Source organism: Bos grunniens, chromosome 6 (genome assembly GCF_055505025.1).
Source record: "Bos grunniens cultivar Pamir isolate PY7600 chromosome 6, Bosgru_T2T1.0, whole genome shotgun sequence".
NCBI lineage: Eukaryota > Metazoa > Chordata > Mammalia > Artiodactyla > Bovidae > Bos > Bos grunniens.
Window position 1 is genome coordinate 54,402,837 of NC_141170.1, and position 144,179 is coordinate 54,547,015.

General features: G+C 36.7%; 2 pseudogenes across 1 annotated transcript; both read left to right on the forward strand.

The window, feature by feature from the left end:
- The first annotated feature begins 16,154 nt into the window (after positions 1-16,154).
- On the forward strand, positions 16,155-17,560 carry LOC147370736 (kinesin-like protein KIF3C pseudogene; annotated as a pseudogene).
- Positions 17,561-17,586: 26 nt separating this feature from the next.
- On the forward strand, positions 17,587-89,255 carry LOC147370737 (kinesin-like protein KIF3C pseudogene; annotated as a pseudogene). The gene is made up of 5 exons (XR_015166161.1): positions 17,587-19,324; positions 21,565-21,703; positions 63,082-63,181; positions 83,305-83,426; positions 89,075-89,255. The product of XR_015166161.1 is annotated as a kinesin-like protein KIF3C pseudogene (transcript).
- Positions 89,256-144,179: the final 54,924 nt, after the last annotated feature.

The following is a 144,179-nucleotide window of genomic DNA, read 5'->3' on the forward strand; positions in this document are numbered from 1 at the left end:
TGAAAATATATGTACATGGACTCTGCAATTGATCACTGGAACTGATGTGAAAAAGTCATGCTTTAGAAGGAAAAATGGCATCTTTTTTTTAAGGCCACATGTACATGTACCATTAGCATGATTAAACCCAAAGGCAAGTTAAATCCTGAGGAAAAATACATTTGCACAGATTGATCCTAATCATTAAACATACTTTTCAACTTTGTGCTTCTCCTACCCCCAAAAGAAAACCTGAAATAGTCATGCTATGCTATGCTATGCTAAGTCACTTCAGTCATGTCCGACTCTGTGCAACCCAATAGACATCAGCCACCAGGCTCCCCCATCCCTGGGATTCTCCAGGCAAGAACACTGGAGTGGGTTGCCATTTCCTTCTCCAATGCATGAAAGTGAAAAGTGAAAGTGAAGTCGCTCAGTCATGTCCGACTCTTAGCGACCCCATGGACTGCAGCCTACCAGGCTCCTCCATCCATGGGATTTTCCAGGCAAGAGTACTGGAGTGGGATGCCATAGTCATAGTCATAGTCAATTTCTACCATTGACTGGGTGGCTCATAAAGTATAGGAAATTATTTCTCACAGTTCTAGATGCTAGAAAGTCCAAGACCAAAGCAAAATCACATTCTGTGTATGATCAGATTCTGTGTATGATCAAAACCTTTTTGCTGTGTCCTCACAGGGTGGAGGACAGAAATGGTATGGACCTAACAGAAGTGGAAGATATTAAGAAAAGGTGGTAAGAATACACAGAAGAACTGCACAAAAAAGATCTTCACGACTAAGATAATCATGATGGTGTGATCACTCATCTAGAGCCAGACATTCTGGAATGTGAAGTCAAGTGGGCCTTAGAAAGCATCACTATGAACAAAGCTAGTGGAGGTGATGGAATTCCAGTTGAGCTATTTCAAATCCTCAAAGATGATGCTGTTAAAGTGCGGCACTCGATATGCCAACAAATTTGTCAAACTCAGCAGTGGTCACAGGACTGGAAAAGGTCAGTTTTCATTCCAATCCCAAAGAAAGGCAATGCCAAAGAATGCTGAAACTAGCGCATAATTGCACCCATCTCACACGCTAGTAAAGTAATGCTAAAAATTATCCAAGCCAGGCTTCAGCAATACGTGAACCATGAAATTCCAGATGTTCAAGGTGGTTTTAGAAAAGGCAGAGGATTCAGAGATCAAATTGCCAACATCCACTGGATCATGGAAAAAGCAAGAGAGTTCCAGAAAAACATCTATTTCTGCTTTATTGACTATGCCAAAGCCATTGACTGTGTGGATCACAATACACTGTGGACAATTCTGAAAGAGATGGGAATACCAGACCACCTGACCTGCCTCTTGAGAAACCTATATTCAGGTCAGGAAGCAACAGTTAGAACTGGACATGGTATAACAGACTGGTTCCAAAGAGGAAAAGGAGTTCATCAAGGCTGTATATTGCCACACTGCTTATTTAACTTATATGCAGAGTACATCATGAGAAATTCTGGGATGGAAGAAACACAAGCTGGAATCAAGATTGCTGGGAGAAATATCAATAACCTCAGATATACAGATGACACCACCCTTATGGCAGAAAGTGAAGAGGAACTAAAAAACCACTTGATGAAAGTGAAAGTGGAGAGTGAAAAAGTTGGCTTAAAGCTCAACATTCAGAAAACAAAGATCATGGCATCTGGTCCCATCACTTCACGGGAAATAGATGGGGGAACAGTGGAAACAGTGTCAGACTTTATTTTTGGGGGCTCCAAAATCACTGCAGATGGTGACTGCAGCCATGAAATTAAAAGATGTTTACTCCTTGGAAGAAAAGTTATGGCCAACCTAGACAGCATATTGAAAAGCAGAGACATTACTTTGCCAACAAAGGTCCGTCTAGTCAAGGCTATGGTTTTTCCAGTGGTCATGTATGGATGTGAGAGTTGGACTGTGAAGAAAGCTGAGTGCCGAAGAATTGATGCTTTTGAACTGTGGTGTTGGAGAAGACTCTTGAGAGTCCCTTGGACTGCAAGGAGATCCAACCAGTCCATTCTGAAGGAGATCAGTCCTGGTATTTCTTTGGAAGGAATGATGCTAAAGTTGAAACTCCAGTACTTTGGCCACCTCATGTGAAGAGTTGACTCATTGGAAAAGACTCTGATGCTGGGAGGGATTGGGGGCAGGAGGAGAAGGGGACGACAGAGGATGAGATGGCTGGATGGCATCACCATCTCAATGGACGTGAGTCTGAGTGAACTCTGGGAGTTGGTGATGGACAGGGAGGCCTGGCATGCTGCAATTCTTGGGGTCTCAAAGAGTCGGACATGACTGAGGACTGGACTGACTGAGTGACACAGGGTGGAAGGGGCCAGAGGGCTCCTGAGCCTCTTTTATAAGACCACTAATCACATCCTGAGGGCCCTACCCTCACAACCTAATCATCTCCCACGTCCCAATGCCACCAATCTGGGGATTACATTTCGGTGTACAAGTTTTGAGGGGACAGAAACATTCAGACCATAACCTCTTACAAATGATCAGTAGTATCATGTAGATTAAGCCAAATGAAAGAGAAAAAGGATTACAAGGAAAGCAAATAAGCTCTGAAAGCAGGGCTTCCTCAGTGGCACAGTAGTAAGGAATCCACCTGCAATGCAGGAGACACAAGCTTGATGCTTGGGTCAGGCAGAACCCCTGGAGGAGGAAATGGCAACCCACTCCAGTATTCCTGCCTGAGAAAGCCCATAGACAGAGGAGCCCAGTAGGCTGAAGTCCATGGGTCATAAAAGAATCAGACACGACTTAGGGGCTAAACAACAACAATCTCTTAAAGGATAGGGGAAAGAAAGGAGAATTGGGTATGAAAAACCTCAAAACATCTGAAACTCCCTAGTTGATCAGGAATAGTGAGTCCTTGTCCTACCATGGTGCTGTTTCATTGATGAGGACTTTCTAGGATGCCCAGGCTGAGATGGACCCTTCACACAATCACAGCTATAGACTGTGGCTACATTCCCACATTGGTTCTCTCTTTGCCAGTTATCTGCAAAGCACACTTTTATGGCTGTCATATTATATAAACTTTAGTTGAGAGGATACATCTTTGGATGGAAGACGGAATAATTTTTTTTCAAGGGCAAGATGACACAATAAGCCTTACATGGCCACAGTACCATCCTTACAGACATATACAAAATAACCTTACTTGAAGACAGTGATGAGATACAAATGCCAAATTTGAGAAAACCTATCATATATGGAAATCATATATTCCAAACCAAGGTTGGGTTTTAGCTAACACACTCACTCTCAAAGTTAAAAGATTAAAAGAACTAAGACTGGAAAGTCTATTAATGGGGCCATCCAGACTGCAGGTACATTTTTAAAAAGATTTTTTTCCCTAATAATGTATGCATTTCTTTATTTTTGTTTACTTCTTTCTTGTTGCTAGCCTTCAGTTCATCCTGAAAAAAAATATAGATTTTCCAGAATGTGATCAAGATGATTAGGCAGGAAAGTGTGGTGATGCAGTCACCTATCTCGGTCCAGTATAGGAGTTGCCCTGGTGGAACTAACAGAGAGGTAGAAACAGTAGTTACTAAGGATGGTCTTCCATTTGGGCCATATTCTCACAGGTAATTATCAAATGAAATATCCTTACACAGTGCTGAGGAACTAACATAAAAATTAGGTAAAAAACAAAGAGAAAAAAAGACTAACTTACATCTCTGTCCAACTGTCAGGTTAAAACATGTATATTAGTGTTCTATTGTTGCGGTAACACATTACCACAAATCTAGTGGACTAAAATAACACACATTTACTATCTCACAGATTTTGTAGGTCACAAGTTAGGATGGGTCAGGGTTTCATAAAGCTGAAATCAAAGTGTTGGCAGGGCTGCCTTTCTTAATGGAAGATCTGGAGAATAATCTGCGTCTAAAGTCATTCAAGTTGTTGGAAGATTCTACTTCCTCGTGACTGCAGGACTGAGGTCCCCATCTGTCTCCTTTGCTGTCAAAGATTTGTCATCGCTCCTAAATACTATCTGTGGTCTTTCTCATGCTTTCCACATGCCCTCCAATAAGAGTGAGTCAAGCTGCTCTCTTGCTTTCAATATCTCTGATATTCATCCTGTTACATCTGACTCCAGTTTAGAAAGTTATCTGCCTTTAGAGACTCATGTGATTAGACTGGACTTAGTGAGATAATCCAAGATAATATCTCTATTTTAAGGTCTGTAACTTTTAATGACAACTGTAAAATCTCTTCTGCTGTATAATGTAACATATCCATAGATTCTAGGGATTTTGATGTACACATTTTTGTGAATCTATTCTGATATACACACAGCAAATTTCCTAAGTACACTTTTAAAATCAAAATGAAATTATCTAAATTACTCAAATTTAAGTACATGTAAAATGTTTACACATGTATATAAACTTATATTCATATAAATGCATGTATGCATTTATATGTCTAAATCACTAATGTCTAAATCACTGATGTCAAGATACATGTTTCCAACTACTCCCTAATTGCTTCAACTCTACATTTCATTCAAATGTGTGGAAAAATCAAAATATATTTTAAAAATTCAAACACCTTTGAGCAATTTTGATATAAAAAGGCATCAAACAAATCTCATTAACAAAATATCAAGGGACTCTCACAATATTTATAATTAATTATGTACCTGTTCATCAACACAGATAATAATTCTTCGCTTTTCTATTGAAGGATATACTAGCTGGTTCCAAATTATGGTTAGATTTTATGGCTTATATTCAGGTAAACAATATTGTTTTAAAATAGACTGCATCAGCTTGCATTTCTCTGCAGGAAATTCTGGAAGAAATGAAAATGATTTTAACTACTGTACCACTGCCTACATCAAAATAGAATTATAATTATGCTGTAGGTAGCAAACTACGCAAGGTACCTGCAGTGTGCAGATAAAGTGCTTCATTGGCCATCCATTTCCCAGGTGGTTTAGCTTAATCTGCAGAGTACGTATAATGCATATTAATCCAAACAGACCTGAACTCCAGCCATTTAGAGAAAGTACACCTGTTTTGTAATATGACTTTTTTCCTGGTTCTAATCATTAGTACTGGGTATTTTTAAATGTATCTGGAAGCCCATATTGTTACTCTGAAAACACTTATCCAGAATTTTCACCCTTTCAAGATTACCCTACAACAAAGGGAGCTATGATGCCCTGCATGCATGCCTGTATGTTGTGTCAGAAGATGTTCAAAGTATCACATCATAGCTAAAAATATGCAAACTCCCAGTCAGCATAAATATGTCAGGTAGATAATTCCAGTTAAGTAGAAAATTCCTACAGTATGAGTTATTATATCCTTGTTTAAAGCAATAGTGTCAGAAAAAGAACAAAAAATCCCATTTCTACAAAAATATTTATGGTCTATATACCAAACTTTCACATATATTTTAAGATACTATGACATTATGCCAGATGGGCTTGTTCATTTGCTCTGTTGATTACACATCATGTATAATAGGCTGACAAGTAGCTTGTGCCTTGGAACACAAATAACAATCTAACAACAAGCAAATATGATGACAACTACCATTTATAAATCTATGTTAGCTCCAATTTATTGAGATTTACAGATTGGCATAATATTTTTCAGTTTTCAGCTGACTGTTTCAATGTATTTCAGGTAAAATATCTATAAAGATTCCTTAATTCCCAATATCATTTTTAATACTTTAACACTTCTTGAATTAAGCTACAGAACAAAATAAAATATTATTAAATTAAATATATTTTATCTGGAAGAGAATTCTAAATAAAAATAACTTTTAACAGATTTATCTGTAAAGTCTCTCTACTTTATGATTTCTAGTCAAATTAAGACCGAATGATTAGACTTAGACATGGGGAAATTTAATTTTCTTATATCAGCCTTGAAAATTATCTTAAAAATATTCAAAATTTTTATATAGTTCACAGGCTAGCAAGGTAATGCTCAAAATCATTCAAGCTAGGCTTCAACAGTATGTGAACTGAGAACTTCGAGATTACACAACTGGATTTGGAAAAGGCGGAGGAACCAGAGATTAAATTGCCAACATCTGGTGGATCACAGAAAAACTAGATGATTCCAGAAAAACAACTATTTCCGCTTCATTGACTATGCTAAAACCTTTCACTGTGTGGATCACAACAAACTGGAAAATTCTTAAAGAAATGGGAATATCAGACCGCTTACTTGCTTCCTGTATGCAGGTCAAGAAGCAACAGTTAGAACCAGACATGGAACAACAGACGGGTTCCAAATTGGGAAAGGAGTATGTCAAGGCTGTATATTGTCACCTTGCTTATTTAACCTATATGCAAAGTACATCATGTGAAATACTGGGCTGGATGAACCACAAGCTGGAATCAAGATTGCAGGGAGAAATAGCAATAACCTCAGATATGCAGATGACACAGCTCTTATGGCAGAAAGTGAAGAGGAACTAAAGAGCCTCTTGATAAAAGTGAAAGACAGTGGAAAAAGTTGGGTTAAAACTCAACATTCAGAAAACTAAGATCATGGCATCCAGTCTCATTACTTCATGGCAAATAGATGGGGAAACAATGGAAACAGTGGCTGGCTTTATTTTTGGGGGCTCCAAAATCACTGCAGATGGTGACTGCAGCCATGAAATTAAAAGACGCTTGCCCCTTGGAAGAAAAGCTATGACAAACCTAGACAGCATACTAAAATTGCCAACAAAGGTCTGTATAGTCAAAGCTATAACTTTTCTCAGTAGTCACATATGGCTGTGAGAGTTGGACCATAAAGAAGGCTGAGCACCAAAGAATTCATGCTTTCCAACTGTGGTGTTGGAGAAGACTCTTGAGAGCCCCTTTGACTGCAAGGAGATCAAACCAGTCAGTCGTATGGAAATCAATACTGAATATTCACTGGAAGAACTGATGTTGAAGCTGAAGCTCCAGTAATTTGGCAACATGATATGAACAATGTTGGCTCAATCATCGGACAAGATCCTGATGCAGGGAAAGATTGAAGGCAGGAGGAGGAGACGTCAGAGGATGAAATGGTTGGATTTCAACACTGACTCAATGGACATGAGTTTTGAGAAAGCTTCAGGAGATGGTGAGAGACAGGAAAACCTGGCATACTGCAGTCCATGGGGTCGCAAAGAGCTGGACATGCCTGAGAGACTGGACAACTATAATAAGTATCCAAGAATCACACCATTATACACAAATGGCACTTTTGGCTAAGATTAGTTACTCCCATTTTCTCCTCAAGAATCTTATTTAGCAGGGAAACAAAACATTAATTAAGGCTTTTAATAAATATGTCATTAATAAATGGAACTTTTCAAATAGGTAAATATTAAAAGGAAAGTAAGGAAAAATTTTTTTAATTTGACTTTAGAGAATACTCTCATTAAACTCATCATTTTTCTTTTATTCTTGCACTTACAGGCTTATATTCTTGACTGGGATAAATCCTTACCCAGAAAATTAATGAAACATAAAGATATAATGTTTTATCTATTTTTTTCTCACAAGTTAAAAAATAAATTTTAATTAATTTTAAAAGGATTTAAATCTATAAAATAATTTAAATATATTCTATAATATACAGAAATGGTTTTCAATTTTTTAACATAATTTTAATTTTGTTCTGATATAATTTCACAATTGAAACCAAATAAAATTAATTTTATGAATAATCCAAAGAAAACAATGTTACATATGAATTAACTAAGCATCAGCCCTGATATACAATTTTTATTTTCATACTTCTTGTATAATGTGAAAGAAATCTCTCCAACTCAGTCAGCAACAATTTTTATAGCTGGCATCTTCACTGCATAATTTGAGGATTTGGGGAATGCTTGAGTGACAGTGAATGGGCTTGCTATATCTCCATCTAAAAATTAACATTCTAATTGAAAATTAAATGTTATTACTTCCAATCATTAAATGATCATCATTTAAAACTTAATTGGCTCACATTTCTAAAACAAGTATTTTCAATGGATTTTGTTGGGATACAAAATTCCAAATGATAGAATTTTTGTGAATACAATGATGGACTTCAATCTCAAAAACACTAAACAAGTCAGTAATAACTGTGTTGAAATCATTATTTTCTGGTATATTTCATGGCTTCTATAAACAGTGACAATGCTGTCTTTGTTCATTTGGCCATCCTTCAAACCTGTCACTGAAGTTTCTATTTGAGTCCTTATCCCTTTCTATTAGATTCCAGGGAGGAAGTTTTTAAATTCATTTTAAAGTCTTGTCTCTTAATCTTAGTAAGGCATGTCCAGTCTAGACAAATCCTTGGCAGACATCTCCATAGTATTATACACAGTTAGTTGAGGGAAAATATATTTTGAATACTTATTAATATTTGGCATCTGTGAAAGATTTCAGTGCATTATTATCTAGGACACAGTGCCTGATACTGTTGTACAAGAAACACCAATGACTAGCAAACATTGAGGACCCCATTCTGAATGGGGAATGGCAGCTTTTCATACTATTCTTTTTTATGCTTTCTACAGGTATGATTCCTATCTTTAAATATTATCTTAGGATGCATAGTAAAGGACATTATCTTTCTGATACCTTTTATTATCTTAAAAGTTATGTCTAAAGTGTTTATGGGTATTAGTCTATGGTTACTTTTTTCTAAATATTTACCTAATTGGAAATGTTTACCATGATTTTCTAATTTTAAATGTCTACAACCTTTGTATATCACTGTATCTTTGTATATCACTGTATCTTTCCACAGACATTTAAACTATTGGAACTGTACTAACATTAGAGAATGTTTGTTTTTAAGATTAGTGTATAACTCATAACTTTTCTCACTTTTTTTTTCAGATTGCACAATTAACTTATCATTACATAATCTTATATATATAATATGTACATATATAGTATATGTCAACACAGTATTATAATTGTCCTTTAATTAAAAATTAAAATATTACAGAATTCTTCAAAAGAACAAAATCAGTGGACTAGCACAAATATAACCAAGCACAATTAAAATAGTAAATAAGTGTTAAACACCACAAAAATAGGCAGGCAAAACAGTAGAACAAAATTAAAAATAGAGATTAATTAAAATAGATACAAAAATTAAAGATATAATTAAGGCAACATCTCAAATCACTAGTTTTTTATGAAAGAAAACAGCTAAAACAATAATTCATATGACTTCTCTGAACATACCACATGAGACTTTCAAATACAATATAATTTTGAATAAGTCACCATCTCTTTAGTATTGCACCCATTTCTGTTTTCCTCTCTTTCCTTCCTCACTCCCTTCTGTCCACTTCTACTTTACTGAAACTATACCCCTTCCCTTAATAAAGTGTTAGCACATTATATTATTCTCTTGGGTTATATTTTCCAGGTAATCTAGGAAATAAAAATATTTCTTTCATTAATTTTATATATAGGAAATATTTTGCCTTTTAAAAATAATTTTAGCATAGAGATATTTAAATTTTATACTATCAATTTATCACATAAAAGATTTTCTCTAAGAAATATTATTTGGAATCCATTTTTTAATGTATCAAATGTCATCTTTAACAATTATGAATAAATATTGTGGTTTCTGCCTTTGGATTAAACTAATATGTTTTCTAATACTGAAGCCTATTTTCAGTGCCTTTAATGAGATCACCTTGGTTTTGATATTTTATTCTCTTAATATACCAGTGGATTGTACTTGCTAAAATTTTATTCTAGGAGTTGTTACTAGTATTTATATTAGAAATTAACTTTTGTATATATGTCAGTTTTTATTATTAATGATATCCTGAATTTACATAAAAATAAAGCATCCCTTCTGCATTCTGATGAAGGATCTGAATAGAAATGGAATTATGTTTTTCTTGAGGTTTTGATAGAATAATTATGTAAACACATGAGTCTGGTACAAAGCCTTGGGCAGAATATCCTTGATTCCATTCTTAAATACTTTGTACAAATGTCTTAGGTGTTTATTATAATTGGTAAATTTTTATTTCTTTGTATTCAGTGTTGCTTTACTTATAATCTGTTTTAGTTCCCCCTCATTTACTACTTGTCTGGAGAAGCCAAATATATCACTGGCTTTTGGAAAATCCCTGAATAATAAACATATGGCCAATCCTAAGGGGAGCAGATAATAACCAAAAACTCACTCTTTGGGACAAGAAATTGTACAAGCACCCCTCATCAGCCACTACCCCACTTTCCTTTTTCAAAAATGCATAGGATGTGAGTGTATCCACTTGGTTGCAGAACTAATGCCATCTGCTTGACTTATGCGTATGGTTCTTTACTGATTCCACACTTGGATACTTGCTTTTTTTTTTTTTTTTTTTTTGTCCATCTCTCAAACTTATAATTTGAGACTTTAGTTTGCACTTAGATAAAGGAGAATTTCAGTATTTGTAAGTATACGCTGTTTGAGCTTACAGCATTGAGGTAAAGACACTCTGCATTGAAGTTTGCCACCAAAGTCATGGCCAGTTAATTGTTACTCTGTTCAGCTGGCTTTGACTTCTATACTTCTGCATGTTTTCACATATGCTGCATATGTGAGCATATTTAGCTCACAAGGAAGAATGAATGGTTGAGAGCAGGATTAGGGTATATGGCAGTCTCTTGATACATACCCACTCCAGTGTTCTTGGGTTTCCCTTGTGGCTCAGCTGGTAAAGAATCTGTCTGCAATGCGGGAGACCTGAGTTTGATCCCTGGGTTGGGAAGATGTCCTGGAGAAGGAAAAGGTTACCCACTCCAGTATTTTGGCCTGGAGAATTCCATGGACTGTATAGTCCATGGGGTTGCAAAGAGTTGGAAGTGACTGAGCAACTTTCACTTTTACTTTGACACATAATAATGCCAACTCATTCTTATCAGTATTTCTAATTTTGTAGTACCTGTTATTAAGTCACCTTATATACTGAATCATTCTACTTTCTCCATAATGTGAAATTTGCTATTGCATATGAAGATACCCCATTTTCCCTTCTTTGCTAGTATTCTGTATCTTTAGACCAGCTACATAAGACGGATCAATTCTTTAAACCCTTTCAGGTACTCAAGACAAGCATATGGTTTACTTTTTCGCTGTTTATTTATTTTGCTTTTTATTTTGTTCTGAAATACATAATGGAAAAGAAGAAGGCAAAACTACACAGACATGCTACTGGCATACTGCAATGAACCACAGGTTAAAATGAAACTCTTACACATTTTTTAGACACAGCTTGACTTGTATATTTTAAGACTCCTTCAGTTGGAGAAAGAAATTCTATCATTGGAGTTGACAGAGACATTTGTAGAACAGCAGTGAGAAACAGTTGTTTCTAGGCAATTATTTTATGAAGGGAAAAAAGAAATAATTAAGTCCAAGTTGGAACCTACTTATTTGGTTTAGCATTTCATAGCCATATCTAACGGAGAAGGCACTGGCACCCCACTCCAGTACTCTTGCCTGGAGAATCCTATGGACGGGGGAGCCTGGTGGGCTGTCATCTCTGGGGTCACACAGAGTCGGACACAACTGAAGTGTTGTGTCCGACTCTGTGCAACCCCATAGAGGGCAGCCCACCAGGCTCTGTCGTCCCTGGGATTCTCCAGGCAAGAACACTGGAGTGGGTTGCCATTTCCTTCTCCAATGCGTGAAAGTGAAAAGTGAAAGTGAAGTAACTCAGTCATGTCCTACCCTCAGAGACCCCATGGACTGCAGCCTCCCAGGCTCCTCCGTCCATGGGATTTTCCAGGCAAGAGTACTGGAGTGGGGTGCCAGTGCCTTCTCCGTTAGCAGCAGCAGCAGCAGCTATATCTAAAACTAGCAGTTTTCAAAATATCTTACTGAGGTAATTAATATTTTTTGTTCATAATTATATATTCTAAAAGAAGGTATAATTCTTATATGATTTTAAAATATCATCTATATTTCAAGTGAGTTTCCTTTGACAATGGCAAACATTGATTTTGCTCTATTTCTTTTTTTTTTTTAATATTCCATTGCATACTCTATAGTTTATTTGATAAAGCTTCTATCATTCATCTTTTGCAAATTTTTGCTATTGAAAATGTCGTAATTAATATTCATGTATATAAATTTTTTCACATATTTCTGACTATTTCAGAAGGGGATAAATTTACAGGATTTGAATTTCTCAGTCAGATGATGTACATATTCATTGGGCCTTTGAATGCAGTTGCCAGTTTATCCTCAGAAACACTGAACCATCGAGCAGTGTGAGAATAGTTGTTTCAAAAACATTTTATACACAAGTTTTTTTAAACTTCTGTCAACCTGATAGGCCAAACAAAAACTTTTTTTTTAACACTATTATATGTTTACATATTTCCAAATGTTTGTACGCATTTGTATTTCATCTTTTTGAATTTTTTAAGTTCTTTGCCCATTTTTCTTTTTTTTAATTTTATTTCTAAAATTTAGAACATAATTTTCCCTCTGGGTCGTCCCAGTGCACCAGCCCCAAGCATCCAGCATCGTGCATTGAACCTGGACTGGCATCTCGTTTCATACATGACATTTCACATGTTTCAATGCCATTCTCCCAAATCTTCCCACCCTCTCCCTCTCCCACAGAGTCCATAAGCCTGTTCTATACATCAGTGTCTCTTTTGCTGTCTCGTATACAGGGTTATCGTTACCATCTTTCTAAATTCCATTAAAAAACTTAATGACATCAGAAAATATTTTTTATGATGAAAGATGGTATAGGGAGGGAGGTGGGAGGGGTGTTCAGGATTGGGAACGTGTGTACACCCGTGGCAGATTCATGTTGATGTATGGCAAAACCAATACAATATTGTAAAGTAATTAGCCTCTAATTAAAATAAATAAATTAAAAAAATTAAAATAAAAAAAGATATGGCTCATAACCCTACCATCTGGTAATCAGTTAATATTTAAAAGGCCAGAAAATTTATTTATATATAATGCATAGCCAAAAAAGTATTTAACGTTTGGTTGTCACATGCATGGAATAGTTTTTTCCATTCCTTGACTCTGAGCCTATGTTTCCTTAAAGCAGAAGTGAGTCTCTTGCAGGTTGTATATAGCTGGCTCTTGTTTTATTTTTTTTAATCCATTCAGCAGCCCTATCCTCTGGATTGGAGACCTCAATCTATTTACATTTAGAACAAGTATTGTCAGGAAAGAACTTACTAATAACATCTTATTAATTAGTTTTTAGCTATTTTCTAATTTTCTTATTCATTTCTTCCTCTCTTACTTTTCTTTAATGATAATCTTTGATTCCTTTCTCTTTATCTTTTGTGTATTGACTCTAGGCTTATCCTTTGTGATTGACATGAGGCTTACACAAAACATCATACAGATATAACTATTTTATGCTAACAACTTTGATCACAGACAAAAATTCTAATTTTTTCCCTTTTTATGTTTTCGATTCTCACAATTTACTTCTTTTTATGTTGTATATTCATTAAGAAATTATAGTAAATGTAGTTATTTTTAACATTTTTTTCCTTTAATCTTTGTACAGGTTTCCCCTACTATTAAAAAGTAGAATGTTACTATGAAGACTTTTTAAAGCTGAAATGGCATAAAGTGAAGAAGCAATTACTTTTTTTCATTAAAGAGAAATTATCTCTTTGGATTTCTTTTGTTTAGGAAAAAAATAGATACTGGTGTAGATCTTTCATAAAAATGAAGTGTTGTAAAGGGAGCTTTTGGAAAGTAGGAGATACCTCCATTAGATTCAAGTGGTTAACATACTATTATATGGACTTCCCTGGTGGCTCAGCGGTGAAGCATCCAACTGCAGTGCAGGAGACACAAGTTCAATCCTTGAGTCAGGAAGATACCCTGGAGAAGGAAAAGGCAACCCACTCCAGTACTCTTGCTCAAGAACTCTCATGGACAAGGAGCCTGGTGGGCTACAGTCCATGGGGTCACTAGAGTCAGACACGACTTAGCAACTAAACCACCATACTACTATATTATAGTATTAGAGTATGCTGAATTTCACTATGGATTTACCTTTACTAGTGTGTTGTGTGTTTCCATATGATTTCATGCTGCTAATTGGCATCCTTTCATTTCAGTCTGAAGAATTCCTTTCAACACTTTTTGTAAGGTAAGTCTTCATGTTTGCTAAGTTGCTTCTGTCATGTCTGACTCTTGCACGACTCTATGGACTGTAGCTCGCCAGGCTCTGTTGTCCATGGGATTCTCCAGGCAAGAATACTAGAGTGGGTTGCCATGCCTTCCTCCAGGGGATCTTCCCAACCCAGGAATCAGACCCACTTCTCTTATGTCTCCTGCATTAGCAGACAGGGTTTTTTGTTTTTTTTTTTTTGTTTTTTTCCACTAGCACCACCTGAGAAGCCCAATCAAGGCAAGTCTAGCCTTGGCTGCATGATGAAATTTCCCAGCTTTTGTTTGTTTGGGCAAGTCTTCATCTCTTCTTTATTTCTAAAGGTCCACTTTACCTGATAAGCATCCGTGGTTGGCAGTTTTTTTTTTTTTCCTTTCAGCATATTGAATATATCATCCTGTTCTCTCCCAGCCTCTGATGTTTCTGCCACTGAAAAGTTGCTGATAGTGTTATATGAGTTCTCTTGTAAGTTATATGCTTCCTTCTTCTTGATAATTTTAAGAATCTTGCTTTGGCTTTGACTTTGACAGCTCTATTAAAAATGTCCTGGAAAAATTCTCACTGGATTTTCATGGATACCTATGAGCTTCATGAAATTGTACGTCCAAAACTCTCCCCAGATTTGGAAAGCCATTAGCCATTATTTCTTTAAATAAGCTTTCCCTTCCTTCTCTCTCTCTTTCCTTTCTGGGACTGCAGTAGTTCACTGACTGTTTCTCTTGATGATATTCCGTATATCACACTGTCTATTCTGACTCCCCTTTATTTTCCTCTGACTAGTTATTTCAAAGGTCCTATCCTCTACATTATATATGCTATTTTCTGCTTGATCCATTCTATTGTAATGGGTGCATTTCTGCTGCTTTCTGTTGATGCTTTCTCTTCCATCTTTCAGTTCATTCACTGTACTCTTCCACTCTAGGATTCTCTTTGATTTGTTTTAGTATATCTCTATGGTAAAGTTCTCTTTTATTTGTGTATTTTTTTTCTAATTTCATTAAATTGTCTTTTTCTGTTTTCTTATGGTTTATAGCTCTAAACTTCCTTAAAAGATTTTAGGGAACTTTTTAGTCTTGCCCCTGTTCCCTGCCCCATCCCCTTCTCTCACTTCTTCTCCAAGTGGTGATAAAGGAGAGGCAGAGTTAGAGCAGCCATGCTCACTGTAATGAAAGATTCTCCCACCTTGAGGGTAGGACTCCATGTGAGCCTCTGCCCATGTGAGAGGTGGGACCCCCCCGCCAAGTGTCCAGAACCAGCAGCCCCCACCAGGTCCTTAGAGGAGGAGGAGGGAGAGGAGGAGAGGACTGGTCTGTCACCCATTCCATTTTTCTCTTTTATCTTACTGTTGCCACAGCAACACTAGAATTGGCAACATGGCAGAATTCTCTCTGCCCCAGTATGAGGTGGGTTCTTGGGACTGCCATTCAGCCAACACAACTCCTGTGGCTTCCATGGACTCTCCTTAATTCTGTAAGGACTGGAGAGCTGTGGAGGCCCAGCTTGCTGAACTGGTAGGGCCATCTCCCAGAATCCCCACCCCAGGAGTCTGTACACAGATTGAAGAGTGGCACTATGGGGGCCCACTGGGTCAGTCCCAATGATCCAGACCTAGAGAGAACAGTAGGTCTACCCAGGCTGTGGAGTGGGATGGGGGTGATAAAAGGACAGAGCAGTAAGATGGCCAGTAAAACCAAGGCCAACCCTGAAGGTGATGGCCCAGGGCCACCTTCTGGCTAAAGGGGTGACTGGTGTTCACTATTAGATCCTGTGCTGTGTGCTAAGTCATTTCGGACGTTGTCCGACTCTTTGCAACCCCATGGACTGTAGCCTGCCAGGCTCCTCTGTCCATGGGATTCTCCAGGCAAGAATACTGGAGTAGCCCTTCTCCAGGGTATCATTCTGACCCAGGGATCGAACCCACATCTGTTATGTCTCCTGCAATGGCAGGCGGGTGCTTTACCACTACTGCCAGCTGTGAAGCCCTGACATGGATGTAAAACTTGGCCAGGTGACTCTGTGAAACCCCTGCATTGCCCCAGGATAGCTTTCCAAGAGCTTCAACTTTAATACCATGCATGATGGCAGCTCAAAACAGAGACTTACGTGATGAAAATGTGAGAGCCTCAGTAGACTCACTATTTCAGGGTTTCAATAGCATGGTATTTGTTTATGGCCAGATAAGCACTGGCAGGACATACCACACAGGGGGCCTAGATAGAATCCAGGTGACAAGGTCATCCCCAGTACCTCTGAGCACTTCCTCTATTTTTTGCATCCCTACTCTCAGCGGTGCCTGGTCCAGTCCTCCCACCTGGAGATATACCTAGAAGAGATTTGAGACCTGCTCTCCAAGGAGTCCAGCAGGAACCTAGAGCTAATGGAGAATGCTGAGGCATCTACATCAAGGATCTCTCCTCCTTTGTAACTAAGAATGTCAAGGAGATTCAGCATATGATGAACCTATGAGAGCAGACTCAGGTCATGGGCAACACACACATGGATGAAATCAGCTCTTGCTCCCACTCTACTTCCTCACAACCATGGGGTACAGTGGCTGTGATGTCCAGGACCACAGCTGTTTGGAAAAACTCAACCTTGTTGAACCTGGCCAGGAGCAAGAGATAGAACAAAGCACATCTCTACTTAACTGAAGGGACAGCCACACAGTCCATGGGTAGTGATGACACTGGAGGTGGTGGAAGAGAACGGCACAAGGAAGCTTCCAAAATAAACCTCTCTCTGTCTTCCCTGGGCAATGTAATCACTGTCCTGGTGGGCAACAGGAGCACCCACACCCCCTATTAGGACACCATGCTGATTTGGCTGCTCTAGAACTCTCCTGGGGGCAAAGATAAGATCATCATAGTGGCCACACAGGTGCCAGTTTCTTACTGGCTACAAAAAGAGCCTCTCCAACCACCACTTTGCCAACAAAGACAAGGAAATCAAGAACAACCCCTGAGTGCATGAGGACCCCAAGGACACATTGCTGTATGAATTCCAGGAGATCACCTACCTGAAGTCTCATCTGGAGAAGAAAGAGATGCTGGAAAACTGGCTATGGAGGAAGAGCAGCAGCATAAAGAACACTAACATAAAAAGTAGCAGTATAGAAAGCACTATGTCAGCCCTCGGAGAAAGCAATGGCACCCCACTCCAGTACTCTTGCCTGGAAAATCCATGGACAGAGGAGCCTGGTAGGCTGCAGTCCATGGGGTCGCTAAGAGTCAGACACGACTGAGCGACTTCACCTTCACTTTTCTTTTTCATGATTGGAGAAGGAAATGGCAACCCACTCCAGTGTTCTTGCCTGGAGAATCCCAGGGACGCCGGAACCTGGTGGGCTGCCATCTATGGGGTTGCACAGAGTCGGACATGACTGAAGCGACTTAGCATAGCATAGTATAGCATAGCATAGCATGTCAGCCCTGGTAGGTTACCAGGAAGGGCCAGTAATCAAAGTCTGGGAGGCCAAAGAGGCAGAGAACAACATCAACCACCACCACCCCACCTGCCCCAGCCTCCTGGAGCTAGCCTTGGATGAAAACATGTTTAATTACCTTCAGGTGTAGAAGCAGTGGCTCATGGAAGAGAAGGTGACCAGCCAGGATGACTGCAGTCTTATGAGTGAGAACAGGCAGAAGCTGCTAGGGATGAAGGAGAGGACGCTGCAAGACCTATGGCAGGAGCAGAAGGCCATGGAACCGCTTGCAGTCAAGTACAAGACCATGGAGAGTGAGCTTCTCCATTGAGGCAAGAACATCAAGAATCACACCAAAGAGAAGTAGAAGACATTGAAACTGAAGAGTGATGAGACTGCAGAGCAGAAATACCATGAACAGGAAATACAGCAGGAGGTGATGATCTGAGATGAGGAGGCAATGTAGTTTCAGGCTATATACACATCCATGCAGCAGGACATAGAAGTCAAACCCAGGAAACTCATGAAGTTCCAAGTCAAACAGCAGGTTGTGAAGGCAGAGACCTGGGGCCAGCATGATGAGTATATCCACATGTAGCAGAACCTGAAGAAGGCAAAGAATGAGGAGACCTAGGAACTCAGGTTAAAGTATGTAATCACTGAGAGCTTCATCCCACTTGAGGAGAACAAGATTATAAACCTGCTTTTCCTGGACTATGAAGAAAAGCAATAGAAGGGCCAGCCAGGTGGATTTAATAACAGCCAAAAGAAGCATCCCATGTTTGCAGTGGGCTACACGAGGTCTATCAGCCAGTACTCTTGGAGTGCCTTGCCACCCCAGCTACATGGCTGAAAGTATGGGTTGACCTTTTTGGAGCTGGATATATCCCCTCCAGCTGTGTTTATGTTGGAATTCTCTCACGGTCAAGAACAAGACCCCCCATGCACTACATATGGAAAGGCTCATGCAGTTAAGACAGATTTCTGGAAAGAACATCTACCTGTAAAGTCTGAAAGTCCAGATCCTGGTCCCAGAGTCCTCAGTGGCCTCCAGGTGCCAGCATACATACCCCAGTGGCCTTTGCTATGCTGCACACCATGACAATTGTGGACCAAAATGACATTCTTCAGTCAGGCTACCCATCTGACAGACTCCTGGGATGATGCAGCTAAGCCTAGGGAATCTGTCCTGAAACCACAACTGGCAGTGACCACGTCTCCTCCGAGCTGACCGATCCATTGACCAGCAGGCCAGATACTATGTTCTACCTGCAGGGGTCTGCCGGCTTTGCCCTCAGTGTGCTCTTGAAACAAAAGGAAACTCCAGAATCTTAAGTTCAGAGTGTTAGGTAGTTAGAATAGGGAAAAGGAGTCCAAAATGGTGGTGGCTAACAGACAAAGAAGGGAAAAGCCTCTGAAAATAGAACAAAGGAAGGTCCGAAGACTGGAATGAGGACCTCTGGTAAAACAAACAGCACTCCTGGCTAGTCCAATTTACAAAGGGTAGGCCCAGTGGGAGGAGAAAAAGCATATATAAAGAGGAGCCAAAATTGTGCCGGAGCCTCTCTTCTCTTTGTGTCTTTTGGGTTGGCATGCCCTCACACCTCAAGGATGTATTTTCCTTTACCTTCTAAATAAAACTGAGCTGTAACACAGAGCTGTAACACTGCTCTGTCACTTTAAATTTTTGTTGCCAAGACACAGAACAGAACCAAGGAAATTACACACTCTCCTGAGTAAGATGGGGGCAAGGGTGGAGTGGAGGTGAGGGTGGTCTCCTTATTGACCTCTGATTTCTGGTACATGTCCATCCCTGAGATAACAGGGTTCAACACGGCTGACTCTCACCTTCGTGGATATGCCTCCTGTGCTATTTGTGTATGGAGTTTTTGTGGTTGTTGCTGTTTTGCAAGTTTACTTTGACACCTAGGGTGTAGATAATGGTTTCCTTGTTGTTGACTTCATAAAGTTCTCTTTCCTCTAGACAAGAATTCCCTAGAGAAAGGGAGCACACCTGTTCAAGGCTGCAACAAGCGGGGAGGGGCCTCCAACCTCGGGCCCACGGGATAAGGGGCAGGGACCACGCAGTTTGAAGAGGCTGGCCGGGCTGGGTTACCACAAGAAAACAGGCCAGCGGCCTGGCAGCCAGAGAGGAATGATGCTCTCAGCAAGCTGGAAGTGCTGACGGTGGGGCTGCTGGCGTGGGAGCGGCTGCAGCAACAGAGAGAGTGGATGCGGGTTCCCCCCCACCCCAGGGTGCAGCGGCTGGCTGGCTGGCTTGCTCAGGTGGTACTTGCCCACCGCTCTGAGGAGCTACCCGCAGGTGGGCCTCGCAATTTCCTGCGCATGCCCAGTGAGGCGGGGCCGCGCCAACTCTCTTGACGCACAAACTTCTGGAACCCCTGCCGCCCGCAAAGGTTCCTATACATGGTGAGGTCTCAGCCCCCAAATTTTCTCACAGCCTGCATAATAGCACTTGGGCTTCTTTGAGGAACCGAGGTCAGCACTACTTCGGCCCTGTCAGTAGCCTTCTTTGAGGTCAGGCTTGCTCTAGCCTGGTTTCTTGCTCAGGCTCCAGTTCCACAGGGGCTGGAGATCAGGCTTGTTTCTCGCGGGGCTCGCTGGAGGGGGCGGTTGGGGTGGCTGCATTGCCTCCCAGGGGCGGGTGGTGGAGGGTGGTGGAGTGCAGAGGCAGGGGTTCCTTCTACAGGCCTCCAATTTGCAGTCTGCAAGGGCATGCGGCTGCGCTTGCTGATTGAAGTCCTCTGGGACCCCTGCTACTGGAAAGTGGAAAGCCCTGCCCTTGCCTTCTTGCCGCAGGGCAGTGTGATGGGTCAGCAGCTGCCTGGGCCCTTCTGACCATGTGCAATCAAGTACCTGAGCAAGGAACAAGAAAGAAACAGAACCAACTTCTAGTTATAAAATAAGTAAATAATAGGGATGTGACACTACAACACGGAGACTAGTTAATACTTTTTGTATGCTTAAAGCTGCTACGAGTGTGGATCTTCTCACCACAAGAGAAAAACCCAGCTATTTTTAATTCTTTATCAGGATGTTTTGGGAATTGATTACTAGAAGATTGCTGCGATCCCTTGTTGGGGTCATGTTTCCATGATTTTTACATTTTTTTCCTTAAAGTTCTTGCAGCTGCTGTCCTTCCATTAGAAGTAGCAGGCACTTTCTCCAGTCTTTACTGGCTGACTTTAGGAAAAAAAATACCTTCCCACTGCTGTACTGGGGATTCTGAGGCTTCCTCAGTCTCTCTGTGGTTACACCTGGGTCATACTTCTTGCTTCTTCTTTTGGCAAAAATTTTAAGCTTCTTTCCATCTTGCAGCTCACCAGGTGGGTTGCTGACAGCTTCCCTTTGACTTTTCCAGTGGTGACTCTAAAGCTCAAATTTGTGGTTGCTTCCTGGTCTGCAGATTGTGGCTGATTGTATGCAATGCTTACTAGCCATCTGCCAAAGCTTATTCTTCCTGCCATTAAGAGTATGTACAGGGAACTGGCCACACCGTTAGAGGGTGTGTGGGTGAGTTGCACAGAGCACTGGGGGTGCCCATGGGCAAGTTGGGAAGAATCACAGTTAAGCCTTCTCCAGTGGCTCTTGGATGGGCTTCCTGATGGTGCACAAGAAGCATTTAACAATTTCTGGATCCACATCCCTTCAGTGCCCTCTGCCACTCTCCCAGCATCTTCCCTGCCCCAAGTAGTACAGCTCATGACTCAGTTCTCTGGATGAGGTGAAAAAGAAATGATCATCTTGGACTGCATCTCACTTGCCTGGGGAATCTTGAGTACTCATTCTCATGCTTTCACTTTCCCCAAGTGAGAAATCATGGTCCAGGGTGGTCTCCTTTAGCACTAATGTGTGCTGCCTTGGGGGAGGGGTTGTGCAGGTAAAGTCAAACTGTCCTTCTTTCCCTTTCCAATGCATCCAAATTCATATGTATGTATTTTTTAACCTCCAACAGTTTGATGGAACTACTCAACTGGATTCCTGGACTTCTGCGAAGGCTCTCTCATCCATGGGTCTAACTGTTCTCTGGGGGGGCATGCTGAAGAGCAGGAGCCAGTTAACCAGGCATTGCAGGTTCTACCACCAGGACCAAGGTGTGTATGCATAGTACCTGAAGCACTTTACGATGGTTGATATGGACTGGGTCCCAGTGACACTGACGTTCTGAACAAAGAGAAAACCCAACACATTCTGGATGTCCTGATTTGATTTGTGATTGGTTGAACTTTGAATCATAGGAGTATGATATTCTCATAACTGCTGAAATTAATATTCCATGGATCCTTAAAATCAAAAGAAAACCAAGTTCAGTGTTATTTTTCTGTATAGCAGTCCTATTAGTAATTACTTATAAATAGACTAGATTATCTAAAGTTAAAAGAAGGATACCTGATATTGCTTTTGTGTTTCTTGCCTTTATTACCCTTTGTGGTGCCATACGGACTTGAGTAAAATTGGTAAATATTTTCTATAGACTCCCACTGTCATTGATTCAATGATCTATTAATATTTACTCAGTGTTTATTACTTTTAGTGAGTTTTCAATAGAATATCATGTTTAATGTAATTCAAAATACTGAATATATTCTTTTTGACTTTTCAAAAAGAAATAGGTTTATTATCATTTTTTAAAGTTTTATTGGAGTATATTTAATTTACAATGTTGTGTTAGTTTCAGGTGTCCAGCAAAGTGATTCAGTTATATGTATACTCATTCTTTTTCAGATTCTTTTCTCATGCAGGTTATTGCAAAATATTGAGTTGAGTTGAGTTCCTTGAGCTATACAGTAGATCCTTGTCGGTAATCTATCTTATGTATGTGCTAAGTCGCTTCAATCTTGTCTGACTCTGTGATACTATGGATTGTAGCCCTCCAGGCTCTTCTGTGCATGGGATTTTCCAGGCAAGAATACAGGAGTTGGTTGCTATTTCCTTCTTCAATCTTATATATAGTGGTGTGTATATGTTAATCCCAGTCTCCTGATTTATCCCTCCTCGCCACATTTCCCCTTTGGTAACCATAAGTTTGTTTTCAATATCTGTAAGTCTGTTGAAGTTTTGTAAATAAGTTCATTTGTACCATTTTTTTATTTTTTTATTTATTTTGTTTTGTTTTGTTTTTTACGTTTTTTTTTTTTCTAATTTTATTTTATTTTTAAACTTTACATAATTGTATTAGTTTTGCCAAATATCAAAATGAATCCGTCACAGGTATACATGTGTTCCCCATCCCGAACCCTCCTCCCTCCTCCCTCCCCATACCCTCCCTCTGGGCCGTCCCAGTGCACCAGCCCCAAGCATCCAGCATCGTGCATCGAACCTGGACTGGCAACTCGTACCATTTTTTTAAAAAATGAGATTCCACAAATGAGTGAATTCATATGATGTTTGTTTTTCTCTGTTTGACTTACTTAGTATGATAATTTCCATGTCCATGCATATTGCTGCAAATGGCATTATATCATTCTTTTTATGACTAATATTCCATTGTATATATGTACCACATCTTTATCCATTTCTCTGTTGATGGGGATTTAGTCTGCTTCCTTTTCTTGGCTATTGTAAATAGTGCTGCTATGAACGTTGAGGTGCATGTAAAATTTAAAATTATGCTTTTCTTCTGATATATACCCAGGAGTGGTATTGCTGGATTATATGATAGTCCTATTTTTAGTTTTTTAAGGAACCTCAATACTGTTCTCCGTAGTGGTTGTACCAATTTACATTTCCCCCAAGAGGGTAGACCGGTTCCCTTTCCATCGCACCCTCTCCAATAAGCCCCTTTATTGTTTGTAGACTTTTTGATGACAGCCATTCTGACTGGTGTGAGGTGATAACTCATTGTAGTTTTGATTTTCATTTCTCTGTTAAATTAGTGATGTCAAGCAGTTTTTGTGTTCCTATTGGCCATCTGTATGTCTTCTTTGGAGAAATGTCTACTTAGGTCTTCAGCCCATTTTTTTTTTTAATGTTTTATTTTTTTTGATACAGAACTGCATGAACTGTTTGTATATTTTAGAGATTAATCCCTTGTCAGACATTTCATTTGAAGATATATTTTCCTATTCTATGGATTGTCTTTTTTTTTTATGGTTTCCTTTGCTGTGCCGAAGCTTGTAAGTTTAATTAGGTCCCATATGTTAACTTCTGGTATTATTTCCATTACTCTAAGAGGTAGATAAAAAAAAAAAAGATATTGCTGTGATTTATGTCAAAGAGTGCTCTGTGTTTTCCTCCGTGATTTTTATAGTGTCCAGCCATACTTTTAGGTCTTTGATTCATTTTGAGTTCATTTTTGTGTATAGTGTTAGAGAATGTTCTAATTTCATTCTTCTATATGTTGCTGTCCAGTTGTTCCAGCACCAGTTATTGAAGAGACTGTCTTTTCTCCACTGTGTATTCTTTCTTCTTTTGTCACAGATTGGGTGACCATAGGTGTGTGGGTTTATCTCTGGACTTTGTATCTTATTCCATTGATCTATATTTTTGTTGTTGTTTTTGCACCAGTATCATACTGTTTTATTAAGGTAACTTTTTAGTATAGTCTGAAGTCAGGGAGCCCAGCTCCTCCAGTTTCATTTTTATTTCTCAAGATTGCTTTGGCTATTCGGGATCTTTTGTCTTTCCATACAAATTAAAAAAAAAAAAAATGTTCTAGTCCTGTGAAAAATCCCATTGGTAATTTGATAGGGCTTGCATTGAGTCTGTATTGCTTTGGGTAGTCTAGCCATTTTCACAGTACGGAGTTACTGCTTTGTGCTGGATCCTAGTGTCTGTGATTTTATGTGTGCCCTCCAGGAGTGGAGCCTCTGTTTCCCCCAGTCCTTGAACCTTCTGCACTCAAGCCCCACTGGCTTTCAAAATCTGGGTGTTCTTCCTCCTGATTCCAGACCCTCAGGTGAGCCTGATAGGGTTCAGAATTCTCACTCTTGTGGGAGAACTTCTACAATTTAATTGTTTTCCAGTTTGAGAGTCACCCACCTGGAGGGTGTGGGATTTGATTATGTTGTGACAGCACCTCTCCTACCGTCTCATTGTGACTCCTTCATTGTCTTTTGAATGTGAAGTATTCTTTTTTATAAATTCCAGTGATTGTGTGTGTGCGTGATGGTTGTTCAGCAGTTAGTTGTGATTTTGGTGTTTTCTTGAGGGAAGATGAGTTTGAGCTCAAGTCATTTTACTTCATCATCTTTTCTCGAATAGAGGGCCTGCTTTTAGTTTGGGTGCTTGCTGTCTCTTTTCGGTGTGTGCTGGCCATTATCCCCTTGATATGGGGTGTGCAGTTACAGCAGCCCTTGTGCACTCTTGGGATGGTAGGGCAGCACTTGGCACCTGCTTATAGGTCTCCTAGGCTGCGGCTGCTGTCCATGCATTCCCAGTTTAGTGGGGGCAGTGCTTTTTGCCTGCTCGTGAATCTCATAGTTGCAGCCTATGTTCACCTCTGGAGCCCATAATGTGGTGGCAACTTTGGAGAAGATATTTAACTCTCTTGGGAAATAGAAAAAAAATATTATGTTGATACCATAAACAGTGGTCCCCAACCTTTTTGGTGCCAGGGCTGACTTCATGGAAGAAAATTTTTCCATGGTTCAGTGGGAGGGATGGTTTCAGGATGATTTAACTGCATTATATTTGTTGTACACTTTATTTCTATTGTTTTTACATCAACTCCACTTCAGATCATCCGGCATTAGTTCCCAGAGGTTGGGGAGCCCTGCCATAACATACATTTCCCAAGTGCTTCTTCTAACCAAACAGTGAACTGTTCAAGTATATTCACTGCATGCCTCATTGCAAAGTTGACATATAATATTTAATTCATGAATGAGAGTGAGATATGTCACTTGGAATTCAGTGGTTTTCAAAGCAATCTTCACAGAAGACTCAAAATCCTAAGGCCTCTGCATTAATCTTAATATGAAATGCAAATAACACATTTGAACAGTTGTTCTGCCTTAGGACAAAATATTTCTGACCTAATGCTAAAATAGGACTTCAGTATAAAGGCAAGAATGAAGGTTCTTAAATAAACACACAATAATAAATTTCATTGATTTTGCCTATGCTTTAAATATTTATATATACAATTAGGTTGTGATTCAAATGATTAAAATGTATTAGTTCATCTTGTTTCTGCATTTCAGTACATTATGGATACTCTTTGTGTCAACTAATGATTACTTTGCCTCTAGTTAATATGCTGTATTATTTTTGTTGTAAAGTATGTTAAACTGATTAATCATATATACATATATTTATATGAAAGTATAGGTATTTTTATAATTCGTTAAAATGTTATTAAATTCTGATGTCAAGTAAGTTTGTTTTTCCATTAGTATATACGTCAGTTAGGATACTTATAGTAGTGACAACACTGAATCTCAAAGTAACTTAAAATCAGTTAATTTCTGTTCAAATTATTGCAGAAATTGCTCTTTTAGCTGACAAAGAGTAATAAAAGCTAACATCCTTCCTCAGCATCCATCTTAATTGCTTCAAATAACTGCTTAATTTATATGTCTCACTATGAGGTTATTATGAATACTCTGGCCAGTCGGTTTCAGGTTCATTTCTGTAGGTTGAGGTAAATTACCTATCAAATGAGTGAGTAGCTTATCTGAAACAAAAAAATGGTTTTCATTATAAGGAAAAAGGATAATGAATTTTCAGAGGTAATAACACTCAGTTTCCATAGCCTGATTCTATAGCCTTATCAACTTCAGCCTACCCTTCAGGGATTTGGCTTCAAACTATACGCATAACCTCTGACAGTCTTGGGAGCTTTGATCTTTTTCAGTCTACTGCTGCTTTCTATACGCAATAATATTTGAGGAAGTCTACCGTAGGTCCCAAGATTGAAAGTCCTTCAATTTCTCCCGTACAGAAAGATCTGAGTGTTTTATTGCCTTGATGAAAACCACCGAACCCTTCATTGCTCTTAGTATAAGTCTTATCATAACTTTCTTTTGGTTTATTTTCTTATTCTTATATCTTTCCAGATATATCTTTCAAAAACTCCACATCTAGAGCTCTGTTCTTCAGTAATATTGAATTTTTTAGTTAAAAGTACTATAGTCATATAACTCTATTTCATTTGACTTCTGAAAATGCTCATCCCTCTGTTAGGACCCATCTATGTGCTTCAGTGTCTTCACTAAGCTAACATATATAGTCACTTGTATGATTTTATCATATATCATTTAATCTGAGAAATGCATTCCTCTGAAATAAAGCTGGCAGCCAATTGGTCAGCTTTTCCAGTTACATTATAAATTTGATCCTGTGCCTTTTTTCCCAACATTATATACATACTTTATAAAATAAAAATAAAACACATATTAGGGCCAAGATATTAAGATGCCCATGAATATGAACACACGCCCAAGTCTGAACTCTGTATACTAAAGTTTAGGGCAAAGGCCTTCATGTTATCATTAGCAAAAGTTATACTATGAAGGCAGTTTTCAAATTCTGGAAACTATGGAACTTTCCTATTTCTCATAGTTCTAGTCAGTGAAATGGTTGCTTTAACTTATAAAATTATGTATATGGATATATATTTTTCTAGGTATGCCAAAATGTAGTGTGACTTTAAACATTAAAGTGACAGAATCAAGATAAGTTCTCCTCTTTATTCTTACAATGCTTCACAATTTTATCTATGTCTGTGTGCTGTTTTTATATCTGCCAGAATCCAATATAAGAGTTTGTTCCCACATGTTAATGTCAGTAACTGGATGGCCTCCTGATTTAGAGATAAGCAAATATGCTGACATTTCATGCACTCAGAAGTTAACAAATGTTCCTCAAATTATTGATAGAATCAGTTGTTCACTCTCCCTTGCAAAAATTTTAGAATAGTAAACTGATTCCTCAGCTATGCTCAGTGAAAATGTGTTAGTCACTCAGTTGTGTCTGACTCTTTGTGGCCCCACTGACTGTAGCCAGCCATGCTCCTCTGTCCATTGAATTTTCTAGGCCAGAATACTAGAGTGGGTAGCTGGTCCCTTCTCCAGGGGATCTTCCCAACCCAGGGATCGAACCCAGGTCTCCCACATTGCAGGCGGATTCTTCACTGCTGAGCCACAAGGGAAGCCCTTACCCACAGTCAAAACATAAAACATTTTTCATCTCCCCAGAAAGTTCCTGTGTGTCACTTTTCAGGCAGCCCTTCCCTAATCCCTGATTCAGACAACATCTGCTGTGACTATAGATTAGTTTTGCCTCCTCTAGAATTTTATATACATGATATATTAATTTCTGGAGGCATCTATAAAAAAAAAAAAGCCACAAACTTGGTGGCTTAAAACAGCAGAGCATATTTAATTTATAGTTGCTCTGAGTAAATGGTTTTCTTAAATAGAAAATACAGAAGATAAATGTAGCAAAATATATATAAACACTGTATACTGAAAATACTAAACATTGGTAAAAATAAATAAAAAAAAATCGTATTTCCCTTTTATTTGGGGAATTCATCAGAAGGGTACACCTGAAAGGAGTATAACATAAAGCATGAGATTTCACCTACAATTTTTGGAGGAAGTGGGAATATATGGAAACATGAGAAAGAAGGTGGGTGGCCTTTAGGAGCAAAGACCAATCTTTTGAGCTAGCAGGGAAATGGGTCCTTACCACAAGTAAGGAAGGTAAGAAAATTAATCCTGCCAATTGAATCAATTTGGATCAGATTCCTCCCTAGAGACTCCTGAAATGAGCACAGACCTAGTAGATATCATAAGCAAAAGCAGAGAGCTTTATGGTATATTAGACATCTGAAGATGTTTAATGGAGAAGACAGTGGCACCCCACTCCAGTACTCTTGCGACTCCAGTACTCTTCCCCTCCTCATGGGCAGAGGAGCCTGGTAGGCTGCAGTCCATGGGGTCACTAAGAGTCCAACACGACTGAGTGACTTCACTTTCACTTTTCACTTTCATGCATTGGAGAAGGAAATGGCAACCCAATCCAGTGTTCTTGCCTGGAGAATCCCAGGGATGGGGGAACCTGGTGGGCTGCCGTCTATGGGGTTGCACAGAGTCCGACACGACTGAAGTGACTTAGCAGTAGCAGCAGTATAACAAGAGTCATAAGTTACAGTGTATTTACTTTCCCCTTTTATTCCATGGAAAAGCCAGGGCTTATATTCCTGATGCTAGAGGGAAAAAAAATAGGCATAGCAAATGTTGGCTGTTAAGTGCCTTTCCTTCTGTTACACTTTTTCTCATGCAAGTGAGTTGTTCCAAATTTATGTCAATAATGGACACTCTTTAGATACAAAAGAAACAGAAACAGTACTTGCCTGTGTAAACAAAAGGTTAAAATGAAATAACAAAAGAAAAGGTAGCTGAACAAAATTAGCTTCTGGCTGATTTATTTGCATTCTAAAAGTGTTTTTTTTTTTTTTTCAAACGGCTTATAATTTAAATTATAGGACTTTTATTAAAAAGTTTTATATGCCTCATTTTATTGCTGTAGAATTTAGAAAAGAGTAATAAATGATGGCTTACCCAAAATTGCAGCTAGAGAGAATACTATAATCTGTAATAGAACCTAGGACCCCTATTCCTCTAAAAGTAAATATCTGTTTCCAATTTTAACAAAAATATAAATTACATTTCTATACATTATATTTTGTTAGATAGTTATATTTATATTCAATGGTTAATCTGAAAATGTTACTTTAAATTGTATGGCAAAAATGCTGAACATTAATACAAAATATATTAAAACAATCTATTAATTGCAAAATAACAGCCATTAATTTCTCAACACTGTGTGATTCTTTTGCTTGCTTATTGAGCCTAGTATTTGACTATAGTGATAAAATGCATTATAAAAGTTATTACAGTAGTTAGTCATGATGCAGCCAGTTTGGAAACCAAACCAGGCATAAATGCAGCAATAATCAGAGTTCAGAGGACTAGTTTAATCTAAAATGAAAACTTTCTAATCATTCACATCTATTCCAAATTGAACTTACATGGTTAAAGAGTGTATCTAGAGAGTTTCTTTCATTAAAATTATCATTAACTTTAATTTTTAAAGATTATTCCTTTATATGACAAGAAGTATCTACTTAGAGACTTCTGTAAACCAATATTCAAATCGCTGTCAGGATTTATAATTGAAGTGTTTTAAATTTAATTATTGTAATTGCACTGCACTTGATGGTGTGAGTAGACCTGACATGGGCTAATGTGCATTTTGTGTCTGCTGATAGAGATCCCTATATGTCTCCAATGCTGCATAATGTCTTGCTTAAGCATAGTTCTTTGGGAAAGTGGACAGAAATATGAAAAGCAAATGGGATAAAGAGAATAGCTAAAAAAGAAAAGAAATGAGAATGAAAACTCTTTACAGAGGAAAAATGAAGCCAATGATTTCTAGACTTCAAAGTCTAATTGCTACCATAAGATTGCATAAGTTATAGTAGTCTAATGTGAATTATAAACAAATGGAAAGTATTGGTTTGAGCAGACTTACATAGTGTCAGTATTTATGATAAACATGAGTTTAAAGAAGAACCTTCTAAACAGTGCTGTTGTTGTTTAGTCACTAAGTGGTGTCTGATTCTTTTGTGACCTTTTGGACCATAGTCCACCAGCTCCTCTGTCTGTGGGATTTCCCAGGCAAGAATACTGGAGTGGGTTGCCATTTCCTTCTTCTTGCTGCTGCTGCTGCTAAGTCACTTCAGTCGTGTCTGACTCTGTGTGACCCCATAGACGGCAGCCCACTAGTCTCCCCCGTCCCTGGGATTCTCCAGGCAATAACACTGGAGTGGGTTGCGATTTCCTTCTTCTTAGAGATGGCTTAAATGATGCCCTCAAGCATAGCACTAAATTCTAGGTGAGCATTAGTATTAAACTTAATATAAAGATGTGCTTTATCAAGGCACTCCAAGTTTTGTATCAAACATCATAAATATTTTATAATTTGATAAACTTTGTATTATGTTATTTTGAATATGCCTATCTGATAGATGAAGAATGAGCATGTGAAGAATCTAATATATTTATAATAAAAGCTAACAGGTTTTTTTTTTCTTATTTCTAAATGTTCTAAGAATATCCTTTTTTTAGAAAATCCTTTACAAATTATTTCACTCATTCCCACTAGGGAAACCCAAGTCATCTCAAAATTTTCCTGAAATACTACTAACCCTGCATTTTCCTAAAATATTAAAATTCTTATTTAGTCTTCTAAGAAATTGAGAACACAATATGATGATAAAATAATTGTTTAGTACATGGAATCCAAAAGTGAAGATATAGTTTAAAAATAAAATAGCTACAGATTTTAATGTTGGTTTCTAAAAACATTCCAGATATTTATGCGTGAAGTCCCTTCAGTCGTGTCCAACTCTTGCGACCCCATGGACTGTGGCCTGCCAGGCTCCTCTATCCATGGGATTCAACCAGGCAAAGGCATGGGTGCCATGCCCTCCTCCAGGGGATCTTCCTAACCCAGAGATCAAACCTGCGTCTCCTGTGGCTCCTGCACTGCAGGCAGATTTTTTTTTTTTTTTTACCGCTGAGCCACTAGGGAAACCCAAGATATTTATAGCATGAGTTTTACCAAGACACTAATCAAATAATGAATACAATTTAGCATTATATAAGAGGTTTCCATTCTTTCACTATTATCACCATATTTGGTGGAGAAGGCAGCATAATGTAATAGTTCGTGGGACTTGGCATCAGTGAGATCTCTATTGGTATCTCATTTCTGTGGTTTATTGACTTTTTGAACTTGATGTTACTTATACTCTTGGGAAACCTGTCTCCTCAAATGCAAACCTTGGTTAATAAAGACTGGGTTATATAGAGGATTAAATATGTGAAGGAAATGGTATGTGAAATGGTGTCTATTTTCTTTCCTTTTACTTTTTTCATCGGGATAAGGAGCCCTTGTATATCTGAGAAAGGATGTACCCTGTTAATTTATGTGGCCCTTAAAACAATTTTTATAATTATATGCCTTGAGAGAACAAAGGGAATATTAGGAATAATAAGTCAGAGCATTCACTTAATGGCTAAATGAAAATTACCCTTTCCCCACCCAACATTGGAATACTTGAATAAAAAGGATTCAACTGAGGACTATGAGTATTCTGGACCTCACTGAATCCTCTTAACTGAGTGTGGGAGGACCAAGTGACCAGAAACTGCTTATTAATCAAACTGCTGAACTCTCAAACTCTGAAGTAGGTGGCCCATGGGAAAAAAGCTAAAAGGTGATCTAAGATAGATGCAAGAAAACAAAATTTGAAATGACTAGCTATGTTGATTCTGTTTCTTCTGACTCCTGATATCAAGCTCAGATAGTTAACATTTGTTTGGAACAAACATCCTCAAATATTTATTTTCAAATTAATCATTTGTGAGAACTTGTCAAATATTGTGAAACAACTGCTGAAGTGCTGAATAAAAACCATAATTAATCAGGCAAGTATGTAAATATTTATAAAGGTTCTGACATAAGTAGAAGTTTATGTTTGGGGACCATTATCTAGAATAGAGAATGACTTTGCCAAGAAACAAATTTGTAACTTGTAACCGACTGAATAATATATTGCAAGTAATTGACCCCTCACGTCTTAGGACAAGTCTTCACATGAATAATGAAACTTCTCAGGAATCCATTAGTTGATATACTCATACTCATTAATTTATATACTTTTACAAATGTTATTATAGTATATGGGGAATGGGATTGTTAGCATAATAAATTTTGAAAAGACATTGAAGATGATAGGTTGTTCAGCTCATTGATCCTGCACAAGAGGAAAAAATTTAGAAGCCTCACCAGGAAGGTATGATTTGCTTCAGTGGAATGTATTTACAGAAGGCTGAAGAATGTATTTGTATAAGACAGAAAAAAATATAGCCTAATTAAACCTGTTTGAAAACATTTGACTGCAAAAGAATAGTTTCAAATCTATTCTATATTAAATTTGCAAAATAAAAGAGAGCTTAGAATAAAGTATATGTTTAAAAACCTTAATGTATTTAATTTCCATTTAAGAAACAAAGATATTGCTACTCCTAATTTGGGTCATAAAACAATCTTGAAAAATATTGGAAAAAATTATTCTTCAACTAATTGTGAGTTCTATGACTCTCTTATTGCTGATCAAATTTTAGGGTAGGAAGGTCTACTTTTTAAATTAATATTTAATAATATGGAGCCAAAATGAATTAAAAACTAATAGTATCATTGCTGTGTCAAATGGGTTCCATGGTTAATTAATTATTGGTTTTCCCCTTCTTTATGTAAAACAAATATGTAAAATAGGTAAGAGTCCAGCTTTTGTTGGTGTTAAAGTGAAAGTCACCCAGTTGTGTCTGACTCTGCGACCCCATGGACTATATACTCCTTGGAAATTTCCAGGCCAGAATATTGGAGTGGGTAGCCTTTCCCTTCTCCAGGGGATCTTCCCAACCCAGGGGTCGAACCCAGGTCTCCCACATTGCAGGCAGATTCTTTACCAGCTGAGTCACAAGGGAAGCCTTGGTTGGTGTAACTCAAGAGTTATTGTTGTTCAGTAGCTAAGTTGTGTCTGACTCTGCAACCACATGGACTGCAGGACTCCAGGCTTCCTTGTCCTTCACTATCTCCTGGAGTTTTCTGGAATTGGTTTAAACTCATGTCCATTGAGTCAGTGATGCCATCGATCCATTTCATGCTCTGTCCCCCACTTCTGTTCCTGCCTACAATCTTTCCCAGAATCAGAGTCTTTTCCAGTGAGTTGGCTCTTTGCATCAGGGGACCAAAGTATTGGAACTTCAGCATCAGTCCTTCCGATAGAAGGATTCAGGAGTTAGGGAACATAAACAAGTGCCTACTCGCTTACCCCTCTCTGTTAGAGGGATGAGAATAGTTTGAAATCTACCCAGCTTGTATTAAAAGAGTACATTAAATACAAATACACATTCTTGGTATTTGAGAACAATAGAAACAACTGTTTTAATATTGAGCAGAGACTTAGGAATTCTAGGATGTATGTGTGTTTAAGTGCTCATATGTGTTTGTAATGTGATACTTATATATTTGTAAATTTTGGTAGAACACCTGCAGCTTTATTATAGGATTATTTCACTTAACTAATAAGTAAATCTTCATACCATCTATGTTTCATCACAGGTTGCTTATTCGGTTATTCATTTCTTATTTGGTTCCCTGGGTTGTAAGTAAAAAATTATGAATAATAATATGTATTTCTTAGAATTACCTAGAAAAGCAAGATACTCTCCTTGCAAGATACAAAAATGAAACGGCAAAGCAAAGCTTCTTAACTAGAATCTAGAAGGTTTTGATAAGTCTGCTTGTGACTCAGAAAGCTCATGCTCTATATAGAAATAGAGAAAATTTTCATAAAATATTCTAGCCTGCATGTATAGTTGTTTACAGCTTAAAAGAATTTATGAGAGTTTAAAAGATAATGTGTATTATGAAGATGTGCACAGGAAATATGTGACTCTGATGCAAATATAATTTAGGAAGAAGCCAGAAGCCTGTTTTTAAAAAAAAAAAGAAGAATCTATGTAGCCACAAGTGCTGCAGGTACCAGCACAGTATTTAAAGCAACCAAATCTGTGAGCAAAGATTGGTTCAAGAATTTTAAGAACCATTTTAATTTGCATAATGTGAAGTTAATAGAAAAGGAGGTATCAGTTGAATATGTAACTGAGAAAGTATTCCCTACTAAGGTAGAAATCTAACACAGAGATGAGCTATAGGCAGAATAAATTTCAGTTAGAATTAAATCATTCAAAAATGGAAGAAAATCTGTTTCTAAATATATATTCATGATGTTTGTAGTGAGCACATAGTACATAGGATACAGCAGCAAGTTTTAGGTTTGACAGTTCAGCTCATAATTAATATAACTATGATAATCATTAAATTACAGAATATTATTTATTTTATAAGAAAATATTAATTCAATATAAAATCAACTAAATCAAATTAATATTTCCTGCCTTGCTTTTCAAAACAGTTTGTGTTTCTTATAATATTTTATGAGAGGCTTTGAATATATTAGTGATTTTCACAAATGTGAGTACCTGCAAAGGTCTTGTAAAATATTACTAATATTACTAATATTGCTGGTTATTCATATCTTTAAGATAATAAATAGAATACTTTTATTTTAAATAATAGATATTATTTTATGTAAATTTTCTGTATAACAAATATGACTTTCAAAAGGATAAAAGAAGTTTTCACTTTCCTAATTGTGTTATGTATATGGACTTTGCTTTACCTTTTTCCACTAAAGAACTTCACCAGTCTAATGATTATTTGAGTTATCTGGTTAAGTTTTTTTTTTTTTTTTTCTCCCTGTGAAACATGGACACCTCTATACCTATTCTTGGTCTAAGGAGATTATTTCAACTTCTATATGCATCATCATAATTTAGGCCTATGCTGTAGTACCTATTATTCTGCCAAATCTCAGTGGTTAGACAAAGCAAAAGTGTATTTCTTGCTCATTCTAATTGCAATATAGTTTCAGATATTTCTTAGCAAAATATGTCTTCCATGTGGAAGCTCAATGGAAGTTTAAATAATTTCCATTTTATGACTCCACTCTTTAGAGGTAAAGCCTTTGCAGGGGAGGAGTAAGAGAATAGAACTCTGTGATGACTTGTATTCTGTCTTACCCTAGGAAAAACACGTTTCTCCCACTCATTTTAATGATGAGAATTAATCACATGACCCTGTCTAATTAAAATAAATATCATACTGCAGTCTCTTTTGTACAAGAAAAAGAAAAATAGATATAACAATGAAGACTAGCAATCTCTACCTCAAAAATTTAGCTGAAATTTAGTGTTTTTTGGCTTAAGAAAGTAAAATAAGTCAAATACTAGGGAAATGACATGAAGAACTAGATAAAATTACTGTTTATAGTATCATTTACTTTACTTACCATAGTTAATTTGACTTGAAAACAAATGAGAGGAAATATCCAATTTTAAAGAAAATATTGGATAGCATAGCCATTGCCTCCTAAATATAAAGTTTTTCCACATGACTTCCACTTCTAACCCATGCCTAGAACATCATTAGGAGACACAGTTTCTAAAAAGTCCAATTTACATATAGAAGAAAACATCCAAAACCAATGTAGCCCACTCTGTAACCTTTTTTCTAAGTGGAGTAACAGGAATATTATCTGTGAGAGCAACAGAATTCTTGCAGTAGGAGACACAGATAGCACATGGTTCAAGGAGTAAGTTTGACACTGAGTGACAGAAAAATTGGAACATGGTAAATGCCTGTGGATCAGAACAATGATAATTAGTGAACCCAAAGGAAAGACTGGACCATATGTGCAGTCAAATGTAAAAATGTGAAAAAGATTTGAGAGGATGATAGAGGCCACTTTAAGAGGAGGCGTTATTAGAAACTTGGTAATGAAGAGATAAACAGGGGGAAAGCATTGACAAATATGGAACTTTCAGAAACACTAATATCATAGCATCAAAGAGATACTATATTTCCTTGCCTCCAATGCAAATACAGGAAAAAGTCAACAATTAGTAAAGAAACTTCACTGTGCTATACAAATATGTAAACTTGAATGAAGAATCTTGGCAAGCCATTCAAACCACTCAGCCTCATCTGTATATGATTTGCTATAATTAATGTTTAAGAACAATAAAAGGTACTTTTAAAATACACAGGAAAAGTCACATTGCATTCACTTCAAATCTACTACAAGGAGAAAGTGACTGTCAAAACCTTTCAGTAGATGAAAACACACCAGCCACAGTTACAAAGCAGAAGAAAATTATAATACAACTCTATAAAATAAATAACACTAAATAAGCAGTGGCAAAAATGAAGGAACACTATGAATCAGAGTCAACAACTTAGAGTATAATTGATTCATAAATAAGCTTAAAAACAGGGAACATGAATTAATCTTAAACAATGTACTGAGCTAAAGAAGCCAGTTGCAAAAGACAACATGTTGTATGTTTCCATATATTGACATGTCCAGAATAGGCAAATTTTTAGAGATAAGAAGTAGACTAATGGTTATCTGGGGCCAAAGATGGATGGCAGGTAACTGTTAATGCACATTTTTTTGTGTGTGGAAGAGTAAAATGGTCTGAATGATGATTGAAGAATTCTATAAATATCCTAAAAACCATTGAATTATACACTTTACATTTTTGAATGTTTTTGGTATATGGATTATTTCTTTTTAAAATTCTATAGTGGTTAATATTACAGTATAATAATTTATTTACATGTCTGCCTTCCAAACTATATGTGAGTTCTTCAGCGTCAAGGACTATTTATAATTATTTCTGCATGTCCCAGAGTGTATTGCTCAGTGCTTGGCATATAGTCATTGTTGGCTAATGGGTGTGTTATCTCTTCAGGCTGTAAAGTACACACACACACAGATTTGAAATAAAATTGTCTAAGGAAAAAATCCAAAGAAAAGATAAAAACAAAGACTGATTTTAAAAATTATCAAGGGAGAATAATTTGAAAGTATATTAAGGGAACTTGAGGAAAGGAATAAAAGCAAAGAAGATAATTACATACAATAGGAGAGGAAAAACTTGAGAGATAGGCATAGTTTGAAACGTAGGGAGCAAAGACTCATCATAAGTATCATGAGAATATCTGTAAAGAAAATGCAAGAATAAAACTGAACTAATGTTTAGAATTATAATCAAGGAAATGTCTCTAGAATTCAAAGATAACTAAAATCAACATTTTAAAGGGATTCACTTTAGTTCTTGTTAAATTTTACTCGAAATGATGAATGTTGACATAAATGTATGTAACTAATAGATTAAAAGAAAAAGTAACCGAAATCTGTTAATCTTCCAGGTAAAATGACTAATCACTTACAAAGGAAAGAAAAGAAGGATGATATATGTAGTAACAAGCAAGCCAAGTGATAATGACACAGTAATGTCCATTAATGTCTTACTATTACTGTATTATTGTCAATTTCTCCTTTTATGTCTGTTAGTATTTGCTTTATATACAACATCCCTGTGTAGACTGTGTGTGTCCAGTGGTTTTGGCATGAGGGCTTCGTTTGGTAGGACACAAGCTAGGTCTTTCCTAAGGGTGTGCTGTCCATTATCCTCTTGATAGGAGATGTGGTTTTTGTTGAAGTATCTGATTTATGTACCAGGTGTAATACAAGACTTCCTTTTTGCTCCATGACTGACCCTGCCCTGTCATGGGTGCAATCTCCTTCCCAGTTGTTGGAAGCAAACCCCTGAGGGTCAGGTTCAGTCATGCTCCCTTGCCCTTGAGTGCATGTCCTGCCTCCAAGAAGGTAATTGTGGAAGCAAGTGAGGTCTCTGCCATCAGAGACGACTTTTGTGCTGCCTGTATAGGCACCTACAGTTTCATCCATAAGAAGCCCAAGGTCACATCCCTTTCTCTAGTTTGTTAATCCCAGATCCAGTGCAGGACTGCAGTGTGGAAGAGGCTGAACCTGAGGATCAGGGAATTGTGGCTTTAGGAATTGAGGTGGCTGCACTGCCACCAGAAATTTGGGCTGACTCTCTGGCAGTCTTTTCCCAGGATCACTTCAGTTCAGTTGTTCAGTCATGTCCGACTCTTTGCGACCCCATGAACTGCAGCACACCAGGCCTCCCTGTCCATCACCAACTCCCAGAGTCCACCCAAACCCGTGTCCATAGAGTCGGTGATGCTATCCAACCATCTAATCCTCTGTTGTCCCCGTCTCCGCCTTCCCTCAATCTTTCCCAGTATCAAGGTCTTTTCCAATGAGTCAACTCTTTGCATCAGGTGGCCAAAGTATTGGAGTTTCAGCTTTAGCATCATTCCTTCCAATGAACACCCAGGACTGATCTCCTTTAGGATGGACTGTTTGGATCTCCTTGCAGTAAGGAACTCTCAAGAGTCTTCTCCAACACCACAGTTCAAAAGCATCAATTCTTAGGTGCTCAGCTTTCTTCACAGTCCAATTCTCACATCCATACATGACCACTGGAAAAACCATAGCCTTGACTAGACAGACCTTTGTTGGCAAAGTAATGTCTCTGCTTTTGAATATGCTATCTAGGTTGGTCATAACTTTCCTTCCAAGGAGTAAGTGTCTTTTAAATTCATGGCTACAGTCACTATCTGCAGTGATTTTGGAGCCCAGAAAAATAATGTCAGCCACTGTTTCCACTGTTTCCCCATCTATTTCCCATAAAGTGATGGGACCAGATGCCGTGATCTTAGTTTTCTGAATGTTGAGCTTTAAGCCTACTTTTTCACTGTCCCAGGATCTGTCTGCCCCAAATGTAGTGCTTATCTGCAAAGTGTAATGGCAAATCTGGAGTACTCTCACTGGGAGAGAAGTTGTTGCATATGCCCAAGTGTGCAGACAATGTCTACTATTGCCCTTCCTAGATCACACTATAGGTTGTCCTGGACTATCTCTGTGTAGCTAGGTTGAGTCCTCTCCCAGGATCTGTCTGCCCAATATTCAATACTTAACAGCCTTGCACTGCTGTGGTACCCCACTGTGTGCACTCTGACAGTGTGCATCATGACTACACCAGGATCACACTCAAGGCCTCTGTGGTCCTTCTCTGCATAGCTAGGCTAAATTATTTCTCAGGGCTTGGTGAGCCCAGATTTTGCACCAGGCTGTGTTGTATAGTGAGCAGGGCCAGTGTGTTTACTCCATTTGGATTGAGAGTTGCAGTGAGGTGGCAGTCACCATCACACAAGTCTTTCTCTGCCTTGATTGTTGGCAAGCTAGTATATACACACACCTCAAAAATAGGATCTAGGATCTAGGGTTCTCCTGTCCTTCTGTCTGTTCTTGCAGTTATCTTAATAGGTTAGGGGGCTTGTCACTTCCATGCAGGACCCTAGGACCAGGATGACAGATCATAATTTGACTAATTTGCTCCCCAGGATGGGAGTTCAGTCATGCGGATCTTCTCTTCCTTTCATATTTCTCCCAAAGATTTAGTTCCCAATAAAATGCCTCTTTCCCCCCATCTTACCTAGTTACATGGAGATCTTTTCTGCAGCTTTCTTTGTACATAAATTCTTCTGCCAGTTTCCAATTAATTTTCCATGAGATTTTTTCCACTTGTACATGGATTTTGTTTGTTTGTGGGAGGATGTGAGCTCCATGTCCTCTTGCATCTTGATCAAAATCAAGAGACTCACTTTATATTTAAGCCACGCATAGGTTGAAGGTAAGAGAATGGGGAAAGATATTACATGCAAATAGTAACCAAATGAGATTAGGTGTAGCTATAATCAGGAAAAAAAAAAAAAACAAAACAACTTTTAAGTAAAAAACTGTTTCCAGAGAGAAAAAAGGATACTGTATATAAATGATCAATTATATACAAGGATCAGTCCATCAAGGAGATACAAAAATTATATATATATATATATATATATATATATATATATATATGTAGCAAATATCAGAAGTCCTAAATATATGAAGAAAACATTGACAGAATTGAAGAGAGAAGTGTACAGTTCTACAGTAATAGTAGTAATCTTCAGTATTCTAGTTTTAATCATAAAAAAACTGGACAAAAGATCAGTAAGGAAACAGAAGACTTGAATAACACTATGGAAAATTGGACATAATAGACATTTATAGAGCACTCCATGCAACCACAGAATGATACACAGTGTGCAAGATGGACCAAATATTAGGTCACTAAATGAATCTTAATGTATAAATGATTGAAATCAAAGTATCTTTTCTGATATCAGTGGAATAAAACTAGACATGAACTGAAATGTGTGGGAAACTAGAAAAGTTACAAGTATGTATTAATAGAAATTAAAAATGCATAGTCTTAACCAGTGGATGAAAGAATAAATCACAAGAGAAATTTTTAAAAATCATGAGATAAATGAAAATAAAACATAGAAACTTCCAGGATGCAATGAAAACAGGTAAGGATATTGATAGCTGTAAATGCTTACATTAACAAAATCTCAACAACATAAATTTATACCTAGAATAACTGCAAAAGGGATAAACTAAACTAAATCCTTGAAAAGATAAGGAAATAATAAAAAACAGATTAATAAAAAATGAGAATAGAAAAATAAAATTAATGAAACTAAGATTTGATTCTACAAAATAATTAATGTAAATTTAAGAAAAAAGATGCAAATAAGTGAATTCATAAGTGAAAGGGGAAATTACTACTGATTTTGTAGAAATGAAAAGGACTAAAAAAGTGCTATAAATAATTGTATGCAAATAAAATATATTACCTAAAATGAAGCAGATTTTTAGAAAGAAGCAAGCTACCAAGGCTGGACCATAAAGAAATTGAAAATTTGAATAGGATTGCAACAAGTAAGAACATTAAATCAGTCATCAAAAATTTCCCAACAAAGAAAAGCCCAGTACCTGTTGCCTTCCCTGGTGAATTCTGCTATACACTTAAAGACTTAATACCAATTCTTTTCAGTCTTTCAGAGAATTGAAGAGGACATAACACTTCCAAAGTCATTAGTCTGATACCAAAGCCAGACAAAGATAATACAAGAAAGCAAAATTGTAGACCAGTACCTAATCTGCCTGCCAGTGTCGGAGACACAAGAGACATGGGCTTGATCACAAAGATCCCCTGGAGGAGGAAATGGCAAACCACTCCAGTATTCTTGCCAGATGGGCTACAGTCCATGGGGTTGCAGAATCAGACATGACTGAGGATGCACCTCTGATGAATGTTGAAATAAAAATTATCAAGAAAATACCAGCAAAGAGAATTTAACAGCATGTTAAAATGATTATACAACATAGCCAAGTAGAATTTATTCCTGAAAAGGAATAATGTTTCAACATATGAAAAGTCAATCATGCAATGCATCACATTAATGGAAGGAAGGGGAAAACAATTCAGCTCAACTTATGTGGAAAAAGCATTTGCCAAGATTCAACACCTTTTAAGGATAATAACATTCAGCACACTAGAGAAAAATAAGATAATTAAAATCATGTATGAAAAACTCAGTGTCATACTTGATGGTGAAATATTGAAAGCTTTTCCTCAACAATAAGGAGAAAGACTCGGATACTGGCTATGACCATTTATAGTCAAAATGTGATTGAAAGTCCTAACCAGAGCAATGAAGTGAAAATAAAATGACATCCAAATTGAAAAGGAAGAAGTAAAATTATCTCTGTTCACAGATGTATTATATGTAGAAAAACCTAAAGATTCCATTCCCTCCACACAATGCCTGCTAGGTCTAATAAATGAATTCAGCGAAGTTGCAAGAATAATTTGTAATTTTATACACTGTCAAAGAACAGTCACAAAAGGAAAATAAGTTTTATTTATAAGAGAATAAAAAATGAAATATTTAGGAATAAAATTAATGAAAGAGATGAAAGCCTTGTATACTGTAACAAAATTTGGGTGAAAGATTTAAAAAGGAATGAATAAATGGAAAGATATCACAGATTCATGACTTGGAAGACTTCATATATTTATGTCAGTACTAAAAGCAATTTAGAGATTTAATAATATATCTGTCAAAATCCCAATGATGTTTTTTACAGATGTAGAAAAATTCATTTTAACATTTACATGAAATCTCAGTGGACTCCAACTGACATAGAAATCTTGAAAAAATAATGAGAAAATCTCAGGCTTCCTGAATTCGAAATTTATCACAAAACTACAAAAATTAACAGTGTAGTATGACATAAATGCAGACATATGAACCAATGGAGTGGAATGCAGAATACAGAAATAAACCTTTGCACATGTGACCAAATGATTTTTGGCAAGGGTGCCAATTCTTTTCAACAGGGAAAGGACACTTTTAAACTGTGTTGGAAAAGCTGAATATTTACCTGCAAAATAATGAAGGTGGGTTCTTACCTTAAACCATCTAAGGGAAAAAAAAAAAAAAACCTCAGATCAAAACCAAAAGGTAGAAGCTAAACTATAAAACTCTTAGGAGAAAACATAAGGGGAAACCTTCATGACATTAGGTTTGGCAATAATTTATTGGATCTGACACTAAAGCATAGGCAACAATATTTTTTTTAAAAAAGATAAACTTCAAAATTGAGAACTTGTGCATCAAAGAGTGCTATCAAAAGACTGAATATCAACCAGGAAAACGAAAGTGTTTGCAAACCAAGTATCTGAAAAAGAATTAATATCCAGAGACTCCTACAACAATCAACATCAAAAAAAAAAAAAAAAAAAATCTCAGACAACCCCTTTACAAAATTGGCAAAGGTCTTCAATAGACATATCTCCAAGAAAGTTATGTAAATGATTACTAAACACATGAAAGATGTTCAACATGTCTAGTAAAATGCAAACTGAAACCACAATGACACAACGCCTCACAACCAGTAAGACGGCTATTAATGAAAACAAAGAAATAAACAGAAAATAACAAGTGTTGATGGTGCTGCAGAGAAACCAGAACCCTCCTATATTGCTACTGGGAATGTGAAGTGGTACAGCTACTCTCTTTTGGCATTGTGAAAAATATGCCAGTCATAAAAGAATACTGTATGATATCATTTACATGAGGTACCTAGAGAACTTAGCTTCATAGAGACAGAAAGCAAATGATAGATTCCAGGGCTGGGGGTCTTATTGTTCAGTGGTTATAGAATTTTAAGTTTAGGAAGATGACAGAAGCTTAGAGTTGGATTGTAGTGATTTTTAAATCACAAAACAATGTGAATATATTTCAGTTCAGTTAGTCGCTCAGTCATGTCCGACTCTATGCGACCCCATGGATTGCAGCACGCCAAGCCTCCCTGTCCATCACCAACTCCTGGAGTTCACTCAGACTCATGTCCATCGAGTCAGTGATGCCATTCAGCCATCTCATCCTCTGTTTTCCCCTTCTCCTCCTGCCCCCAATGCCTCCCAGCATCAGACTCTTTTCCAATGAGTCAACTCTTCACATCAGGTAGACAAAGTATTGGAGTTTCAGCTTTAGCATCAGTCCTTCCAAAGAATACCCAAAACTGATCACCTTTGGAATGGACTGGTTGGATCTCCTTGCAGTCCAAGGGACTCTCAAGGGTCTTCTCCAACACCACAGTTCAAAAGCATCAGTTCTTCGGCGCTCAGCTTTCTTCACAGTCCAATTCTCACATCCGTACATGACTACTAGAAAAACCATAGCCTTGACTAGACGGACCTTTGTTGGCAAAGTAATGTCTCTGCTTTTGAATATGCTATCTAGGTTGGTCATAACTTTCCTTCCAAAGAGTAAGTGTGACATTGTACAGGAGACAGGGATCAAGGCCTCCCCATGGAAAAGAAATGCAAAAAAGCGAAATGGCTGTCTGGGGAGGCCTTACAAATCACTGTGAAAAGAAGAGAAGTGAAAAGCAAAGGAGAAAAGGAAAGATATAAGCATCTGAATGCAGAGTTCCAAAGAACAGCAAGGAGAGATAAGAAAGCCTTCCTCGGTGATCGATGCAAAGAAATAGAGGAAAACAGCAGAATGGAAAAGACTAGAGATCACTTCAAGAAAATTAGAGATACCAAGGGAACATTTCATGCAAAGATGGGCTCAATAAAGGACAGAAATGGTAGGGACCTAACAGAAGCAGAAAATATTAAGAAGAGGTGGCAAGAGTACACAGAAGAATTGTACAAAAAAGATCTTCACAACCAAGATAATCATGATGGTGTGATAACCTAGAGCCAGATATCCTGGAATGTGAAGTCAAGTGGGCCTTAGAAAGCATCACTATGAACAAAGCTAGTGGAGGTGATGGAATTCCAGTTGAGCTATTTCAGTTCCTGAAAGATGATGCTGGGAAAGTGCTGCACTCAATATGCCAGCAAATTTGGAAAACTCAGCAGTGGCCACAGGACTGGAAAAGGTCAGTTTTCATTCCAATCCTAAAGAAAGGCAATGCCAACAAATGCTCAAACTACTGCACAATTGCACTCATCTCACACGCTAGTAGAGTAATGCAAAATTCTCCAAGCCAGGCTTCAGCAATACGTGAACCGTGAACTTCCTGATGTTCAAGCTAGTTTTAGAAAAGGCAGAGGAACCAGAGATCAAATTGCCAACATCCGCTGGATCATGGAAAAAGCAAGAGAGTTCAGCAAAAACATCTATTTCTGCTTTATTGACTATACCAAAGCCTTTGACTGTGTGTATCACAATAAACTGTGGAAAATTCTGAAAGAGATGGGAATACCAGACCACCTGACTTGCCTCTTGAGAAACCTGTATGCAGGTCAGGAAGCAACAGTTAGAACTGGACATGGAACAACAGACTGGTTCCAAAGAGGAAAAGGAGTACGTCAAGGCTGTATATTGTCACCCTGCTTATTTAACTTATATGCAGAGTACATCATGAGAAACACTAGGCTTGAAGAAGCACAAGCTGGAATTAAGACTGCTGGGAGAAATCTCAATAACCTCAGATATGCAGATGACACCACCCTTATGGCAGAAAGTGAAGAGGAACTAAAAAGCCTCTTGATGAAAGTGAAAATGGAGAGTGAAAAAGTTGTCTTAAAATTTCAGAAAACTAAGATCATGGCATCTGGTCCATCACATCATGGGAAATAGATGGGTAAACAGTGGAAACACTGTCAGACTTTATTTTTTTGGGCTCCAAAATCACTGTAGATGGTGATTGCAGTCATGAAATTAAAAGTCGCTTACTCCTTGGAAGGAAGGTGAATATATTTAAGACCATTGAAATATTTACTTGAAATAATTAAAGTAGCTAATTTTATGCTTTATTTATTTTACCAAAATTTAAAACAGAAAAGAATCTATTTTATAGATAGTTGAGCTGTAGTAAACAAATTTAGTAAAACTCACAGACTACTATTTCTAAAAAGCTTTTCTAAAAATTGAGTTATGCCAAGATTCATTGTATTAAAAAACTACCACTACATAAAAGGAAATACTTGGAAATGCACAGCAGTCACTGAATAATAGCAGTAATAAATCATTGCTGGACCCAGTGTGGAAAATCTCTCAGCCTTGGCATAACAGGATCCTAAATCTGTCTTGTGAGAGTAACTCAGTATACTCCAAAGCCTTCTACCATCCTATGGGACTGTTCCTTTTACATTATTATCCATATGTGTGTGTGTATGTATATATATATAAATATATATATATATATATATATATGAAGTAACTTCTAGGGTATGTCTTTCTTTGGGGGTTTCCAAGCTTTTAGGGTTTATTTCTTACAGGTTCAAATTTGGAGGTTGAGTATTGATTTAGGATTAAAATAAGCAATTCATTTTTTAATTGGCTGTGATGTATTGACAAAAAAATTCCTCAAAGACACTGAGCTTCAGATCCATGTAATGTGCCAGGAACCACCTAACCATATTCAAAATTCTTTCCTAATGCTAATCTTAAATTCTTTATTCTCTCTCTCTCTCTAATGCCAAATACATTTGAAAATATCAAGGTTATCTCAAATAATAGGGCTATCCAACCAGTTTATCCTAAAGGAGATCAGTCCTGGGTGTTCATTGGAAGGACTGATGTTGAAGCTGAAACTCCAATATTTTGGCCACCTGATGCAAAGAGTTGACTTATTGGAAAAGACCCTGATGCTGAGAAAGATTGAGGGCAGGAGGAAACGGGGACGACAGAGGATAAGATTGTTGGATGGCATCACCGACTTGATGGACATGGGTTTGGGTGGACTCCGGGAGTTGGTGATGGACAGGGAGGCCTGGCGTGCTGCAGTTCATGGGGTCACAAAGAGTCGGACACGTCTGAGCGACTAAATCAACTGAACTGAAGTTAGAAAAACTCTTAATCTTAGCTTTGCACAAGGCTGTGTGATTTTGTTTCCCTGAGAGTCTGTTGCTCAAATCTGTTGCTTGAATATGACTGTTAGAAAGCCAGAAACAGAATTTTCCAAACTTTTGAGAGTCTCTTAATAGTAGAACTCTTTGTTTTCTTTGATCTTATCTATTTCATAAAATATCTTCTGGAGGTAGAAAATAAAAGTAAATTCATACTATCATTTTAATTTTCACATTTCCTTGAACTGGAACTTAGTGTCATGTGGTCAGTCTACTAAGTTAGGACACAAGGGCAACAGCTTTAAATGAGGTATTGCCACTGTCCAAGGAGTTGACATGTTTCTGAGCCAAGATATAAATTTCTTAGACATATATCTGATTGCTAAGTCTTTTCCACATAGTTTATGATTATACTGTAAAAACATTTCACTTCAATTTACCATTTTTGTATTAATTAAGAAGGCACTATTGCTTTTTAACAGACAAAAGTGTGTGATGGCACAGTCATAACAAGTTTATTTTAAGCTCATATGAAGTTCATTTATGTCTTCAATCTATTGATTCTTCTCATCCAAGACATGATAAAACACCAAACGTATTCTGTTGTGATGGAAGATACCTATACTATCCTTACCATGTGTCTTTCAGAGTTACAGTACATATTTAATCTTAAAACAGTACAAAGAGAAGGAGAATAGAAAACAATTCAGGACCAGTTTTTATGGTTACAAGTGGCCACATATCTTGTGATCACATTCTGTTGATCCAAATTCTTCAAGCAACATGTTATTGTTACCTTGTGCTTAGCATTAGACCTGAAGTGGCTTGAAAGTTTTCTGTGTTCCTGTTCCACTTTCTGCTTTCAGCTGCTTCTGCACAGCTGTGCTTGTGCACAGAAATAGGTTCTCTTTCCGTGCTCTGTCCAACAGCAGTACACATTTCTCCTGGTGTGCCCTCATCTTGGTAAGGGTCTATATACCTAGGATATGGGAATAGATAGCACTGCATGTAAATATTGGATTAATGTTTTTTTCTCTCACTAGACTACATTGTTCACAAGGATATATTTTTAACATTATTTTCCTAATACTAATAGCACTATCAAAAACAAGCCCTCAAATAATTATTGAATCAATCAGTAAATGCCAAAGAGACAAAATAGGCAACATCAGTAAGATAACAGAAAAAGCATAAAATAACACAGCATTTTCATTTCAAACATACAAAGAAGTTTAGGCAATTATATTTGAAGGAGATGTTTGAAAAATTCAGTTCATACTCTTTGTTGTATACATGAAGAAATTAAGGACAGGAGAAATTAAATGACTCTTCTAAAGTCACAGAATTCATCAGTGGCTGAGCTTGGAGTAGAAACTAGGTCTGCTGACTCTAAATCCAATGCTCTCTTGACTTGGCTGCTCTGAGCAAAACACTTTGGTATATGGACCTAAGTGTCCATGTTGACAAATCAGGGAAAAGGTAGATAGCCTTCTAAAATATGTCTAAGCTGTGGTACCCAAACAGATGGCTGTGTTGCAGCAGCTCTCTCAGGAAAGTTATATTCAGAAAAGGCAACACATCAGCAGGTCTCTTAATCCCAATGGGCAGTAAATGATTTCACACTGTATCAGGCAGCACAGCAACTGGCATTTCAATATTTCCTCCTGAAGGGAAGGTGAATACAAAATAACTTTACCTTCATGCTCTAACTGGTGATTTCTCTGCTGTGCCCTTCATAACATTGGTAGAAAAAAATAAAAAGAAGGACATGAATAGACTTTGCCAACCATTCCAGGTATTCATAAGCTCAGGAAAAAAGCTAAAGTTTCTATGAATACAAATCATTATTTAATACTAATAGTAATGATTCTTAATATTAACTGTAACACAATTTGATTATTACCTAAATTCTTAAAACTTTCCACCAGCAATCATAAAATACCAACAGCCTTTTCTATATAATTAACTGACAAATTCATAGGCTTAGACAGTTTAAGAATCTCAGAAAAGTTAGAAGTGGTAGGACTAAAATTCAAATCTAATTGATTCAGTTGCTCAAAGTTACTATAGTATGCATAAATAATACAGGCATAGAATGTAAACATGTAATTAATGTATGGATCTCTAAAGTATTATCCAGATGCCTTTGTTAGTTTCTTGATTGTCACAGTTAAGGTCTAAATTTGGTGTCCTGAGACAAAATCATCTCCCAAGAAACTGTATGATGGTTTTCAAACCACCATCTCTATCAGCTCTGACCAATATAGACCTATTTAATTTCACTTTTTTTTGTTAACCACACTTTTAAAAGTAAAAGAAAACAGATAATAATAAATTTTATAATATATTTTATTTAACCTAATATATCAAAGATATTTTTCAATTCAACTTATAATAAAAAAACTATGTGAAATGATTTACATTTTTAATACTAAGTCTTTGAAATCCACTGTATTATTTTTCAATTATATTTTACTTTGAAGTAAGCTTTGTTCTAGTATATAATTTCTATTAATGTATGTTACATTTACAGAGGGCTGTAGTGTCTTTAAAATATAGACATTTGGAAGAAAATGTCAAATATATAGTTGTATTTAGATTCTCCAATAAGCCATGCTTGAATTGTCTTTTGATCTGAATATTAGATTTTTCACTATAATAGAATAAATTCCATTTTTCCTTTTTTTCTCATATATTTTGCAAGTTAGAAAACAGTTTTGAATAGTGCATCTCTTCTCTGTTCAAGTCGCAGCTAACTCCTACGCTGCTGTCTGCTATTAAGTGTAATTGTTCTTTCCATTACCTGGTGTCTGAGTCATTTTCTGTGTCTGTGAATACTGTCTTCATTACCATCTGTCTGACTTCCTTTAACACAGCTTCTCAACCTGACTAACTTTAGACGGTTATCATATTTATTTCCATACTGTGAAAATTTTTCTGTAGTCTCTACTCTGATAATCTTTTTTTTTCCAAAGGTGATAATTTTCCCAGGAATCTCATTGTTAAGTATCTTCTTAAATCTACTTTTCAATTGTTCCTTATATCTTGTTGCCTTCAAATTAATCAATACTTTCAATTAATCATGTTACTATGTCATAATATAGCTTGTATATATTTTGTCATATCCCCATACTGGTGCTGAATTTCACTAGAAAAAAGAAAGTTGAACTTCTGTAATCAGAAAAGGACCATATCTTTCAGCAGTTTGGAATGCAAAATAATAGAAAGTAAATTAAGAAGAAACTCAATAAATAAGTATGCCCCATGATATAGTATTACTTATGCAAAATAAGAACCATTCTTATAGCAAATGGTATTTTATAATGGTCAAAATTATTTCATAGCAATGAAAAAAGTAAGTGAAATAGGGACTGTAATATTGCTTGGTACTGACTATGGCAGGGTGCTGAAACTCAAATCAAGGCTCACTCATAAGGAAGTGAAAATCAGTTTAATTATTTCTAAAAAATCTGTTTCATACTATTCTATGAATATAAAAGTAGCCTATCTTGTAGAGTAGATGTTGGATATTTCAGAACTAGTAATTATGAACCTGTAATGCTGCAACTCCATGAAATTATCCATTCAACTCCATGTCTGTCTTTTTTCATCTGATCATACACGTTCACTTTTCTCTTTTGTCTCATTCTTTTCTTCGTCACTCAATCTCTGATTATTAAATCATGCATCCTAAATTTATCTAAATTTATAAATGTAAATTTATTTCACATGCTAGTAAAGTAATGCTCAAAATTCTCCAAGCCAGGCTTCAACAGTATGTGAACCATGAACTTCCAGATGTTCAAGCTGGATTTAGAAGACACAGAGGAACCAGAGATCAAATTGCCAACATCTGTTGGATCATCAAAAAGCAAGAGAGTTCAGCAAAAACATCTACTTCACCTTTATTTACTATGCCAAAGCCTTTGACTGTGTGGATCACAGCAAACTGTGGAAAATTCTTAAAGAGATGGGAATACCAGGCCACCTGACTTGCCTCCTGAGGAATCTGTATGCAGGTCAAGAAGCAACAGTTAGAACTGGACATGGAACAACAGACTGGTTCCAATTAGGGAAAGGAGTATGTCAAGGCTGTATATTGTCACTGTGCTTATTTAACTTAATATGTAGAGTACATCATGAGAAATGCTGGGCTCGATGAAGCACAAGCTAGAATCAAGATTGACAGGAGAAATCTCAATAACCTCAGATATGCAGATGATACCACCCTTATGGCAGAAAGAAAAGAAGTAAAGAGACTCTTGATGAAAGTGAAAGAAGAGAGTGAAAACAGCTGGCTTAAAACTCAACATTAAGAAAACTAAGATCTTGGCATCTGGTCATATCACCTCATGGCAAATAGATGGGGAAACAATGGGAACAGTGACTGAGTTTATTTTTTTCTGCTCCAAAATCATTGCAGATGGTGACTGCAGCCATGAAATTAAAAGACACTTGTTCCTTGGAAGAAAAGTTATGACCAACCTAGACAGCATATTAAAAAGCAGAGATATTACTTTGCCAACAATGTCTGTCTAGTCAAAGCTATGGTTTTTCCAGTAGTCATGTATGGATGTGAGACTTGGACTATAAAGAAAGCTGAATGCTGAAGAATTGATGCATTTGAACTGTGGTGTTGAAGAAGACTCTTAAGAATCCCTTGGACTGCAAGGAGATCCAACCAGTCCATCCTAAAGGAAATCAGTCTTGAATATTCATTGGAAGGACTGATGCTGAAGCTGAAACTGCAGTATTTTGGCCAACTGATGCAAAGAACTGACTCATTGGAAAAGACCCCTGATGCTGGGAAAGATTGAAGGTGGGAGGAGAAGGGGATGACAGAGGATGAGGTGGTTGGATGGCATCACTGACCAAAGGACATGAGTTTGAGTAAACTCCAGGAGTCGGTGATAGACAGGGAGGCCTGGCTGCAGTCCATGGGGTCACAAAGAGTTGGACACGACTGAGCGACTGAACTGAACTCAACTGAAATTTATCTATGCCCGTACTCTGTGTCGGAGAAGGCAATGGCACCCCACTGCAGTATTCTTGCCTGGAAAATCCCATGGATAGAGGAGCCTGGAAAGCTGCAGTCCATGGGGTCGCTGAGGGTCGGACACGACTGAGCGACTTCACTTTCTCTTTTCACTTTCATGCACTGGAGAAGGAAATGGCAACCCACTCCAGTGTTCTTGCCTGGAGAATTCCAGAAATGGGGGAGCCTGGTGGGCTGCCGTCTATGGGGTCACACAGAGTCGGACACAACTGAAGTGACTTATCAGCAGCAGCATACTCTGTGTCTCACAATAGACAAGGGGACAGGAATGACCAGGAAAAAATAATATTGAGGAAAAGATACAAAGAAATGATTTTACAAAAAGATAAATGGGCAAAGATCTACTTTGCAAAGGAAGACTCCACCTTCTGGTGTCTTCCTTGCTTGCTTGTGGATGATAACTCCAGCCAGCTAACATGCATTGTGTGATAGCTCTGTGCCAGAAACTTCATCTTTTATAAATATTAGCTAATTTAATTCTCAAAAGTCTGGAGGGTATCAAATTATTATTTCTATGTTGTAGATACTTTTAAAGCCTAGAAGAACTAAGAAATTTTTCCAGAGTCACATGGCTAGTGAGTACTATTGCCAGGATTTGACTGCAAAGTGTGGTCCCAGAGCCTGAACATGATTAATAATTCATGATCTTCTGCTCCTGATTTGGGAAATTTTATATATAACAAAGTATAGTGACAAAATTTTACAAAAAGCTTCTTTTTACTAGCTAAGTGATTGAGAGCTAACTGTAGATATGTTCATAGTACCAAATATTATTTCCTTTACTACATTAATGTATATTGTGAATCTCCAAGAATGCGATACAAAGTATTTCATTTTACAAATTCATTTGACCTCATTATTATTGAAGAAATTATTGAAGAAATATCATTCTTTGATATAAATAAAATATAGAAAAATTGAAATACTGAATTTAGAGATAACACACTTTGATTTTGGATTTATAATACATTATTACAGTGACCTTTGATTGTCAATTAATTTTAGTAAAGTTCCTTCACCAAGCTGTGAAGGGTGAAATTTGCTTATTTAGCATATTTATAATGCAGTCATTGCTGACATTGACACTTCTCATATGAAACACTGCATTTTTTTAATAGATAAGGACTACCATAAAATAGATTTGCCACTTGATAGAAGGTACATAACCTCTCTAGGCCTCAGTTTCTTTATTCCCACATAGGGAATTCATTGCAAAGAATTGTTGCCCATATAAGATGTTATCCCACTTAAAGTCAAGTCCTAGACTATCCCAGAAAATGCCCCTGCAGCTACACTGACACCACAGAAAAATCTCGTGTCCAAATTTACATAATAGTTGTGTTTTTTTTTTTTTTTTCAAAATAGGATTTTAAAAATCAGTATTAGGTTCACAGTGGAAGGAACAGAGATTTTGTAATATAGACTCTGCCTCCAAAAATGAATAGCCTACCTCATTGTCAACATCCCCCTCTAGAGTGGTACACATTTCAATATACAGCCTTATATTGACACACCATTGCCATCCAAAGCTCATAATATGCATTATGGTTCACTCTTCGTTTTGCACATTGTATGGGTTTGTTGCTAAGTCACTTCAGTCGTGTCCAACTCTGTGCAACCCCATGGACTGCCACCTACCAGGCTCCTCCGTCCGTGGGATTTTCCAGGCAAGAGTACTGGAGTGGGGTGCCATTGCCTTCTCCGTGTATGGGTTTAGACAAATGTATAATGACATGTAATCACCTTTGTGGTATCATACAGAGTAAATAAGCAAAGCCCTAAAAGTCCTCTGTGCTTTGTTTATCTTTCCCTCACTTGTAATGCCTAGCAACATATGATCTTTTTGCAAACTCCAAAGTTTTGTTCTTCGAGAGTGTTATAGAGTTGGAATCATTAAGTAGGCAACCTCTTTAGTTGATCTTTCATTTACTAATATGCATTTGTTTCCTTTGTATATTTTTATGACTTGATAGCTCATTTCTTTTTAGCATTGAACGAGTATCCAGACTTGTTTGGATACTTTATTTATCCAATTTATTTGGATACTTTATTTATCCACAATTTATTTATCCATTCACTGGCTGAAATACATGTTGATTTCTTTCAAGTTTTGGTAGTTTTGAATAAGAAAGCTATAAACATCCATGTGCATTTTTGTGTAGATATAGGTTTTCAACTCCTTTGGGTAAACACCAAGGAGCATGATTACTTAATAATGTGGTAAGATTATGTTTAGTTTCGTAAGAAAAACCATACTTCCAAAGCAGTGTACCATTTTGCGTTCCCATAAGCAATGAGTAACAGCTCCTGTTGTTCTATGTCTGTATTAGAATTTGTCATTGTCAGTTTTCTGTATTTTGGCCATTCTCCCAGGACTATAGTGGTACCTCATAGTTACTTAAGTTTTGTGTCTGGTTTCCATCAGATAAGCTAGCATTTGCATTCTACCTTTAAATCCAGAGCATTTGATTTGATGTTATGGCTTTACTCTCTGCCTAGCTAACTTTCTGTTTTGCCCTCCAGTATAATCATTCCCATTTTCCTTGGCTCTACATGGAACTGTTTTAATATCATTATTGAACCACTTTGCTACCCAATTCAGTTTCCTATAAGCCTTATCTTTTAACTCAAATCTGAAGTTATACACACCTAGAAGGGTAAAATAAGTAATCACCCCTTACCTGAAAATAATCCAAGCAATAGAATATCAGATATCATGCCAGTTTTTGAGGAAAATAGCAAGGCTCCACAGCCAGGTATAGAAGATTTTATTTATCTGTTGTTTGGTACACTGACCCTAAAATCAGTGTTGTTTGTTGTGCTGGTTTATCTGTTGTTTGGTATCCTGAGGGCTTCTCTGATAGCTCAGTTGGTAAAGAATCTTCCTGCAATGCAAGAGTGAAAGTGAAAGTGAAGTTGCTCAATCATTTCCAACTCTTTGCGACCCAATGGACTGTAGCCTACCAGGCTCCTCTGTCCATGGGATTTTCCAGGCAATAGTACTGGAGTGGATTGCAAGAGACCCTGGTTCAATTCTTGGGTTGGTAAGATCTGCTGGAGAAGGGATTGGCTACTCACCCCAGTATTCTTGGTCTTCCCTTGTGGCTCAGCTGGTAAAGAATCCGCCTGCAATGCAGGAGACCTGGGTTCAATCCCTCGGTTGGGAAGATCCCCTGAAGAAGGGAAAGGCTGCCCATTCCAGTATTCTGGCCTAGAAAATTCCATGGGCTTGCAAAGAGTCAGACAGGAATGAGCGACTTTTACTTTCTGGGACACTGAATGGCAAAATGCAGACATTTTGTCTTAACAATAGTGTTCGAAAGTGAAATTATTAACTGAAAAGAGTAAGGGCTTAGAGTGACTAGTGTAGATTATAGAATTTACCACTTACTAGCTCTTTGATCTTGGACAACATAATATGCTCCTCTCTACCTCAGCTACCTCTTTATGTTGTTCAGTTGCTAAGTCCTGTCCAACTCTTTGCAACCCCATGGACTGAAACATGTCAGGCTCCTCTGATATTAACAGACAATTTACAAAAAATACATATAAAATTTGTCCTCAGATACACAAAAAGTATTCAAGTTCACTCAAAGGTATGTCATACATACCTGGGATGATAGTGCTGAATCAAATTGGGGGAAAAGCTTGTATTTGAAAGCAGGATGGTCCCACCTGCCAGTTTAAAGCCTCCATCATTTATAATGAAATGTATAAAATATAAGGTGTTGTAAATTGGTAGTTTTAACTGGGAGCGGATTTTAAAAATATGCTGAAGAGAGATGCTAGCATATATATGCACTCACACACACATGTATTTATTTTTCTTTAGAAAAACTACTCCTGGCAGTTGGTCTAATTTGCCGATACCTGTTTGTACACAATAATATCCACAGGTTATTAAAAGTAAAAAGCATGATGACACATTCTCTTTGTGAGGCTTAGGAAAACAGGTCTCTTTTATGTCGTAAACATTAAAGCTGATGCCTGTTGTGTTAGATTGGGATCCAGGAAACAGATACTGTGATGGAACATGGCATGAAGGAATTAAGACCTGAGAGAAAGCAGGGGGAAAGCAAATCTGGATGCAGGAAAGAATGTGACTGTGATGTAAGACCAACAAAATCTAACCAGTCTACAGGAAGACATGGAGCATATATAACCCCTAAGAATGGTCATTTGGAAGCATTTTTGCATTTCTCCAATGAAATACATGTGGTTATTGGATTTTGTGCATTTGCTATGTCTTGTGTTTAAGTTGGACGCCACCCTCTCACTTCCCCTTCCACACTGCTTGTCTCAGGATACTTCCTTTTTATCACCGCATCACCCAAAACTCTGCTTTGCAAACATGTAGACACATCGAAACATGGAACACAATCTGATGTTAAAGCTGCCGATTACCTGAAGCTTATTACTCCACAGTGCCTGACAGATGGCACTGTGTTTCCCTTCTTTAGATTTCTTGATGCTTTAAGGTGTTCCCAAACTGAGAATTTTTATTTGCTCTATTTTCTGCCTGGATTTCTTCCTGCTCTTCTTCACATGTGGGTGTGTTCTCTTAGCCCGTGTTTTCTGCTTAAATTTACAAAGCATTTTTAATAACTATGGGATTCACTTAACATTTTATCTAAAATGCTTGAATATATGTCCATAAGTGAAAAAACCTTTGATTTTCTATTCTTGTACTTTTATTATGGCTCTCAAATGCTACACAAGCTTCTTAAAAAGTATAGTGTGCAATAAAATGGGTTTATGTAATCCTTGACTATTAGGTGAAATTTACCAGGAAAAAAAAAAAGAAACACACAGGACTAAGGTGGGGCAGTGACATTTTAATTATTTTATTTTATTGTTTTTTACTTACTAAAAAGTAGCTTACTCATGATTTCTGTTTTCCTGTGAATTTTTCTATTTTATATTTTTACATAAGTACTTTCCTTTCAAATATACTTGCAAATTTGTAAAGATTAAATTTATTATAGTATTATTTTATCATTTTATACATCTCTGATATGTCAGAAGCTATTTTAGCAAGAATACACAGAAGAACTGTACAAAAAAGATCTTCATGACCCAGATAATCATGATGGTGTGATCACTCACCTAGAGCCAGACATCCTGGAATGTGAAGTCAAGTGGGCCTTAGAAAGCATCACTACGAACAAAGCTAGTGGAGGTGATGGAATTCCAGTTGAGCTATTCCAAATCCTGAAAGATGATGCTGTGAAAGTGCTGTACTCAATATGCCAGCAAATTTGGAAAACTCAGCAGTGGCCACAGGACTGGAAAAGGTCAGTTTTCCTTCCAATCCCAAAGAAAGGCAATGCCAAAGAATGCTAAAACTACTGCACAATTGCACTCATCTTACACGCTAGTAAAGTAATGCTCAAAATTCTCCAAGCCAGGCTTCAGCAATATGTGAACCGTGAACTTCCTGATGTTCAAGCTGGTTTTAGAAAAGGCAGAGGAACCAGAGATCAAATTGCCAACATCCGCTGTATCATAAAAAAAGCAAGAGAGTTCCAGAAAAACACCTATTTCTGCTTTATTGACTATGCCAAAGCCTTTGACTGTGTGGATCACAATAAACTGTGGAAAATTTTGAAAGAGATGGGAATACCAGATCACCTGATCTGCCTCTTGAGAAATTTGTATGCAGGTCAGGAAGCAACAGTTAGAACTGGACATGGAACAACAGACTGGTTCCAAATAGGGAAAGGAGTCCATCAAGGCTGTATATTGTCACCCTGTTTATTTAACTTATATGCAGAGTACATCATGAGAAACGCTGGACTGGAAGAAACACAGGCTGGAATCAAGATTGCCAGGAGAAATATCAATAACCTCAGATATGCAGATGACACCACCCTTATGGCAGAAAGTGAAGAGGAACTCAAAAGCCTCGATGAAAGTGAAAGTGGAGAGTGAAAAAGTTGGCTTAAAACTCAACATTCAGAAAACGAAGATCATGGCATCCGGTCCCACCACTTCATGGGAAATAGATGGGGAAACAGTGGAAACAGTGTCAGACTTTATTTTTCTGGGCTCAAAAATCACTGGAGATGGTGACCATGGCCATGAAATTAAAAGACGCTTACTCCTTGGAAGGAAAGTTATGACCAACCTAGATAGCATATTGAAAAGCAGAGACATTACTTTGCCAACAAAGGTCCGTCTAATCAAGGCTATGGTTTTTCCTGTGGTCATGTATGGATGTGAGAGTTGGACTGTGAAGAAGGCTGAGCGCCGAAGAATTGATGCTTTTGAACTGTGGTGTTGGAGAAGACTCTTGAGAGTCCCTTGGACTGCAAGAAGATCCAACCAGTCCATTCTGAATGAGATCAGCCCTGAGATTTCTTTGGAAGGAATGATTCTAAAGCTGAAACTCCAGTACTTTGGCCACGTCATGCGAAGAGTTGACTCATTGGAAAAGACTCTGATGCTGGGAGGGATTGGGGGCAGGAGGAGAAGGGGACAACAATGGATGAGATGGCTGGATGGCATCACTGACTCGATGAACGTGAGTCTGAGTGAACTTCGGGAGTTGGTGATGGACAGGGAGGCCTGGCGTGCAGCGATTCATGGGGTCACAAAGAGTTGGACACGACTGAGCCACTGATCTGATCTGATCTGATTTTACATTATTTTGATGTTTGTTCAGCTATATTTTCTTTCTTCTTATGAATTTTAATAATGCCTACCAAGATTTATAAATCATACTATTTTAAAGAACCAGCCTTTTAAAAATTAAAAAAAAATTTTTTTAAATAGTTCTTGAATGTACTCACCCATTATACCTTGAGAGTTTCCTAAGCTTGCTATCTTTCTTCCACTCTCATTATTTCAAAGTAATCTGTCATATTTATATGTTAATCAATACCACAGAACTAAAAAAAAAAAATCTCTCACTGTAATAAATGTCCATCATCTTATTTACTATAAAGAGACGTTTTCTTTAAATCCTCTTAACCAAATATCTCACTATAACTACCATTCTTTTCTTTTTTTCTGATACCTTTATACTAAAAGTCCTACATACATTTATCTATACTATTGTCCCTATTTTGTCTTCTCTTATTTTGCCTTGATCCCATTCCAATAAGAATTTTGACCCCATTAGAACAATGAAATATACTTTGTCAGTGTCAACAATGACATATTATATTCAAGGTCAAGTTTCAGTTTTCATGTTATTTATCTGGATGTAACAAATTATTGGAGAAGGAAATGGCAACCCACTCCAGTGTTTTTGCCTGGAGAATCCCAGGGATGGGAGAGCCTGGTGGGCTGCCGTCTATGGGGTCACACAGAGTCGGACACAACTAAAGTGACTTAGCAGCAGCAGCAAATTATCCAGGTAAATAACATGAAAACTGAAATTTGACCATAGCAAATTATTGGAGAAGGAGATGGCACCCCACTCCAGTACTCTTGCCTGGAAAATCCCATGGATGGAGGAGCCTGGTGGGCTGAAGTCTGTGGGGTCGCGAAGAGTCGACATGACTGAGTGACTTCACTTTTACATTTCAGTTTCATGCATTGGAGAAGGAAACTGCAACCCACTCCAGTGTTCTTGCCTGGAGAATCCCAGGGACGGGGGAGCCTTGTGGGCTGCTGTCTATGGGGTTGCACAGAGTCAGACACGACTGAAGTGACTTAGCAGTTAGCAGCAAATTATATGATTGCTCATTCTTTTTTTGTTTTTTTGTTTTTGTTTTTTTTAATCTATGTGTTTATGATTACACTGGGTCTTGGTTGTTGTGGGTGAACTTTCTCTTGTTGCAGCAAGCAGGGGCTGCTCTCTAGTTGGAGTGCACAGGCTTCTGATTGCAGAGCATGAGCTCTGGGGTGCACAGGCTTCAGTAGTTGCAGCACACAGGCTCAGTAGTTGTAACTTGTGGCCTCTGGAGCATAGGCTCAGTATCGTGGTGCAGGGGCTTAGTTGACCTGAGGCATGTGAAATCTTGCTGTATCAGGGATTGAACCTGTGTTCCCTGTATTGTCAGGCAGATTCTTAACCTCTGGACCCCCAGGCAAGTCCCACAATTGCTCATTCTTGAAGCACATCCTTAGCTTGTCTTCTCCGATGCTACTCTCAGTCCTCTAACAATGTTAATCTTATCTCTTAGTTGTGTTGTTTGTTTCTCCATCTTTAATGTGAAACCATTCCCATAGGATTAAAAAACCCATGTTGAAACCATGTTTCATAGTGTTAACAGAAAGTAGTGACTTACAGAAATTCTTGAGCTTGTCTTACAGAACAGCAAATAAGGAAACAGCTGGTTAAAAACCCCTCCAACTTGCTAAAACTGGTAATGGAACCAATGTGTGAAAATCAAGTCTTTGCAGAATATACTTGCTTGTCCATAGGTGACCTTCTGTTGTCACAGCCCCATTCCCCCACATGTTTAATACCAACACCCTAAATTTGCACATATGATTCTTGAAGAAGCATGAAACCTATCTGTATCTATGTATAAGGACTTCACAGCACTTCCTTGAATTTTGTAACCAACTACTGTCTCCTTTCTTCACCACTTCAAAACTCTAACCCTTAAATATCCACTTATAACGCATCACCATGGAGATGGACTTGAGCCTTGCCTTCTGTCTTCTTGTCAGTCAGTTTTTCAATAAGCCTTTTCTTTTCTTAAAAGCCAGTGCCATACTACTGGCTTCTATGTGCATCAGGCAGTGAACCCTTTGCTGACTTGTATACATGTTCAGTCCAGTTCAGTCACTCAGTTGTGTCCGACTCTTTGCGACCCCATGAATTGCAGCACTCCAGGCCTCCCTGTCCATCACCAACACCTGGAGTTCACTCAAACTCATGTCCATTGAGTCGGTGATGCCATCCAGCTGTCTCATCCTCTGTTGTCCCCTTCTCCTCCTGCTCCCAATCCCTCCCAGTGAAAGGTTGTTGTTGAATCACGCGAATACACCGGGATTCTTGGCCCCCAGAGGAGAAGAATTCGATTTGGGGCCAGAGACGAGGCTTGATCGCTCAGAGCTTTTGTGTAATAAAGTTTTATTGAAGTATAAAGGAGATAGAGAAAGCTTCTGACATAGGCATCAGAAGGGGGTAGAAAGAGTACCCGCATGCTAGTGTTAACAATGAGGTTATATAATCCAAAGAATGTCTGGAGGTTGTAAAGACCTCATCAGACCTACTCCCATAATTTACATTTTAAGATAACACTGTCCTCAGGCAAGATACATCCTTGTAAAGACCAGGTCTACTCCCATAATTAACATTTTAAGATAACAGAAGGTTGAATCCAAAGACTGTCCTTAGGCAGGATACATTATTGGTATATAATCCTAAGGAATGTGGAGAAAGAATAAAAGTTTGTCCTTCCTTCCTCCTTGAGAATTCCAGACCCCTCTCTCCTTGGGGACCCCTAGACTCCCTATCAACCTGCCTAGGAACTGACTCTCTCACCAGCATCAGAGTCATTTCCAATGAGTCAACTCTTCGCATCAGGTAGCCAAAGTACTGGAGTTTCAGCTTTAGCATCAGTCCTTCCAATGAACATCCAGGAAGGATTTCCTTTAGAATGGGGATCTCCATGCAGTCCAAGGGACTCTCAAGAGTCTTCTCCAACACCACGGTTCAAAAGCATCAATTCTTCGGTGCTCAGCTTTCTTCACAGTCCAACTCTCACATCCATACATGACCACTGGAAAAACCATAGCCTTGACTAGACGGACCTTTGTTGGAAAAGTAATGTCTCTGCTTTTTAATATGTTATCTAGTTTGGTCATAGGAGAAGGCAATGGCACCCCACTCCAGTACTTTTGCCCGGAAAATCCCATGGGCGGAGGAGCCTGGTAGGCTGCAGTCCATGGGGTCGGTAAGAGTCAGTTACGACTGAGCGACTTTACTTTCACTTTCACTTTCATGCATTGGAGAAGGAAATGGCAACCCACTCCAGTGTTCTTGCCTGGAAAATCCCAGGGACAGGGAAGCCTGGTGGGCTGCCGTCTATGGGGTCGCACAGAGTAGGACACGACTGAAGCGACTTAGCAGCAGCAGCAGCAGCAGGTTGGTCATAAATTTCCTTCCAAAGAGTAAGCGTCTTTTAATTTCATGGCTGCAATCACCATCTGCAGTGATTTTGGAGCCCCCCCAAAATAGTCTGACACTGTTTCCACTATTTCCCCATCTATTTCCCATGAAGTGATGGGACCAGATGCCATGATCTTAGTTTTCTGTATACATGTAGTAATACTAAAAATTCTTCTCTCAGGTCTAATCGCTTTATTTATTTGCATGGTGATAATTGCCTATATTTATTTTCCTTAAATTCATGTTCATATTCAATATCCTATCCAGTATCTCCACTTTACTGTCCAATAAACTTGTCATATTCAATACATTAAGTCATTCTCTGATCCTTTCCAGCCCTTGTTCCTGGCCTGTTCTGTGTATGAACTTTGTAATCTCAGCAAATTTTTGTACTCTTCATTCATGTGCTAAGGACAAAAAAAAAAAAAAAGTATGTTATCCAAATCCAAAGACTTGAATGTATAAAAATAGTTTAACAAATTAAGGCTGTTAAGTTTTAGAAAACTTCACAAAAGTAGAAACTTCTAAAAATGCATATTTTTTTATAGTTTGGGGAAGAATTCAATAACTTTTAATAGCACTAACAAGGTAAAACTTTTCACCTAAAATACAAACAATATTATGTATTAGAAATATTCATGTATTATATATGTTAAAGTTCTAGGACCACATATAGGTTCATAAAAAGAGTAATAATGTGAACCAGGATGACATGAGGGGCTTTGACAGGGCCATAGGAGTTATGTTTTTCCCAAATGCTGCAAGATTTGGAGTTTGTTCATATAGCTATAAATACAATTTTGTTTTCTATGTCTAAACAGATATTAGATATCCTACTATCAGTAAAAAGAACTCTAAAATACTGTCTGAGTTCAGGAAAACAACTTGAAAATTTAGTAGAACCTACTTACTATAGCATAAATTTTTACTTTAAAATTCAAATAATAAGCAAAGTCAACAAATTAACAATACTAAAGAGACCAAACAGATGGGAATCTACAAAGTAGCTATAAAATATTAATTTCAGTTTTACTCATCATCTGTAGTTCTGGCTCTATTTCTATTAGATTTTACTACTTTTATGTAATTATAAAGCAATTACATGAAACATGTAGTTGTGGGAAATCACTGGAGCCCAAATAATTATGTTTCTAATCAAGAGGAAAAGCATTAAGAAGGCCCTGTTTCCTATATTTGAAATTGTGGTAAAATATAAAACTGGCTGTAATCCTAATTTTCCAAATGTTTCCCGTTAATATAAAAGTTGACAAAAATTTACAACCTCTTAATCTAAAAGTGTTCATAAAATGAAACTCAGAGTTTCACCCAGTGCTAGTCTTGTCTCTGTTGCAATTCTGTGATAGACAACATTTAAGATGGTCCTGTTTTCAAATGCTTGTAAATCCTCTCTGCCTTGTGTGTGGGCTGAGTCTAGTGATTCACTTCATTCACTTCCAGTGAACACAGCAAGTGATGGGATGTTATTTCAGGGATTAGGTTTCAAAGTACTGACTTCTGCCTTGTTCTCCCTTCTCTCACTTTCTCTGATGGAAGAGTTCACATGTGAGATGCTCCATGGAAAGTGCACATGTCAAGGAATGGATGTTGCTGGCTGGCACCCAGGAGGATCTAAGTTCTACCAACAATTCTGCTTGTAGGTGAACTTTAAATAAGACTTCACTCCTCATATTGCCTTCATATGAAAGACCTTAAGACAGAACTAACCTGTACACAGATGACTAACCCAGGAAAACTATGAGATAATAATTGTTTGTAGTTTTAAGCCACTGTTTTTTTGGAATAATAAATCTATTATGTGGATTAATAGATTTGGGGTAATCTATCTAATAGATAACTAATATAAATCCCAACAGAAATAGTATTTCCATATTTGCTTTTAATCTATGAATTTGGAATAAATGATATTTCAGGTACTGTAACCTTCAACTGATTCACTTGTATTTGTTGTGTGGCACATGGTTCATGATCAGTAACTCTCAGTAAATATTAACATTTACTAAAGGAAAAAGCATATGTTATTTAGACATAAAACAAGGAGGGACAGATTTTTACCTTCTGTTTGGCAATAATTCTTCTGAAATGTTTATGTATAACATTTTAAGGGCTGACTCAGTATATGTTTAATAACTGACTGAACTACTATTGTAGACTAGTAGAAGGTATGAAACACTTAACTGATAATGTTAAATAAAGGCTGGCTGGGGTTAAATAATATTGCATTCAGGATGAACATAGTAAATGTTTTTGTAATTAGAAATGCTTCAGGGTCTCTTGTAGTACTTTTTGATTGTGTGGTTTGTTTATTATACAAACACTGAGAGTAGAGAGAAATTTAGAGAGAAGAAAAAAAGGGATGAGAGCTATCTTTCAAAATAAATTAATCATTACAGGATAACATTAACAAAGTGTGTAGTACCATATTTTCTTATTCATATAGTTGATTTATAATGTTGTTAGAATTTCTGCTGTATAACAAAGTGATTCAGATAAACGTATATACATATACACACACACATACACACACACACTCTTTTTTAATTTCTTTTCCATTATAGTTTATCCCAGGAGTTTGGATATATAGTTCTCTGTACTATAGAGTTCAGTTCAGTCGCTCAGTCATGTCCAACTCTTTGCAACTCCATGGACTGCACCATGCCAGGCTTCCCTGTCCATCACAAAATCCTGAGCTTACTCAAACCCATACCCACTGAGTCAGTCATGCCATCCAACCATTCTCTGTCATCCCCTTCTCCTCCCACCTTCAGTCTTTCTCAGCACCAGGGTCTTTTCCAATGAGTTACTTCTTCACATCAGGTGCACAAAGTACTGGCGTTTCAGCTCCAGCATCAGTCCTTCCAATGAATATTCAGGACTGATTTCCTTTAGGATGGACTGGTTGGATCTGCGTGCTGTCCAAGGGACTCTCAAGAGTCTTCTCCAACACCACAGTTCAAAAGCATCAATCTTCGGTGCTCAGCTTTCTTCACAGTCCAACTCTCACATCCATACCTGACCACTGGAAAAACCATAGCCTTGACTACATGGACCTTTATGGCAAAGTAATCTAGGCTTTTCCATATGCTATCTAGGTTGGTCATAACTTTTATTCCAAGGAGTAAACATCTTTTAATTTCATGGCTGCTATGACCATCTGTAGTGATTTCAGTTCAGTTTAGTCGTGTCTGACTCTTTGCGACCCCATGAATCGCAGCATGCCAGGCCTCCCTGTCCTTCACCAACTCCCAGAGTTCACTCAGACTCACGTCCATTGAGTCAGTGATGCCATCCAGCCATCTCATCCTCTGTCGTCCCCTTCTCCTCCTGCCCCCAATCCCTCCCAGCATCAGAGTCTTTTCCAATGAGTCAACTCTTCGCATGAGGTGGCCAAAGTACTGGAGTTTCAGCGTCAGCATCATTCCTTCCAAAGAAATCCCAGGGCTGATCTCCTTCAGAATGGACTGGTTGGATCTCCTTGCAGTCCAAGGGACTCTCAAGAGTCTTCTCCAACACCACAGTTCACAAGCATCAATTCTTCGATGCTCAGCCTTCTTCACAGTCCAACTCTCACATCCATACATGACCACAGGAAAAACCATAGCCTTGATTGGATGGACCTTTGTTGGCAAAGTAATCTCTGCTTTTCAATATGCTATCTAGGTTTGTCATAACTTTCCTTCCAAGGAGTAAGTGTCTTTTAATTTCATGGCTGCAGTCACCATCTGTAGTGATTTTGGAGCCCAGAAAAATAAAGTCTGACACTGTTTCCACTGTTTCCCCATCTATTTCCCATGAAGTGATGGGACCAGATGCCATGATCTTCATTTTCTGAATGTTGAGCTTTAAGCCAACTTTTTCACTCTCTACTTTCACTTTGATCAAGAGGCTTTTGAGTTCCTCTTCACTTTCTGCCATAAGGGTGGTGTCATCTGCATATCTGAGGTTATTGATAATTCTCCCAGCAATCTTGATTCCAGCCTGTGTTTCTTCCAGTCCAGCGTTTCTCATAATGTACTCTGCATATAAGTTAAATAAACAGGGTGACAGTATACAGCCTTAAGGGACTCCTTTTCCTATTTGGAACCAGTCTGTTGTTCCATGTCCAGTTCTAACTGTTGCTTCCTGACCTGCATACAGGTTTCTCAAGAGGCAGATCAGGTGATCTGGTATTCCCATCTCTTTCAGAATTTTCCACAGTTTACTGTGATCCACACAGTCAAAGGCTTTGGCATAGTCAATAAAGCCGAAAGAGATGTTTTTCTGGAACTCTCTTGCTGCTACCATGATCCAGCAGATGTTGGCAATTTGATCTCTGGTTCCTCTGCCTTTTCTAAAACTAGCTTGAACATCAGGAATTTCACAGTTCATATATTGCTGAAGCCTGGCTTAGAGAATTTTGAGCATTGCTTTACTAGCGTGTGAGATGAGTGCAATTGTGCAGTAGTTTTAGCATTCTTTGGCATTGCCTTTCTTTGGGATTGGAATGAAAACTGACCTTTTCCAGTCCTGTGGCCACTGTTGAGTTTTCCAAATTTGCTGGCATATTGAGTGCAGCAGTTTCACAGCATCATCTTTCAGGATTTGGAACAGCTCAACTGGAATTCCATCACCTCCACTAGCTTTGTTCGTAGTGATGCTTTCTAAGGCCCACTTGACTTCACATTCCAGGATATCTGGCTCTAGGTGAGTGATTACACCATCGTGATTATCTGGGTCATGAAGCTCTTTTTTGTACAGTACTTCTGTGTATTCTTGCCACCTCTTCTTAATATCTTCTGCTTCTGTTAGGTCCATACCATTTCTGTCCTTTATCGAGCCCATCTTTACATGAAATGTTCCTTTGGTATCTCTGATTTCCTTGAAGAGATCTCTAGTCTTTCCAATTCTGTTGTTTTCCTCTATTTCTTTGCATTGATCGCTGAAGAAGGCTTTCTTATCTCTTCTTGCTATTCTTTGGAACTCTGCATTCAGATGTTTATATCTTTCCTTTTCTCCTTTGCTTTTCGCTTCTCTTCTTTTCACAGCTATTTGTAAGGCCACCCTAGACAGCCATTTTACTTTTTTGCATTTCTTTTCCATTGGGGATGGTCTTGATCCCTGTCTCCTGTACAATGTCATGAACCTCATTCCATAGTTCATCAGGCACTCTATCTATCAGATCTAAGCCCTTAAATCTATTTCTCACTTCCACTGTATAATCATAAGGGATTTGATTTAGGTCATACCTGAATGGTCTAGTGGTTTTCCCTACTTTCTTCAATTTAATCTGAATTTGGCAATAAGGAGTTCATGGTCTGAGCCACAGTCAGCTCCTGGTCTTGTTTTTGCTGACTGTATAGAGCTTCTCCATCTTTGGCTGCAAAGAATATAATCAATCTCATTTCAGTGTTGACCATATAATATTATGCATCTACAAATCACAGACTCCCAGTGCATTCCTCATCCTCCCTCTTCCTTGGCAATGAGAAGTCTTTTTTCTATGTCTTGAATGTGTTTCTGTGTCACAGATATGTTTATTTGTGCCATATTTTACATTCCACATATAAGTGATATCATATGGAATTTATCTTTCTCTTGCTTACTTAGTATGGTAATCTCTAGGTCCTTCCACATTGCTGCAAATGGTGTGATTTCATTCTTTTTTATGGCTAGGTAGTATTCCATTGTGGAGAAGGCAATGGCACCCCATTCCAGTACTCTTGCCTGGAAAATCCCATGGACAGAGGAGCCTGGAAGGCTGCAGTGCATGGGGTCGCTGAGGGTTGGACATGACTGAGTGACTTCACTTTCCCTTTTCACTTTCATGCATTGGAGAAGGAAATGGCAACCCACTCCAGTGTTCTTGCCTGGAAAATCCCAGGGACGGGAGAGCTTGGTGGGCTGCTGTCTATGGGGTCGCACAGAGTCTGACACGACTGAAGTGACTTAGCAGTAGCAGCAGTATTCTATTGTACATAAGTACCATATCTTTATCCATTCATCTGTCAGTGAGCATTTAGATTTTTTCCATGTCTTGGCTATTATGAATAGTGTTTTCATGAATACAGGGGTGCATGTATCTTTTTGAATTACAGTTACGTCTGGTTGTATGCCCATGACCTGGATTATATGGTAATTCTGTTTTTAGTTTTTTGAGGATCTTCCATACTGTTTTACAACTTATTATACATTCCCACCAACAGTGTAGGGGGGTTCCCTTTTCTCTGTACTCTCTCTAGCATTTATTTGTAGACATTTTAGTGGTGGCTTTCTGACAGGTGTAAGGTGGTAATTCATTGTAGTTTTGATTTGCATTTCTCTAGCAATTTATAATGTTGAGCATCTTTTCTAGTGCCTATTGGCCATATGCATGTCTTCTTTGCAGAAATGTCTATTTATATCTTCTTCCCATTTGTCAATTAGGCTGTTTATTTTGTTGTTGCTTTTAGTTGTATGAGCTGTTTGTTTATTTTGAAGATTAAGTCCTTATTGGTCACATTGATTGCAAATATTTTATCCCATTTTTTTTTGTTTGTTTGTTTTCTTCAGGATTTCCTTTAAGGTACAAAAGCTTATAAGTTTGATTAGGTCCCATTTGTTTATTTTTATTTCTATTTCCTTGGGCGAGTGAACAAAGACATTGGTATAATTATGTCACAGGATATTGTGCCTATGTAGGTGTTCTATGGTCATGTCTTATATTAAGTCTTTAAGCCATTTTGAGTTTATTTTTGTGCATGGTATAAGAGTATGTTCTAACTTCATTGATTTACCTGCAACTGTCCAACTTTCCCACCACTACTTGTGGAGGTTCTTTTCCCATTTTATATCCTTGCTTCTTTCGTTGAAGACTAATTGAGAATAGGTGTGTGGGTTTATTTCCAGGCTTCCTGTTCTATGCCATTGATCCCAATGTCTGTGTCTGGTTTTGTTTTTTTTTTTTTTTTAACCAATACTGCTATTTTGATTAGTGTAGCTTTGTTAGTGCAGCTTTGTATTGTTGGCTTCAGTATGGGAGTGTTATGCCTCCTGCTTTGTTTTTTCTTTGTATTGCTTTGGCAACATATATGAATTTTTTGGATTATTTGTTCTAGTTCTGTGAAAAATGTCCTGGGTAATTTGAGAGGGACAACATTAAATCTGTAAATTATAGTATTGCCATTTTCACATTATTATTATTTTTTAATCCAAGAGCATGGGATATCTTTCCATTTCTTTGAATCATCTTTAGTTTTCTTTCTTCATGTTTTATATCTCTCAGCATGTAATTCATTCACCTCCTTGATCAGATTTCTCTGAGTATTTTATTTTTGGTGTGATTTTAAAAAGTACTTGTTTTTAATATTCATTTTCTGGTATTTCTCTCTTAAGGTAAAGAAATACAACTGGTTTCCTAACATTAATATTGTAGCCTGCTACTTTATTGAATTGGTTTAATCTGTTCTTATACGTTTTGTGTAGATTCCTTAGGATTTTTTATATGTAGTATCACATATTTTAATCCTATATATATGTATATTTTATATATACTATTATCTGCATATAGTAATAATTATACCCCTTCCTTTCATTTTGGATACATTTTATTTCTTTTACATGCCTAATTGCTGTGGCTAAGACTTCCAATACTATGTTGAAAATAGAAGTTGTGGGAATAGTCATCTTTGTCTTGTTCCAGATTTTAGTGAGAAGGCTTTCAGCTTTTCAACATTGAGTATTATACTAGCTGTGGATTTGTTATATATGGCTTTTATCATACTAAGATATGTTTACTCTATACCAACTTGAAAAGAGTTATTATCATGAATGGATGTTGACTTTTGTGGAATGCCTTTTTCCTATTGAGATGATCATGTGGTTTTTGACTTGTGTTGATGTATATTACATTGATTTCTGTTGAACTATCCTTATTAACTTTGAATGAATCCCACTTGGACATGGTGTGTAATCTTTTTTATGTGTTGTTAGATTTAGTTTGCAAACATTTTACTGAGAATTTTTACATCTATATTCAAAAATATTGGCCTTTAATTTTCTTTTTTGGTGGTATATGTGAACTGTGAACTTCCTGATGTTCAAGCTGGTTTTAGAAAAGGCAGAGGAACCAGAGGTCAAATTGCCAACATCTGCTAGATCATGGTAGCAGCAAGAGAGTTCCAGAAAAACATCTATTTCGGCTTTATTGACTATGCCAAAGCCTTTGACTGTGTGGATCACAATAAACTGTGGAAAATTCTGAAAGAGATGGGAATACCAGAACACCTGATCTGCCTCTTGAGAAATTTGTATGCAGGTCAGGAAGCAACAGTTAGAACTGGACATGGAACAACAGACTGGTTCCAAAGAGGAAAAGGATTCCGTCAAGGCTGTATATTGTCACCTTGTTTATTTAACTTATATACGGAGTACATCATGAGAAATGCTGGACTGGAAGAAACACAGGCTGGAATCAAGATTGCCGGGAGAATTATCAATAACCTCAAATATGCAGATGACACCATCCTTATGGCAGAAAGTGAAGAGGAACTCAAAAGCCTCTTGATGAAAGTGAAAGTGGAGAGTGAAAAAGTTGGCTTAAAGCTCAACATTCAGAAAATGAAGATCATGGCATCCAGTCCCACCACTTCATGGGAAATAGATGGGGAAACAGTGGAAACAGTGTCAGACTTTATTTTTCTGGGCTCCAAAATCACTACAGATGGTGACTGCAGCCATGAAATTAAAAGACGCTTACTCCTTGGAAGGAAAGTTATGACAAACCTAGATAGCATATTCAAAAGCAGAGACATTACTTTGCCAACAAAGGTTCGTCTAGTCAAGGCTATGGTTTTTCCTGTGGTCATGTATGGATGTGAGAGTTGGACTGTGAAGAAGGCTGAGCATCGAAGAATTGATGCTTGTGAACTGTGGTGTTGGAGAAGACTCTTGAGAGTCCCTTGGACTGCAAGGAGATCCAACCAGTCCGTTCTGAAGGACATCAGCCCTGGGATTTCTTTGGAAGGGATGATGCTAAAGCTGAAACTCCAGTACTTTGGCCACCTCATGCGAAGAGTTGACTCATTGGAAAAGACTCTGATGCTGGTAGGGATTGGGGGCAGGAGCAGAAGGGGACGGCAGAGGATGAGATGGCTGGATGGCATCACTGACTCGATGGACGTGAGTCTGAGTGAACTCCGGGATTGGTAAAGGACAGGGAGACCTGGCGTGCTGTGATTCATGGAGTCGCAAAGAGTCGGACAGGACTGAGCGACTGATCTGATCTGATGTCTGGTTTATGTCTTTGGGAGTCTTCCCTCCTCTTCAGTATTTTGGAAGACTTTGAGAAGGATCCATACAATTTCTTCTTTGTATATTTAGTAGAACTCATCTGTGAAGCTAGGCTCCCCAGAAGGCTCAGTGATAAAGAATTATCCTGTATGCAGGAAATGTGTGTTCAATCCATGGGTCAGGAAGATCCCCTTGAGGAGAAAATGGCAACTCACTGCAGTGTTTTTGCCTGGAGAATCCCATGGACAGCAGTGACTGGTGGGCTATGGTCCATAGGGTCAAAAAGAGTTGAACACAACTGAAGTGACTTAGCATGCATGCATGCAGTGGATCTTCCATCTTTCTTGGAAGGCTGTGGATTTCTAAGAACTGATTTTTGCTGTTTCTCATAGATTTGGTATGGTTGCATGTTCATTGTCATTTGTCTTAAGTTATTTTTTTTTAATTTCCTTTATGATTTTCTTGTTCTTATTGGGTTTTTAGTACATGTTGTTTAGTCTCCATATAATAATTTTTTTCTCATTTATTTTTCTGTGGTAGATTTCTAGCTTAAGTCAGAGAAGATACTTGAAGTAATTTCTGTACTCTTTAATTAGTTGAGGTTAGTTTTGTGTCCTAGTATGTGGTCAGTCCTAGATAATCTTCCATGTGCACTTGAAAATAATATGTATTCTGTTTTTTGTATGTCCTGAAAAGATCTTAAGTCTCACTTAAGATTGTATCATTTAAGATCTCTACTGCTGTATGCAGCACAAGCTGGGATCAAGATTGTCAGGAGAAATATCAACAACCTCAGATATGCAGATGACACAATTCTTATGGCAGAAAGCAAAAAAGAACTAAAGAGCCTCTTGAAGGAAGTGAAAGATGAGAGTTTAAAAGTTGACTGAAAATTCAACATTCAGAAAACTAAGATCATGGCATCCAGTCCCATCACTTCATGGGAAACAATGGAAACAGTGACTGACTTTATTTTGGGAGGCTCCAAAATCACCATGAAATTAAAAGATGCTTGTTCTTGGAATAAAACCTATGACATGGGAAACAATGGAAACAGTGACTGACTTTATTTTGGGGGGCTCCAAAATCACCATGAAATTAAAAGATGCTTGTTCTTGGAATAATACCTATGACCAACCTATACAGCATGTTAAAAAGCAGAGACATTACTTTGCCAACAAAGATCCGTCTAGTCAAAGCTATGATTTTTCCAGTAGTCATGTATGGATGTGAGACTTGGACTATAAAGAAAGCTGAGTGCTAAAGAATTGATGTTTTTGAACTGTGGTGTTGAAGAAGACTATTGAGAGTCCCTTGGACTGCAAGGAGATCCAACCAGTCCATCCTAAAGGAAATCAGTCCTGAATATTCATTGGAAGGACTGATGCTGAAGCTGAAACGCCAATAGTTTGGCCATGTGATGTGAAGAAGTGACTCATTGGAAAAGACCCTGATATTGGGAAAGATTGAAGGCAGGAGGATAAGGGGGATGGCAGAGGATGAGATGGTTGGATGGCATCACCCATTTGATGGACATGAGTTTGAGCAAGCTTTGGGAGTTTGTGATGGATGGGGAAGCCTAGCGTGCTGCAGTCCATGGGGTTGCAAAGAGTTGAACACGACTGAATGACTGAACTGAACTGATTGCCTTATTTCTCTGTGTTGAATATCTGTCCATTGATGTGAGTAGGTTATTAAAGTCTTCTACTCTTACTGTGTTCCCATCAATTTCTCCCTTTTTGTTTGTTAGTATTTATTTTATGTATTTGTGTGCTCTTACATTAGGCTTCCCTGGTGTCACAGATGGTAAGGAATCTGCTGGCAATGTAGAAGACCCAGTTCCAATCCCTAGGTAGGGAAGAGCCCTTGGAGAAGGAAATTACAACCCACTCCAGTATTCTTGCCTAGAGAATTCCATGGACAGAGGAGTCTAGTGGGCTATAGTCAGTGGGGTCACAAAGAGTCAGACACAACTGAGTGATTAAAACAGTCACACACACATTAGATGCATATATATTGATGACTGTAAAGCCTCCTCTTTTACTGATCCTTTTTATTATTAGTATCCTTCATTATATTTTTCATGGCCTTTGTTTTAAAGTGTATTTTTTTCTGGTAAGTATTGCAACTCCCACTTTCCTGTCCTTTCTGTTCACATGAAATATATTTTTCTATCCCATCACTTTTAATCTGTGTGTGTGGGTCCATTGGAGCCAGCATATTATAGACTTTTAAAAAAAATTCTACCTACCACTCTATGTCTTTTGATTGTAGTATTCAGTCATTTAAAGTAATTATTGATACATATGTATGTATTACCGTTTTAAACCTTGTTTTCCAGTTGTTTCTCTGCCTTTTTTTTTTTCCTTTTGTATGTGTGTGTGTGGTTTGGAGGTTTCCTTTTATTTTAAGCTTGTGTTCTATTCTTTTTGGTTTTTGTGAATCTTTCTCATCCCCATTTCATTATTTTAATATCCTTTTTTACATCTTTATGATAATATTTATGCTCTTTCTTTGTGTTTCATTGCTTTCTTATATAGTCTTTTTTTCCTTTTGATCTGAATACTGGCTTGTTTAAGTGATTTACTTTACAACTGTGATTTCCTGTTTCCCATATCTTCTTGCTTCTTTTCTATTTAGAGAAGACCTTTCAATATTCCCTGGTGGCTCAGACAGTAAAGCATCTGTCTACAGTGCAGGAGACCTGGGTTCAGTCCCTGGGTTGGGAAGATCCCCTGGAGAAGGAAATGGCAATCCACTCCAGTACTGTTGCCTGGAAAATCCCATGGACAGAGGAGCCTGGTAGGCTACAGTCGTGGGGTCGCAAAGAGTCAGACACGACTGAGCGACTTCACTTTCACTTTCACTTTCAATATTCCTATTAGTGTAGGTTTACTATTGTTATATTCTTTTGACTTTTGCTTGTCTGAGAAAGTGTTTATTTCTTTTCCTATTCTAAATGATAGTCTTGCTGTGTAGAATATTCTAGACCACAGAACGTTTCAAGACCTTGAATAAATTGTTCCACTCCCTTCTGGCCGTCACTGTTTCTGTAGAGAATTCAGCTGATAGCCTTAGGGAGATTTCCTTGCAATTGACTCTGTTTTTCTCTTGCTGCCTTTAGAATTTTTGACTTTTTTTTTTTTTTAATCTGTCTTGTAAGTCTGTTTGATTTCATCTTCCTTGGGATCCTTTGTGTTTTCTGTGTCTGGATATCCTTTTCCTTCTTTAGGTTTGGGGAATTTTCAGCCGTGATTTCTTTAAATACATTTTCGATCCCCTTTTTATTCTCCTTCTGGATTTCTTTGTAGATTGGCATACATTATATTATCCCATAGGTCTGTTATAGTGCTTTCACTTTTCATTTGGCTTTCTGTCTGCTATACTGATTGTGTAATTTCCATTATTCTACCTTCTGGATAACCTTCTTTCTTTTGCATGATTCATTCTGCTTCATTGCCCATATACCAGCTTTTAACTTGGCAAAATAATTTTCTAATTTTTCTTGGCTCCTCCTTATAGTTTATAGTTTTTTATAGTAATCTGCATTTCTATTGATAGCTTTTCTTCATTCCCTCAGTATTTACATTCTTTTTTTGAACTCAGTGTCTGTTAGTATGAAGATGTCTTTTTAATTGTTTGTTCCTTCAGGGAAATTCTCTTGATCCTTTAGCTGGGAGTGGTTCATCTCCTTCCTTATTTTACCTTTATTTCTCATACTTTGTGAGTTTAGTGCTTCCCTGATAGCTCAGTTGGTAAAGAATCAGCCTGCAATGCAGGAGACCCTGATTCAATTCCTGGGTTGAGAAGATCCCCTGCAAAAGGGAAAAGCTATCCATTCCATTATTCTGGCCTGGATAATTCCATGGATTGTATAGTCCATGCGGTCACAAAGAGTCAGACATGGCTGAGTGGCTTTCACTCGTGAGTTTAGGGAAAATAGTTCTTTACTATAGTCTTGGAGGGCTTTTCCAGTCAGGAATATCCCTGAGTAGCTTATGTGGGTTTAATTTTTTTTTTTTTTAATGTGAGGGCTACTTTTATTTTGGATGTTAGCCATCTCTTTCCTTGGCATATGCTGGTCATTATCCCTTTGATAGGGAGTGTTCAGGATGTTTGATGGTTCATGTAGTCTCCTGGGCAAGAGGAGGCATGACCAGCACCCACTTACAGGACCCTTGGCAATAGTAGGGATCTGTGCCCACCTCTGGAATCTGAGATAGCAGCAGCAACTCACGCCTGTCCTTGGAGCTTGTTCAGCTGGTCCCCTGCTGCTTGAGAATGCATGCACAGTCCTTGATAAATATATCTTCTTTCTCAGTGTTTCTGACATAATTTTACAATGTTAAGAAATGTCTTATGTCTAGTGACTGTAGGCTTTCTACAAAACCACTTTGAGCCTTCTCACCAGACATGCAGCAAAGCCAGTCTACTGACACCAGGTTGTGGTGAGGGAAAGTACAGTGTTGGTTGCAGAGTACCAAGCAAGGAGAATGGAAAGCTTGTGCTCAAAAGACCCAAATTTTCTGATGGCTTTGGGGGAAGTGTTTTTTAAAACCAATGTGATGGAGGGGTTGTAGGGTGCATGGTCAGCTCATGCACAGTTCTCTGATTGGGGGTGAGGTAACAGGATGATTCAGGAATCTCAGACATCAGCCTTCTGGTTGCACCTGGTCTGGGGTCTTTGTGTTGGTGTTCAGCATGCAGTTAACCTCCTCTACCAGATGGGGGTTTTAGTATCAGCAAAATAACTTGAAGACATGGCTCAATATATTATCTATGGCCTTTGAGGAGGAACTAAGGGTCCTGAACTTTGTTTTATGGCTAAACTATTATTATTTTGTCTTGCTTGAGTGCTTTCCTTTATTTTTGCCTTTTCTCACTTTTCTGATTAAATTTGCTCTTTGTAACTCAGGGAAGGCAGAAGAAGATAAAGCTTTTCTAAAAACAAGAGCTAGGGGACCTGGGGTTGTATGTGTGTTGGGAGAAGGCAGTCTGTTCCCAAGAAGGCCTTACAGGATCCTGTTGGTTTCCGTTTGAATAATTTTCTTTTATGTTTGTAAAACTGAGGCCTCTGTGCTGGTGTTCAGTCACTTAGTGGTGTGCAACTCTTTGTGACCCCATGGACTGTAGCCCACCAGGCTCTTCTGTCCATGGAATTTCCCAGGCAAGAATACTGGAGTGAGTTGCCATTTCCTTCTCCAGGGCATCTTCCTGACCCAGGGATCAAACTCGCATCTCCTGCATTGGCAGGCAGGAAACCTTTGTATGTTAAAGTATTAGAGCTAAATTTAAAAAGGGGAATGTTTTCAGCAAGACTGGGGTCAAATTCTTCTTAGACTAGAATATTTCACATAGACTGGAACTGCCAGTGAAAGTCTAATGTGAACACATGCCATTTAATGTCCATTGAAGTTGCAATATTCTGAGTAAAACATGCCTATGAGTAAAATAATAAAATATAATCAGAATAGCATTACAGTAGTACCCTACTGGGATTTAGCCACCAGCAGTGGAAGGGGCTGTTCCAAGAGCATCTGTCTTTTTGGCAAAATTCAAATGCAGATGCTCTCCTTACTTTCATAATGCTACTGAGATTTCCATTTGATTACAGAAATGGTTCCTACCCTCTGTTGCTAGACCTGAGTCATTTGTTTGCCCTACCTGTTATGTTGAGTTGTCAACTTGCTTTTAATGAGAAAAAAAAAAAAAAAATACTTCCTGAGAAAAGCCCAATGAAAAGCATTAGCAACTGCTTATAATTTAAACCCAGATTTGCCAGCATATATCCGTTTCCCAAATATCAGCTCTATTTGTATTTCCTATATGATGGATGGCAACAGTTGCAAGCTCAGATTATTGTTCTTATCATGCCATGGTCTCCTATAAATGCTGTCCTATAAATGCTGACCTGTTATATGTTTCTGCTGTCCAGTTATTTCCTTGTAAAGGACTGATAAGTTAAAAATATTTAGAAACTCAGGACTTTCTTATAATGCAAAAATAAAAGACTAATATTTTATCCTCTAAAAGTGAGATTATAAGAGTCTGTGTACACAAGCCTTAAAATGCAGTGATGTGTGTGTAAACTATTGAGATGGTAAATCTGGTTGGAATTGGTATTTCATCATTATTTTTTTGCTGATTGTCAGCATACATATGATTTATGTTTCAGTTTACTCATTTGAAAAATATTGAGATAACGCATATGTTGAGAAGATATACATTAACATTTCTTTAAATAGAATATATGTGTATTAATCTGATTAACTATATCTCTTAAGACACTATAGGAGTACAACTGACTACTAGATGATGGATATCTCATTTAAATTGTTTGTCTTCTGGAGAACATTTTTTATCAACATACCTCATTCTAGTTATCTAAAAAAGTGACTTGTGGAAAAATTATCTCTTGAAATATTTGTTTTCTTCTGGATTCATAATTTTATGTGACAAAAGGGGACAATACAGAACAGGTTAAAATTTATAAATAAAAGTAAAACCAGTCAGGATTTTAGACAGAACATTACTCAAAAGAGAAATTATGGTTAGTTGATTATGGAAATTGAAAGAGCAACACGGGTGCAGAGGTTAAGTGGAAATTATGCAGCCAAAATTTAAAAGAAGCATACAAGAAGTGTTTGAAAATGAAGGATTGTTATGGCAAGTCAGAATACCAATAAGAGTATGAACTAATTATATTATGTAAATTAAAGCATAATGAATGAAAGAATCTTCTAAAAGCTATCTTATTTTCAAATAATATAAGAGATAATCTTTGTGGACTATGTGAAATGACATCATTAGTGCATAAAATATTCAGAGTATCACATCCCTGCAATTAGCAGTTATGTTGAATATTTTTTGTTTACCCTTTCTGAGATATATTTTCCACATTTCTCTAATCTATTCTGTGCCTTGGTAATGTCAGTCTCCTGTCAGAACTCCTTTACCCACATCTAGTTGGGTGACAGAGTTTTTTAGGCATATTACTAAGGACAGGAAGATAGCCCAGTCAGAACATGCTATCTGCTTATTTCCTTATCTGCCATGCTATGGATTCCTTCCCTAGACCTCAGCCCTTAGCATCTGTTGGGCTACATGTTTTGTTCTTTTACATGCAAAATGGGAGAAATTATTTGTATTAACATAATTACTGTATTTGGAGAAGGAAATGGCAACCCACTCCAGTGTTCTTACCTGGAGAATCCCATGGACGGAGAAGCCTGGTCGGCTGCAGTCCATGGGGTCGCACAGAGTCGGACACGACTGAAGCGACTTGGCAGCAATTACTGTATTATCCCACTGTGGTAGATTAGTCAATTATATGTAAACCTAGAAACAAATAATGATGTAACAACTTTAAAAAGTTAATAATATAAGAACAAAGTATCAGAAATAGAAGTTAAAGAAAGAATTCCATTTATTTTGGGGTCAAAAAGAAAACAAAAAATACTTAGGAATAAACCTACCTAAAGAGGCAAAAGATATCTACTCCAAAAGTTATAAGATACTGCTGAAGAAATTGAAGACAACCACTTTTCTATTTAGAATGGAAAAGTAACACACCAAAGTGAAATTTTTTGCTGCATTATTTACTTCCTATGTAATTTTCATTTCTGTTAACCTTAGTTTTCTAACCTGTAAGATAGTTTTAACAATACTAAATTTTCATAACAGTTGTAAAGAGATCATATTAAGAATGTAAGACAGATGGCTGGAAAGCACTGTTCTGGTACACAGTAGGAATCTGCTATGCCTGAGACACCTAGAGTCCAATTTACTAAAATAATTTGTAAAGAAATTAAACTTTGAGTTTTTATTTTTTTATTTCTTCCCTTTGAAAAATTATTTCTATAATCCTGTGTTTAATGTGTTGTGCTTTCTTATTATTTATGCCTTAAAACTATGTGACCAACCATCATGATTTAGAATTGCTCTGGTATAGTTCAAATTTTGATTTACTCCAGATTTTCTTCCAATAGAACTTGTTTTTTTGGAAAGCAAATGTTTTTGAGTTTTTTTTTTTTATCTTTTAAATTATCTTTATAGATTAAACACAGTTATTTGATTCTAATCTGTTAAAGTAGTTACCTTATTGGATTTTGACTTACAATTTACAAACAAAAGCCAGTATTTAATAGAATTTCCAATCACATTCACCAGTCAAAAAGGAGCTAAATCATTTCTGAACCTAGAATATCTAGAAGTGGAGACATAGCCTTAGATTTTCAGTAATCTAAGTTCATTATCCAATTATTTAGTATTTGTCTTGGATGTTCATAAAGGTAAATAATACTGCTATGTATCTGGACTTTTGATGCTTAGTAGTGGAACAAAAGTTTTAAAAGGATATTCACCTGAGTAAGAATAGCTCTGGAGAAACATATTTTGTGACTACCATTTTATTCTTATGAGTAGGCTCCTCATCTCATGCTCTCTACTCAACAAACATCTTCTATAAATCCCCTTCTATTATTTTCCTCTCCTTTGCTCTACCTTTATTTTCCTTACAGTTTCACTCTCTACATTCAACTTGATATCATCAATTTTCATTGCTTCAATTGTCAGCTATATACATATATGTGTCTGTGTATATACATATATACAGATATATATGTATCTGTATATCTGCATTCTTCTGGCTCTTACTTGATATATGGACCTAAAACTCTATGAATTCAGCATCTCCACTTAAAATTTCTCAGGGACCTCAGAAACTCCACATGTGTCAAACTCAAATCACTCAGCCTAAATTTATTATCTTGTGGATTAGTATCACTCACTCCACTGTTGAGCCAAAAATCCATTCTTCCTTGACTTATTCCTCCTTCTTATCTTTCCCATAGCCAGTAAGAAATCAAACCATCTAATCCTCTGAGTCCTATCATCCAAATATTTTTTTGAACCTATTCATTCTTCTGTCCCATTTGTCCAAGATTTCTATCATGATTTAGAACACAGCCACTTCTTTCCTGGATTAATGTTTAGCCTTCTAATAAATCTCTCTGTTCTGAGTTATTTCTGTGTCCACACAGTCTCCACATGGTAGCATGTTCTTGCTTTCTTTTTGATTATCATTCATTTGCTAAAATGAAGTTAAAAGGAAGCTATTGTTGGATATTAATATCTTCAGTTATTAAAAACTAGTCTGACATTCATATATAGAGAGTTTGTCCAAACTCCAGTCTAAGTTGTTTTCCAGTGATTCTTATCAAAAGGAATATCACAAAGCCAGTTGTGAGTTGGTGGGAGAAGAAGCAATGGTTGCAAAATGATCTGAGCATTTGAGGTACCCATTCCTCCATTCCTGATTCAACCGGGATAGTTCTGCATTTATCTTTTGGTATATTTTAGTTCTGCATTATTTTTTCTTGAAGGAAAGATGTGACAATGTTTGGAAACCATTATTATGTCATTTTCCATACAAAATTATTCTTTATTGAAAACTCAATACAAATATGCTTACTAGAAAATATCCTGATAAGCAAATCCATATATCATATTCTATCCCCTCAGAGTCCTAAATTTCCTTGGACATTAGTTTTGTTTTCAATAGAGTGTAGTTTATTTCATTTTTCTTATGTTAGGTCTATTTCTTCTCTCTCCCAGACGCAAATCAACTTCTCAGTCAAAACTAATTTAACTTATTAAATGTATTCTTCTTTTAATTATTTTTTAATTGAAGGATAATTGCTTTACAGAATTTTGTTGTTTTCTGTCAAACTTCAACATGAATCAATTATAGGTCTACATATATCCCCAATGCAAAGATAAAATTTTCAAAAATATTTCCATAGGTGTGTGAACTTATCTCTGGGCTTTCTATTTTGTTCCATTGATCTATATTTCTGTCTTTGTGTCAGTACCATACTGTCTTGATGACTGTGTCTTTGTAGTAGAGCCTGAAGTCAGGCAGGTTGATTCCTCCAGTTCCATTCTTCTTTCTCAAGATTACTTTGGCTATTCGAGGTTTTTTTAATTTCCATACAAATTGTGAAATTATTTGTTTTAGTTCTGTGAAAAATACCGTTAGTAGCTTGATAGGGATTGCATTGAATCTATAGATTGCTTTGGGTAGTATACTCATTTTCACTATACTGATTCTTCCGATCCATGAACATGGTATATTTCTCCATCTATTAGTGTCCTCTTTGATTTCTTTCACCAGTGTTTTATAGCTTTCTATATATAGGTCTTTAAAGGAGGCAAAAATATACAATGGAGAAAAGACAATCTCTTTAACAAGTGGTGCTGGGAAAACTGGTCAATCACTTATAAAAGAATGAAACTAGACCACTTTCTAACACTATACACAAAAATAAACTCAAAATGGATTAAAGATCTAAATGTAAGACCAGAAACTATAAAATTCTAAGAGGAGAACATAGGCAAAAAACTCTCCAACATAAATCACAGCTGCTACTGCTGCTGCTAAGTCCTTCAGTCGTGTCCGACTCTGTGCGACCCCATAGACGGCAACCCACCAGGCTCCCCCGTCCATGGGATTCTCCAGGCAAGAACACTGGAGTGGGTTGCCATTTCCTTCTCCAATGCATGAAAGTGAAAAGTGAAAGTGAAGTCGCTCAGTCGTGTCCGACTCTTTGAGACCCCATGGACTGCAGCCTACCAGGCTCCTCCGTCCATGGGATTTTCCAGGCAAGAGTACTGGAGTGGGGTGCCATTGCCTTCTCCGAAATCACAGCAGGATCCTCTATGACCCACCTCCCAGAATATTAGAAATAAAAGCAGAAATAAACAAGTGGGACCTAATTAAAATTAAAAGCTTCTGCACAACAAAGGAAACTATAAGTAAGGTGATAAGACAGCCTTCAGAATGGGAGAAAATAATAGCAAATGAAGCAACTAACAAACAACTAATCTCAAAAATATACAAGCAACTCCTGTAGCTCAATTCCAGAAAAATAAACGACCCAATAAAACTGGGCCAAAGAACTAAATAGACATTTCTCCAAAGAAGACATACAAATGGCTAACAAACACATGAAAAGATGCTCAACATCACTCATTATCAGAGAAATGCATATCAAAACCACAATGAGGTACCATTTCACACCAGTCAGAATGGCTGCAATCCAAAAGTCTACAAGCAATAAATGCTGGAGAGGGTGTGGAGAAAAGGGAACCCTTTTACACTGTTGGTGGGAATGCAAACTTAGTACAGCCACTATGGAGAACAGTGTGGAGATTCCTTAAAAAAATGGAAATAGAACTGCCTTATGACCCAGCAATCCCACTGCTGGGCATACACACCAAGGAAACCAGAATTGAAAGAGACACGTGTACCCCAGTGTTCATCGCAGCACTGTTTATAATAGCCAGGACATGGAAGCAACCTAGATGTCCATCAGCAGATGAATGGATAAGAAAGCAGTGGTACATATACACAATGGAGTATTACTCAGCCATTAAAAAGAATACATTTGAATCAGTTCTAATGAGGTGGATGAAACTGGAGTCCATTATACAGAGTGAAGTAAGCCAGAAAGGAAAACACCAATTCAGTATACTAACGCATATATATGGAATTTAGAAAGATGGTAATGATAACCCTGTATGCAAGACAGCAAAAGAGACACAGATGTATAGAACAGTCTTTTGGACTCTATGACAGAGGGTGAAGGTGGGATGATTTGGGAGAATGGCATTGAAACATGAATAATATCGTATAAGTAACTAGTCACCAGTCCAGTTTCGATGCAGGGTATAGGATGCTTGGGGCTGGTGCACTAGGATGACCCAGAGGGATGGTATGGGGAGGGAGGGGGGAGGGGGTTCAGGATGGGGAACATGTGTACATCCTTGGTGGATTCATGTTGATGTATGGCAAAACCAATACAATATTGTAAAGTAATTAGTCTCCAATTAAAATAATAAATTTAAAATAATAAAATATTTCCACAAGTATATACTCAAGAGAAATTGATTTTATAGTGAAAATACAAGAAGTAGTCCAAATAAACTATTTTTTAAAGTACTTTCTCACTTTTTATAAAGTCTGATATTTCTTTCTTTTTTGTTTATGATTTTATATGCTGGTATTTTGGCTATGAATAGCTCTAGGCTTGAGGCACGGGTTATAGACATTACTAATTTGGTTAGGATTATAGATTCTTCTATGCACCAATAGTTTTGTTTTGTTGGTTCTTTTACTGAAAAGCACTTTGATCCCTGTGTGCTATTCCCTGGCTCACATTCCAAAAGCTAACAGGAATACTTGCACCTTTGTTTCCAGGAACCAGTGGCTTGTCTATTTTAAACTGCATTCTGGCATCTATGACCAAATCAGTTAAGAATAATACTCAAGGTAGAATCTATTGGCCACACCAGCTCAACTTTTATTAAATTTTTATTAAATATTTGCCCCATCATTTGGACCACATAATTTTGGAGTTAATTCTGCTAATAATTGCTGGGTTAAAGAAGAATTTTCTCATTTGTAATATCTTCATGCTCTCTCTGACCTTAAATCTCTCCATCTTTTACTAGGACAGAAAAGTTGGGGAAAAAAAAGGTTCCCAAAGACATCCATCCTCTGTGGCCTCTGCTAGTTCCCTTCAATCAACACAAGAGTGAATGTATCTCATCACTATGGCAACCATCTGCTTTCAGTAAGTTATTTCTACTATCTCTGCTTTTCATTTCAGACTCTGTTTTAGTAACTCTTTACTAAAATAAGATTGCCGTGCTTAGCATATTCCTAACCTGAATTCTCTTATTTCTTAAATCTGTAACTTTCTACTTTTAAACAATTCTGAATAAATTTTACTTCAGTAAACATTTTAAACAAATAGTATAGTTTTGTCAAAAGGACAAATATACTATGCAGTGGCACAAAAATAGTTGCTAATTGGATTTAAAGATAAAGATAGAATCAATGGTTTATGGAAATGGGTATCTTCAAAATATTCCTTATTTGACCTTGTTAAGAAGTTCCACCAACTCCTAAACCAATTTTAGAGTTAACATTTGCTGCTACTGTAGGTGATTTGACTACATTTCTTGGTTACTTACTGACTGGTGCATGGCAGAAATTTCCAGAGGGTTCTCTCAGTGAAAGTTTAATTATTCAATTCAGTTTAGTCGCTCAGTCATGTCCGACTCTTTGCGACCCCATGAATCGCAGCACACCAGTCCTCCCTGTCCATCACCAATTCCCGAAGTTCACCCAAACTCATGTCCATCGAGTCGGTGATGCCATCCAGCCATCTCATCCTCTGTCGTCCCCTTCTCCTCCTGCCCCCAATCCCTCCCAGCATCAGAGTCTTTTCCAATGAGTCAACTCTTCGCATGAGGTGGCCAAAGTACTGGAGCTTCAGCTTTAGCATCATTCCTTCCAAAGAAATCCCAGGGCTGATCTCCTTCAGAATGGACTGGTTGGATCTCCTTGCAGTCTAAGGGACTCTCAAGAGTCTTCTCTAACACCACAGTTCAAACACATCAATTCTTTGGTGCTCAGCTTTCTTCACAGTCCAACTCTAACATCCATACATGGCCACTGGAAAAACCATAGCCTTGACTAGACAGACCTTTGTTGGCAAAGTAATGTCTCTGCTTTTCAATATGCTATCTAGATTGGTCATAACTTCCCTTCCAAGGAGTAAGCGTCTTTTAATTTCATAGCTGCAGTCACCATCTGCAGTGATTTTGGAGCTCAAAAAAGCAAAGTCTGACACTGTTTCCACTGTTTCCCCATCTATTTCCCATGAAGTCATGGGACCAGATGCCATGATCTTAGTTTTCTGAATGTTGAGCTTTAAGCCAACTTTTTCACTCTCCTCTTTCACTTTCATCCAGAGGCTTTTGAGTTCCTCTTCACTTTTCTGCCATAAGGGTGGTGTCATCTGCATATCTGAGGTTATTGATATTTCTCCCGGCAATCTTGATTCCATCTTGTGCTTCTTTGAGCTCAGCATTTCTCACGATGTACTCTGCATATACGTTAAATAAGCAGGGTGACAATATACAGCCTTGACGTACTCGTTTTCTTCAAGGGAAGCACAAAACAGAAGTTAACCACATAAATATTAGTGAATAATAAATTATATCCAATATAAAATTTATGATATAAATAAATGATATATTTAAAATATAAATAAATTATGCCTGTGAACTGTAAGTTTGTATTGGAAGAATCAATGAAGAGAAAGCAAAAGATAGTAATCAATGAATTTTATTGCAATTACTCTTTTTGAGAATAATTTCTCTTTGGAGAACCATTTTTGTCTAATCTCAGTATTGATAGATACAAAATCATCATCTATCCTTCTTTATTTTTCTTTTTGTTACCACAAAATATCATGATTTTTAAAAACATGGCTTTGTAGTGTAATGTTAGGAAATCAAATTTTCCAATTTTAGTTGTGCCAGCATTGAGTGTATTTTATTAATAGTACAGGAAATTGAGTGTAGTTGAGTTATGCAAATGCAGAGTCAGACCTTTTCTTTATTTACAAATTTTGTATTTTGCTCCTCATTAATCTTTTGCATTAAGTTGGATTTTTAAAATATTGCATTTTAGACATTCATCTTGAAAGCTGAGTTATTTGCCCCATCCTAAATCCTGCACCTGAAGTGAATGCCTATCTTCTCCTGCCCCAGCCACAGTTCTGTTATTACTAAGATCCCTTTAGAAATTTGAAATATTAATTTATAATATTTAAAGTTTTGTTACTAAAACTGCTAAATGATCATTTATGATTCCATGAAAATGTTATTTTTAAAAAACATTTTTTCCATAGTCAACAATAACAACATGTGCATACTAGCAAATCATTTTGGCTTTTCTTCAGATGACTTATTTGGAAGGTAGGAAATCATAGTAAGCAGATAAGAAAGTAATTGTCTTATGGAGCATCTGATTATAATAACTGAAATTGTTTTTATTTGATGCCTTTTTCAAAAGAGAAAATCCATTTACTTATATAAAAGTTGTATTTTTATCTAGGATGGACTTTTCAAAATGAATGAGTCTAGATCGAGTCAGTCTTATGCTAGTTACAATGCCACCAATATTTACAGAAGAAATACAGCTTAAAAATTTTTTTATTCTAATTTGACCTATAACATTTTCTAGTGGTCTCTTCCTCATTTTAAAAAGGAGATTTCCATATTTAGTTGCATATTTAACTAGCTTTGCCATTAGCAAGGCAATGACAATTAAGGTAAGGAGAGTTTAACATATGGTGAATTGTGTGTTAAATTTATCTATTCCATTGAAGTGATACTGGGAGAGAGAAAAAAAATCTGATAATAAATATTTATTTCTCTAAGACTTGAGTCTTTATTATTTGCAGTTAGAAATAAGTAATTACTGAAGTACCATAATGTCCCTGCTGGATTTTATGAATCTAAGGATTGTGTGATTTAATTTTGATATTTCATATATTGCTTGATATTTCGTAATTACTGTGAACACTGGTACATCTGTAGCATTTTTAATTCTTTGATAAATGAATTAAAATATTTTACATTCGTAGCAAGAAATATGCCAGGGGCAAAAAGTTCATGAGAGGGAAATAATTATATCAAATAAAAGATTGAATTCTGTTTCTCTGATGCAGTGGATTGAATATTTGACTTGCTAGTAGAAAAATTACTTAAGAGAGCTATGTAAGTGAAAGCAGGTTTTTTTTTTAGCACTTGGCTCTTACTGTTCTTTTAAGAAATTATGTGTTCCTATTCTTTTCATTAATGTGAATGGGAAGAATTAGCTCAGTGTGAATGTATTTCACAGCATGATGTGCTATAGGAAATAATGCCAAATACACAACAAGTAGAATTAGTAATTAAAATTAAGCATATATCCATTATCACAGTATGAATATATATATATATATATATATATACACACTCTTACAAGCATCAATGAAGATGGCACTGAGAATATGTGAAAAGTTCATTTTATAATTCAAGACAAATTGTAATTTTCACTGAGGACCTCAGTAACAACTGAGCAGATTTTGCTGTGTGTGCTTGCCTGTATCCTGATTTTCTTAGAGGACAGTAGTGCAAGTAGTTACCTGATTATGGTAGTTTCTACAGTCACCAAGGACAAAACCTTTATACAAAATAAGTCATTAATTCAGAAAACTTTGTTACTGTCTGTTCACTTACTAAATAAATAAATAACTATAATACCTAAGTAAGTCTTATAAATCAATTTCAAATAGAAACAGTCACCTCACAAAAGAAGAAAACTAAATTTTCAGTAAGAATAAATCCCAATATGAATCAAATTAATGTGCAGTTAAAACAACAATAGAACATGTGTCCCACTAGTGAAAATTTAAATGTAATGAAAATAAGCAGGCTGGTGAGGTGGGGAAATTGAATTCATTATAATTACTGGTGGAAATGTGAGTTGTAGAACCCTTATAAACTGTCAACTAAGATACACATACACTTTAATCATTACTGTTCTAGAAATATGTCCTATTAGAAATACAGTTCAAATATAGAGATAAAATAAGCTCAACTCAATTTTATTTTAATATTAATATATAAGAATAATATAAAAGATCAATAATCAAATCTAATGTATACTTATGTAAAGGAATAATAATATGAAATTTTGAAAAAAAAAACCAAACTGCTGTTATAGGAGAACAGGGGAGAGTATATGGTGAGCAGATGTGAATAGTAGATATTCTTTGTAATAAAGAAGATAATAATGTAAACCAGTACAGGGATAGATTTTTATTTTATATGGTATCTCTGCTTAATCCACATCATGTATGCATGTGTGTGTGGAGGCCAATGGCCTCCAGAGCATGAAGCTATACAGTGCTTGCAGAAGTGTCCACCATGAGGAAGCAGTGACTGTGGACAGTAGTTATTGTTATAGTGAAACTGTAGGAACATAAAAAGAAGTAATCTTTACAACTTAAGACTTGAAAGACTAGATATTTCACAGAAGTCTAATTTATTCTTTACTGAAAATGTTTATGAGTAAGGTTATACTAAATTTTGGTTGCTACATTCACTAGTATTTTTTTCAGACTTTAATTTCCCACATCCATTGATACAGCTGAGCACATCTTACATCAGAATATGCTTCCCACCATTCCAACATTCAGTGGCCTTTGACAGTTTTCTACTAAATAGTCTCTCATCTGTTTTATCACATCTTAGTCCTCTTTGTCCCTGTTTTTTCATCCAAAATTTTAAAAATTGATATTCTACAAGGTTTCAATATAAACTCTCCTGTTTGTACCTAAAACACTCAAACTTCGCCCCTGTTCTTCACTGAGGACCTCAGTAACAACTGAGCAGATAAGTTTCTAACCACCTTTGCATGGATAACTATTGGTTTTACTTCTTTGCTCTAGACTTTCCATCAGAGTCAGCTACATATTTTCAACTACTAGTTTTCAACACCCGGTTCAAAATTCTTTACTCTGATCATCCTGGTCCCTAAATTTTATATCCTGTGCTCTTAACCTTTCTTTCATATTTTAATATAGTCTCATATAATTTGAAATTGATTTATTTATACTTTCATCTCCACATTATAGAGAATTAGGGTTTTGGTTTTTTTTTTTGTAAGAAATGCCTAATTTTTTCTCCTTTGCACAAGAACTAGATCACATTAAGTCATTAAATAATCATTTAAAAGAAAAGAGTTTCCTAGTGAAATACTACCACTGAGTGACCATCGTTCAGACAGCATAACTTCCTATGTCTGTTCCCCTAGAAGAAAACCTAAAAAGATGTTTTATCTAGAAATATGATTCTTTGACATATTAAAGGTAAAAGTGTGCCTTCCTAATAAATCATCTTGCAAGAATTTCATGTCACTACTAAAGGTTATAATGCATAAAATGTCTTGAAGCAAAATCACTGAAGAATAAAATAATAAAAGAACCATGCAATAAGAACAAAGTATATTTTCTTGCTTTAAGAAAAAAAAACAAAAACTAGTTTTAGGGCAGGATCTAGCATAATTAAGTTGCTTTCTAAACACTTAACTCTGATGAAAAATGAATTTTGATGATTTAAGATGATTGATAATTTAAGAGAAAGTATCATTCCAGTCATTACTTTCAAGGTTTTAAATATTTCAACAGCAGGGATCACAAAAAACTGAGAATGCAGCAAACAGAGAAATAGTATCGCACATTTGAGTTTTAAAATGAATGCACCGTGAAGAATCCAGCCCTTGCAAAACATTGGTTGTGTGTAGTCTGCTCAATGACCAACAATGAAAAAGTCATAACAGGTGCTGTTAATCTGCCAAATCACAGTCTTTTTTTTCTAGCTCATATTGGATGAAATAAGAGAAAATGGAGGGTCAGACAGTCTCCCTGGACCAAGGGCTCAGAAATGCTAAGAAACAGACTGAAAACAAAGAATACCGGTGCCTAATATCCTGCTTTGCTTGTAACATATACCAGATGTAGTAGTCCATTAGTTGCCAAATAAAATTATTCCCAAATGAAGATATGTGTCATTTCTAATGAGGAATTATATAATAATTGCTCAAGGAATTAGATTAATCAGCTGGAGAATTAGTACAGTTCAGTCGCTCATGTCTAACTCTTTGCAACTCCATGGATTGCAGCACACCAGAATTCCCTGTCCATCACCAACTCCTAGAGCTTGCTCAAACTCATGTCTACTGTGTTGGTGATGCCATCCAACCATCTCATCCTCTGTTGTCCACTTCTCCTCTTGCCTTCAATCTTGAAGAGCATCAGGGTCTTTCCCAAGGAGTTGGTTCTTTGCATCAGGTGGCCAAAGAACTGGAATTTCAGCTTCAGCATCAGTCCTTCCAGTGAACATTCAGGACTGATCTCCTTCAGCATTGACTGGTTTGATCTCCTTGCAGTCCAGGGACTTTCAAGAGTCTTCTCCAACATCATAGTTCAATAGCACCAATTCCTCAGCACTCAATTTTCTTTATAATCCAACACTCACATCCATACATGATTACTGGAAAAATCATAGCTTTGACTAGATGAACTTTTGTTGGCAGAGTAATGTCTCTGTTTTTTAATATGCTGTCTAAATTAGTAATAGCTTGTATTCCAAAGAGGAAGCTTTTTTTTTTAATTTCATGGTTGCAGTCACAATCTGCAGTGATTTTGAGCCCCCCAAAATAAAGTCTCTCACTGTTTCCATTATTTCCCATCTATTTGCCATGAAGTAATGGGGCCAGATACCATGATCTTCGTTTTTTTAATGTTGAATTTTAAGCCATCTTTTTTACTCTCCTCTTTCATCAGGAGGCTCTTTAGTTCTTCTTTCTGCCATAGGGTGGTGTCATTTGCATATCTGAGGTTATTGCTATTTCTCCTGGAAATCTTATATCCAACTTGTGCTTCATCCAGCCCTGCATTTTGCATGATGTACTCTGCAAATAAGTTAAATAAGCAGGGTGACAATAAACAGCCTTGACATACTCCTTTCCCGATTTGGAACCAGTCTGTTGTTCCATGTCCAGTTCTAACTGTGGCTTGTTGACCTGCACACAGATTTCTCAGAGGCAGATGAGGTGGTCTGGTATTCCCATCTCTTTAAGAATTTTCTACATTGTGTTGTAATCCACCTAGTCAAAGGCTTTGGCATAGTCAATAAAGCAGAAGTAGATGTTTTTCTGGAACTATTTTTGCTTTTTCAATGATTTAGTGTATGTTGGCAATTTGATCTCTGGTTCATCTGCCTTTTCTAAATCTAGCTTGAACATCTGGAAGTTCATGGTTCATGTATTGTTGAAGCCTGGTGTGGAGAATTTTGAGCATTACTTTACTAGTGTGTGACATGAGTACAGATGTGTGGTAGTTTGAACATTCTTTGGCATTGACTTTCTTTGGGACTGAAATTAAAATTTTCCAGTCCCGTGGCCACTGCTGAGTCTTCCAAATTTGCTGATATGTTGAGTGCCGCATTTTCACAGCATCACCTTTTAGGATTTGAAACAGCTCAACTGGAATTCCATCACCTCCAATAGCTTTGTTCATAGTGATGCTTCCTAAGGCCTGCTTGACTTCACATTCCAGGATGTCTGGCTCTAGGTGAGTGATTACACCATCATGATTATCTGGGTCATGAAGATCTTTTTTGTATTGAACTTCTGTGTATTCTTGCTACCTCTTCTTAACATCTGCTTCTGTTAGGTCCATACCATGTCTGTCCTTTATTGTGGCCATCTTTGCATGAAATGTTCCCTTGGTATCTCCAATTTTCTTGAAGCAATCTCTAGTCTTTTCCATTGTATTGTTTTCCTCTATTTGTTTGCATTGATCACTGAGGAAGGCTTTCTTATCTCTCCTTGCTATTCTTTGAAACTCTGCATTCAAATGGGTATATCTTTCTTTTTCTACTTTGCCATTCACTTCAGTTCAGTCAGTCAGTCGTGTCCGACTCTTTGCGACCCCATGAATTGCAGCACACCAGACCTCCCTTCCATCACCAACTCCCAGAGTTCACCCAAACTCATGTGCATCGAGTCAGTGATGCCATCCAGCCATCTCATCCTCTGTCATCCCCTTCTCCTCCTGCCCCAAATCCCTCCCAGCATCAGGGTCTTTTCCAATGAGTCAACTCTTCACATGAGGTGGCCAAAGTATTGGAGTTTACATCATGAGAAATGCTGGGCTGGAGGAAGCACAAGCTGGAATCAAGATTGCCGGGAGAAATAGCAATATCCTCAGATATGCAGATGACACCACCCTATGGCAGGAAGTGAAGACGAACTAAAAAGCCTCTTGATGAAAGTGAAAGAGGAGAGTGGAAAATGTTGGCTTAAAGCTCAACATTCAGAAAACGAAGCTCATGGCATCTGGTCCCATCTCTTCATGGAAAATAGATAGGGAAACAGTGTCAGACTTTATTTTGGGGGGCTCCAAAATCACTGCAGATGGTGATTGCAGCCATGAAATTAAAAGATGCTTACTCCTTGGAAGGAAAGTTATGACCAACCTAGATAGCATATTAAAAAGCAGCCATATTACCTTGCCAACAAAGGTCTGTCTAGTCAAGGCTATGGTTTTTCCACTGGTCATGGATGGATGTGAGAGTTGGACTGTGAAGAAGGCTGAGCGCCAAAGAATTGATGCCTTTGAACTGTGGTGTTGGAGAAGACTCTTGAGAGTCCCTTGGACTGCAAGGAGGTCCAACCAGTCCATCCTAAAAAGATCAGTCCTTTTCCATTAGTTTCTCTTCTTTTCTCAGCTATTTGCAAGGTCTCCTCAGACAACCATTTTGCCTATTTGTATTTCTTTTTATTGGGGATGATTTTGATCACCACCTCGTGTAGAATGTCACAAACCTCTGACCATCGTTCTTCAGGCATTCTGTCTATAATATCTAATCCCATGAATCTATTTCTCACTTCCACTGTATAAGCGTAAGGAATTTGATTTAGGTCATACCTAAATGGTCTAGTGGTTTTCCCTACTTTATTCAATTTAGTCTGAATTTGGCAATAAGGAGTTCATGATCTTAGCCACAGTCAGCCTCTCTTCTTGTTTTTGGTGACTGTATAGAGCTTCTCCATCTTTGTCTGCAAAGAATATATTCAATCTGATTTCTGTATTGACCATCTGGTGATTTAGACTATCTGGAGTAAATCTGGGGAATTACTTATAGGACTTATGGAAAGGCAGATGAAATATGAAATAACTTAAAATAGAAGGGGAAAGAGATAAGCACAAAATGTTTTGTCACTTATTTTGGGATATTCTGATCAATTTTATTTATATATTCTTCAGGTAAATCTTATACAGATAAAGTGAACCATAAATATTGTGTTCCTTTACATTATGGGTTATTTTTAATATTTTATGAATCACTACAATAAGACAATTTATGAACACTGAAGTAAAAATGAACCAGAAGTAAAAATCAGGGTCAGCATTCTGAAGAGTTGTTATTTTCCCAGATATGATATCTGCTGAAATTGTCAAATGAGAATAATGTTTTTATGGATTTGCAAGAACAATTCTTCAGCATATGAAATGTTTAGGGATTCAAAAGCAAAGTGATGTAGTTGACTAGATTCATTGTTAAAGCATTTTGAAGTTCTTTTTTACTTGCAAATTGTTACTAGGGATCATTAATATTTAGGATGCAAGATAAGGTTTCCATGAACCACAGTCTACTAGAATTTCATCAGACAATTGGACCACCAAATAAATGTGCCAAATATTTCAGGTAATTAATGAAAACTATTATCAGGCTCTCTGTATAGGTTTTATTAATAAACCAAAAACTGCTTTTGTAGAAAATCAAAATGTTCCAGACTCACTGTGATATTCATACTGATTTCATAAGTGTACATAATCATTTTTAGCTTCATAAGGGAAAAGTTTCATCTGGAACACATTAAAGAAGAGTCTAGGAACTAAGCAGCAGCAGCAGCAGCAGTAGTAGTGGTGAGATAAATGTAAAGATCCAAAGATTTTCACTAGAAATGAATCTATAAAAATAATATACTTGCATCCATTTATAAAGTAAAAGAAATTGAGACACAGTATATTTAACTCTTCTCTCAAAGAACTGCTGTAAAATGTGACCAAGATTATTGAAGCAATAGTTTTGTGCTAAGTGGGTACATATATTTCACATTTATCTGACAAGATTATAGCTTTTCACACTGTGCAAAGAACTCAAAGATGAATAAACTATGATTCTTGTTTGCATAGAAGAAAAGTAAAGTGCATACATTTTCACACAACTGTATCTATTCCAATAACTTGGAAATATATGCATGTGTATACACGTTATAAACATGAAAACCATCCCTTCCCTATTTCATGAATAGAAGGACCTATACGTATCACTGTTAGGCCTGAGCAGTTCTGAAAAAGCTCAATACATTGGAGAGAAAGTACACTTCAGCACTGCTTTTCATCTTCTTGCAGTCTTTTGTCATGTAGTAAAATGAGCAAAATCTTTAACAGCAGAGGAGTATCAGTAGGTGACCAAGAGGAGACTGGCACGATTAGAATAAATACTAAGTAGTGGGACAGGGAAATTACTGTTGAGAGAGACCAGGAAAAAATGGGGGGAACATTGAAGTTTGTTAGCTCAAAACTGCTTTGTTTTATAGGGATTCAACGGTTTATCAGTAAATTAGTGAGGCTGCTAGAAGACGTGTGTTACTTTGGTTTTGGTTTACTTTAGTTCCAAATGTAGATCCTCATTAACAATATATTTACTGTTGATTTATTTGTATTTTTATTTTTTAACTATAGTCAATTCTTTTAATATTCATACTCTTGGAGGGAAGGTTGGATATAGACACAGGAAATTCATATATATAAAATTCAAATAAATATATGTATATGCTTCACAACAAACTGTGGAAAATTCTTCAAGAGATGTGAATACCAGACCACCTTATCTGCCTGCTGAGAAATCTGTATTCAGGTCAAGAAGCAACAGTTAGAACCAGACATGGAACAGCATACTGGTTCCAATCTTGTATTAAATGCCCAAGGGCAAATGATGAAGGAATCTAACATAATCCTAAGGAGAACCAGCAAATCACAGGGAGGAATGAAGAGAAGAAAGGAACAGTGAGGAATACCAATAAAAAACAGGAAGCAAATTAGCAAACTGGCAGTAATTTTATACCTATCAGTATTTACTTTAAGTGTAAATGGACTGCATTTGTCAGTCAAAAAGTGGCTGAATGGCGAAAAAGACCCATCTGTATGCTGCCTATAATAGATTTATTTCAAAAGAAAGGACACAGAAAATGAAAGTTTGGGAAAAAATAATTCATGCAAATAGAAATAAAAAGAAGGCTGGATTAGCTCTACTCATATCCAACAAAATAGATATTAAAACAAAGACTAAAAAAAGACAGAGTACTATATAATGATAAAATAATTAATCCAGAAGGAAGAAATAACATTGTAAATGTATATGCACCCAAAAAAGGAACACTAAGATATGTAAAGCAAATATTAAAGGACCAAAACAGAAATTTTCAGTAATATGATAGGGGGCTTTAACATGTACTTACACCAATGGGTAGATCATCTCTACAGATTCTCTACAGAGAATCAATAAGGAAATAAACTTAGGTGAATAATTAGATCTGATGAATTCAATAGACATAAAGGTAACATTCCACCCAAAAGCAACAGAATACACACTGTTCAGTTCACACGGAAAGTACTTTAGACTAGATTACTCATTAGGTCACAAAACAAGTTTCAGTAAATTATGAAGATTGAAATTTTATCAGGGATCTTCTGAGATCACATTGTATGAAACTGGGAGTGGCTGCCCACTCCAATATTCTTGCCTGGAGAACTCCACACACAGAGGAGTCTGGTGGGCTGCAGTCCATATGGTCATAAAGTTGGACACAACTGAGCGACACACTTCAGTTCAAAAATCAATCATAAGAGTAAATAGGAAAAACTACAAAACATAGAGATTAAAAAACCTGCTACTGAACAACCAATGGATCATCAAAGAAATCAGAGGAGAATAAAAAATACCTAGAGAAAAATGAAAGAAATATGACATAACAAAATTATGGGTTGCAGCAGAAATGGTTCAAAGAGAGAAGTTCATAGCAACACAGGCCTACTTAAAGGAACTAGAAAAAGAGCAATTGTAGCTCAAAATTTTAGGAGGAAGGAAATAAGAGACAAAATAAGTGAAACAGAGACTGGAAAGAGGTATACAGATATAATCAATCAGTGTTATATATTCTGAAATGAGTAGTTCTTTTCATGCTCAGAAAAATGATTTATATTGTTAATATCAAATAAGAAACATTAATCCAGTCCGATAATCAAGTTATTAGTGGACTGTCCTTATATATACACAGACTTTTATTTTGTACAACTTTAAAACTATATAAGCCTGTGTATATACATAGAATAAGCATACTTGAATAATAGTATAATATAAATTTGATCAAAGTAAACAAAATGTAACTGTTCAAAACTAATTTAATGACTATTCCTATATTTGATACTGTATTTGGTAAAAGAGATTCATTGGTGATACACAGACCTTTGGACCTTTCTAAGATGACTCAGAAGGTAGTGTGATATTTTTTAGTTATAATGCATAACTAAGGATTCATTCATTTAATTCCTCTGTTCATTTATCCATTTGTGATGTAATCCTTTATCTACCCAACAGATATAGTTGAATACAAAGTTAGTGCATGAGAGTTATATCCAAGTTTAAGAAGAATTTCACATAAACAGAATTATTGGTGCATTTTTGTTTAAATAACAAGTGAGATACAAAAAAGTCCACATAACTACATTGTTTTCTAAATATTAATAACATTATATTTGAAATTCATCAGAGCAAATCTTTATTTAAAGGTATCCTGAGGAAAAGCACATTTTGAAATGGAAATAAAAAGTTCTTAATTTATCCAGAGTATAGAATATTCAAATGAGGTATCTTTAAAATACAAGATTTTATTTTAGTGCCAGGAAAAAAAGGCAATGTTTATTCTTAGAAATGCTTTTCCTTTAGGATATGTTATCAGAAACTTAGGAATTATCAGTTTACTACTTATAGTTCTGTAGATCAGAAGTCTGAGAGGGGTCTCACTAGGCTAAAATGTAAGAGTTAGAGAGCTATATTCCTTTCTGAAGAAATTAGGTAAACTCCATTTCCTTGCCCTTTCTAGATTTTCACATTCCTTGGCTCATGGACTCTTCCTCCATCTTGAAAGTCAACAGTGTTGCATTTTTCTGATCTTCCTTTCATCTCACATCTTTCTGAACATAGTCTGGAAAATGTCCTCTATTTTTAGCAATAAATAAATAATAACTCCTGTGATTAAATTTTGTCCACAGTCATCTCCCCATCTTAAGGTCAGTAAATCGAATTACATCTTCAAAGTCCCTTTTACCATGTAAGGTAACATAGGTTGCAAACATTCGGATGTGAACATTTTTGAGGGAAGGGCATTATTCTGTTTCCTATGGGGGGAACAGTAGAAAAGAATTGAGATGATGGGTCAATCTTTGGAGAACTAGATATGTTCATCTTGATCTGAAGATGTGCCTGACTACCAGACAAGGGGCTGAAATAGGAATAGAAGACTTGAGTTGGTGATGGACAGGGAGGCCTAGCGTGCTGCAATTCATGGGGTCACAAAGAGTTGGACATGACTGAGTGACTGAACTGAACTTGCTTAGATAATGGAGAATGGATAATGAAGATATAAGCCTTCAGATATAGTACCATCATTTCTTGTGGTTCACTTTCAAAATCATCTTCTATCTAAATAGTATGGTTATGAATGTAAATGTATTTTATCTGTATCTGTCAGATATATGTCTGTCTGAGGGAAAAAAATATTTCCCTTCAAGTCTGGTGAAAGAGAAGGTATTTCTCTACACCAGAAGCTCATATTAAATATATTTTTTTTAATCTCTTAAAATTATTCATGAAAACAGAAAAGCTTCCAGAGATTCTGCCATCATGAAGGCAGATGGTAGGGAGTTGTGCAGGGAGAGAGTGGAGGTTAAACTCGGAGATAGACAGTAAAGAAAAAAAAAAAAAAAATAAGAAAGGGACCCTTACTCCTACCATTAGTTTTTATCCTAGCAATAAAAAAATTGAGTATAAATATAGATATTAACTTTTGACTATATTAGATAGAACTTAATATGATGCCAAGTGTTGATTCAATCAGTATCTTTTAGTATCATAATACAGGCTTTCTTTAATCTCCTAAAGCAGAATAGGAAAATTAAAAAAAAAAAAAAAACAATTTGGTGTTTAGGAATATTTTACTGACTACCTTAATAAATCTTTATTCATGCCTAGAGCTGCTATGGGGAGAAGGCAATGGCACCCCACTCCAGTACTCTTGCCTGGAAAATGCCATGAGCAGAGGAGCCTGGTAGGCTGCAGTCCATGGGGTCGCTAGGAGTTGGACACTACTGAGTGACTTCACTTTCACTTTTTACTTTCATGCATTGGAGAAGGAAATGGCAACCCACTCCAGTGTTCTTGCCTGGAGAATCCCAGGGACGGCGGAGCCTGGTGGGCTGCCGTCTATGGGGTTGCACAGAGTCGGACACGACTGAAGTGACTTAGCAGCAGCAGAGCTGCTATGAAATTAGGAATTCTGTCATGAATTGCCAGACATTAATATACAGCTCACTAGGGACTGGTGTATATACAGTGATTATTGTTGGGTGTTTATTTGGGGCTCATCACTATTCTGTTCAGACACAGCTACTGGACAGAAGATCTTGTTTTAAGTATGTGCTTCACTTCTATCCCAAGATTTTTTTTTTCATACTTAGAGATGCACAGCTATTTATGATATGAATCAGATAAACACAGTAACAGCAGCCTTTTAAAAAATATTTGAGATACTTTTAGAATTTTTTTGCACAATTCCATAAAGGATAATTTAATTTTTTAATGTGGAATGGAGTAGTTTATATTGGGAAAGAAAAGTAAAATTTTAAATTTTAAACTGACTATTCCATATGTATTAGGAAAGACACTGTTATTTTCCTCTGCAACTCCTTTTGGAAGTTCAGAATGGATATCATGTATACCAGTATTCCCACTTCTCTATGGCATAGAAAATACATGTCAGAAACCTGAAGTGCCATGTTTGCATGTGCAAATTGTATACTACCCCTTCTAGAAGACTCCATTTGTATGAGTCTTACAAATATGTATGTGTGGTTGTCATAATAATATCATCAAATGACCATAACGTACTTGGGATAACACTACTTATACTATAATTATTTTTAACAGCATATTCAGACTGTCTATATTCAAAGCCCAATATGAACTAAAATTCCTGTACTAAACCACCATCATTGTATTTTAAAATGCTTTTCTTTTATTAATAGTTCAACTGGAAATTGTTATACTAGGCACTAGAACTATAAAAAAATTTAAAGAAGTCATTGGCTACTCTTTAAAGTTATTGAAATCTTTCAGTGAATTCAAATATGCATATTAATAATTAACAGGAAACTAAATAGAAAATATGTATCAAGATTCAAATTATGAAAAAATCACCATCATGTTGTATTAATTTAGAACCCTCCATCCTAAAGGAGATCAGTCCTGGATGTGCATTGGAAGGACTGATTGTTGAACCTGAAACTCCAGTACTTTGGCCACCTGATGCAAAGAGCTGACTCTTTTGAAAAGATCTTGATGTTGGGAAAGATTGAGGGTAGGAGGAGAAGGGGACAACAGAGGATGAGATGGTTGGATGGCATCACCGACTCAATGGATATGAGTTTGGGTAGGTTCTGAGAGTTGGTGATGGACAAGGAGGCCTGGCATGATGCAGTTCATGGGGTTGCAAAGAGTTAGACATGACTGAGCAACTGAACTGAACTGAGGGCATTTGAAATTATTTAGACTGCAGTCACACAGTAGCAGTAGGACTCAAGTCCCTAAAATTGAATTATACATTACTTCTGACTGTGTCCCTGGTAATTTCACTGGAAAGTCAAAGTTGAATCAGAACAAACTCAAAACATAAAGACACTGAAGTTTTGCTGGTCTTTCACAGTTGAAAAGACATCTATTCCTTTTAGCTGGTGATATGACTTTATAACCCTGGAGAAGAGAATGGCAATCCATTTCAGTTTCCTTGTCTGGAGAATCCCATGGACAGAGGAGCCTGGTGGACTACATACAGTCCATGGGGTTGCATGGAGTCAGATATGACTGAGTGATTAAAACACACACACATGACTTTATAATCAAGAAGTGGTATTAGTTATAAGATAGCCATATATCTAAGACATGACAGTAAAAAAAAAAAAAAAAAAAACACAAATTTGTTTCAAGTGACAGAATTCAGTATCTATTTACCGTAGATCTGCTTGTCTGGCTTTTCCTGGCAGTTCTGTGCTTCCTTCTTTTCTTTTAGTAGGGATTGTTACCCTGCCCACTTTGCCTCACCTCCTTTTTCTGTTCCACTGAGGAGTAACCTACTTTGTTGTGTCTTATTACCTCTTCATTGTGATTAGGGGAAGTTAAGAGAAGGAAGGAGAGACAGACAGATTGGCTCAGACTTTCTATTTTGTCTCATTTGGAGAATTTGGGAGAAATGGTGGGAAGAGAAAGTTCAGATCAGTCGCTCAGTCGTGTCTGACTCTTTGCAACCCCATGAATCGCAGCATGCCAGGCCTCCCTGTCCATCACCAACTCCTGGAGTTCACTTAGACTCACGTCCATTGAGTCAATGATGCCATCCAGCCATCTCACCCTCTGTCGTCCCCTTCTCCTCCTGCCCCCAATCCCTCCCAGCATCAGAGTCTTTTCCAATGAGTCAACTCTTCACATGAGGTGGCCAAAGTACTGGAGTTTCAGCTTTAGCATCATTCCTTCCAAAGAAATCCCAGGGCTGATCTCCTTCAGAATGGACTGGTTGGATCTCCTTGCAGTCCAAGGGACTCTCGAGAGTCTTCTCCAACACCACAGTTCAAAAGCATCAGTTCTTCGGTGCTCAGCTTTTTTCACAGTCCAACTCTCACATCCATACATGACCACAGGAAAAACCATAGCCTTGACTAGACGGACCTTTGTTGGCAAAGTAATGTCTCTGCTTTTGAATATGCTATCTAGGTTGGTCATAACGTTCCTTCCAAGGAGTGTCTTTTAATTTCATGGCTGCAGTCACCATGGGGAAGAGAAAAAGCAAGTCTATTTTAGCCCTTGGAGTACATTGTCCTTTATCTAGGTTTTATACATAATCTCAAAATATCCAAACACGTTCCTTAATTCTTGGTCACTGGCTGAGAACATCCTCAATTCCCCTCATTCATACATTTCTCAAAATATTCATCCTATTCCTTTGCTTTTCCTCCAGTTACTTTAGATGACATATGCATGCATTTATGTATTGTCAGTTCCTTCATTTATGCAGTAAACCCAATTTAGGGTCTTATCTACTCCAGACCATTACTCCAAAAATTTTCCCTGATTGAAATCCTACATGATTATCTTTCACACTTTACTATATTTGTTTCATCATTTTAAAGCATGCTGGTGTTTTTTCCATCTTAAAATGAAGACACCACAAATGAATAAATTTTATCCTGACTCCTTTCTACACTTTTGCACACCAACTACTGCCCCATTTCTTAAGTTATCTTCCTAGCAAAATTCCTCAAATAAATTGTCTATTTTCACTTTTCCAATTTTTCTCTTTCATTTCTCACAAGCATACTCCAATTAGGTTTCTTAATTACCATTCTACCAGGCTGATCTAATCAATGACTAATCAGAGTATTTAAAACTATTGGCCACTCTCCTGTCTTTAATATACTTTCTTAGTCTGGATTCCAGAATACCATGATTTTCTTTCCAGCATTATATAAATCAAGTTTAAAAGCCTCTTTTAAATTTCTCCAAGAGTGTAGGGGCCATGACTATTTACTTCAACTCTGCCTAGTACCTAAAATGAATGTTCTGCATGCAGAGCCCAATAACAAGTAAAAGGTGGAAGTGTTTATTCTAGGAGAAAGAATCATGAAAAAATACATTAAAGCAAACTTAAGACTTTATGATCAATAAAGGATGGTTTTTTCCTACATATATTTTGTTGACTTTTGGCTCTGTTATCTGGTTGCAAATGATTATAAGGGATATTAGGACAAATTGTTTATCTGTAAGTTTGCATATACCGTGCTTGTTTTCATAACTCAGGCTAAAAATGTATAATTCTATAAAGTCTAGTTATTCTTCTGTGTAGGTCTTACTCTAGCATTTTGCAAAATGCTGGAGATTAGAGCATGAAAAGAGTTATGTGAAATTCTTCATTAGACCACTTTTGGACTACGCTCAATGCAAAACTCTCTGTGGAGTTTTATGATTTTATTAGACTAAAGCCTCAATTGTTAAGGAAAAAATCATTCTAACATTTTAAATATCATAAAGAAGACTTTATTCAGGACTATCGTATTAGGCGTTAAGACTATCCTAATAAGGGAGAGAGATGGAACTCAATTCCAAATGCAGGAAAAGCAGCAGGTGACTTGTAGTCAGTGAGCAGAATGAGGAGATTTCAGTGGATAGATAATTACTGTGAGGAGATCTCAAGATTATGGAGATGCTTGCAAAACTGACTTAGCAGGATTCTTATTCAAACTGGGCTGAGCAGGTTAAAGATAAGGCCCAAGGATGAGGTCTAGACAAAAAAAAAAAAAAAGCACAGAGAAACCTGTCTCAAGCTTACTCAAGGAGAAAATCTTTGTCACAACCTCCATTTATTAAATATTTAAGAGCTTCCAGATGTCCTATTGCTGTTACTGTTTCATAATGTTACAATTGATCAAAATTATCCGTAACATCACCACACCTTTAATAGCTCTATATTAAATCACATACTTCAGGCTTGCAACCAGGGTACCTCACTCCAGGGTAAATATTTATCATCCTTTCCAAACCCGCTCCTTGTTTTTCAGTTTTATTCATGAGGTTCATTTGTAATTTTTAAACTTTGGTATATCTTTGGATTACTGCTTACTTTGTTTTCTAATTAGGACATTTCTAAGTTGTTAGATTTCATACCAGTATCATAAACCAGCCTGTTGCTGCTGCTGCTGCTAAGTCGCTTCAGTCGTGTCTGACTCTATGCGACCCCATAAATGGCAGCCTACCAGGCTCCCCCGTCCCTGGGATTCTCCAGGCAAGAACACCAGAGTGGGTTGCCATTTCCTTCTCCAATGCATGAAAGTGAAAAGTGAAAGTGAAGTCGCTCAGTAGGGTCCGACTCTTAGCGACCCCATGGACTGCAGCCTACCAGGCTCCTCCGTCCATGGGATTTTCCAGGCAAGAGTACTGGAGTGGGGTGCCATTGCCTTCTCTATAAACCAGCCTGTTAGGTATTCTCAATAGAAATATTTCTCATAAGCACTGTCTTATTTCAGTACCAAAGCTTTATCCTTGTCTCAGAAGAATATCTTGGGAAAATTGTTGGACTGATTCAATATTTTTGTTTATTCAACTAAGCTATTTTATTTTATTAATGGTGTTATTAATTATAGTGATTTTAATTGATTTTTACTTAATTTTTAAAAGTAACTACCCTAATTAACTGACTTCTTTGATATTTTATTTTTGTTAATAAATTTTGAAAACAGTGTTTAACACATACTTGATTCCACAACTTCTTCCCTCACCCTACCAAACTGTAATCCTGAAAGGTTTAAGCAATGAACTTAGCATCAACTTAGTTTAAGGAAAAAAAAAAAAAAAACTTCAGCAGAAGAGGAAGTGTATTAGAAACAATAAGTCAAGCTGGTTGTAAGATATGTATCTGTTATCTTTCATGGTTCCTTTTGCAGTATGCCTATAGCAACTTGTGGATATGAAATATGTTCTTACCTCCTTTATTGATTCAGTCACTGAGTGTGATTTTTATATCAAACACCTCACTGAATGAACAATGAGTTCTTGTGACAGTCAAAGACTGAAGATGTTTTCTGAACCACAGACCATGTGTTTAACACTCAAACAAAATTTCCAGTTTCTTCTGTATCTTTCTTCATATAGAATGGAATCTATTCAATATATTAAATGAATTATCTCTGGAATCTGGATATATAATCCTAGCGTATCTAGGATCACGATGCTACTGATCACTGAACAAAATTCTCTTACTTTTTGTCACACTGTTGCAGAAGAGCCTATATTTTATAGCTATTCATCCAGTAAAATGTAATTTTCTTGAGAGCAAGATATTCTTGTTGAACAAAACTCAACCAAATAATAATAGTGAGGGAAAAAAAAAACACAACCAGAAATATGAAAATTAGGACAGGAAAAAAAATCTCATTGATAAAAGCAAATATACAGTAAATATAGTAGGTCAACAACTTATAAAACTAGTAGGAAGACTGAAAGATGGGTAGTAAATCATTACAGCATAAGTAGTTAAGGGATAAACAAAGCAAGAAGATATAAAATATGATGTGAAAAGAAAACATATGGGGATGAAAGTGCAGATTATAAAAAATGTTTTCATACTTGAAATAATCAATTTAAAATAGCAAAACTAATACAATATTGTAAAGTTTAAAAATAAAATAAAATTTAAAAAAGAAGAAAAAATAAAATAATCATATATATATAGGATTATATATAGTTATATATGAACCTCATGGTAAACCACAAGCCAAAAGTCTGTAATACATATACACAAAATATAGAAAGGAATCCAAACATAGCACTAAAGTTAGTCATCAAATCACAAGGTAAGAGAGGAAAAGAAGAAACAAAAATAACTGTAACAACAACCTGAAACAAATAAAATGGCAACAAGTACATACCTATCAATAATTACTGTAAACGTAGCTAGAGTAAATGCTCCAATCAAAAGACACAGAGTGGCTGAATTAAGAAAAGGAAGGTACATATACCTGCTACCTGCAAGAGACTTTCCTCAGGTCTAAAAATGCATCTAGACTGAAAATGAGCATATATAAAAAAAAGATATGACATGCACATGGATACAAATAGAAAGCTGGGTAACAATACTTACAGCAGACAATATCAGTTCAGTCGCTCAGTCATGTCCAACTCTTTGAAACCTCATGGACCTGGAGCCTGCTCAAATTCATGTCCATCGAATTGGTGATGCAATCCAACCATCTCATCCTCTGTCGTCCCCTCCTCCTACTGCCTTCAATCTTTCCCAGCATCAGGGGCTTTTTCAGTGAGTCAGTTCTTTGCATCAGGTGGCCAAAGTATTGGAGTTTCAGCATCAGCATCTGTCCTTCTAATGAACGTTCAGAACTGGTTTCCTTTAGGATTGACTGGTTTGATCTTGCAGTCCAACAGACTCTCAAGAGTCTGCTACAACACCACAGTTAAGCATCAGTTCTTCAGCACTCAACTTTCTTTATAGTCCAAATCTCACATGCATACATGACTACTGGAAAAACCATAGTTTGGACTAGATGGACCTTTGTTGGCAAAGTAATGTCTCTGCTTTTTAATATGCTGTCTAGATTGGTCATAGCTTTTCTTCCAAGGAAGAAGCATTTTTTTTTAATTTCACAGCTGCAGTCACTATCTGCAGTGATTTTGGAGCCCCCCAAAATAAAATCTCTAACTGTTTCTCACAGATAACCATGATGGTGTGATCACTCACCTAGAGCCAGACATCATGGAATATGAATTCAAGTGTTCTTAGGAAGCAACACTACAAACAAAGCTAGTGGAGGTGATGAAGGAGTTCCAACAGAGCTATTCAGATCTTAAAAGATGATGCTGTTAAAGAGCTACACTCAATATACCAGCACTTGGAAAACTCAGCAGTGGCCACAGGACTGGAAAAGGTCAGTTTTTTATTCCAGTCCCAAAGAAGGGCAGTGCCCAAGAATATTCAAAGATAAGTCGCTCAGTTGTGTCTGACTCTTTGTGACCCCATGGACTGTAGCCGGCCAGGCTCCTCCATCCATGGGATATTCCAGACAAGAATACTGGAGTGGGTTGCCATTTCCTTCTCCAAGAGATCTTCCTGATACAGGGATCCAACCCAGGTCTTGGGCACTGCAGGCAGACTTTAACATCTGAGCCACCAGGGAAGCCCAAGAATGTTCAAACTACTGCACAACTGCACTCATCTCACACACTAGCAAAGTAATGCTCAAAATTTTCCAAGCCAGGCTTCAACAGTACGTGAAACATGAACTTACAGATGTTCAAGCTGGTTTTAGAAAAGGCAGAGGAAGAAGAGATCAAATTGTCACCATCCGTTAGATCATTAAAAAATTAAGAGTTCAAAAAAATCATCTACTTCTGCTTTATTGACTACGCCAAAGCTTTTGACTGTGTGGGTCACAACAAATTGTGGAAAATTCTTAAAGAGATGGGAATACCAGACCACCTGATCTGCCTCTTGAGAAACCTATATGCAGGTCAGGAAGCAACAGTTAGAACTGGACATGGAACAACAGACTGGTTCCAAATAGGAAAAGGAGTACGTCAAGGCTGTATACTGTCACCCTGTTTATTTAACTTATATGCAGAGTACATCATGAGAAACCCTGGGCTGGAAGAAGCACAAGCTGGAATCAAGATTGTCAGGAGAAATGTCAATAACCTCAGATATGCAGATGACACCACCCTTATGGCAGAAAGTGAAGAGGAACTCAAAAGCCTCTTGATGAAAGTGAAAGTGGAGAGTGAAAATGTTGGCTTAAAGCTCAACATTCAGAAAACGAAGATCATGGCATCTGGTCCCATCACTTCATGGGAAATAGATGGGGAAACAGTGGAAACAGTGTCAGACTTTATTTTTGGGTGCTCCAAAATCACTGCAGATGGTGACTGCAGCCATGAAATTAAAAGATGTTTGCTCCTTGAAAGAAAAGTTATACCAATCTAGACAGCATATTAAAAAGCACAGACATTACTTTGTTGACAAAATTCTGTCTAGTCAAAGCTATGGTTTTTCCAGTAGCCATGTATAGATGTGAAAGTTGAACTATAAAGAAAGCTGAGCTCTGAAGATTGAACTCTGAAGTTGGACTATAAAGAAAGCTGAGCTCTGAAATCTGAGCTCTGATTCTTTTGAACTGTGGTGTTGGAGGAGATTCTTGAGAGTCCCTTGGATGGCATCCAGTCAACCCTAAAGGAAATAAGCCCTGAATTGTCATTGGAAGGACAGATGCTGAAGCTGAAACTCCAATGCTTTGGCCACCTAATGTGAAGAACTGACTCATTGGAAAAGACCCTGATTCTTTCCAAGATTAAAGGCGGGAGGAGAAGGGGACAACAGAGGATGAGATGGTTGGATGGCATCACTAATTCTATGGACATGAGTTTGAGCGAGCTCTGAAAGTTGGTGATGGACAGGAAAGCCTGACATTCTGTAGTCCATGGGGTCACAGAGAGTTGGACACCACTGAGCAACTGAACTGAGCTGAACTCACTCTTTCCATTGTTTCCCCATCTATTTGCCAGGAAGTGATGCATCCGGATGCCATGATCTTAGTTTTCTGAATACTGAGTTTTAAGCCAACTTTTTCACTCTCCTCTTTCACTTTCAACAAGAGGCTATTTAATTCTTCTTCGCTTTCTGCCTTAAAAGTGGTGTCATCTGCATATCTGAGGTTATTGGTATTTCTCCTGGCAATCTTGATTTCAATGTTAATTGATAACAGACAATCTAGACTTCCTAAAAGACTGTTTTATGAAAGAAAAAGAACATTACATAAAGGAATCTGTTCTACAAGAAAGAAGATATTTTTCAACATGCTGCTGCTAAGTCACTTCAGTCGTTTCCAACTCTGTGCGACCCCATGGACTGCAGCCTACCAGGCTCCTCCACTCATGGGATTTTCCAAGCAAGAGTACTGGAGTGGGTTGCCATTGCCTTCTCCGATTTTTCAACATAGGGTTATATAAATACATATATAATATTTATGTACAATGTAAATGCATTATACAATATAAATAGTGATGAAAGGAGGGATAGTCACATGATACTAGTGAAAAATTTAACACATCTCTATGGACAGATCATATAGATAGGAAATAATTGTGCGGACACTGGCCTCAAGGGATATATTAGACCATATATACTAACTAACTAACTATGTAGATATATATGTCTGAAATATATAACAGTCCATTTGAAAGAAGCAGAATACACTTTTTCCAAGTGAACATGGAACTTTTGCCAGGATAGGTCACATGCTGTGTCACAAAACAAGTCTCAATAAATTTTAAAAGTTTGAAATAATATCAAGCATCTTTTCTGACATCAATGGTATGAGACTAGAAATCAATTGTAAGAAAAGCACTGTAAAAATATAAACATGGAGGGTAAAAAGCATACTTATACTTCGGCAGTACAAATGCAAAATTGTATAACTGCTATAGAAAAGTTTTAGACTTTCTTATAAAATGACATATGCATTTACCATATGACACAGAAACCCCACACTTATATAGCGGAGTGAAATGAGAATTCATGTTCAAATCAAAACCTATAAACAAGCTTTACATCGTTTTTGTTCATAACCACCAAAAAATGGCAACCATCATTATATCCTTCCTAAATGTGTGGATCAAGAAACTGGTACATTCATACAATGAAATACTTAACTCCTCAATGAAAAGAAATGAGCTGTTAATAACACATAATGCCTGGGTGACTCTGAAAGATGTTATGCTAAAAGAATAAGCCAGTCTGAAAATGCTATGCACTATCTGATTCCTGTTGCTGCTGCTTAGTCCCTTCAGTCATGTCCAATTCTGTGTGACCCCAAGGACTGTAGCCCACCAGGCTCCCGTCTATGGGATTCTCAAGGCAAGGGTACTGAATTAGGTTGCCATGCCCTCCTCCAGGTCCTTTCTATATGACATTCTAGTGAAGATAAAACTATAAGACCAGAGGAAATATTGATGGTTTCCAGTGGTTAGGGTGAGTGAGTGTTTGACTACAAAGTGAATATCAAGAGGAAAATTTTGGAGGTGATGGAAAGTGTTATGTATACTGATTGTGTTCGTGTTTATACAAATCTATGTAAACTCATTATTTAATTTATATAATTGCAAAGAGACAACAGCAAAAATTTAATTTTACTGCATATTCCCATGTATATGTGTGGTAGAAAGGTGCTTTGCTTATCATATAAATGCCAGTCTATTTTGAAAGAATAGCTACCATCTCTAATATTGCCACTCACCCTTCCAAGGGGAATAAATTAAAAAAAAAAAAAATATACATATATATATAAAAGCATGTAATGTTGCTTAATGCTTCTTTCTGAATGTTATACTCACCATTTCTACTTATATGTCTTAATAAAAAAGTCACATAACGTATATAAGTTGTTGGACAGTTTTACACAGCCTTGTCACTAGAAGGAGACAGCTGAGAACAGTCTGAATGACCACCACACTTACTGAACAATGGACATACTCAGAGCAAATGTATTGTATTGTACTATTAGGAAATGTATTTCTTTTCATTTGTTTTTTCTTTTTGGAAAGGAAATGCAGAGATGTCTGGCCATTTGTCAGATTGCAAATGCATGTTAGTATTTTTTGTAAGCTGAATTGGTGCTTTATCATAACCAAAGGTTTGGTCTTATTTCACAATAGCAGTGATCCTTGGTCTGGGTAGGAATAATCTCAAATTGGACTTGAAATCTCCTTCTTTATAATTTGAAAATAAGTATTACCCTACTTCCTACAATGCAGAATTACTTTGGGTGAAATTTTAAGACAGTGAATGTGAAAATAATTAGAATTATAAAATACTATTCAACTATTAAAGTTAATAATTAATATTTTGTTTTATATATTATTATAGTCATTATAATCTTAAAGTGTGTAATACTTGAAGAGGTCTAAGTAATTTTACCTGTATGACTTCTTCACATTTCAAAATAGTAGATGCATTTCTTTGGTCTTTATAAGCAGAGAAAATTGGATTGTTTAAAAAAACAGATATTTTTGAAGATTTTTATTTTCAAGCCTTCCTGAAGAAAGTTTCTTTGATTTCCTTAGATAAATATTATTTCAATTTGGGTCATAACAAACATTATCTTTTAGTAATGTATATTCATTTCCTACTGGTGTTTATCAGTTAGTTATCTTTGGGTTCAGAATACCAGTATTTAATATCTACAGTCTCAAAAAAATGTTTTTTCTTTCCTCTTTGCTAAAGCCATGTGTCCTTATAAAGGATTTTCTTTTAAATAGAAATTGAAAGATTACACATAGACAGCAAAACAAACAGATCATAGAACTGTATGATCTTTAAAAGTGACAAATGGAAAAGATTAAAATAATTTATAAAAACTATTCTTTTCTAGAAAATTTAATCATATTGATAAACCCCACATACAAATAAAATATTTTTAGATGATTTCTCCACAAGCTTTGAATGAACTAGCGTTACAGAACATTTTCAAGTCCTTTTCCTTTGTATATACCAATACCATATCTCTCCATGATTGAACTGGATGAGGGGTGATGAGTTTGCTCATGTACTGTATAAAACCATTGACTTGAAACACAATAGTAAAACTCAGCTTTGCATCAAATAGTTTTTTTCATGTCTTTCTCTTTCTCTGAAAGATTGATTTCTTAAACATGACAGTGTTTGCTTTATAAAATACTGCTGGTTTCGTCCCAGAATAAGACTTTAAATAGGATCCTGTGAAAAATCAATTTATTGAGTAAGAGATCTTGATAATGTTTTTATTTTCTGTTGTTTATATACCGTTACCTACGGTGTATTTCTGTGAAAATAAGAATCCTCCATCAACATAAACTAATCAAATAATATCTCTAACAGAAATCATATAGATCAATAATGGCTTTTTTTAAAGTAATGATCAAATATTATTTAGACTTTGCAGAAAGCACACAGTGCACAAAGACTGAATTCTAAATATGTGATTTGAGGAGTTTTTTATTTTAGTACTGTGACTTGAATATATTAGAAGCTAAAAGGCCCTGAAATTCATTAGGACAAAGAGCAGAAGAATGATGATAAGAGCTGTTTACTGAAATATTTTAGTTGCTGGCCTTTATTTTGTGCTGAGCCATGCAAGTCTCTATTCATCCCTATATATTAATCCCTGTGACTGTTGGTTGAACTCTATAGCTTTCTCTGGAGTGATGATCTTACATGCCTTCTAGACTCATTTTTCTTTGAGAGTGACTACTGAGGAAACTGTAATAGTCAGCCAAGCACAGCAAAGCTCATGGCACCAGAAGCCACAAACAGTGCCAACTAACACTTGCAGGAAATTACTCCAACTAAGGTTAGAAAGAATGCTCTTTACCTGTGAACTGAATTTATTGCCCAACATATGTTGGTGCTGAAACTCCAGTACTTGGGCCACTTGATGCAAAGAGCTAACTCATTGAAAAAAAGACCCTGATAGTGGGAGAGATTGAGGGCAAGAGGAGAAGCGGGCAACAGAGGATGAGATGGTTGAATGGCATCACTGACTCAATCAATGCACATGAATATCAGGAGGATAGGGAAGGACAAGGAAGCCTGACGTGCTTCAGTTCATGGAGTTGCAGAGTCAGACACAACTTAGCCCCTAAACAACAACAACAATGGTGTATCATTTCAGATGAATTTTCAATCTAGCTCATAAACAGACATTTCTGTATTATCATCTATAGTATCCACACACTTTCTATGTAGGCAACCTCTACATGTTCCTATAAACTCTTCACAAAGCACTGCTTCTTTAGATCTCAGTATTTATACCTGTTGTTGACAAATGGAATGATAATCTCTTAAATTCCCTCTAGTGTTAACATCCTTTAATTCTATGTCATTTTATTGTGCAAAATAAATATTGAGTGAAGACTAACTCCAACCTTGAACTAAATAAAAGGGTAGCAGAAGAAATTTATAACTAGCAAGCCTTTTATCATAATATGAATTATATATGAATTATATGAATGTGATTCATAATAATAAATTATATAAAATTGTATAGATGCCTGACAAAGAAAATATATAGGTGATAGTTTATTTGGTTTTATTTCCACAAACTAAAATTGCTTTGATATAGCCACCAGGGAAACCCATCACTAGCACCACCTGGGAAGCCCATGTAGCTGCCACAGATACTTAATTATGGTCAGATAGAATGGCTTATCACTAACATTTCCCCTACCAGCCCAAATTTCATTTTTGGTAAATTTCACCTAATATTTAGCAATATGGCAATAAACATATTAATTAATGGATCAAAGATTATATTCAGTGACTTAATGTGATAGTTAAACTCCTTCCATCCTTCTCTTCATCCCCACATCACCCTTTCTTACTCTCTCCACAATCCCCCCACACACCATTCACTATTAGTGCTTTTGTGCACTCACAGAAGCCTCGTGTTTGTTTTGTTTTTGTTTTTTTGATAGGAATTCAAACCTCTGAGCTCATCTTTTTATTTCTTCATTCTGTCCAGGGACAGTAGAAATAAACAGCCAATCTCATTATATTTGTTAGTTTTCCAGAAATGTTCGAAAGTATCACTACACAGTTATCCAGTTCTTTGATGCTTATGAGTGGTTGACTGGGACTACCCAGTTGAGGTATTTTGAAAATATATATTGACAGATTGCACAGTGGACTATCACTGCTCTCTCTACTATTAGAAATAGAGTCATTAGTGTTTTAAAATTTAATCACATTACAGGTCAATTCCAGAAACTTGAGAACTAATTCAGAACACTCATCTGTAAAATCCTATTTCTCCAGAATTACTCTTGAGATAAAACTTTGTATTAATATAGTATCTCCAGAGATAAACAGCTGTAGTCATTTTCTTTTTCCCTTCCTTCCTCTCTTTCTTCCTTTCCTTGTTTCCCTCTCTCTTTCTCTGCCCCCCCCCCATAGATATTGATAGATTCATAGATAAATATTGAAATAGGTATAGGTTCATTAAGTTACATAGATTGCAGAGTCCCAAAATCTGTAGCCCAACAAGGTGCAGACCCAGGGGAACCCATAGTATAATTCCAGTTTAAATGGGAAGACAAGACAGGGTAGTTGTCTATCGGGCAGATGGACTGGAGAGGATGGACAACTTTTAGGTAGAAGGAATTCTCATTTGTGGGAGGATCAGCCTTTTTGTTCTATCTGTCCTTCAACAAATTGGGTGAGGGCTATGCATATTAAGAAAGACAATCTGCTTTACTCAGTCAATGAATTCAATTATCAAGCTTATCCAAAAATATCCTCATGGATACATATGGAATAATGTTTCACCAAACACCTGAAAGTCCCATTGTCTAATCAAGTTAACATATAAAGTTAACTATCACAGCTTGTGATTTATTATTGGATTTTTAAAATAAACTAAATCTTAAAAGTAATCTATTAAGAATTATTTTTAATTTAGCTCTAGCCCTATTTATATATTTTCCTTTTTTGAGTAAAATGATGTGTGTTTATTAATGTCCATAATTCCATCCTCTGTAATGAAATTTATAAGCATACACTGGTTTCTCCATTTGTATAGCTTAAATTCAATTATTTTCTAGATAGCAGTCTCTATTACTTTTTGAAAAATAGTGACCACTACAGTAGTTATACTTTATTAAGCTGTAGAGTCACTTACAGAAGTGTTATTTTCACTGTTTCCAAGTAGTTAGAAATGGTTTGGGTATATTGTTTTGTGGTTAAATTCAATTTTATTGCTTTGTTTTTATACAATATGGCTTATATTATTTCTAAACTTAAGACTTCAGTCTTTCCAAGAGACTTGATATATACTATATTAATAATTAGGTCATGGCAAATAAAACTTTTCTTTGTAGGACTTAAATTTTATGATATAACTGTTCATTCAAGCTGAGTTAGCTTTAGTCTGACTGATCTTTAAAAAAGTGAGAGACATTAAAATCTTTCACTATACATATATATATATATATATATAAAATGGGTTTATATACACATATTGGAGTAGAAAATGGAAACCCACTCCAGTATTCTTGCCTAGAAAATTCCATGGACAGAGGAGCCTGGCAAGCTTACAGTCCATGGGTCTCAAAGAGTCAGATATGACTGAGCATACACTCATGTTCATATACACATGTATTTGTGTATACATACATATATAAAATATATGTAAACCATATACATTTGTATATGAATACATTTATAATAATGAATATGTTCTCATATATATGAAAACAGTATATAGATATATTTGTTTCCCCTGTATTTTCCCTTTTTATTGAGGTACAGATGTTTTACAATATTATATGTTTCAGGCATACAACATAGTGACTCACAAATTTTAAGATCATATTCTGTGTATAATCATTATAAAATATTGGCTGTATTCCCTTTGCTATACTATATATTCTTGTGGCTCAGACAGTGAAGAATCCACCTGCAATGCAGGAGACCTGGGTTCAATCCTGGGTTGGGATGATCCCCCAGAGAAGGGAATGGTTACCCATTCCAGAATTCTTGCCTGGAGAATTCCATGGAGAGAGGAGCCTGGTGGGCAACAGTCCATGGGGTCACAAAGAGTCAAGCAGGATTAAGTGAATAACACTTTTGTGTATAATCATTCTAAAATATTGCTTGTATTCCCTGTATTTATATTCTTGTAGCTTATTTATTTTATACATAGTAGTTTATACCTCTTAATCTTCTATCTCTAACACGTCTCTTCCTCTTTCTCTATTCACATCCATAACCACTATTTTGTTCTCTATATCTGTGAGCCGGTTTTTTTGGTTGTTGTTGTTATATTCACTACCTTGTTTTATTATTTTATATTCCACACATTATTGATTCCGTACAGTATTTCTCTTTCTCTGACTTATTTAACTTAGCATATATACCATCCAAGTCCATCCGTGTGATTGCATATCATTAAACTTTGCTCTTCCCTATGGCTGAGTAAGTATCCCATTACCCCCACACACATACACACACATCAGTCTTTATCCATGTGTTTGATAATGGGTCCTTAGGTTGCTTCCATATTTCCATTTTTGAGTTATAAATAATGATGCTATGAACATTATGGTGTGTATATATTTTCAAATTAATGTTCTCATTTTTGGCATTAGATACCCAGGAGTGGAAATGCTGGGGCATATGCAATTTCAATTTTCAGTTTGTGGGTAAGCCTCCATTCTCTTTTTCTATCGTGTCTATACCAGTTTGTATTCCAAACAACAGTGATTTAGGTTTTCCTTTTCTCCACATTCTAGCCAACATTTCCTATTGCGGTCTTTTTGATGATAGCCATTCTGAAAGTTATGAGGTAATATCTCATTATGGCCTTAATTTGCATTTCTCTGATAATTAATGATGTTGAGCATCTTTTTCTATGTCTGTAGGCCATCTGGATATCTTCTTTCAAAGAATGTCTATTCAGGTCCTCTGCCCATTTTTTAATTGGAATATTTCTTTTATTGAGATTGAGTTATTTATATCTTTTGAATATAAACTATTATTGGATATATCATTTCAAATATTTTATTCAATTCAGTAGACTTTTTTGTCCTGTTGATGATTTCCTTTGCTGTGCAAAAACTTTTTAGTTTGATATAGCCTCATTTGATTATTTTCGGTTTTATTTCCTATAGCTGGGAAGATATATACAAAAAATATTCTTAAGATTTATCTCAAAGAGTGTTTGACCTATGTTTTCTTCTAGAAGTTTTAGGCTTTCCAGTCTTATATATAGGTCTTTAATGCATTTTGAGTTTATTTTTGTATATGAAATTAGAGAATGTTCTGATTTCATTCTTTTACATGTAAATGTCTAGTTTTCACAGCACCACTTAATGAAGAGATTGTCTTTTCTCCGTTGTATACCCCTTGTCATAGATTAATTGACCATAAGTGTGTGAGTTTTCTTTCTGGGCTATCTGTTCTGTTCCACTGATTTATGTATCTGTTTTTGTGCCAGTACCATCCCATTCCAAATTTGCTGGCATATTGAGTGCAGAACTTTCACAGCATCAGCTTTTAGGATTTAAAATAGCTCAACTGGAATTCTATCACCTCCACTAGCTTTGTTGGTAGTGCTGCTTCCTAAGGCCCAATTCACTTAGTATTCCACAAGGTCTGGCTCTAGGTTAGTGATCATACCATTGTGGGTGTGATTATAAAGTTTTTTTTTTTTTTTGTATATTTCTTCTCTTTATTCTTGCCACCACTTCTTAATATCTTTTGCTTCTGTTAGGTTCATACCATTTCTGTCCTTTATTGTACCCATCTTTGCATGAAATTTTCCCTTGGTATCTCTAATTTTCTTGAAGAGACCTCTAGTCTTTCCAATTCTATTGCGTTCCTCTATTTGTTTTCTTTGATAACTGAAGAAGACTTTCTTATCTCTCCTTGCTGTTCTTTGGAACTCTGCATTCAGATGGGTATATCTTTCCCTTTCTCCTTTGCCTTTCACTTCTCTTCTTTTCTCAAGTATTTGTGCACACCAGGATCCAGAGTCCCTGCAGAGACTGAGTGAGTGTTTGAGTGTCTCCTGTAGATGCACAGGTCAGCAGTGGCCTGCCATGGGGACAGAGGCTCTAGCTGCAGCAGACCTTGGACACATGGTGTGTGGCATAAGCCATCTTGGAGGAGGCTGTCATTAGCCCCACCATAGAGCCACAGAATAGACAACCCAGAAACTGCAGAACAAGAATACCAAAGAAATTATTACAATAAAACTATAATATGTTGGATAAAAGTAGCAAGAGTTGAGATCTTTGTCTTATTCCTGATCTCAGAGGAAATGCTTTCAAATTTTTGTTGAGTGTGATGTTAGCTCTGGGCTTGTCATATGGTCTTTATTATGTTGAGATACAGTAACTCTATGCCTAACTTCTGTAGGTTTTTTTTGCTATTAATTGATATTAAAGTGAAGTCGCTCAGAAGTGTCCTACTCTTTGCAACCCCATGGACTGTAGCCTATCAGGCTCCTCCATCCATGGGATTTTCCAGGCACGAGTGCTGGAGTGGATTGCCATTTCCTTCTCCAGGGGATCTTCCAAACCCAAGAATCGAACCTGGGTCTCCTGCATTGCAGGCAGACACTTTACCAACTGAGCCATCAGGGAAGTCCAACTGATATTGAATTTTATAAAATATTTTTCTACATCTATTGAGATGATATAGTTTTTAGTCCTCATTTTTAATATAGTATGTCACATTAATTAATTCACTGATTTGAAAAATCCATGGATCTCTGTAATAAATCTACTGGATCTTGGTATATGATCATTTTAATGTATTGTTGAATTCGTTTTCTAATATTTTGTTGAGGAAATTTATGTCTATGTCCATCAGTGATGCCTGTAATTTTATTTTATGTGTGATATCTTTGTTTGGTTCTGGTTTCAGGGTGATACCAGCTTCTTAGAATGAGTATAGAAGTACTCCTTCCTATGCATTTTTGGAATTGTTTGAGAAATAAATGTTAAAATCTTCTCTAAACATTTGTTGAATTTCCTCTGTAATGTCATCTGGTCCTGAACTTCTGTTTGTTAGATGTTTTTTTTTTTTTTTTTTTTTTTTTAATTACCGATCCAGTTTAAGTCCTGGTAATTCTTCTGTTCATATTGTCTATGTCTTCCTTGTTTGGTCTTTAGAGTGCACATTTCTGGGAATTTTTCCATGTCATTGGCATACAGTTGTTTACAGTATGTATTTCTGTAGTGTCAATTTTAACTTCTACTTTTTCATTTTTGATTTTATTTTTTTGTGTGTTCTCTCTTTGTATTGATGAGTCTGGCTAATGGTTTTCCTCTGTAGTATTTAAGGTTTGAGATATAAGTGTTCAGTCAAACTCATTTATCTCTTGTCTGCCTGATGTCTCAAAGAGTGAAAGACACATTGAAGTATCCTGCTCAATGTATCTATTATATATTTTATATACACACACAAATATATACATACATGTATAATATAGGTTCATATATATGAAAATTGGTAATATGTATATTTATTCTTCCTGGTACTTTTCATTAACTTTATTTTTTACAAGTTTTACCTTCCCACTGCAATATAGTCACTAAGAGAGACTCACTGGAGGTAAAATAACAGATGTGAATTCATCTCCTGGCCAAATTACTTAATTCTTTATGTCTCTCTTTTCTCCTAAGTTAGAATGATTATTCCATATGCATGGTTCATGGCCAGCATTGTTAAGTCTCATTTTGAGGAAGACAGCCTGTGTGTGTCTGCATGTGTGTGTGTGTATAAACCCATTGAAGATGCCATACTTCCAAATCAAGTTACAGCAAAGCAAAGAAACAGGATAGGAAAAGAGAGAGAGAAACAAGCTGCACTAGCTTGAGTCACCTGGAAAATGAGAAAATAAAAATATTTAGGCATTTGAGGAAATCATGTGGAAAGCTTTGAACATTTAAAGATCATGAAACTAGGAGTATTAGCCAAATATACATGTAAAGACAGATTTGTTATATTGTTTAAATACATATTCTGGAGTCTAATTGCCTGCATTTGGTCTTTGACTCTGTCATTTATTAGTTTTGCAGATTACGAAACATCTCTGTACCTCAGTTTCCTATTTGTAAAATTGGGATAATAATAATAGTTACTTCATTTATTGATTTGAGGTTAAAATGAGTTACCACATGCAAAGTTCTTTAAATAGTGATTAGAGCATTATAAGTGATAAGTAAATCTTTTAAGTAGTAGGATTTTCAATTATTTGTTATTATATATGAGGATAAGAGGAATTCTAACACAAACTAAGGTAAATACTATTTTAATCAACATTGTCTACTTGCAGAATCATTCAATTTCCATTGTGCTTAATTACTTCATATTCAGTTCAGTTCAGTAGCTCAGTCGTGTCCAACTCTTTGCGACCCCATGAATCGCAGCACGACAGGCCTGCCTGTCCATCACCAACTCCCAGAGTTCACGCAGACTCACATCCATCGAGTCAGCGATGCCATCCAGCCATCTTATCCTCTGTCGTCCCCTTCTGCTCCTGCCCCCAATCCCTCCCAGCATCAGAGTCTTTTCCAATAAGTCAACTCTTTGCATGAGGTGGCCAAAGTACTGGAGTTTCAGCTTTAGCATCATTCCTTCCAAAGAAATCCCAGGGCTGATCTCCTTCAGAATGGACTGGTTGGATCTCCTTGCAGTCCAAGGGACTCTCAAGAGTCTTCTCCAACACCACAGTTCAAAAGCATCAATTCTTCGGCACTCAGCCTTCTTCACAGTCCAACTCTCATATCCATACATGACCACAGGAAAAACCATAGCTTTGACTAGACGAACCTTTGTTGGCAAAGTAATGTCTCTGCTTTTGAATATGCTATCTAGGTTGGTCATAACTTTCCTTCCAAGGAGTAAGTGTCTTTTAATTTCATGGCTGCAGTCACCATCTGTAGTGATTTTGGAGCCCCAAAAAATAAAGTCTGACACTGTTTCCACTGTTTCCCCATCTATTTCCCATGAAGTGATGGGACCGGACACCATGATCTTCGTTTTCTGAATGTTGAGCTTCAAGCCAACTTTTTCACTCTCCACTTTCACTTTCATCAAGAGGCTTTTGAGTTCCTCTTCATTTTCTGCCATAAGGGTGGTGTATTCTGCATATCTGAGGTTATTGATATTTCTCCCAGCAGTCTGGATTCCAGCTTGTGCTTCTTCCAGTCCAGCATTTCTCATGATGTATTATGCATATAAGTTAAATAAGCAGGGTGACAATATACAGCCTTGACGAACTCCTTTTCCTATTTGGAACCAGTCTGTTGTTCCATGTCCAGTTCTAACTGTTGCTTCCTGACCTGCATACAGGTTTCCCAAGAGGCAGGTCAGGTGGTCTGGTATTCCCATCTCTTTCAGAATTTTCCACAGTTTATTGTGATCCACACAGTCAAAGGCTTTGGCATAGTCAATAAAGCCGAAATAGATGTTTTTCTGGAACTCTCTTGCTTTTTCTATGATCCAGCGGATGTTGGCAATTTGATCTCTGGTTCCTCTGCCTTTTCTAAAACCAACTTGAACATCTAGAAGTTCACAGTTCACATATTGCTGAAGTCTGGCTTGGAGAATTTTGAGCATTACTTTACCAGCGTGTGAGATGAGTGCAATTGTGCGGTAGTTTGAGCATTCTTTGGCATTGCCTTTCTTTGGGATTGGAATGAAAACTGACCTTTTCCAGTCCTGTGGCCACTGCTGAGTTTTCCAAATTTGCTGGCATATTGAGGGCAGCACTTTCACAGCATCATCTTTCAGGATTTGAAATAGCTCAACTGGAATTCCATCACCTCCACTAGCTTTGTTCATAGTGATGCTTTCTAAAGCCCACTTGACTTCACATTCCAGGGTGTCTGGCTCTAGGTGAGTGATCACACCATCGTGATTATCTGGGTTGTGAAGCTCTTTTTTGTACAGTTCTTCTATGTATTCTTGCCACCTCTTCTTAATATCTTCTGCTTCTGTTAGGTCCATACCATTTCTGTCCTTTATTGAGCCCATCTTTGCATGAAATGTTCCCTTGGTATCTCTAATTTTCTTGAAGAGATCTCTAGTCTTTCCCATTCTCTCGTTTTCGTCTACTTCTTTGCATTGATCATGGAAGAAGGCTTTCTTATCTCTTGTTATTCTTTGGAACTCTGCATTCATATGCTTATATCTTTCCTTTTCTCCTTTGCTTTTCACTTCTACTTAATATTAGTCTTTGTTTAAAAAAGTAACATGTATCTTCCAAGTTAAAAACCCTTTACTAACTGTAAAATGCATAAGTAATAAACAGGTATATACGCCTATAGAATAATCAAGAAAAAATCAAATAGAAGCATGTGTTTTCTAGATAATTTAAAATAAGTAAGTGAATGTGATTGCAATGTAAATAATGACTAGGTGGCTCTTTTAGATATGGGGATTAGAGAAGAACTCTCTAGGGAGGTGGCATTTAAGCTGAGGTCAAACAACATGAGGGTGTCAGCATTGTGAGATAGATAAGGAAGACTTTTACAGGCAAATGAAAAAAACAATATATTAAAGGCTTTAAAGTAAGAATTATATTGGATTCATCAAGGACTATAAATGCACTGCTAATGGGACTAGATTATAGTGGTAAAGGAGTATTGGAAAGAGATGCAATCAGAGAAGTAAGTAACAGCCACGTAATGTAAGGTTATGTGTTTTAAATGTGCTGGTAAAGTTTCAGAAGGTTTAAATAATAGATGAGAACTTTTTAAAATTTGTTTTGAAAAAAATCACTTTACCTCTACAAAAGCAATGCATTTCAGGGGTTAAGGTGTGTACAGAGAAAGACCAAGTAGCTGGCTATTATATAAAATGAGGGGAGCAGTTTAGGGAGCTTGAGTTAAGCATTCAGTGGTAAAGATAAATGGACAGTGAAATAAAAGAAGGCCAGAGAATCAAATGTAATGATCCAAAAGGGGAGATGTAATTAACTGGGTGAAATGGAAAGGAATAGCTATTAGTGATACTTCTAAAGATTAGAATAGATTTAGAAGGATTGTGAGAGTAAAATATACGTAGCTTTTCAGAGAGAGTTTGGTCAGAATTGAAGATCAAAGTTATCAAAATAGTAAAAAGACAACTTTTAGTTATGAAATGAAATGCATTAGTAGAAAAGAAAGTAACATGCAACCCTCTAATTAATAATGGATCAGGATATAAACAGATTTTGGCAATGGCATCCCACTCCCATACTCTTGCCTGGAAAATCCCATGGATGGAGGAGCCTGGTAGGCTGCAGTCCATGGGGTCGCGAAGAGTTGGACACGACTGAGCAACTTCACTTTGACTTTTCACCTTCATTCATTGGAGAATGAAATGGCAACCCACTCCAGTGTTCTTGCCTGGAGAATCCCAGGGACAGGGGAACCTGGTGGGCTGCTGTCTATGGGGTCGCACAGAGTCGGACACGACTGAAGTGACTTAGCAGCAGTAGCAGCAGCAGTATAATAGAAGACAAATAATTATGACAATTATTTTTTTATTTTGTTAAAGTGATTATAAAGCATAGTTCATTTTTCTAGAATTCATGCTGTGAATCTAACAGTCACATTGCAGTAAATTAAACATGATTTTTGACATTTTCAAAGCTTATTAAATGTAACTTTTATATTCACTACAGTGTGTTTTTTAACATTGGTTTTATGTATTAATGTGAAAATCCCATAGTAGTACTTAAGATCATAAATTATGAAAAATTTATCAGGAAAATAGTTTATCTAACAGATATAAGTACATATTATCCTAACAAGTCCCACTGATAATATATTGCTAGGGATATATAAGTATATAGTAAAACTATGAATAAAAGTAAGGGAATGATAGAGTATTCAGTTTAGAATCATGGTTACCTGTGAAGGTATGAAGTTGATGGAGGAGCATACCCAAAGCTTCAACAATATTGGTATCACCATCTTCCTTAAATTGCCCAGTAGCTACAAGGGCATTACTTTTATTTCCATGCTATGTCATTTTCATTCTATATACATATATATTTGTATAAATTTCTTCAAAATTAAAAAATTCATACAAAGATTTCAACATTGATATGTAAGAAAGTTGGAATGTCTTATTTTTTTTTAATTTGTGAAAAGAAAAGGCAAACCAAAACAAGTATCAATGACTTTTCTTGAACCTATGATGTTAGAATTATTCCAAAAGTTAAATTTATCTTGAAAAGCAGAAACACCACTTTGTTGACAAGGTCCTTATAATCATCACTATGGTTTTTCCAGTAGTCATGTATGGATATGAGAGTTAGACCATAAAAAAGGCTGCGTGCCAAATTGATGCCTTCAAACTGGAGGACTGAAGAAGACTCTTGAGAGTCCCTTGGACAGCAACGAGATCAAACCAGTCAATCCCAAAGGAAATCAACCCTGAATATTCATTGGAAGGACTGATGCTGAAGCTGAAGCTCTAATACTTTGGCCACCTGATGCAAAGAGGTGGCTCATTGAAAAATACCCTGATGCTGGGCAAGATTGAAGGCAGGAGGAGGAGTTAATGACAGAGGATGAGACGGTTGGATGTCATCACTGACTCAATGGACATGAGTTTGAGCAAACTTCAGGAGATGGTGAAGGACAGGGAAGTCTGGCTTTCTGCAGTCCATGGGGTTGCAAATAGTCAGACATGACTGAGTGACTGAACAGCAATGTCATAATCAGAACAGCATGGTAGTGGCATAAAAAAAGGCACATAGATCAGTGGATCTATGTGGAACAGAATAGAGAGCCCAGAAATAAATCCACATTTTTAGGGACAATAAACCTCTAATGAAGATAAGAATATACAGTGGGATAAAACCTCTTCAGTAAATAGTGTCGTGAAAGCTAGAGAACTGCAAACAAAAGAATCAAACTGAATGTAAGATCAGAAACCAAAAAACTCCTAAAAGAAAACATAGTTGATAAGATTGACATCAGTTTTGGTAATTAATTTTTGGATTTAACACTACAAGCAAAGGCAGCAGAAGCAAATATAAACACATATAAACTACATCAACCTTATAACTTTCTGTTATATAAATAACAGCAAATAAAACCATCATCAAGATGAAAAGACAACTTATAAATGGGAGAAGATATTTGCAAGCTTATCAGATAAGGGTAGTTAATGTCCAAAATTTATAAACAACTCATACCACTCAACAACAAAAACAACAAAAACCAAACAACCATATTTTAAAATAAACAGAGGATCTGGCTAGGTATTTTTCAAGAAAACCTATACAGATGACCAACAAGAACATGAAAATATGCTCAACATTACAGATCATCAGGGAGATGTAAATCATATCCACTGTGAAGTATCATTTGACACCTGTTAAAATAGCTGCTTTGAAAAGACATGAAATAATGTTGGTGAGAATATGAAGAAAAGGGAGCCTTCATGCTTTATAGATGGGAATGTAAATTGTTGCAGCCCCTATGGAAAACAATGTAGAATATCATCAAAAAATTAAAAATAGAACTATTGTGATATAGCAATTATTCTGAATATTTATCTGAAGGAAACAAAATCACTAACATAAATAGATATCTGTAGTCCTGTGTTTATTGAAGCATTATTTGCAGTAGCCCAAACAAGGAGACAGTCTAGGTTACCAGCAGTGGTTAAATTGATAAAGAAGATGTAGCGTGTGCACACACACCCACACATACACACGGACACAGGGCTATTACTCAGACATAGAAAAGAAAGCAAGCCTGCCATTTTTGACAATGTGGATGGGTCTTAAGGGCATTATTCTACATGAAGTAAGAGAATGACAAATATCATATGATTTCACTTATATCTGGAATCTTACCAAAAATTAAAAGCACTTTATAGATACAGATTATAGCAGTTTGTTGGTTGCTAGAGGCTGGATATAAGGGGTGGGAAAATGAGCGATGAGGGTCAAATGGTATAAATTTCCAATATTACATAAATAAATCATGGGGATGTAATGTTCAGCATGGTGGCGATATGTAATACATATGAAAGTGAAAGTGAAGTCGCCCAGTCATGTCTGACTCTTTGCAACCCCATGGACTGTACCCTACAAGGCTCCTCCATCCATGGAATTTTCCAGGTAATACATATATACTATATTATATATTTGAAAGTTGGTAAAGAGAGTATATCTCAAAACTCATCAGTAGAAAAAAATTGTAACTATGTATGGAGTTAGATGTTAATAAGACATACTATGGTGATTATTTTGCAACATATACACTTATGAAATTATTACTTTGTGAACCTGAAACTACCATGTTATATATCAATTATATCTTATTTGAAAATATAGTAGAAGAGAGATAGATAATAAAATAATATCTAGCATTTCAATATTAATAGTATTAAAATATCTATAGAAAATAGTATTATAGTTACAACATTAATATTATATTATATATTAGTATAATATTAGTAGTAATAAAATAAATCATAGCATAATAAAACAATATATCTACAGAAAAGGTCAAAAATCCATTTTACTTTTTAACTATTGTATTAGTATTATAATAGTATTACAGTTAATATTATTAGTATTGATTAACAGCATTATAATAAAACAATATATCTATAGAACATTAATGTTAATATTTTAAAATATGAATTATAATATATCTACAGAAAAAGAGTTCAAAACCTTTGCATACTGATTAATTTTCAAATACTTTAGTTCAGATTCTTATGGACTAAGAGATAATAAAATGTCCTTCCTGTTTAAAGCTCATATATGTGATAGTAAGAGTGTATTATTTTAGATATCTTAGATATAGTGAGCAAGGCATTGAGTTTTTCAGAGTCCCCTTAAACTGTTAAGATATTCTCAAACTAATTTAAACTTATTTATTTATTTTTAGTAAATAATTATATAATATTTTATATACCTGGCCTTGTCCTAGAAAATATATGTCTTACTACTTAATGTTCATAATAGTGTATGATTCAGTCATTGCTATTATTCATACTTTAATAATGAGGAAATTGAGACACAGAGAGTTTGAGTAATGTTTCCCAAGGTCTGAGAGCAAGGATATGACATTGCCAGGATTTGAATCCAGTCTGCAGAACTTGTCTCTTAATAATATATTATGTTGAAAACAACAAAATAAAAGCTGATAGGTGACAATGTTCTTTTCAAATAATATTATTAGATTTTTTATGATAAAATTTCATTATGTGTAAGGAAATGTGTAGATTAAAATTTTTCCTTTGTAAGCATTCTGATTGCTGAGAAGTCATATAACATTAAAATAGACTATCATGGTCAAATAGTTTCACCGAAAATACCATAAAAATATTTTCAAAATTTACAACAGAAATATTAATGTTTTTTGTTATGAGTTGGAATGGAGTCTCTCAAATAAGTAGTGTAGAGCAATGAATGTGTTAAAGTACTATATTTGAGAATTAAATAAAATTTAATTTTATTAGAATTTCAGTAGATCTGGCATCAGGTACTTAACAATCCACTTAATGTGTTAAAACATTGCTACTTTTCTTTGAAACTTCTGTTATTTCTATGAATAATTATTTGTCTTGTTGGTTTAATATTAAAATGAAATAAGAAAATGATATTTAAAAAATTAATATATCTGAATGATTTGTATGATTTAGAAATAGTATCAAACAAGAAAAGAAGGAGCATTTATAATAGAACTTTTTTAAAAAAATTAAAATATAAGACTAAAAAAAAGGTAATACTTTGTACATATTTTAGGGAGGTAAAATAATAGATTGGGATTTGAAGAATAATAAAGTCCAGGGTTAAGTGATGTAAAATGCCAGTTAAAAGATCTTAAATCACATATTGAAGTGTCAAATAATTGAAATAGGATGTAAGAAGTAGCCAAACCATTATAGAAAAGAAGACAAAATAATCATTTTGCACAAGATATTGTCTCAGAAACATATCCACATACTAAAGAGAATCAATAGAAGTTATTAAAATTCAACTTTTTTGTTGTGTTTTTAGATGTAAATTAAAAGTTAGTTTTTAAAAAATAACAATAGATTTCCTACATAACATTTACATTGACCCATGAATGGATATAGAAATTGTGTTACACATATACAATGGAATATTACTCAGCTATAAAAAGGAACACATTTGAGTCAGTCCTAATGAAGTGGATGAACCTAAAGCCTATTATACAGCCTGAAGTAAGTCACAGAGATAACTATTGTCTGCTAATGCGTGCATATGGAATCTAGAAAGACGGCACTGATGAACCTTATTTGCAGGGCGACAGTGAAAACTCAGACAAAGTGAACAGAACTTGTGGACATAGTGAGCGAAGAGGTTGGGACAAATTAAGAAAATAGCATGGAAACATATACATTACCATATGTAAACTAGATAACAAGTGGGAATTTATGCTGTGACACAGGGAGCTCAACCCGGTGCTCTGAGACAACCTAAAGGGGTAGAGTGGGGAGAGATGAGAACGAGGTTCAGCAGGGAGGGGGGCGTATGTACACCTGTGGCTGATTCATGTCAAAATATGGCAGAAACCAACGCAATATTGTAAAGTAATTATCCTCTAATAAAAAGGCAAAAAATAAAAATGAAAACAAATTAGGTTTGTTCACATAAAAATATACATACATAATACACATAAAATGTTAAAACACTATACATTAATAAAGAAAAATCTATAATTTTATCAAGAAGCAGAAAAGGCCAGAATAAATAGAAATTATTTGAAATACACTCTTAATTTCATTTTATATGTTAATAACTCTTAAGTAACTGAAATATTATTTAATAAGCAAATACAGGAATGTCATTATCGTTTCATCAGTTCATTTTTATTTTTAAAGATGTAGTAGTTTTTAGGTGTTAACTTGAAATATTCAATTTTCCTGCACTTCTGAAAAAATAAGAAATCAATTAGTAGCACCTGACTCTTAGGGAGTTATATCACTGTTCAAAGGGAAAAAGAACTGTACTATTTATTGACAATTCAGAAGTCAGTTCAGTTGCTCAGTAGTGTCCGACTCTTTCTGACCCTGTGGACTACAGCACGCCAGGTTTCCTGCCCATCACCAATTCACAGAGCTTGCACAGACTCGTGTGCATCGAGTCGGTAATGCAATCCAACCATCTCATCCTCTGTTGTCCCCTTCTCCTCCCACCTTCAATCTTGCCCAGCATCAGGGTCTTTTCCAGTGAGTCAATTCTTTGCATCAGGTGGCCAAAGTAAGAGAGCTTCAGCTTCAGCATCAGTACTTTCAATGAACATTTGGTACTGAATTCCTTTAGGATTAACTGGTTCAATCTCTCATTCCAAGAGATTCTCAAGAGTCTTCTCCAACACCACAGTTCAAAAGCATCAATATTTTGGCTGTAGGCTTCCTTTATGGTCCAACTCTCACATCCAAATATGACCATTGGAAAAACGATGGCCTTGACTAGACAGACCTTTGTTGGCAAAGTAGTGTCTCTGCTTGTTAATATGCTATCTAGGTTGGTCATAGCTTTTCTTCCAAGGAGCAAGTGTCTTTTAATTTCATGGCTGAGTCACCATCTGCGGTGATTTTGGAGACCAAGAAAATAAAAGTCAGTCACAGTTTTCCCATCTATTTGCTATGAAGTGATGAGACCAGCGGAGAAGGCAATGGCAACCCACTCCAGTACTCTTGCCTGGAAAAGCCCATGGACTGAGGAGCCTGGTGGGCTGCAGTCCATGGGGTCACGAAGAGTCGGACACGACTGAGTGACTTCACTTTCACTTTTCACATTCATGCATTGGAGAAGGAAATGGCAACCCACTCCAGTGTTCTTGCCTGGAGAATCCCAGGGATGGGGGAGCCTGGTGGGCTGCCGTCTATGGGGTCACACAGAGTCGGACACGACTGAAGCGACTTAGCAGCAGCAGCAACAGCAGCAGATGAGACCAGATGCCATGATCTTAGTTTTCTGAATTTTGAGTTTTAGGCCACCTTCAAACTCTCCTCTGAATTTTCACATTCATCAAAAGACTCTAGTTTTTCTTCACTTTCTGCCATAAGTGTGGTGTCATCTGCATATCTGAGGTTATTGATATTTCTCCTGGTAATCTTGATGCCAGCTTGCACTTTATCCAGCCCAGCATTTCACAGGATGTACTCGGCATATAAGTTAAATAAGCAGGGTGACATTATACAGCCTTGACGTACTCCTTTCCCAATTTAGAACCAATCTGTTATTCCATGTCCAGTTCTAACTGTTGTTTCTTGACCTGCATACAGATTTCTCAGGAGGCAGGTCAGGTGGTCTGGTATTCCCATCTCTTTAAGAGTTTTCCACAGTTCGTTGTGATCTACACAGTCAAAGGCTTTAGTGTAGTCGATAAAGCAGAAATAGATGTTTTCCTTGAACTCTCTTGCTTTTTTGATGATCCAGAGGATGTTGGCAATTTAAACACTGGTTCTTCTGCATTTTCTAAATCCAGCTTGAACATCTAGAATCTCATAGTTCATGTAATATTGAGGCCTGGCTTGGAGAATTTTGAGTATTACTTTGCTAGTGTGTGAGATAAGTGCAATTGTGAGGTAGTTTGAACATTCTTTGGCAATGCCTTTCTTTGGGATTGAAATGAAGACTGAGATTTCCCAGTCGTGTGGCCACTAATGATTTTTCCAAATTTGTTGGCATATTGAGTGCAGCACTTTGATAGCATCATCTTTTAGGATTTGAAATAACTCAACTGGGATTCCATCACCTCCACTAGCTTTGTTCATAGTGATGCTTCCTAAGGCCTACTTGACTTCAAATTCCAGGATATCTGGATCTAGGTGAGTGATCACCCCTTTGTGGTTATTTGGGTTATGATGATCTTTTTGTATATTTCTTCTGTGTATTCTTGCCACCTCTTCTTAATATCTTCTGCTTCTGTTAGGTCCATACCATTTCTGTCCTTTATTGTGCCTATCTTTGAATGAAATATTCCCTTGGTATCTCTAACTTTCATGAAGAAATCTCTAGTCTTTCCTATTCTATTGTTTTCCTCTATTTCTTTGCATTGATCACTGAAGAAGTCTTTCTTATCTCTCCTTGCTTATCCTTTGGAACTCTGCATTCATATGGGTATATCTTTCCTTTTCTCCTTTGCTTTTCACTTCTCTTCTTTTCTCAGCTATTTGTAAGGCCTCCTCAGACAACCATTTTGCCTCTTTGCATTTCTTTTTCTTGGGGATGTTCTTGATCTCTGCCTCTTGAACAGTGTCATGAACCTCCTTCCATAGTTCTTTAGCCACTCTATCTGTTAGATCTAATCCCTTGAATCTTTTGTCACTTCCAAGGTATAATCATAAGGGATTTGATTTAGGTCATACCTGGATGGTCTAGTGGTTTTCCCTACTTTCTTCAATTTAAGTCTGAATTTGGCAATAGGGAGTTCATGATCTGAGCCTCAGTCAGCCCCTCTTGTTTTTGCTGACTGTATAGAGCTTTGCCATCTTTGACTGCAAAGAATATCATCAGTCTGATTTCAGTATTGACCATATGTTGTTGTCCATGGGTAGAGTCTTTCTCTTATGTTGTTGGAAGAGGGTATTTGCTATGATGGGTGTGTTTTCTTGGGAAAACTCTTTTAGTATTTGTCCTGCTTCATTTTGTACTCCAAGTTCAAATTTGCGTTTTACTCCAGGTATCTCTTGACTTTCTAGTTTTGCATTCCAGTATCCTATAATGAAAAGGAGATCTTTTGGGGGTGTTAGTTCGAGAAGGTCCTGTAGTTCTTCATAGAACCATTCAACTTCAGCTTCTTCAGCATTACTGTTTGGGGCATAAACTTGTGTTACTGTGATATTGAATGGTTTGCCTTGGAAATGAACAAGAGATCATTCTGTTGTTTTTGAGATTTCACTCAAGTAATGCATTTTAATATTAATCTCTTTTGAGCATGAGGGCTACTCCATCTCTTCTAAGAAATTCTTGCACACAATAGTAGATATAATGGTCATCTGAGTTAAATTCATCATTCCAGTGCATTTTAGTTCGCTGATTCCTAAAATGTTGATGTTCACTTTTGCCATCTCCTGTTTGACCACTTCCAATTTACCTTGATTCATGGACCTAACATTCCAGGTTCCTATGCAGTTTTGTTCTTTACAGCATTGGACGTTACTTCTATCACCAGTCACACCCACAACCGGGTGGTGTTTTTGCTTTGGCTCTGTCTCTTCATTCTTTCTGGAGTTATTTCTCCACTCTTCTCCAGTAGAATATTGGGCACTTCTTGACCTGGGGAGTTCATCTTTCAGTGTCTTATCTTTTTGCCTTTTCATACTCTTCATGGGGCATGATTAAACAATTAATTTTCATCATTATACATGCATTTTAATTTTTTTCAACTTTTTATTTCGTATTGGAGTATAGCTGATTAGCAATGTTGTGATAGTTTCAGGCAGACAGCAAAGGGACTCAGTTATACATATAGGAATATCCATTCTCTTCCAAATCCCCCTCCTATCCAAACTGCCACATAACATTGAGCAGAGTTCTCTGGGCCATATAGTACATTCTTGTTTGTTATCCATTTTAAATATAGCAATGTGTAGTGTCTATCCCAAACTCCCTGATTATGCCTTCCTGCATCCTTCCCCCTATATATGCATTTTTAATTTTTTAGAAAAACAGAGTATCTGCACAAATGACACACTCTACATTACAAAAAAATTTTTAAACATCTTACATGTTTTTTCCAAGTATGCAAAGATGTTCACATACAATTCTGATTTCCATATAGAAAGAGTTATTAACTTTATTAATATAAATTCATATTAGTTTTCTAAGTCATTTTTTGCAGTAGTTTTCCTTTAAACATTATCTATAGGAAAGAATTAAGCTAAATCTAGAAAATTGAATTCCAAAGTTAAGTTACAGTTTTGTTTTCTGTTCATAGAAACTTCATAAGTGTAAATATCATTCTCTAACTTGCTCTAGGTGAGTCTTAAAGACATTAAGGCAGATGTTTTGGTTAGTGAGCATTCTTGTCTGTCTCCTTCCTCTGCTTTGGAGGTAACCATGAATGGGCTTTGTTGGGAAGGAAACGATTGATAGGAGAGCTGTCACTTTTCCACACAAGGAAACCTGGAGAAAATGAACTGCTAGAGCAGACCACCTGATAAAGGTCTCTCTAAACAAGTTAATAGTGGTGGTGGTTTAGCTGCTACGTCATGTCCAACTCTTGCCACCCCATGGACAGTAGCCTGACAGGCCCCTCTGTCCATGGGATTCTCCAGGCAAGAACACTGCAGTGTGTTGCTGTTTCCTTCTCTGAGAGATGCCAAGGAATCCATAACTCTGAAACATTATTTTTGCAGTATGTACCTAGTCTTTCTAGCTTGTGTATTGCTGTTAAAATAGGAATGTATACACTTACAGGAAATGAGAAACTGGAGAATGAGAGGCAAATTATTAGAAAAAAAATTTACAATTTGTATGGAAACTCAAAAGACCCCAAATATCCAAAGTAATCTTGAGAAAGAAAAACTGAATTGGAAGAATCAAACTCCCTGACTTCAGACTATACTACAGAGTTACAATAATCAAGATTGTATGGTATTGGCCTGAAAACAAATACAGATCAGTGGAATAGAATAGAAAGTCCACTCACCTGTGGTCACCTAATCTATGACAAGGGAGGCAAGAATATACAATAGAGAAAATACTGACTCTTCAATAAGTATTGCTGGAAAAACTGGACTGCTACATGTAAATGAATGAAATTAGAACACTCCCTAATACAATATGCAAAAATAAATTAAAAAATGGATTAAAGACTGTAATGTAAGGCTAGATGTATGCATGCATTTGTGCTCAGTCGCTTCAGTCATGTCCACCTCTTCGGGACTTTGTGGACTGTAGCCTGCTGAGTCTTCTGTCCATGGGATTTTCCAGGCAATAATCTTGGAGTGGGTTGCCGTGCCTTCCTCCAGGGAATCTTCACAACCTAGGGATTAAACCCAAGTCTCCTTCAGTGCAGTCAGATTCTTTACACACTGACCCACCTGGGAAGCCTGTAAGGCTGGATACTATAAATATAAATTGCAGCTAAGTCTTTTTCAATCCATGACCTAAAGTAATGAAAATAAAAAGAAATAAATGGAAGCAAGTTAAACTTAAAATCTTTGGCACAGCAAAGGAAACCATAAATAAAACAAAAAGACAACCCTCAGAATGGGAAAAAATATTTTCAAATGAAGCAACCAACAAGGGATTAATCTCCAAAATGCACAGCAGCTCATGTAGCTCAATATCAAAAAAAAACAAACAACCCAGTGAAAAAAGGGGCAGAAAATCCAAGTAGACATTTCTCCAAAGAGGACAAATTAATGGCCAAAAAGCACATGAAAAGATACTCAACACTGATAATTGTTAGAGAAATGCAAATCAGAACTAAATGAGATATCATGTCACATGTGTTAGAATGGCCATTATCAAAAAAATCTACAAATAAATGCTGGAGATGGTGTGGAGAAAAGGAAACCCTCCTAGACTGCTGCTGGGAATGTAAGTTGGTACAGCCACTATGGAGAACTTAATGGAGGTTCCTTAAAAAACTGAAAATAGAGCTACCATATGACCCAGTAGTCCCACTCCTAGACATGTGTCTGGGGAAAACCGTAGCTGGAAAGGATGCATCCATCCTGATGTTCTTTGCAGCACTATTTACAATAGCTGGGAGAGGGAAACAACCCAAATAGCCTTCTAAAGAGGAATGGATAAAGAAAATGTACATATATGCCATGGAATATTACTCAGACAATAAAAGGAACAAAATAGTGCCATTTGTAGAGATATGGATGAATTCAGAGACTGCCCTCCAGTGTGAAGTAAGTTAGAAAGATAAAAACATATTTAATATTGCTTATATGTGGAATCTAGAGAAATGGCACAGATGAACAAATTCTGGCAAAGCAGAAATAGAGTCACAAATGTAGAGAACAAATTTATGGTTACCAAGCAGGGAAGGAGAGGACAATCTGAGAGATTGGGATTGACATATATGTACTACTATGTGTAAAATAGATAACTGATGCAAATCTTATGGTTAGCATAGGGAACTCTACTCAATAATTTGTGGTGACCTAAATGAGGAGGAACTCTAAGAAAGAGTGGGGGTGTGTGTATGTATCTGAATCACTTCTTCACAGAAGAAACTAGCACAGCATTGTAAAATAACTAAACTACAATATAATTTTTTAATGTTTAAGACTCTTAGCTATCTCCCTTAGATCTGGAGCTAATTGTTGATATTGGGAGAAACCATCAGATATTTTTGTTCCAGTTAAGGGAAATTTTACTCATGCTGATTTATGGATTTCAACTGAAGGAATCCACCTTGATTTTTGTTGTTTATTTACCAAGTCGTGTCTGACTCTTTTGTGACCCCATGGACTGTAGCCTGTCAGGCTCCTCTGTCCATGATTTCCCAGGCAAGAATACTTGCATGGGTTGCCATTCCTTTCTCCAGGGGATCTTCTTGACCCAGGGATCAAACCCATGTCTACTGCATTGGCAGGCAGATTATTTATCACTGAGCCACCAGGGAAGCTCCATCCACCTGGATAATCAGGAGAAAAGTAACACAGTACACCTTGATATCTTAACTGACTCATATGTGGCCAAAACTACCATATGGCCCATGATTTATATTTTACCATTTTGTTCATCATGCAGCAAAAATACTTCTCTTTTACATAGCACAGCAACAAGTAACTAATATAGCCTTAACTGACTTCCCAGAAGGAGTCCTACCTTTGCTTCTCTTTGTTAAGGAAAAATGTGATCACTTTTCAGGGAGGGACTCTCCATCATCTCCCAGTGTCAGAGACTCCATCTGGTGACTGTCACTCATTACCTTACCAGGGCCCCCTAAATGGTAAACCCTGACCTGTGGTCACATGGTTGGCGAATTTCAGTGCTGTGGGCTTCTATGTGGTGAGCATATGTCTATTAACCTGGATGACAGGCATGCAGAAATCACACCTCATAAGTAATATTTTCAATGTAAAAAAAAAAAAAATACAACTCCTAAAATGCTTGGGGTAAAGGTTCTTGAACTTCAAAGCACATTATGTTGTTATGAATGAAGCTGATTCATCAAGACAGCTGCTTGGTTATTATAGGAAACAGATTCCTGGGACCTGCCATATATGCTAGAGCTTGATGTGTTCTGTGAGTGTCGATGGAATTTCTTTAATAGCCATATTAGAACCTATGGAATTTTTGTTGGAAATGGTCTTGCAGATGCTATGATAGTCATGTATCATTAATAATAGTGGCTCAGTGATGGGACAGCCCTTTGGCACACACAGTGTGAACTATGAAATATACCCAAATGATATTTTCATGTAGGTTTGCAATATTCTTGTGTGCATATGCATACCTAAGTGTACCCATAGAATGATTCATCAGAAATAACAACAAATATTGTGACATGACTGCCAAAGACCAAACCAGGCCACATTACCTTTTCTTTTCTATCCCCCACCCACTAAATTCTTGTCTTTAATACTTGGTGTGATACCTAACTAAATAAAAGGGATTTTAAAACTATACTGGAGGAAGAAATTTCAAATTCATGTGGGTCAATTCCATTTAAGACTTGGTTACTGAGTCTTTAAGAGAAAAAGTTATACTTTTTGAATCGTGCAAATAAATGTATTCACCTCTTTTTATTTAATATTTAATAATTGTAGAGACTGATAGTGTGCTAGATGCCAGGCATGCAATGTTACAAATTCAGATACGGTATTTCTGTTAGTTTTTAACTACTCTAACATTTTACCACAAATTAGTAGCTTAAAACAACTTGACTTTATTATGTTCAAACTCTAAAAGTCAAAAGTCTGAAATAGGTCTCATTGGGCTAAAGTCAATGAGTCGTCAGTGCTGTGTTCCTTCCTGGATGCTCTAGGCAAAATTCTGGCTTTTTCCCCGCCCCCAGCTTCTAGCCTTCTGCTTTCCTTGGCTCACGTTACCCTTCCATCTTCAAAGCCAGCAATAGCTGGTTGAGTCTTTCACATCACATCCATCTAACACAGACTTCTGTCTCCCTCATCCACATTTAAGGACTCTTTATGATCACATTGGACATGCCCATATAATCTAGGAAAACATCATGAAGGTCAGCTGATTGGCAACTTTAATTTCATCTGCAGCTTCAATCCCCATTGTCATATAAAATAACATACTCCTGAATTCAGGGGATTAAAACATTTTGCAGAGCCATAATTCTGCCTATTATAGTATTATCCATAAAGTCCAAATTCACTCATATCTTATATTCATCCTTCTGACTCTGATGGCTTTGTTTAAAATAGCCACAAAATATGTTTTTGTTGTTTAAAATAGAATGTATCATACAAATTAAATTAATAGTCTTAATTTCATTGGAAATCTATAAATTATGATTTGTATACCTTGCAGTGTATGTGTTGCCAGCAACACTATAGTACTAAGTAACCTCCCTATAGAACCAGCAATGCAAGTCAGGCTTATTTTTTTGTCTCCATTTTAAGAAGGAGAAAATAACTATGATGCAGAAGAGTTTTGTGATTATCCAAGATCACAGAGCTAGAAATACTAGAGCTAAAATACATAGTTTTGTATTTTTAAAGCCTTTGTATTCCAATTTCACTTCAGATGTTCTATATATTTTCATAAATTGACTTCCATTCATCTTTATATGGTAGCGAGGGTTAATCCATTGCTACTAAGGAAACCCCAAATTGCCTTCAAATTTTTTCTCAAAGGTTATCTCCTCCAAGTAAACTTCCTAGACCCTATCCATCCAAAACTAGTGTTTCCTTTCTCTAAAACCCCATGTTTTTTGTATTTGTATAAGGGTACCTCTGATTAATGTTGATTATATTGTTTCTAAGGTTTAACTTAAAACTCTGTGAACTATGTCTAGCACTATGCACTCACAGAAACTGATTCAATACAGGGTATATAAATTTTAGTAGTAGCTGAATAACTTCTACCTTTCTCATTTAAATGTCATAGTCCTATTCAACATTGAAAATTAGTAAAGTTGAGAATTGTTTTTACTTATCATATGAATTCAGGAAGTCAAGATAGACTTACTAAGTCTTGCTATCCTTATCCATGTTTTCCTCTGAACAAACAGGTTGCCTTATTATGGGTCTTCTACTTGAAAAAGACCAAGCATACCAACATTTACCAAAAAAAAAAAAAGGCCTTTTCAAAGAATAATATAGGCAATTGTATTGGCTTGTTGCATGTTTATGTCTTTTATAGTACTTATCCTTTTGTGGTTATTTGGAAAAATAGGGGCGTGGGTTGCCACATTTTAACTTATCTTGCAAGCAACCGAGAAAAAAAAATACTGATAATGTAATACTTAAATATGCTTCAACAAAAACAGCAATAATTTACTATTAAAAGGGAATACATTTTGTCTTGAATTATTTTTGAGGTTGTTAAGAAATAAAATTTTTTAAAATCTCATGTTTAGTGTTACTAATATTGATTTTAAAGGAATTTTACCCTGATCTGATTTCTTCTGTGAATGATTACACACTAAGTGTGTGTGATTATAATGTAGCTTCATATTGCTGGGTAAATTAATCCAATTCTATGTAAAAACAAAAGCAAGATCAAATAGCATACAGATTTTCCCTTTTTCCCTACTCTGTGTGTGTGTGTGTGTGTGTATGTGTGTGTGTATTTATGGGCTGGGGTGAAGTCGCTCAGTCGTGTCTGACTTTGTGACCCCATGGACTGTAGCCCACCAGGCTCCTCCATCCATGGGATTCTCCAGGCAAGAATACTGGAGTGGGTTGCCATTTCCTTCTCCAGGGGATCTTCCCGACCCAGGGATTGAACCCAGGTCTCCCGCATTGCAGGCAGACGCTTTAACCTCTGACCCAAAACCTTTAATGCTATCTATATGTATATGTATATATAAAATTTGCTTTCTCAACTTGTAAGAGGATTTTGATATTTGTATATAGTTAATATAAGAGATAAAATAGGAAATATAGAGAATATAGATTTTACTGTTGAGCACTCCAGCTGTGAGATATCAGAAACCCAACACAATTTATTCTTCCTCTTCTTTGTGGGGTCCTAGGGAAGCCCAAGTTGTTCACACATTTCCCTAAACAAGTTTTACATTTCTTTGTTTTACTGGTGCTGATGTCTGCTTTCTTGTATCACATAAAATCTGTAATATGACTGCTGATGTTGCCACCATTTCTGACACTGGGAAGTGCTACACTATTGCATGTCATTACTGCTACTCCAGGGCTCCCATAATCACCAGTGACCCAGACTCCAGTGATTCTTTCTGATGTTATTGACAGATTCAGGTTGTTACTAACCTAGATCACATTCATTCCTCATACCTCATCTCTTAGATGAGCTAATGGTAAACTTTAATATCATAGCTACTGGTGGTGTTCTTACTGAATTAAGAGAAAGCCCTCTCCCAGTTGACTTAAACAGGTGGTCAGTCTCCCCCAAATGATACTCTTTAGTGTATTAAAGTGGTTATATTATTATGTTATTTTATGTACTTTCATTTAACCCCTTCCGTAAAAACAATGAGATAGCTTTCCTCAGAAAATAAGTAGCATTGAATATTTTAATGCCACAAATTACACAGTACCCCAATACACACACACATAATTACAAGACTCATAGTCCTGGAAACAGCTCTAGGACACTAATTCTCTCTTCAGTTCAGTTCAGTTGCTCAATCGTGTCTGACTCTTTGTGACCTCATGAATCACAGCACGCCAGGCCTCGCTGTCCATCACCAACTCCTGGAGTTCACTCAGACTCACGTCCATCGAGTCGGTGATGCCATCCAGCCATCTCATCCTCTGTCGCCCCCTTCTCTTTCTGCCCCCGATCCCTCCCAGCATCAGCGTCTTTTCCAATGAGTCAACTCTTCACATCAGGTGGCCAAAGTTCTGGAGTTTCAGCTTTCGCATCATTCCTTCGAAAGAAAACCCAAAAATCTGAAGAAATTCTGATCTTCTTCAGAATGGACTGGTGGGATCTCCTTGCAGTCCAAGGGACTCTCAAGAGTCTTCTCCAACACCACAGTTCAAAAGCATCAATTCTTCATCGCTCAGCCTTCTTCACAGTCCAACTCTCATATCCATACGTGACCACTGGAAAAACCATGGCCTTGACTAGATGGACCTTTGTTGGCAAAGTAATGTCTCTGCTTTTGAATATGCTGTCTAGGTTGGTATATATGAAGAGAGTTTCATATAAATACTTTATTTCTCAAGTATATATCCAATGTTTAGACATCTCTCCATTAACAAGCATTCCCTCATGTTTAAAAAGTATGATATAATGGTGGAGTGATTAATGGCTCAGATTCAGAGGCAGGTCTGCTTCTTTCAAATTCAGCGTATATTCTTTGTCAGCTCTTTGAGGCACATTTCTTGAACCCCATGTGCCTAAGTTTCCTTATCAGAAAAACTGTATAGTAATAAAGTAAGGGAATAAAAAGAAGTTATGACATAGAGCATAATTTAAAATATATGACATGATAAGTGCTCAATAAATGTCATTTTTATTATTTCCAAGTTCAAGATGGTCTTCTGATATTTACCATTTTGTTATATAAATTATCAATTAAACCAATTTTTAAATAAATATTCACAGTGAGTTCAGCACTTTATTAGGCACCATGAGCCCATAAGAAGTTTGTAAATTAGTACATGATACATGCAAGGCTTGGCGTTATGAACTTGACAAGGATGTGCTAGAATGGTTTCTTAGAATGAATTTAGCTTAACCATATTGCAAGTCTGCAGGCTGCAGCATAGATCCTCTGGGCAGGACATGTGTGCAGGTTCAATGTCAGCAAGATACCCATTCACTTTCTGAATGCTGGACTAAAGTAGAATCGCTATCAGCAGGGAAGATTGATGAAGCATTCCTAAGTTTCACTGTGAAAGAACTTCAAACAGACACAGACATTGACTGCTAGGAAACTGTATCTTTTGGCAGACCAATGGAGCAGGCAATTGCCATTTGGAGCTAAGTGTCTCAAAGCTGATGAAAGAAGAAACAGAGCCTGCAACAATAATAGGTTGTATCAGGCATGACACTCCAGGGACCAGTGGATGGATGAACACAACTAGTGTGGAGACCACTGAGAGATGCTACAGGCACAAGGTCATATGGACACAATCACTATTAAACATGATATTACTACTTACCTGCAATCATGTGGCATGTTATAATTAACAAAGCAGTTTCCCAATACTTATCCGAGTAGACTCTTACAATAATACTGTGAGCTAGATTGACAGTTCTCATTTTGTAAACTGGTAAAGTGAAGCTGAGAGAGTTGAAGTTAGGTGCACAATCCGTAAAGCAGCCAAACTATATCTAAAGGCAGGTTTTAAAAATTCTTAGGAATTATTTTTATTACACTAACTTCTATTTCATTTGAGAAAATAACTGTGAATTCATCGAAAAGAAATGACACAGATAAAGAAAAGTAATAAAAGTAATAAACATTGTACAGTACAGAAGAAATCAGGGTGCCTGGAAAGTATGATTATTGACAGTGCTTCAGACTGAATCTTCAGATGTATTCTTCTCAGTTAATGAAAGTATTCTTAGTCTGGCAAATAAAGGAAATTGATCCACACTTAAAATTTCTCTCCAGCTATTACATAGACAGTATTACTTATATTTGAACAATTCAATTTTAAGAATAGTCATTAAATGTTAATTAGAATGGTTCAGTAAAATGTACTGAATGGTTTGGGAGACTTTACCTGTACCATTTTTGCATCTGTTAGTTAGCATATAAGTAACCTTTTCTAAACCACTACATGTAATACAAAGAATATTTTTTTTTCTTTTGCTTGAGACATCATTTATAGCTGCTCTGTTTGCAAACTCTTTGGATTACATGAGGCTGTGTATATATCCATAAATTTCACCAAAATAAAACAGTGATACCTAAAGTATTCCGCTTTGCTGATTTGCCTTGCTTTTAGGATGGAAGTTTTGTTCAGTAGTTCTCTGAACTATACCAACTAATGATTGGAAAGGAAAATGACACAATTTTGTCTAGCTAAGATATAGCTTAAAGAAATAAACTTAATTCGGTTAATAACATGTCTTTCTGGGAATCAAAGAGCAGTTTTCACTTTATCTCTTCTCAGCATGGATAGAGCCACAGCTCATTTAGCAGAATTATTTTCCTCTCCCCTTGTCATGCTAGGCAATTTGTGACACAGGCCTCATAACTGGAATACCAGCTATAAGAATATATCCCAGTAATAATTAGATATCTATACATATTTGCTTCAGAAAACTTACCTAAACTGTTTATTTCACTTGTAAATTCTTTAAATTATTGAGATATTTTATTGAAATTTATTCTACAACTACTTAATATTTTGTGAACCTATGAAACATCTTGATGAAAAGGTTCTTTCTTTGTTTTTACCCTATTCTTACTAAAAAATGAGTTTCTAAGCGAGACTTTTATAAGGACTGAATGATATTAGATACATAAAGCAGAGAAGGCAATGGCAACCCACTCCAGTACTCTTGCCTGGAAAAGCCCATGGATGGAGGACCCTGGTAGGCTGCAGTCCATGGGGTCTCGAAGAGTTGGACATGACTGAGCGACTTCACTTTCACTTTTCCCTTTCATGCATTGGAGAAGGAAATGGCAACCCACTCCAGTGTTCTTGTCTGGAGAATCCCAGGGGCGGGGGAGCCTGATGTGCTGCCTTCTATGGGGTCACACAGAGTGGACAGGACTGAAGCGACTTAGTAGCAGCAGCAGCAGTAGCAGATACATAAAGAGTTGACTTGGACATAGTAGACTTTTAGTGGGTAGTTATCATTAATATTATAAAATGGACCATTTTCACTAAGCATTTAGACTTAACCTCAGGATCTTTTCCTGTTAAGTGCATGTCCACAATAACCTGTAAACCCTTCAAACTCTCACTGCATTTAGTGATGATAAAAGTTATTTTAATAAAATTTTGAATTTAAAGGATGTCAATTTTAATGTTCTTATCTTTCACATACTAGAGTACACTAGCCTTCAGAGTCACTTACAAGTCCATTATTCAAAGAATTTTTACTGACATTACTTGCACACATTAAAAAATAAAATTGTATTTACTTGAAATATATTTGAAAGAAAAAAAGTAGAAAAAAGTCAAATTCTCCGTTAATATAGAATCAGTTTAAATAGAAAGATGCATGCTCAGAAAATAAGTTATTAAATTTAACTTTAGGTCTCAGATGGTCAGTAAAATGCAAAAAGACAAAACTTTACAGCTCAGAGTTTTCTTAACAGTTAAATGGCACGATGTCAAATGCAAACCATTCCAATATCAGGAAGTAAGCAGAAATAATCGGCTTTCTCCTAGTATATGGCTAATTGTACATGGTACCATCTGAATAATCATTGAGAATACAGCAATGCTCTGGTCGTAATGACCTCCCTTGAAATTTTCTATGGAACATGCTTTTTAATCACTTGCACCTACACTGAAGCCACTGGTTTAACAAAATATGTTCCTGCAGACTTTTTGTAGTCCTAGCTCAATGTGTAGGATTAAAATGCAGTTAAACCTATGAAATCTAAGGAAGATAGAGTTTGGGACTTGATGAGAAGAAAGGGTCAGAAGATTCCCAACACATGAAGTAAATATTTGGTAAATTAGGGACAATCAAAATTAAAAAAAAGATAAATTTTCTCAAAGAATGGAACTAATATACATGTGATCAAACAAGACTGGCTAAAATTAACATTACATACTTCCATTTAGTGTAATGGCTACACATTTATAATGTAGCAATAAAAATATTTCCAGGGACTCAGAGTTACTAATCAATGACTCCATTGTTCTTTTCTTTTTCCTTTTTTTCCCTTGTATACAATGAACAGCACGTATTAAAAGTGTCCAATTTAATGAGGGTGTTGTATGTACATACCAGTGAAATCATCCCTGCAGTCAGCATAGAGACATCATATCCATCACCCCTAATAGCTTCTTCAAGTGCCTTGTAATCAACTACTCTCCCCATCTTTTGTGCCGTCCACTATCTGGGTCTCCTGACATACACTGATGTACTTTCTGTCACTGTAGATTACTTTGAATTTTCTCGGGTTTTATGTAAATTGAAGTTTATAGTGTGCACTATGTTTTAAATCGTGTTTCTGCTTGGCATAAACAGCTTGAGTTTCATTAATTTTTCTGCATATTAATAGTCTGTGTTTTATTCCTGAGTAGCATGCCATTGTATCAATATATCATAATTTATGAATTAATTCAATGGTTGAACCTTTGAGTTGTTTCTAATCATTAGGTATTGCAAAGAAATTTGTCATGGATGCTTATGTACATGTCTTTATATGCCCAGGTGCTTTCATTCACTTTGAGTAATTAACTTGGAGTAGAATGGCAATATCATACAGTAAGTGTATATTCAACTTTTTAGGAAACTATCCAAATGTTTCACAATAGAATTGTACTGTTTTACATTCGCACCAGAAGTGTATGAAAGTTCCAGTTTCTTCACATCTTTGCTAGCACTTGTTATGGTTAGTCATTCTAATAGGCATGTAGTGGTGTCTCATCATTATTCTAATTTCATTTCCCTAATTACTTATGATTTTGAATATTTTTAATATGCTTATTTGTCATTCTTATAATTTCTTAGGTTAACTGTCACTTCAAATATTATCCCCAATTTTAATTGGGTAGCATATTTAATTGAGTTATGAGAACTTAGAGTTCAAATTTACTCTTTTACACAGTTTCCTTATTCTGCATTCTCACCAATATGAATTTTAGAATCACGCTATAAATTTCCAAAAAATATCAAGGAAAGATAAGAAAGCTTTCTTAACTGAACAATGCAAAGAAATAGAGTAAAAGAAGAAGAAAGACTAGAGATTCTTTCAAGAAAATTGGGGATACCAAGGGAACATTGCACACAAATATGGGACAGAATATGGGACAATAAAGGACAGAAACAGTAAGGACCTAACAGAAGTAAAAGAGATTAACAAGAGGTAGCATAAATACAAGAAGAACTGTACAAAAAAGATCTTAATGACCCAGATAAACATGATGGTATAGTCACTCACTTAGAGCCAGACATCCTGGATTGTGAAGTCAAGTGGGCCTTAGGAAGCATTACTATGGACAAAGCTAATGGAGGTGATAGAATTCCAGCTGAGCTATTTCAACTCCTAAAAGATGATGCTGTGGAAGTGCTGCACTCAATATGCCAGCAAATTTGGAAAACTCAGCAGTGGCCATAGGACTGGAAAAGGTCAGTTTTCATTCCAATCCCAAAGAAGAGAAATGCCAAAGAATGTTCAAACTACTGTACAATTGCACTCATTTTACATGCTAGCAAAGTAATGCTCAAGTTTCTCCAAGCAAGGCTTCAACAGTATGAAACAGAGAATTCCAGATGTTCAAGCTGAATTTAGAAAAGGCAGAGGAATCAGAGATCAAATAGCCAACATCCATTGGATCATAGAAAAAGCAAGAGAATTCCAGAAAAACATCTGCTTCTGCTTCACTGACTATGCTAAAGCCTTTGTGTGGATCACAACAAACTGGAAAATTCTGAAAGAGTTGGGAATACCAGACCGCTTTACCTGTCTCCTGAGAAACTTGTATGCAGGTGAAGAAGCAAGAGTTAGAACCGGACATGGAACAAAGGACTGGTTCAAAATTGGGAAAGGAGTACCTCAAGGATGTATATTGTCACCCTTCCTATTTAACTTGTATGCAGAGTACATCATGTGAAATGCTGAGCTGGATGAATCACAAGCTGGAATCAAGATCGCCGGGAGAAATAACAATAACCATAGATAATCAGATGACACCACCCTAATGGCAGAAAGTGAAGGGGAACTAAAGAGCCTCTTGATGAAGGTGAAAGAGGAAAGTGAAAAAGCTGGCTCAAAACTCAACATTCAAAAAAATGAAGATCACAGCATCCAGTCCCATCACTTCAAGGCAAATAGATGGGGAAAGAATGGAAACAATGACAGACTTTATTTTCTTGGGCTGCAAAATCACTGAGGATGGTGACTGCAGCCATGAAATTAAAAGACGCTTGTTCCTTGGAAGAAAAGCTATGACAAAACTAGATGGCATATTTAAAAGATCCATATAATGACACCTATGGTTTTTTCCAGTAGTCCTGTACAGATTTGAGAGTTAAATCATAAAGGCTGAGCGCTGAAGAATTGATGCTTTCCAACTGTGTTGCTGGAGAAGACTCTTGAGAGGTCCTTGGACCAAGGAGATCAAATCAGTCAGTCCTTAAAGAGATCAACATTGAATATTCATTGGAAGGACTGAGGCTGAAGCTGAAATTCCAACACTTTCACCACCTGATGCAAAGAGCCGACTCACTGGAAAAGTCCCTGATGCTGGAAAAGATTGA